At 36.2% G+C, this 144179-nt stretch overlaps 1 long non-coding RNA gene across 1 annotated transcript; it reads right to left on the bottom strand.

Moving 5' to 3' along the window:
• Positions 1 to 86466: 86466 nt before the first annotated feature.
• On the bottom strand, positions 86467 to 143587 carry LOC107971758 (uncharacterized). Its single transcript, XR_001714630.3, has 8 exons — positions 143544 to 143587; positions 142217 to 142374; positions 136204 to 136304; positions 132941 to 133077; positions 132555 to 132667; positions 99421 to 99509; positions 97582 to 97711; positions 86467 to 88543 (listed from the first exon to the last, which is right to left on the bottom strand). It is a non-coding gene; the product is annotated as an uncharacterized LOC107971758 (long non-coding RNA).
• Between the last annotated feature and the right edge of the window lie 592 nt (positions 143588 to 144179).

Genomic DNA, 144179 nt, shown 5'->3' with positions numbered 1-144179 from the left:
CTGACTACAAAAATGGATTCAGCCAAGCTAGAAGTAAACACGGACCAGAAAGCTGAGAAATACTCTTGATAAATTCTTCATCTTGAAACAGGAAAAGTGGATCCAATTACGTCTAACATACTCAAGTACAGTTATACTCTTACAATAAGTGATAAAGATTTGTGAGCTATCCTTTCTTTAAAAAATAACAAGAGATTCTAGTGGAGATGAAGATATTATGTATATAAGAAGGGAATTATTCCCAGAAGGACTATTGGAATACAAACACCAGGCATAATAGGCTTTTCTCAAAGTCCATAGATAAGAATTATGGCAAAGATAATAAGATAAGAAAATTCACTTTTGGGGAGCCACAAGCATTCTGAACTGAGATCGCTTAGCCTTCAGATACTGAACAGAGCCACCCACAACTGAAAAAATCTAAAACTTACTTGAGAAGCTATACAAAGGTGAATTACATAACTATGCAGTTTTCCAGTCCCTTTCTCTTATTTTTAGATTGTAACTTATGATTCCACTTTTCATGTGATTCAGGGTGTGATGATATTTACAACTGTCTGTTACGGAAGGAGCAGAAAGAAGTGCCAAATGATTATAGTTCTAAGTGCTCAAAGAAGCTTCACCCACCTCTGTCTTCACCTCATTTTGAGTCTCTGGTTTTGGCAGAAGAATAATGAAAAATCATTAAATTAGTATGGTGTTGTTAAAAAAAATTATTAAAAGATAAGGAATTTGGATTCTAATGTATGTAGAGGTCCTAAATACACCTATTCCCTGGTGCCCAATGGGTCTAAAACTTTAGAGAAGAGACATTGATGAAAGGGGAACTCAAGGACACCAGAAAATAGACCCACCTCCTTCTCAAGAATGTTAACATTACCTACATTCAGTGATAGTGTCCATGAGCTTCCCTAGGAGTAGCAGGGTTCAGTCTTTGGCATGGCTTCAAAGGTAAAGTTATCAAGCTTGCCTCCATGTTAAAGGAGGCCAGTGACACCAACAAAACAGAACTTTCCATGGCCCTGAATTTTTACAAAGTCTGTACATGTAGTATACCAGGGATGACTGGCAAACGAAAGGAATAGAATGTACAGAAGTTAACAAATATGACAAATTGTGATAATTTAGGTAGGAACATAATCAAAGAAAGTAGTAAAGATGGAATGGGGGATGTGGTAAAATAAATTCGTTTCATACCAGGAAAATATTTTTTTCCTGTAGACACGTATGGGTTAGTAATTTTTCTGAGGAGAATTACAATAGGATAAAAGTGGCATTTTTAAATGTTTAATTTATTGTTGATGATATATAGTACAAATTGATAATTATGTTTTAAATCACATAATTTATAAGAATATAACCTATTTTCAGTAGGACTTTTATACACATCAACTTTTGTCCCTTATGAGCCTGGAATTCATCTACAAATATTAAACTTCCAAAGGATTTGTTTTTGTGATATTCTTACCTGCGCAGTCTCAAATTACATATCACCAATGATACTTGTACTTAATAGTATTGAAATTATTCACTTTAGTTTTATGAGATTATTACAAAGTGTTTCAGAGTATATTGACCTGGCATAAAAATTAATGAGGATAAAGACAGATACATAAATAGACATAAATATGCAAATATATGGATATATCACTTATGTTCCTTATAAGTGAAATAATTAAATTATCTATGTATTTGTTTTATAGTGCTGCTTCTCAAAACTTGGATAAAAAGTCAAGAGACGTTTTGGCAAAGTTAAAAAATAGTGATCATGAATATCTCTTTTTCTGATCTAATGACAGTTTCTCCCTTAGCTTTGGAACATTTCATAACTGAGTCTTTGAGGGAAAACTCTTAATTTGAAGAAAATGTCCTTTTCTTATTTAAGATTGCTTAGTAACTCAACCAATCCAAACACTGTAAGGATGATGTGATGTCCTTTATTTGTTATATAATGGCATACATGTGTGGCAATGAATTCATCTTTTCTAAATTTCAAGTTTCGTTTCAGTAGATAAAAGTCTGATTTGGGCAATGTTCCCAGAAGCTCCTTTGGGGAAAGTGACACATTTCAAAACTGCAGAATTCCAGTTGTATTTGGTTAAAATAATTATTTTGAAATGGTGGTTTTCTGTGTCTGTGTTTAAAGAATTGTTCTGTGTACATGAGCTGGTATTTGAGAGATGACAAACATGTGGACCCCAGGATGTATAAAGCTGCAGCTAATAATTAGCATAGGTGTTGAGTCCTAACATCAGCCAAATGTATCACATGACCTTATTTGACGTTAGGACACTACTCTGCTTATCAAAGATAACGTAAACCAGATACCTAGGAAGCACAGCTGGATCTAGGACAAATATGGCACTGAAAAATATCTACTTCTATCCTGAAGTGGAAAGTAATCTCTTCTTAAAACTAAAAGCCTCTTAAAGCAGCAAGATGTATAATTACATTGTGGTCTTAGTGCTGTATCCACTTCCACAAATGAGTTAAGTGAAACAGGAATGACTCCAGACTGAATATGATAAGTGAGAAAGATATAATTGTCTTTTTAGATGACACCAGCATTTTTCACAGAAAAAATATTGAAATATTTGTCAAAGATAAACAATGTTAGTTTAAATTCAGTGTTTGGCCCAAAATTGTTTTCTTTAAAGTTCTGCGTAGAGTGTGACATTTCCCTGATAAAGTGGAATCATGATATTAGAAACGCCCTTAAAGGCTTTTACTACACATATATAAACATCACTTAGAATGTATTACTAAACTTTGAACTCTTAACAGGTTCCAAACAAAACAAAAATGGCAAAGCATTAGATTCATTTCTATATCTACTTAATCAAAATTCAGTTAAAATTATATTCTCTATTGCCAAGGGAAAAATGATGGTAAAGGAAAAAGTGAAAAGAATGGATGACTCATGATGTCTTAATGAACTGTTGGCTCCTTAGACATAGTTTTAAAAAATGCAGCTAAGAGGAGGTTGACACCAAACTTCGGAGTATTAACAGTGTTTAGTCTTCCCATTATGGATTCTGTTCCAACATTAGTGATGTTTTTCAACTACAAAATAAAGGCACTATTGACACTGAAAAAGCAAAAGAAAACTTTAAATAATTTTAACTTTTCTGTTTGAAATAATAAGCAAAATAATTATATTATATTATATATGTCCTTCTCTATTTCATACAATTAATACAATGAAAATCTTAACTTCACTCAAAAGATTTTTTTAACCAAGCTAAACCTCAGCATCAATTCTCACCAAAGTGTGGATTACACACGAAGATCAAGCTTTTTTTTTTTTTTTTTTTTTTTTGAGACAGGATCTCACTCTGTCCCCCAGGCTGGAGTGCAGTGGGGTGATTTCAGCTCACTACAACCTTCCTCTCCTGGGTTCAAGAGATTCTTCTGCCTCAGCCTCCCAAGTAGCTTGGATTACAGGCATACACCACCATGCCTGGCTAGTATTTTGTTTTTAGTAGAGATAGGGTTTCACCATGTTGGCCAGGCTGGTCTTGAACTCTTGGCTTCAAGCAATCCGCTCAACCTAGGCCTCCCAAAATGCTGGGATTACAGGTGTGAGCCACCACACCTGGCCAAAATCAAGCTTTTAAGTACATATCTATTCAACTTTATGAGTTTTATAATTTATTTTTAAAAAATACACCTTATTTCAAATCCAATAAATATGACCTTCATGATTTTATGGCTGTCAAAATTAATTTGGGTTGTATCTTTTCCATTCTGTACTATAGATTTTTAAAACACATTTCTCTTTCCAACCTTTCTGCTACTGGTGTCTCTGGAAAAGGTCAATAGATATCAGTATAAAACCTTGTCAGTACAGGCTAAAATTATTCTGTCTTTTATCCTCTCAATAAGCCCTAATAGTGACAGGGAAGTCTATTTATTAGTAAAATTCCAAATGGAGATATTTTGGTGAACTTTTTGCACATGAATCCAATTAGAACGCATTCTATTTAGAGTAAAATTTTGTATAAGTGAAAGGTGTCATGAACATTATGGTGATCAAGCAAGCATTTGTTGACTATCTTTTATGTGCCTTGCCTTGAAGGAATCACAAAATGAGTAAGATATAGTCACTGCTGTCTGGGGACCAAAATATTCTACAGACCTAAGAGAGGTAAAAATAGTTTTAAAATAACAATGTTAATTTTATTAAAGAGCGTTTTTACCTATAATTCCCAAACATTTTAGATATGGCAACAGCAAGAATTTTTTCTGTTTCTATTAATATTTAGATATATTTTAAACATCCCTAGCAGTGGAAAAAAATAGTGGTCATCATTTGTTCATTTTAACATATCTTTCAAATTATTGGAAAAGCCAAGGAGAGTTTTTATTTGACTTTATTTGTTTCTCTTTACCATTCATCTCCCAGAATTAAGACATTAATTTTAATGGGAATACCCCACTAAACACCAACTCACCTCACTAAACAGCATCTCAAAAGAGTATTAACAGCTTATCCTCTTTCATTAACATTTAAATTTAGAAATGTAAGCTTTGATTTTTAAACATTTCTTGAAATCACTTAAGTGAAAACATGCCAAGAGATTTTGGTCCTTAACACAAATTATAATGCCAATAAAAACTACCAATGTGTTAACTAGAAAACCCTGTTAGAAATGATTACCATATGAATCCCATGTTAGATATATATCCACGTTGTGGAACCTGGATCACTGAAACTTCTTGAACTGGATAAAGATTAGGATTATTTTTCCCCTCTTTTTTATCATGAGATGAACTTTTAATTGTAAACAGATTTGTTAGCTTTATTCAGAGCAAAATAAGCCCCTGTTTCCAACTGCATTTTTGATGTTAGCCAGTAAATTATTTTTCCTTAGGGAGGTCATGTGCAATATTCATTGCTAAATAATCAGTAGTTAAAACACCAAACAGTTACTATGTGTCACAGACTGTGCCAAGCATACTTTGTGGATTATTTCATTGAAATCTTACAACCAGCCTATTTTTAGGTAGCATTTCTCTTCCTATTCTAAAAGTGAAGAAACTAGGACTTAGCAAGTTTAGGTAACTTGTCTATGGTTCAAGCTAACTAACAGATAGCAGACCTAGGATTGGAACCCAGGCCACCTGAGAACTGAGCTAACACTCCTAACCACTATAATACAATACTTCCCCAATGAAATGAGCATCCCTTTAATTTAATAAGCATTGACTATTTGCCAATATATCATGCAGGAGTAGGTATTGTTCTTATTTCATTACAAAAGAGGTATTGCTTACTTTGTGTATACAATTGCTACAGACTCTAACCAATCCAGGTAAATTAGTGAAAGATTCCTTGGAATAATTTTTAAAAACAAAGATTTAGTTGAGAAAAAGAGATCCTACATTATATAAATCTATATTTTATAGTTTTATAATATATAATTGAAATACACATATACACACACAATAACATTTTTGAAAATAGGCTGTGATTCTGTTCTGAATCATAAGTTAATGGCTGGGAAGCTTGTAAAATGACTTTTCTGCACCCTAATGGAGACTCGTTAGTGATAGCTATTTCTACACTATGCCCAGACCCACTTCAGTACAACATACTACCCTATGGCTCATTGTAATCATTGCCAGTGCACACAGATCTAGTTATTCTGTTACATGAAACTTCATATACTAACTACAGTGAGGTATCATTCTACTGCTTTGTGATTGCTCTAACCGAAGTCGTTAAATACAGACTTCAGTGATTTCTGTTCCTGTTTGAAGAGCCGTAAAAGTGCAATAGCTTCCAGAGGTATTGCTCTTATCCACCTTAAGTCTTGAATAATACTTATTGCAAAAATACTTCTTTGTATAATTGCAGTGAAACAAGTTTTTTAATCTTCTTGGGTAAGAGATGTAAGAGAACAAATTCCACATTGAACACTACCTGCGAGTTCCTCAGCACTCACAGCTCAAGTACCATGACTGCCTGATTGTGATAATCAATTGTAAGGTTTGTCACAAGCAGTGTGTAATTTTTAACAGTGAAAGTTCTCAGAGAGTCCTTTCCTAATCATTCTAGCTGACACTCTTCCCTTCATTCAGTTTGCAAACTCTGGAGTATTTATTTCCTTAATTTCTGTGCATCTGTTCCATTAGACTACACTCTACTAGCTAGGAACCTGGTTAGCCTCTTAGTAGTATACTCCTAGTGCTCAACAGAGTGCCCTTTCTCTAACAGTGTTTGTGGAATACAGAAAGAAAGAATAAATCTTGTGCCTTCTAGTTCTACCTTTCACAGTGAAGTCACAGTTGCATTTTTGAAATGCAAATCTAATCCTTTGGATTTTTCTTTAAACTTTACAATGGTTTCCTACTTTCTAAGGTTGAAGCTTTAAACTTTTAGAAAAATATGTAAAATCTTTCATTACTGCCTATCTTTTTCTCCCATCTCTGCACTCAACTTCTGCTCCATGATTACAGAAACACTGGTGATTCCCGCCAGACTTTGAACATGCTATCCCATATATCTTGAAAGTTCTGCTTTCCACCCAACCCTTAGCTTCTGACATGTGACTAGCAGATATCTACTCCCTCTTTAATAGGTCATTTAATAGTTCTGTGCTAATCCTCAAGGACCTCTTCCGTAATACTTTGTCTTCCGGAATACTCCCAAATAGAATTACGTTATCCTTTGCCTATGTTCTCACTGCATTTTGTTCATACTCTTATTATAATGATTATTATATTACATTCATTGTTTATTTTGGCTTCTGGCTTCCTACTGGATTATAGTCACCTTAAGATCAGGAATGAATTTCATCTACGTATTTTCAGTTTTTAACAGAGAGCCTACATCAAAGAAGGCCCTCCATGAAAACGTAGTTAGTGAGTGAGTGAATGAATGAAGGAATAAATGAATGCCTCATTGTTACTTAGTGCCCATGCTTGGATAGATGAAAAAATCTTTCTTTACTAATTTTTCTCTGTAGGATGGAAATAAACTCAACCTAACTCAGAGTATTATTCTAAGAAATGAATTTAAATGCACCCTCTAAATTGAATGTACTACAAATGCTTGTTCAAGACATTTACATATTAAAGGCAATTTATAGACATGAATTCAGCTTAGAATTCTAAATCAGAGAGCTTGCAAACAGTATTATTTTTAATTGTTCATCACACTACACAATACAGAAATGATTCTATTTTTTCTTCCAGAAAACATGCTACAAAAGACAGTGAAGCTTTATCACATCTCACTATTCTTGGTTCCATGCTGGGGAACTGCCACATACTAATACTTCAGTTAGAAAATCTGGGATAGGATTTAAGATAAATTCCTCATCTACTAACTCCTTTAAGAAAACTGATACTAAAGAGTCATTGAATTTTACAGCTGGAGGGGTCTTTTAAGAGAAGGGCAAGCTTCCAGTATTCTTTCTTAAAGACATTCCAGAATTTGAAGGAAAAAACCCAAAGATTGTTTCTTTTATCTTAGGTAAGGAGTGGTGAATGTAAATACCCTGTGAGAATTAAACTGTGAGAGTTAATTATATCAAGTTCCTTATCACAACTATCAACTTATCTATACAAAAATGACTCTGTGGTACTGTAGCAACACATTTCTCCATTATTCCCATAATAAAATGGCCTCAAAAAAGGAAATTACACTCACTGTGTTTTTGAGCTGTGTAGCACAAACATGAAAGTGTAATAGATTTTCACAGCACTTAAAAGCAAAGATCAGAAAAGATATTCTTTTCCCCTGGGAAAAAAGTCCTAAAACATTCTTCCATTCAATAGAATAATTTGCCCTTAATGTTGGATTTTTTTTAACTAAATGCTCTTGAGGAGCTAGTGGTGAATGACAACACTAATAATGATTAGCCTAATCAAAATGCAAGTCCATTTCTCCAGTGTAGACATTAAGGGAAATGAAAAACTTCTTCACAGAAGAAAATCTTGTATTGTTCTCTAGAAAAATCTGAATTTAGAAAATAAATAAATAATGCAGAGTGTTTCTATTCAAGAGGGTTCTCTGAAATAGCACATGGATTTTTTTTTCATTTGATGAAAAGTAGTGTCATTGTGGACCTTGCCTTTAGTTAAATTAGTCCAATTCTGTGGGGTTGTTTTTCTCTAATGGTTTGGAAATTATACTATGTTATTTACAATGTTCTAGTGATTATCCTTAAATATATAACAATCATTTAAATATAGAGTTTTCCTACCAAAACCCCCTGAAGACCTTTCTATGAAAAACAACTAAAATTCTAGATTAAATAAATAGAAAATATGTTTAATTCTTCATTAAGATAGCACAGAAATAAGCATCTATCAAAATTGATATGATTTCACTTGGGATGAGGATGTAAAAAGCCACAAGAGAATGCTGCTTTCACACTAATAATGAGGGAAAGAGAGATCATCAACAAAATCATAATTTTTCTAGAGCCTTTCAGACAGCTGAGGTCTCCAGGCAACCAAGAAAACTGAATTCCATAGAATGACAAGCCTATAAAAGGAGAGACAGTGCACACAAGTCATTTCACTTATATCAGGGCACAGGAGAAACTGGTGGCCATCAAACACACAGACAAAAATAAATGAGCTAAAATGTTAACAAATTGTCAAAGCACTAGAATGTCAGCGGTAATACTCGATGTCCCCAGAAACAGGGGTTTCTGCACTGACTCATAAGTTCTTTTCCATGCCCTTCCCCCACCACCCAAGTGCTCATAAAAAAGACTGGTGCAAGAAAGGAAATGGAAGAGTACCCTCGCTGCTAAGCTTCTTTGCACTTTTTATTCTATAAATGAAAAGTTTTAAGTCATTTGAGGAAGAGCAGCAAACTCTCTCATTCCCCAGAACCTAGGTAAAAATCTATTGTTTAAGTACATGTGTAGAATGAAAACTCACTGCCACTAGCACTGGGGCAGAAATAGTCATCAGCTTCAGGACACAAGCTAAGGTCCTTTGCTGCTGGGAGATGTATATAAGCAAAAACTCTATGCCCATTGGGAAAGGACAGAAAACCTTCTTGACTCTGGGATCCAAAACCAATAGCAAGCATGATCAGCTAACACTATGTTCTGTCTCATAATCTCATGAGAACAGTCTGTTCTCATGCTGCTAATAAAGACATACTTAAGACTGCGTAATTTACAAAGAAAAAGAGGTTTAATAAACTCGCAGTTCCACATGGCTGAGAGGCCTCACAATCATGGCAGAAGGCGAATGAGAAACAAAGTCATGTCTTACATGGCAGCAGTAAATAGAGAGCGTGTGCAGGGAAACTCCCCCTTATAAAACCATCAGATCTCATAAGCCTTATTCACTATCACAAGAACAGTACAGGAAAGACCCATCCCCATGATTCAATTACCTCCCACCAGGTCATTCCATGACATGTGGGAATTGTGGGAGCTACAATTTAAGTGAGATTTGGGTTGGGAAACCACCAAACCATATCACACTAGATAAGGGGCAAAAAAATTATCCCTGCCCTAGATCAACCACAAACACAATACAGAGTTCAGCTACCATGAGAGGGAAGGGGAAGGAATGCAAGCAAAGCTCCACCTTTGAGGCCTAGGAGCACAGAGCTTTCCAAATATTGAAGATAGACAAGAAGAGAGAGGGGGCAGGGGAGGAGGAAACATGACCTAATTCTTAACATGAGACTAATACCAAGTAATAAGCAATAACAGTCTACTGCTAGAGAAAGAATAAGAGCATCAACCAAGTCTCTACTCCTTGGCTCAGATGTGAAGAAATTTCTAAAGCTGAGAGTTGAGTAAAAACACTGATCAAAACACAAGGTAACCCCTGCCAACCACGGGAGAAATGTGAAGCCTGTGATGCACTGAAGGTGAATTCCAATATTACAACACCAAAACCAAAACTCTGCTCAATTGATGATTTCTTTGATTCATACTAATGTTCTGACAGAAGAAGAGGCATTTCCACCATACATATTGTTACCCTAAGGTTCTACTATTCTACATATTATGTCAGCATTTAATAAAAAATTATAAGACAAACAAAACATGCAAGAACAATGACTCATTGGAAAGAGATAAAGCAGTCAATAGAACCAGACTTAGAATTGATCCATAAGTTGGCATTATCAGACAAGATTTAAAACTAAACTTAATATAATAGATATGTTAAAGGATCTAGAGGACATGATGGACCACATGCATGAACAGAGAGTGGATTTGGAATGGAAACTATAAGGAATGGAATGGAAACTATAAGAATTAATGATAGTGGATTTCATTAGAGGAATGGAAACTGTAAGAATTAGTCTAATGAAAATGCTAAAAAAAATTTAAATCCTATGGTAACAGAGACAAAAAAATCCTTTGATGTTCTCATTACAAGACTGGAAACAAGGATTGAGTAAATTTGAAGATAGAGCAAAATAAATTATTGAAACTGAAATAAGAAGAGGAAAACAAACAGACAAAACTGACAAAAAATACAGAATAGAGAAATTAAGAGCTGTGGGAAAATATCAGACTAACATACATTCCAAAAACAAAACAAAATAAAACTGGAAATACTACAGCCAAACTGCTGAAAATAAAAGATAATGAGGAAACCATGAAGTCAGGCAGAGACAAACAAAGGTAAGATTGACCACAGACTCCTTATCGGTAGCTAAGCAAGTCAGAATACAATGACATAACATCTTCAAAGTGCTGAAAGAGAAAAACCTCTTGAATCTGAATTCCATTCCCAGTAAAAGTGTTCTTCAAAAAGAATAGCAAAATAAAGTACTTTTTTAAGGTAAATTAAAGAAGAATATATTGTCAGCACGTATATACAATAAGAAATGTTAAAGGAAATTCTTCAAACAGAAGAAACATACCAAATGGAAATTTGGTTGCACAGAAAGAAATGAAGAGCACTGGAAACAGTAAAGTAAGGGCAAGCATAAAATATTTGTTTTCTTATTTTCAGTTGCTGTAAAGATAATTGGCTGTCTAAAGCAAAAAAATAGTAACATGATTGTGGGTTTATACAATGTGCAAAAGTAAGATGAATGACAATTGTGGCACAAAAATAAGAGGGAGCAATGTAACATGTTGTAATCTGCTTAAACTATACACTAATTGGTACAGTAATATTTGGAGATTATCTGTGATAAGTTACAGATATACATTGCAAATCCTAGGAAAGTCACTAGAAAATAAGGGTATTACTAATATGCTTCCAATAGTGGAAATAAAAATAAATAATAAAAATAATGAAAGAGAAAGAAAAAAGCAAAGGACAGATGGGATAAATAGACAATCACCACCAGCTTGGTATATTTAATTTAAAAAAAATATAAATAACAGCAATTACAGTAAATTCTAATGATCAAAAACCAATTAAAAGGCAGAAATTGTCAGATTGGATTATAGATAAGGATGGCAGGTAAGGTAAGAACCAACTATAGAAATTGGAAAACATTTCAAATATGAAGTCATAGAAAGGTTAAAAGTAAAAGGATGAAAACTATATGTCATGGAAGCAATATGCAAAAGAAAACTGAGTGGCTTTATGAATGTCAGATAAAAATAGACTTCAGAACTAGGAATATTGCCAGGACATATATGATTATAATTTATAAAGAGGACATAACATTCCTAAATGTTTATATGTACATAAAAATAAAACTTCATAATACAGGAAGGAATAAGTGATGGAACTGAAAGGAAAAAATGGACCAATCAACAGTTACAGTGGGAGATTCAATACTCTTCTTTAAGTAAGTGGCAGAAAAAGTAGATGAAAATGTATAAAAATATAGAAGACCTAAAGAACATTATCAACTAAGTCAACCTAGTTGATGTTTGTAGAGTACCCTTCTAGTGAGAGCAGAATGCACATTTTCAGATGCAATGGAATATTCACCAAGATAGACTATATTTTCGGCCATGAAACAAACTGCAATAAGTTGAAAAGAGTTAAAATAATACAAGACATATTTTCAGACAACATTATTTAGAAATTAAACAGCACACATGGGTCAAAGCACGCCATGGCTCAAAAATAAAATGTTTAGAATATAATGTAAGTAGAAACCCAATATATGAAACTTGTGGGCTGCAATAAAAGAATAGATTTATAGTATTAAATGCTTGTGTAAGAGAAGAAAAAAGGCTTAAATAATTAATCTAAGTTTTTATCTTGAGATAAAAGAGCAAAATAAATTCAAAACAAGTACAAGAGCAGAAATAAAAATAAAAGCAGAAAAACCAATGAAATACAAAAAAGAAAAACCATAGAAAATTCAGTGAATCATATTGTGGCAAAAAATAATTTGTTTTTAATATCATAGTGCTTAAATCAAACTTGCACTTTACTATTGGAAGCAAGACTATAAAATGACATAACATTAATGTATTATTTTAATTTTCACATATACTAGAATGTGCTATTTCTGCAAAACATAATTTGCAGCAATGTCTACTGACATTTTTCCAAACAATTATTTTAAATTGCCTCCAGATAACTTATCTTTTATCAGCTTCTTTCCACTGTTTTTATAATTACAATGTATAATACAAAAATAAATATGGCATACACCATGTTTTATTCATAGACAAATTGGAGTTTATCTATCATTTAGTCATCTCCTTTTGCCTTGATTCATTTAAGCTTTTTCCTTCACCCTCCTTTAGTCTTTTTACTTTCCTTTTTCTCTCTCTACTTTCAAGTACTTCCTCTCAAGTAGTTCTGAAGTTGACTGTTTCTTGGCTCTGAAATTATAATACAGCATCAAGAAAATAAAAGGGTGCTGGTGTCTAGGTTTCTCCTTTACTAGTTCAGAGAATTTCTCTGAGCAGTCAACTGTTAATACCTCTGATAATGATTTACATTTAGAATTCACTGTCAAGAAACAACTGTAACCATTGTCTACAAAGATTGATGCTGTGTGCCTGAGAAAGGCAAAGCAAGTGTGCATATTGGCTCTTTTTCCAAAGGCACTGGAATTTTCAAGATATTTTCCTTCTCAAAGGAAGACATACATATAATACATGTGGCCAAGAAACATATTTAAAAAGTTCAACATCACTAATCATTAGAGAAATGCAAATCAAAACCACAATGAGATACCATCTCACACCAGTCAAAATGGCTGTCATTAAAAAGTCAAAAAATAACATGCTGGGAAGGTTGTAGAGAAAAAGGAACACTTACATACTGTTGGTGGGAGTGTAAATTAGTTCAGTCATTGTGGAAGACAGTGTGGTGATTCCTCAAATACCTAAAAACAGAAATTCTATTTGACCCAGCAATCCCGTTACTGGGAATATACTGAATTCCAGAAATTCTGTTTCACCTAGCTATCCCATTGCTGAGAATATATCCAAAGGAATATAAATCATTCTATTATAAAGACACATGTATGCATATGTTCATAGCATCACTATTCACAATAGCAAAGACATGGAGTCAACCTAAATGCCCACCAATAATGATACACTGGATAAAGAGAATGTGGTACATATACACCCTGGAATACTATGCAGCCATAAAAAAGAATGAGATCATGTCTTTTGCAGGGACATAGATGGAGCTAGAGGCCATTATCCTTAGCAAATGAACACAAGAACAGAAAAACAAATACAACATCTTCTCACTTTTAAAGGGAACAACACACACTGGGGCCTATTGGAGGGTAAGGGGTGAGAGTAAGGAGAGGATCAGGAAAAATAACTAATGAGCACTAGGCTTAATACCTGGGTAATGAGATAATCTGCACAACAAATACCCAGGACACAGGCTTATCTATGTAACAAACCTGCACATGTACCCCTCAATCTAAAAGTATTTTTTTAAAAAGTAAATAAATGTAAAAATTTCAAAAAAAGAAAATGTAAATGATGGTTCACCTTGTATTTGATTTTCGTGAGTTTGACTATAACATGTCTAGATATGGCTCTTCTTGTCTTTACCCCACTGAGGATTATTTAGAGCCATTATATATGCAAATCTTTTTCTTCTCCTTTCTATTGTTTTCTTCTTGGAATCTCATTACATATATGTTGAATGTTGAATGTTTTCCTACATGTCTTTGTGTTTCTGCTTTATTTTCTTTAAACTTTTTGTCTCTGTTCTTCAAACTGAATAATTTCAATTGACTTATGATTGAAGTCACTGATTCTTTTGCCATCTTACATCTGTTTTTGAGTCTATCTATTGGGTTTTTCATGTCTAAGAATTCTTTTTTAACTTTGGAATCACCTCTGTCCTGGAGACTGCTGCTAACCCATGTCACAGCAGTCAGTCAGTTACTTTCCACCACCCTCTTGCACAAATAGTAACTTCTCCAAAGTAAGGTTATATGTCACTTTCTTTCATTAAAAAGAAAATTAGTAAATTTAGAATAAACCTAAATTCTTATGAAAGAAAATAATCTAATGTTTACTAATAACCTATTATGTGTCATACATTTAGCAAAGCCCATCCACAAGCTTCCTTTTAGAACATATCCTAAAAATAAAAGTCATCTACAACTGGCTACTGACTTGCCTTTCTTGCTTTGGCTTTAGCTACTTCCACTCTTGAAACATGACTTAAAACTAAACTGGAGTTTCTGCTCACCCAAGATTAAATGTTATATCTTTCTGACTCTGGTCAGGATTCAGTCTTTCATATTCTTACTCATATTTAAATGCTCATATTTGTGTGTCTATACTTTCCTACTTATTACCTTCAGAATTAACCTCTATTTTTTTGAATCCCCAAATCACAGTTTATATCAGCCTTACAAGGAGTAATGACTTTCTTCCTTGTATCATAGTCATTTTTCAATACAAGTTATATATCCCTTGTGGCAATATTCTCCCCATCTACCTTAAGTATTATAATATTTGAATGGATTATATTAATTCCAGCTAAATATTGCTTTCCCATCTTCCATTGACTATAGGTGTGGTCACGTGACAGCAACCTCACCAATAAGATGTAAACAGAGTTGGTGTGATCAATTTCCAAGTCATGACCTTAAAGAAAGTAATGTTCTCCTTCTGTCCCTCCTTTTAGCCTTCCATCACCCAGAGTGTGATGATATTTGAGGAAGACTTTGGTCCTAGGGTTGATAAAGCAATTAGATAGAAGAAAAATGGGTCTCTGACATTGTAAATTCACCATACCAACCCTGAATCACTTATATTATATTGTAACCTGAAAAAGAAATGCTGTTTTATCTTGCTTCAGCCACTGTATTTTGGTGTTTGTTATAATACCTAAATCTCCATTAAAATTAATATGACCTAGATTTATAAATTCTTTGGGAGCAGGAATCACAGCCTATCTTTGCATTTTTTATATTCATCGCATTGCTTAGCCAAATACCTTGTATATATATGAGAACTTAATAAATGTGGTTGCATTGAACAAATTTCCCAAAAAGTACATTGAGTAACATCTTATGTAAGGGAACTGGCCTACAAAAGGATAAAATGAGATCCTTTTTCTCCATGTAGTAGAGGAATGGAGATAATCCTTCTCTAAGCCTTGCCCAAATTGCAGATTTGACATGGGGAAGGGGGTAGAGAAAAAAAAAAGAAAAAGAAATGATTGCTGTTTAAGTTACTGAGTTTGGGGTGATATGTTAGGCAGCAATATATAACCAGAACAATCCTAATATTACCCCTTCTTTTTATCTTATTAAATAAGGTGACTTTTAAACATAAATACAAAGGACTAATATGATTATTTTAAAGGTTTGTAGTCTACAGTTCAAAATCATGAGTTTGTAACAAGTGGTTTCCAAGCATGCAGAGGGAGGGGCAGGGTTGAACAGATGAAGCACGGGGGAGCTTCAACTATTTTAGATGACGCTGTTGTGGTGGATATATGACAGTACACATTTGTCAAAACCCATAAAACTTTTTGGTACCTTAATGTATGCTACTTAAAAACAAAAACAGAAACATTTAAGAGGTTGGAGGATTCCAGGATAGAATGCAAAATGTGACAGAAGGATCCAGCTGTATTACGAATGTATGAAAGATGCATACTGAAAAAGGGGCAAAATGTCCTCACTTAAGTAACATTGGAAATGGGTGTAATTGGAAAAATTAAAGGCAAAAGGTATTATATACAAGAACAATACTTTGTCGATAAATTCATATTCCACAGTAATACAGGTTAACAATTCTGAAACTACAATACATGTATACCGGAAATGAATAAGTAAATGGATGGTGGATTGTGTGAGCCAGGTTTCTCCCTGTTGGAGTGGGAAATAGCAAAGGGAGACAGCTACAATGAGCTATGTGGTTGGTATGTGGTAATGAATTCAAGGTGGAGGCATTAGTGTGAACTCATGTATAACTTAATATATAGATAGTTGTTTGTACATAAATATACATAGATTTATATATATACATATGTTAGTACACACACATATATTTCCTTGCCCTATCAGCTGAGAGGGCCTAGAAGCATTGACACCCCAATAGCAATGAGTGCACCTGACACCTAGATCTTGGTTTCTAATACATTCTCCGGTAAGGGAATTAGAGCTTATTAGAGAAATGCCTGATTCTAGGACTAGGGCAAGAAATAAAAAATAAGCCTAAAGCATTTTGCAGTGCCAAAAAGTAACAAAGTGCTAAAAACAAAAATGATAAAAATATGTCAAAGACACACAGGACCCAGCTGAAGGAATTCTCAATGGCTAAATCCAGAACAATTTGAGCAACAAAAAAATATAAAGTAGTATTAGATTTTAACGCAAGGTATAAAATAAATGTTCATCAGTTCATACAAAATAAATAAATAAAGATAAGAGACAAATGTCTCATACAGAAGAATTCCAAATGATTTATGTAGATAGTCTGCCCTTAAGGATGTGAAGTATAACTCCTCATTCCTTAAGTGTGGGCAGCACATTGTGGTTTTCTTCCAAAAAGTACAATATGAAAAGGAAGAGAGAAGAGCAACTTGACAGTGGTACAACTTCATGAACACTTCCCTAGCCCGATAGTCAAGCCTAACATAAACTGTGGTAAGTCATGTTCATCATATGTATCCTTCATATGCTGTAAAGAGAATTGCACTGTTCCTCTGGCCTTCCTCCCAAAAGTCAATAACACAGTCTAATCAGAAAAAAAAAAAAACTATCAAATCCATCCCAATGAAAGGACAGTCTTTAAATGATAAGTACTCTTCAAAAATGCCAAGGTCATCAAAAACATAAAAAGTAAGAGAAATGGTCACATCCAAGAGAAGCCTAAGGAGATGAGACAATTAAATGTAATGGTATCCTGGGTGGGATCCTGGCACAAAAAAAAGGACACCAGGCAAGAATTTTAAAAAGCTAAATAAAATGTTGATTTTAGTTAATAATAATATGTAAATATTGGCTTGTTAATTTTAACAAATGTACCAAAATAATAGTAACATGTTAGTAATATGGGAAACTGGGTGTGAAGTACATGAAAACTGTATTATCTTTGCAATTTTTCTGTAATTATAAAATAATTTTTAAACAAAAAGTGTATTTAAACATATTATAATCATTATTGTCTCTTCTCTTATCCTCCCATCCCATATCCAATCCATCAGCAAAATCCTGTTCATTCTACTACCAAAATATAAGCAGAGCCCAGTCAATTTTCTTGGCTTCAATGCTTCTACTCTGACCAAATCCTCTTGCTCACAATAGCTTCCTACTGATCTCTCGAACCATGCTTTTTTGTTCCCATTTGGTCTATTCTAAACATAGCAATAATGAGGATTTTTCTAAAGCTAAAAAAGTAAAGTGAGACCATGTCACTGGACTACTCAAAATCCTTCAATGTTTCCCTATTTGCCAGGGCATAAGCCATGGTACTTATAAAGATGTACTAAATCCCATGTAATCTGATCTAGTTTCTTTTCAAATCTTATTTCTTTTTTTAATGCTTGAAAAGTGATTATATTTTTATTTTAAAAGGTTATATTACATGTCTTCTTTTTTTAATTTTTCTTTTTGTTATTATACTTTAAGTTTTAGGGTACATGTGCACAACGTGCAGGTTAGTTACATATGTATACATGTGCCATGTTCTTATTGCTCTTCCTCCCATTAGCCCTACTCCTGGTGAATGGCACTAAATTCCCAGTAAGCTGCTGTCTCAAGATCCTGACACTTTCTGTTTCTTCTACTAGAATGTCCTTCTCTAAGAATTAGCATATTTTATTCTCTTTCTGCCTTTAAATTTTTACTCAAATATTGCCCCATTGACAAGTCCTTTCCTAGTGACTCCTCTAAATTCCAACCCCCTAAAACACTTGCCATTGCCTTTTTGTACCTTGTCTCCTTAGCCCTTTTGATCATCTACCATACTATTTTTATTTATTTATCTTGCTTATTATCTATGTCTTTTCATTAGACTGTAAAGCCCATGAGAGTGGGAAGTTTGTCAGTTGTGTATACACATTTATCTTCCCACAAGAGTGCCTGACATCCAAAGGCAGTGTTAATATTTATTGAATGAATTAGTGAATGAATAATAAATATACAGTTGGAAGGAAAGGTATGCTTCTATACATGTGACTGGCATATCTAACTTTTGAGTCCATCCTAGTCAAAACAGCTGATAACAGTAACAAGTATTATGACAAAAACATGTTTTTCTAGAGATCTATGTTTCATTTATTTTTGTAGATGGAGATTATTTTTATTTTAAAAGAATCATTTTAAAATACAGTGAGACCTCATTCATTTGAACTACATGAATTTAAAATTTATATTTAAACCTGGGATATATACTAAGAAAAAGTGATTGTGAATCAAATTAATAATGTAGACAAAATCATTGAAGATACTGGATTTCTAAATAACCTAAGAATCATTTTTATCGATTTCTAACAAATGTTTATACAAATGCATGTTCTTAATTACAAGTCAGTTTCATTAATGATTTTAATGAAAGCCTAAGGAGCTCTTCTTGAAATAGTTCGAGAACAACTTGTTTAAATCACTGTGTGTACTTAAGAAAAACAAGACTGTATGTCTTCAAGATTAGCCTATTGTCCAGGCTTTTTATGAATACAGGGTAGCTGTTCTTTCAATTAGTCCAAAATGTTGAGCCTTAAAACATTTGTCTGACTTTAGTTTCTCTGTTATGTGTTTTTTTTCAATTTGCTTGTGTTGTAAAATAAACCTCCTTATGTTGTTTTCATGACTTAAGACATTAACAACTCTCAAGGTACTGAAAGAGTCTAGAATTGATAAAGAAAAATTGCATACAGCATAACAATACTTTTTTTCTTCTTGTTCTCTAATTGCTGTTTACTTCATATCTACATAGAACAAAGCTTTGAAAAAAACTATTATTGTCGAACTGTTTTTAAAGTTATTTTCTAATACTTTTTATTGATACACAATATTGTACATATTTGTGGAGTACACGTGATATTTTGTTACATATATAATATGTGCGATGATCAAGTCCGGGTATTTGGAGTATTCATCACCTTGAGTATCATTTCTATGTGTTGGGAACATTTTAAGTTCTTGCTTCAAGCTACTTTGAAATATACAATACATTGTTGCTAACTATAGTTATACTACTCTGCTACTGAAATTTAAAATTTATACCTTCTATCTAACTGTACCTGGGTACCCACTGATCACCCTCTCTTCATCTCTGCCTCCCACCAACACACCCTTTCCAGCCTCTATTATCTATTATATCACTCTCTGTCTCCATGAGGTCAACTTTTTTGTTCCCATATATGAGTCGGAACATACACAATTTGTCTTTCTGTGTTTGGTTTATTTCACTTAACATAATGACCTCCAATGCAATCTATATCACTGAAAATGACAAAATTTCATCCTTTTATGGCCAAACAGTATTCAATGTGTATATACGTCACACTTTCATTATTCATTAGTCCATTGTGGAACTCTTAGATTGATTCCGTGACTTTGCTATTGTGAATAATACTGTAATAAACATGTGAGTGCAGACGTCCCTTTGATCTTTCCTTTGGATAAATACCCAGTGCTGAGTTTGCTGGATCATATGGTAGTTCTATATTTCATCCTTTGAGAAAGCTCCAGACTGTTTTTCTTAGTGGCTATACTAATTTATGGTCCCACCAACAATGTATGAGTTGCATTTTCTCCACTTCCTCACCAGTATTTGTTACTTTTTTGTCTTTTTAGTAATAGCCATTCTAACTAGGGTAAGATGACGTCTTATTATGGTTTTGATTTACATTTCCCTGATGATTAGTGAGGTTGAGCATTTTTTTCATATACTTGCTAGCCATTTGTATGTCTTCTCTTGAGAAATGTCTATTTATGTCCGTTGCCCACTTTCTAATGGTACTATTTGATTTTTTTAACTGTTTAATTGTTTGAGTTGCTTTTATATTGGGATATTAGTCTCTTTTCAGATGAATAGTTGTAAATATTTTCTCTAATTCAAGAGACTGTCACTTTATTGATTGTTTCCTTTGCTGTACAGAAGCTTTTTAATTGAATATAGTCCCATTTGTCTATTTTGTTTTTGTTATCTGTGCTTTGAGATCTTAGCCATAAAATCTTTGCCTAGACTGATACACTAAAGGATTTTATGTTTTCTTTTAGTAGTTTTATAGTTTCAGGTTTTATGTTTAAGTCTTTCATACTCTAGATTAAAGTATTAATATATAAAAATTATACCATGAGAAGAGTCTAGTTTTATTCTTCTGCATGTGGATATCCAATTTTTCCACACCATTGATTGAAGAGGGTGTCCTTTTCTCAGTATATGTTTTTGGCATCTTATTGGAAATCAGCTGGCTAAAAATATATGGATTTACTTCTAGATTTTATATTCTGTTCCATTTATCTGTGTGTCTGGTTTTATACCAATAACATGCTGTTTTAGTTACTGGAGGCTTGTGATATATTATAAAGTCAAATAGTGTGATGTCTCCAGCTTTGTTCTTTTTGCTCAGGATCACTTTGGCCATTTGGTCTCCTTTTTGTTTCCATGCAAATTTTAGGATTGTTTTTCCTATTTATGTGAAAAATGATATTGATATTTTGATAAGGATTGCCCTGAATCTGTAGATTGCTTTGGCAGTATGGTCATCTTAATGATATTAGTTTTTCTGATCCATGAGCAGGGAGTGTCTTTTCAATTGTTTGTGTCTTCTTCAATATTTTTATCAGTGTTTTGTAGTTTCCTTTGTAGAGGTCTTTCACCTTCATGGTTAAATTTATCCCGAGGTAATTTTTATAGCTATTATAAATGGAAGTGCTTTCTTGATTTCTTTCTCAACTAGTTCATTATTGGTGTATAGAAATGCTACTAATTTTTGTATGTTTGTTTTGTATCCTGCAATTACTGAATTTATTTATCAGATCTCAAGAGTTTTTTGGTGGAATCTTTAGATTTATCTAGACATAAGACCATATAACCAGCAAAGAGGAAAAACTTAACTTCCTTTCCAATTTCGATGTCTTTTATTTCTTTCTCTTGACTGATTGCTTTGGCTAGGACTCCAGTACCATGTTGAATAGGAGTGAAGTATTTGATTCTGAGTACATGCAGTAGTGTAGTCTCTGTACTTGGCTATAAACAATGTTAGTGGTGTCTGTGATTTCCTTGGTGTGTTAGGGTTTGTTTATTAGTAGAGGTTATGATAAAGTTGTGCTGGAGACTGGGATGCCAGGTAGGCAAGTCTTTGGCCCAGTGGTGGCATCAGTGGCTGAGCATGCATATCTTTGTGCCCTAGAGCGATGTGCACTGGCACTGGTGTTATCAGGTCCATGCAAGTTGATTCTTGGGCCTCTGGGTGGCTTGTTCAGGTTCCAGGAATGGTGTGATTGGCCAGGCAGGTGGGTGGGTTTTGAAGTTCCTGGGCAGTGGGCATGGCATGAGCAATGGCAATCAGTGGTGGGACAACCCTCTGAGATCTAAGCTGTCCATGCTGGTTTTATTGATGGCTGCAACAGGCTGGGCAGGCCAGTCCCTACGGCTACTAGTGGCCCATGCCTGTGCGTGATAGCTGTGGAAGTAGCAGCAAGTTGAGTGGACCCAACCTCAGACCTCAGAAGGAGTGCTCAGGTGCCAACCATGGTGATCTGGGCTGGAAGATCACTAAGATCCTTGATGGAATGCTCAGGTGCGAGGTGGGGCTGGACCAGGCAGACCTGCCCTCAGGCCACCGTGTGGCACATGCAGCTGCTGTCTGTGGTAGCCAGGGGCAGGGTAATCCCCAGGCTTCTGGTGGAATTCTCAGGGGGAGCCAGTAGCACCTGCACTCTGGTCCTGCCACGGGGGAGGATAGGGTTGGTTTCAGTGGGAGCAAACTTAGGCAAGTAGCTGGGAGGCATGTACTTCTTTTCTGCCTTCGCTCAGCATCAGCCCACAGTGGTAGAGGTTGCAGGCAGTAGAATTTGTCCTCAGGGGTATGTGAAAATTAGTGGCCACCCTTCTGCTTGCGGGGAGGGGTTGCTGTCAGTGGCTCCCACCTCAGCCCCAAGTACAGCAGCTGTGAGCAAGAAATGTCAATGGGGCTCTATGGGTGGAGGCTTCGCTCTCAAAATGTCACTGCTTAGGACTGGAGGCCCGTGAGACCCAGTGTGAGCTCTGTCTCCAGAGCAATGTCTTTGCACAGTCTCCAGGAAGCTCCCTATGTTAGTCTCAGGGCCTGTGAGAGTCAAGAGGCTCCCCTTTAGCTAGGATTGCAGGAGTCTGTGGCAGGAATGTGGACTTCTGCGTGTATTTCACTTACACTTTGCCTGCATTAAGGAGCCTCCCCAGACTCCCAGACAATCCAAGCTGAACAGGCTGCCTTGCTTCCTTCTCCTTTCTTGCTTTTGGTGCTTTCCATCACCTGTCTGTTGAATCACAGTGTTTTCTTTTAGATGATCTATTTGAAATGTAATTATCTACTCAGTATTTTGGTTCCTCTCCTTGGAAGAGGCAACCACTATATGCATCTTACTCATATTAAAGCCCCTAACCCAAGTTTTTTTTTTTTTTTTTTTTTGAGATGGAGTCTCACTCTGTCATCCAGGCTGGAATGCAATGGCATGATCTTGGCTCACTGCAACCTCTGCCCCCTGGGTTCAAGCAATTCTCATGTCTCAGCCTTCCGAGTAGCTGGGATTACAGGCGCGCGCCACCACATCCACCTAATTTTTGTATTTTTAGTAGAGACAGGGTTTCACCATGTTGCCCAGGCTGGCCTCAAACTCCTGACCTCAGGTGATCTGCCCGCCTCAGCTTCCCAAAGTGCTGGGATTACAGGTGTGAGCCACTGCGCCTGGCCCCTCCCCCTATTTTCTAATATTTTAAAATTATTTTAGTTATTTTAGTGTTAGTCCAATCTCTGTTTTGCAGATGAATCATGGAATGTGAAGACCACCAACAGAGTCATACTTTTAAAGACCTAAATAAATTGAGGAATATGTCATATCCATTAATTTTAGAACTCAATATTGTAAAGATTTCAAGTATTCCCAAACTGATCTATAAATTTAGTGATATTCCAATCAAAATCCTAGCAAATTTTTTTAATTGGCAAGATAATTTAAAATGTTATTTGGAAATGTAAACGGGTAAGAATAACCAAGACAATCTTAAATAATAAATAGAACAAAACTGGAGGATAAACTAAATATCAAGACTTATTTTAAAACTATAGTAATTAAGGCACTGTGGTATTGGAGCAAGAATAGGCAAAACGATCAACAGCACAGAAGAGACAGTCCAGAAACAGACCTACACTTAAGAGTTAAAAGGTAAGCCACTAACTAAGAGAATATATTTGTAACATATTTATCTGATAAAGGACTTGTATCCAGAACATATATAGAACTTTGACAAACCAATAATTAAAAACAAATTAATCATTAGAAGAGACAAAATACTTGAAAAGGGACTTCTAAACAACAACAAATAGCCAATAAGCATTTGAAAAGGTATTCACTATTATTAGTTGTCAGGGACATGCAAATTAACAGCACAGTAAAATACAACCACACATCCACCTTAATGACTAAAATGAAAAAGGATAGCAATATCAAATATTGGCAAAGATATAGGGCAATTGATATTCTCAAACATTTTATGTAAGTGTAAATTGGAATAATCACTTTTGGAAACTTTTTGGCAACGTAAGGGAAGTTGAACATATGTTTCCCTATGTTCCAGCAATTCTTCTTCAACAGAAATGCACACACATATGCAAACAAAGACATATAACAAATTTCATGGCAGCATTATTAGTGTCAGCAAAAAACTAGAAGCAACCCTCAAAACACTCAATATTAAAATTGGTAAATAAATGTATATGTTCAGGCACTGGAATACTTTACAGCAAATGAAAATTTAAAATCCACTGCCACAAAAAAATACGGATAAACTTCATAATTATAGTAGTGAGTGAAAGATGCCAAACACAAAAGAGTATCCTATTTGATTCATTCTATTTATATAAAGTTCAAAATTAAAACTGTCAAATTAATCACCAAAATAATAGTTAACTTGAAGGAATGACTGAAAAAGTATACAAAGAACTTCTGGTGTTCTATAAATATTCTATTTCAGAAATACCACATGATCCTTGGGGTGTTACTTCACTAGCTAGAAAAATTTGTGACCAGTAGCACCTTTGCCCAAGTTTCCCTCAGGCCTGTTGGGCTCTGCCCACTCAATCTGGCCAGCTACACTCAGCTTGTGCTGTCAGCCTGGATCCCACACCTGCCAAGGATGAGCCAGGAATGGAGTGGCAAGGGGTGCATGAGCGAGCAAGCACAGGGTCTGGCTGCTGCCCACAGCCAGGCATGCCGGCTGTGGTGGGGTGGGCAGCTCCAGGATCTGGCACAGGTGCCAGCTCTGTGCAAGGCTGCAGCTGCACCATGTGTACCACAAGTGGCTTCCACTGTGGGCTCCAGGGAGCGCAGTGGCACCTGAATGCTTGGAGACACCAGGAACCACAGAGCCCCAAAGAGGGCGTCACAGCTCTGGCTCAGGAGGCCTAAGGTCTGGGCTCCTCTCTCCTTCTTGTTACTTGCAATGCAGTGAGCAGGGGGGATGTGTTTCAGGCCTGTTTGTGTTACAGTTCTTTCGGTCCTACCATTTGGTGGGTCCCATGTTCTTGTCCTGTGTCCAGGAAGAATGAGGTACATGAACAACTAGAGGGTGAGAAAGGCAAATAAGTGCTTTATTGAGTGACAGTACACCTCTTAGGAAACCCGTGCTCCTTTCTGCAGAAAGGTCGTTCCTATGTTTGTGCAGCCATCAGTGGAGGGGAGACCCAGAGTGGGTAGCTCCTATCCAGACTTAGGAAGGTCCTCCTAAAGTCTGCTCAACTCTGGCTGAATCCAGGATTTTTATGGGCTTCAGAGGAGAGGAAGTGCATGCTGATTGGTCTATGGGTGGTCATGGGTGGACCTAGGGAAAGGCATCATAAGTCCTCACTCTGGTCTGCGGAACTGGTGGCTAGGCCCCCAGGCCCCCAGGCCTCAGGCCATCCCTGGCTTGAAGGTGGGGCTTCACCCGGGACCCTTTCTGTCCAGGAGCCTGTCTGCCTCCTGCCATCATCAACCTAATGTTTATGGCACCCAGGCTGTGCATGTCAAGGGGCGCCTGCAGGTTTACACCAAGTCATTTTTAGCCCCCTCATCAGCCTCCCTCCAATGCTGATCAGCACCCAAAGTCGAGAGGATGCTGATGTGGCAAGGGGCTGGTATGTCAGCATCGCCCTGAGCACACACACACCCAGCTGGGATGTGACAGCGCCCAAGCTCGCCCACAGCTTTGCTCTGAAATAAGAGTGGACCCTGGGAGCAGGGAGAGGCCAGGCAGCGGGAACAGACACTTTCAAGCCTGCAGGGGCAAGGGACTTCCTGGGCCCCTGAGAGCACAGTGATGCCTGGTCCACAGCCGTGGCTGGGCAGCTGCAGTTTTGCCTGGAAGGGTGGAGCTTCTGCCCCTCCAAATTGGAAGGGGGCAGGTGGGGATCCCACCAGCTCTGTGGAGTGCAGCCCTGGCTGCACCTCCCCTACTGCAGCCGGTATCATGGTAGCAGTCACTTCAGACAGGGCGCCACTGCCATCAATATTATATTTTTGATCTGAGTAGTGATTACACACCTGTGTTCTCTTTGTTAAAATCTTTGTAAAATTTAAGTGCTCTGGAAACTGAAGATGTTTAATTTTTTCTATTATTTTTTTCAACAAAAATTTAATAAAAATGGTAGCAATTAAATGCTAAATAAGAATGCATGGAAGATAGAAGAATATTTAAAGTTACAATATTCTAATGTGTTTTTGTTATCCTAAATGAGAATAGATTGATCAGTTTTCAATATTGTTAAGTATGCATATTAAAATTTAAGGATAACAACACCACCAAAAGAATAAGAATGGAATGTAAAACTTCCAAGTCTGGACTATAAAATATGGATAAGAGGAAAGTCCCATATGTACAATAGAAGAAAGAGAGCAGATGATAGTACAATAGCCTGTAGGTGAACAGAGGCAATGATTTGAGCCAGGGTAAGGTGGAAACTCTCAAAGCTACAATCTCGAAATGATAAACTGGAAAAATATCTACCTACTGGCAAAAGTAAAGAGCAGGAAATCTATTCGGTCTCCTTGTGAATTTTGGGCCCAGGGTGGGTGTGGAAGAGGCCTCCCTTGAGTATTTTAGCAATAGGTATGTTAGTGGTAATTAATTTCTTTTCTTTTCTTTTCTTTTTTTTTTTTTTGAGATGGACTCTTGCTCTGTCACCCAGGCTGGAGTGCAATGGCATGATCTCGGCTCACTGAAACCTCAGTTTCCTGGGTTCAAGCAATTCTCCTGCCTCAGCCTCCCAAGAAGCTGGGATTACAGGCATGTGCCACCACACCTGGCTAATTTTTGTATTTTTAGTAGAGACAGGGTTTTGTCATGTTGGCCATTCTGGTCTCCAACTCCTGACCTCAGGTGATCTGCCCACCTCAGCCTCCCAAAGTGCTGGGATTGCAGGCGTGAGCCACTGCGCCAGACCGTGGTAATTAATTTCAAGGGTCACAGACTTTAGGTGCCCCAGGGAACCTTACTGAAGCAAATGTAAATACATTTTAGAGGAATTATCTCAAGCTAGATAATTGCATCAGACATACTTAAATAGGTACTTACATTCCAAAATTACAAGACACATGAGGAAATTTGGCACCATAAGGAAGTGGCAGCAGAGAAAACATACTATCAAATCTCAGAGAATTCAGATATTAAAATTTTTAGAGACAAAATGTTAAATATGTTTAAAAGTATTTTAAAATGTAATGGATGAAGTTCAAAACATAAAGAGCAGGAGGCTTTTTAAAAGATGTCTGGCAGATTTGAAAGAAGAATAAATGGAATTTCCAGAAAAATATAATTGTTGATGTTAAATATTTAACCAGTTCAAACAAACACAATAAAAACAGCTGAAAAGAAAATTAGTGAATGAAATAATGGGATACAGTGAACCAAAAAGATGGAAAAAAGTAAGTAAAAAGAACTAAATACAATGCGCTTCAAAGAAGAAATTACTGGAAATAAACTCTCTTTGGATTTTATGCTACTTAAGTAAGTTTGATGATGTTAAGGAGGGCTAGAACCAGGAGGACTCCCACCAAAATACTATACAAGCTAATAAGTTAGCCTTCCATAGTCCTATGGAAGGTAATAGAAGAATGCAAGACTCCTGGTCACAGAGAAGAAGTTTAAGGCAGCACAAACAATAGAAGTATTGTCATCATAGTTGTATTGGTTTCACTGAACCCAAAATTGCACAGAGCAACAAGGAGAGCTAGGTGGAGCTGCACACACAGGAGTGTGCTGCATAAGGGAAGCTTGAGCTTAGAGAATCCATTGATTTTAGAGCAAGCTTGCCCAACCTGCAGCCCGTGGGCCACATGCGGCCCAGGACAGCTTTGAATGTGGCCCAACACAATTTTGTAAACTTTCTTAAAACATTATAAGGTTTTTCTGCGATTTTTTTTTAGCTCATCAGCTATAGTTAGCATTAGTGCATTTTATGTGTGGTCCAAAACAGTTCTTCTTCCAATGGGGCCCAGGGAAGCCAAAAGATTTGACATCCCTGAGCAAAAAGCAAGACTGTTCTTTGTCCAAAGGGATACCTGGTGTATCTTTTACCTCACATTTCAAAATTGCCTTGAGCATTAACAATTCTAAGAAGTGGCTTAATGAAAGAACAGCCAAAGTATATTAGACCATTTTCACACTAGTATAAAGAATTTCCCAGAGACTGGGTGATTTATAAAGGAAAGAGGTTTAATTGACTCACAGTACCACACGGCTGGGGAAGCCTCAGGAAACTTACAATCATGACAGAAGGCAAAGCAGGTACATCTTACATGGTGGCAGGCAAGAGAAAGAGCATGTGTAAGCACAGGAAAAACTACCACTTATAAAACCATCAGGTCCAGTGAGAATTCACTCACTCTCATGAGAACAGCATGGGGGAAACTGCCTCCATATTGCAAACACTTACCTCCCTCAACATGTGGGGATTACAGGTCCCTCCCTCGACACATGGGGATTACAATTCAAGATGAGACTTGAGAGAAGAGAAAGAGCCAAACCGTATCAGAAGGTCTTACAGTTTTGGACCATTGAGCAAGATACACAAGAGGTCCAGAGAGGCAGATTCTCCATATGTCATTCTAACATGAAAAGAATTTGCCAGAAAATAAGGCACCATTCCTCTAATACAGCAATCATAATGAATCTTGGGAGTTCTGTTTCCATTTAGTCTTTTACCTACCTGTCAAATCTTAAGTTTCCTGTTAGATCAAGGTATTTTGTTTTGCATTGTTTAATCACTTTTTTTTGGCATTTTTTGTTTATAATATTGTTTAAATAAACTTTTCATTTAAGAACTGTTTTAGATTTTCAGAAAAATTGTTGAAATAATACAAGGAGTTGTATCATTTTTGTATCTTTGTATTTTTGTATTTTTTATTTGTATTATGGTTCCTATATCCAGTTTTCCCTATTATTAATATCCTACGTTAGTATGGCATACATTTTATAATTAATAAACCAATATTGACTTATTCCATACTTTATTCAGTGTTTTGGTTTTAACCCAATGTCCTTTTCCTTTCTAGGATCCTATCCAGTATACCACCTTACATTTACTCATTGTGTTCTCTTAGACTCCTCTTGGCTGTGACATATCTATTAGATTAGTTAAAATAAAGGAAAAGAAAATATTTAAATTTATTTTAACTTATTCCTTGTCCAGTGTTTTTCCTTTCTTTACATAGATTTGACTTTCTGACCTATATCATTTTATTTGTCCCTGAAAACGTTCTTTAAACATTATATGCAAGGCAGGACAGCTAGCAAAAAAATTCTCTCAATTTTGTTTGCCTGAGAAACTATTTCCTTCACTTTTGAAGGATAATTTCACTGCATATATAACTCAAGGTTGGTGGTATTTTTTCAACATTTCAAATATATTACTTCAGTTTCTTCTTGCTTACAAGGTGTTGTGAGTTGAAGGTGTCGTGAGTTGAATTATTTATACCTGCTAAAAAGATACATTGAACCTCCAGTACCTGAGAATGTGACCTTATTTGGAAATAATGTTTGTGGATATAATCAAGATTAAGATATGTCATAATGACATATGTCCTTATAAAGAGAGTGATATGAAGACACAACAAATACAGGGGAGAAGGCCATGCTATGGTGGGGGAAGATATTGGAGTGATGCAACTGCAAACCAAGAAACCCCAAGGATTGCCTTCACAGGAAACATAGTCCTGCTGACATCTTGATTTCAGACTTCTAGCCTCCAGAACTATGAAAGAATAAATGTCTGTGATTTGAAGCTACCCAGTTTGTGGTACTTTGTTACTGCAACTTTATGAAACAAATACACATGGGTTTCTTATGAGAAGTATGCTGTAATTCTTATGCTTGTTCCTCTATAGGTGAAATTCCCTACCCACATACCCACCCACCCCTCATGCCCTTGGCTTCTTTCGAGATTTCTCTTTGTCTTTAGCTCTACAGTGTGAATACAATATGCCTTGGTGTCAATTTTTTTGGTGTTTATTCTTCTTGGTACTCTGTGAGCTCTCTGGTCTGTTGGTTTGGTGTCTGTCATTAATCCTACAAAATTCTTGGCTATTATTTCATTAAATGTTTCTCCTGCTCTATTATGTCTTACTTCTCTTTCTGGTATTTTGTCTTGTCTTGCCTGTTGTTTTGGGGCTTCCCTAAGTACTCCACCACCCCATCTTAAAGAGAGTCTGCAACTCTCATCCTTTACAATTTAATCTACTGTTATTATACAAGATCCCTCTTAGTAAAGTAGTAAGGTGTAAGCAAAAGAAAGCATTCCATAATGTTATCATTAAATATCCATTTTTTAGTGGGCTGATGTATCAGAGCTGTGACTTTCATACATGCTTCTTAGCTTTTTTCACCCCTTGGGAGAGACAGGAAATCTAGAGTCTTTTCTGGCTTTCCAAGGAAAAGCCTAGAGTGAGATCCCTTCTGGGTTGGGATTTTTAAATATTGGCAACTCATTCAGGTTAGCTGTCTATTTCCAAACTGTTCAAATAATTCCAAATGCACTTTATTTTGGACCTATGTTATAATCTATCAGTTGATTATTTCCCCTCTAAATTTTTCTACAACCACTCAAGTTGTAGCAACTTGGGGCCATCTGAAAATGTCTATCATTTGAGTAATTAGATACATATACAATACCAGATATATGGTCAATATCAGTAAGACATTATTTAATATTACTTTCTATTAAAATCATAAAAGACTTAAGTCTAAAATAAGTTTCTCTTGCTAAAGTTGTTAAGGTTTACTAAACCTGTAGTCAGTCTTTTGGCAATAAAAAATAGTTCACTTTATTCGAGGAACTGTTTATATCCTTAAAATAATTTAGTAACTCCTCTCTAAACCGCAATCCCTTTAACTTTTGCGTTACCAATCTATTTCTTCTACTTTAACAATTTTGTACTTCTTAATAAGAATCCTTCTCAGTTCATCCACAACCCTTTCTAAATAGTGAGTTCAAGCCAGAGAAAATGGGGAATGACCTCAGGATTCACATTATGTGTCCCTATTTTCCAGCCTAATACTGATAGCAATAGGAGACAGAAAAATTCCTATGCAGACAGGGGCTGGTCACAAGTAAGGATCAACCTTCAACCTGAGGAACAAGCTGCTTGTTCCACATAGAGTCCACGACCAGAGTGAGAACGTCTATCCCCATCTTACTCACTCTCTCTGGACTGGTTCCTTCTGGATGATGCCTTTTAACCAATCAAATGCTGCTTTTTCCAAGACCACCCATGGACCAATCAGCATGCACTCCCCCATTCTAAGCCCATAAAAACCCCAGAGTCAGCCTCACAGAGGGCAACCCACTTTTGGGGTCCCTTTTCACAGCTGAGAGCTTTCCTTCTGTTGTTCAATAAAATTCTTCTCTACCTTACTCACTCTCCAGTGTCCACGTACCTTATTCCTGTTGGCCATGGAATAGGAATGCAGAACTTGCCAAGCTGAGGTCAGTGGGAGCAAAAAAGCTCTAACCCTCATGTTTGCTGAGCTGTGGGTGATGGAAATAAACCGGCTATAATCCTCCCATTCACTGAGCTGTGGGTGGTGGGAGTAAAAAGAGTTGCAACCCTCCCTCCTACTCGCTGAACTACAGGAGTTGCAACAATACCATAACTGGTTCTATATTGCAATGCTTTTAACTATACCATATGTATTTTAAATAAGCTGATACTGGACTTCAAGAGACAGTGAGAGAGCATCTTTATGAATAAATGAATCCCAGCAACCTTAGCAAGAGAGACTTATTTTTTATAAAGATGGGTTCCTACTATGTTGCCCACGCTGGTCTCAAACTCCTGTGCTCAAGTGATCCTCCCACCTTGACCTTCCAAAGTGCTGGGATTACAGGTGTAAGCCACCACACCGGGCCAAGGGTATAATCTTACCTAGCTCTTGACTCTTAAGTAAAAAAAGGCAGACTAGTATGGTGGTTATATGCAAGGGCTTTGGAGTCAAGCAGGCCTTTGTTAGAATCCTGGGTCTGAGCCTGGGCAACATAGTGAGACCCTGTCTTCACAAAAAAATAAAAATATAACAGAATTAACTGGGCATAATGGCAAATGCCTGTAGTCCCGCCTACTCAGGAGGCTGAAACAGAGCCTTGGGCTGAGGATTGCTTGAGCCCAGGAGTTTGAAAATGCAGTGAGCTGTGACCACACCGCCGCACTCCAGGCAGGGCAACAGAGTGAGACCTTATCTCAAAATACAGCAAAAAAACAAAAAACAAAAACCTGGTTCTGGAGAATACTAATAAATTACCTTCACAAATTAATTAACTATATTCTCTTCCCTATAAGATGAAAACATAGACTTGTAGAAAAGTATATAAATGAATTAGCAGAGACTCTGGCCCATAAATACATAATAAATGAATAGTAGTTATAATTAGTTACAAGAGTTTTCTTTTGTCCATAAATTTGTATTAAGATGCTATAGGGGACCTCCGTGAATTTTAATCTGACTAAAGAAAAAGAACTTGCTAATTACCTTCTGTTTTCCCCCAATGACATATATTCTATTTAATGAGTTTAGATTTTGAATCTTGGCTCTATGCTTAAAATTTTATTGCCTTAAGAAAGTACTTAACCTCACTGAGTCCAAGTTTTTTCATTAATAGTAAACATTACCAACTGATTTCCTATGTTTAGATTAGAGATAGTGTTAATTCATTTATTTAATATAAACTTTTTTTATTTTTCTACTATGTACCAGACCTTATTTTAGGAAATTTTGATACAAAGGAAATCAAAATAACCAAGGATTCTAATGTCAATGATTCTAAATCTCCTTTAGGATTTAGTAAATCCTAAAGGAGATTTACTAAAGGGTTAAAAAAGAATCAGCCACTATTAAAACAAGTACTTTTTTTTTTTTTAAAGATGAAGAGAGCTTTTTAGGCAGAGGCTACACCAAAAAAACCCAAATGCTGGAAATATCTTGCATGTTTAGGAACAGAAATGAGCAAGGGCTTTGGAATGTTTTCAATGTCAAAAGAAGACTAGTCAGCTGGGCTGAAGTAAAAGAAACTCAGAAGACGATGGGGAGAGGTAGACAGGGCCATATGGCATAGAGCCTTGGCAACAGTTATTACATTTGATTCTATTCTAAGTACAATGAAAAGAGTTTTGAGCAGGTGCCTTTAATGATGGACCTGTATTTCTAAATGTTCTCTGTATTGATAACAGACTAATGGCAAGAATAAAAGCAAGACCAGTTACAAGGCTGCTGAAGGAGTTCAGGCAAGAGGTGGTGGTGGCTTTTATGGGAGTGGTAGCTATGGAATGAAGAGAAGTGAAAATATTTAACATATTTTGAAGATAAGATTAATAGCATTTGCTGGATGGGAAACAGTTAAATCAAGGATGACACTTAGGCTTTTTGATAGATGGTGGTACCTTACATTGAACTGGGAAAACAATGAAAGGAGTAAGTTTGGGGTGAGGAGTAATGAGTAGTTCAGTTTTAGGCATGTTGAGTTTAGATGCTTAAGACAAACCCAGATGGAAATATAAAGCAGATCCTGTATTTCTAAAGAAAGACCTGTACTGGAAAGACACTTAGGAAGACTTTGGCACATAGATATCTAAATGGTGATAAATGTGATCAATCACCTAGGAAATGCATGTTGCTCAATAAAGAACCAGTATGACTTCCATCCAGGACTTTCATCCGGCATTTGGAGCTCTCGTAAGGAGAAGGTGCAGCAAAGAACTTGGTGAAAGCGCCACAACAAAGTGCAGAAGGAAAATCTAAGTGGCTGATGTCCTGACAAATGAGAAAAAGGTGAAGAGAGGTCTCCTGTATGGAATGCCACTGAGTGGATTCCATTGAATTAAACAACTAGGAGTCACCGGGACATGGAAAAAAACAGTTTCAATGGAGTGATGGGGCCAGAAGATGCAGTGCAATGAGTTGAGGAGCAGTCATAGACAGAGAGTAAAAATACCTCTCATCTCTATTGCCAGTAAACTTTCATGTCTGGAGAACACTTTGTACTTAGTTTCCAAATTACTAACCTGGTACCAATTCCACTACAGTAGATATTAAAACTGAAAATATATGATCAATTTGTAAACTCAAGATGACTCTCCTTATAAGAATTCTAATTCTTCTTGTGTAAAGCTTATTCATTACAAATAAAAAAGAGATTTTTATGGAGTCCACAATCCTATTATTCTGTTTTTATGAGGTACTATATTCTAAATCAGAAGCATTGCTTCTTCCTGCAGGGGGTATAGGGTGGGGTGAGAGGAGATGTAAGTTATTCTTGAAATCTTGTCATCTCTGAAATTCCTTATCACTTCATTTGTGTGAGATTAAAGCAAATATTGTAGTAGGTTTAAAAAGTCATTATTGCTTTTAGTAAAGAAAGCAATAAATGAATGCTGAGATTAATTAAGAGCAGAAGAGAAACTGAATCATTTAATCAAGATCTAGGGTTATTTGATGTGAATATATTCCAAAATGATCAAAATCATGCAAACCAAATGCTAGAAAAATCATTCTTGGTCTAGCAAAATCAGAATATTGTACACTGTTTTACCAGGATTTACCCAGGATTTAGAAGTTTGATGGTGTTTCTTTGTTTTGCTGATGGGCCAGCAATGGGGTAACTAGAGGCAATGACTCTCCTCTCTGAGTCTTCTCCAGAAGGTGGAGTCCTCACTGCCACTTAATCTTCTATAAACTTAAGCTCCTTATGTAATCTTTTTGAGCCTCAGTCTCCTCAGTTACAATGTATATTTATGCAACAGACATTGGTTGAGCCTCTACAATGGATCAAAAGTTGGTATCTACATCATGATACTTATATCATGGGGTCATTTTGAGGGTAAAAGCTCATGACTTAGTACTCAGGCATCATTATCACCTCTTATTTCGTCCCTTTTCAAGGTCTTTGCTCATGTTTCCTCTGCCTGATGTACTCCTCCTGTCCTTACCATTCAATTTTGCTGGGCTAACTCCTAGGTATCCTCCTGATCCCAGCTTTCCCTGACCCTCTCACACTCTATGAGGCCCCTCAGTTTTACAGTCTTCTAGCATCCTGTTTTTCCTTCATAACATTTACCACAATTAAAATTATTGGGGTGAATGTTTGCTTATTGTCTGCCTCCTCACTATTTTGTTGACATTGCTGAGGACATTATCTGATACCTAGAAGATGTTTAATAAATATTGTTGAGTGATTAAGTGTGTGAATTGGAATTTCGTCAGAAAAAAAAGGAAAAATTGGGAGAATTTAAAGATGACTCCAAGATTTTTAGATTGAATAATGGTGCCATTAATAAAAGAAAGAAGTAGATAAGGGTGAAAAGATAATGAGTTTTTGTTTTAAGCATGTTGGAACTACAGGTATTGCAAGAGATGAGAACTGAAGATATACATTTAAAAGTATTTATTCATTATGTGGTAGATCAGCCTTGGCGATAGCTGAGGGGAGCTAAGAAGAGTATCATAAAGAAAACAACAAAGTATAGGGGAAGAGCTATGTGATAGTTAATTTTATGTGTCAGCTTAGCTAGGCCACTCTAAACAGATATTTGGTCAAACATTATTCTAGCTGTTTCTGGATGGGTATTTTGTTTTATTAAATTAACCTTTATATCAGTGGATTTTGAGTAAATCAGATTGCCCTCTGTAACGTGAGTGGGCCTCATGCAATCAGTTGAACCTCTTAACAGGAACAAACTGACCTCCCCAGAGGATGTGAAAATTCTACCAGTGGACTGCTTCGAAACTGAACTACAATTTCTTCTCTGCATCTGCAGTCTCCAGCCTCCAGCCTGCTGGTCTATCCCATTGTGTGTGTGTGTTCATATCTATACACACACACACACACACACAACCGAAGATTAAAAATAAAATAATTAAAGGGATAGTTGATTTAACATAATTCCAAATCACTAAAGAGGCAGAAAATAAAATTCAAAACATTGACAATTAACCCTCTGTGGCCTTGCTGAAATAAATCATGATTTTGTATGCATGTTTTCTATACCTAAATGCTTTTAGTTTTACTGCTTTTGTGTAATTTAACATGAATTCGCTTAATCTGTCAAAATGGTAAGACATTACGGAAAGCATGAACAATAGGCATAACAGGAAATAGGATTGTGATAGTTTAGGAGTCATGGTTCTTTCAAACACAGAATGACTGTTTCTTAGAATCTTTCTAGTTTTACCCTCAGAAAGATATCTGCGGTTCTGAATTTTGATTTGCTGATGGTCTGTATCTGTGATAACATTAGTATGTAGGTGCTTCTTCGACAGGTCTTTCATGAAAACAGAAAAAAAGAAAAAGAAAGGGTTAGTTTAAGTGTTAGTTCGAATAATGAAATATTTACACATATCTCTGCAAGCCTCAGGCAAAAGCAAGCAAGAATCCTGATGACCATGATATAGAGTACTTTGTACCAAAATCTGTAATGTGAAGAGAAACTGGACAGGAAAGCCAATAATGGAAAAACCTCAATTCCATTCAGCCACATTCCAACAGGAAATGCTGAGTCTGAAGGTCCTTTCTGTGCTGACCTTACCAGATTTCAACACAAAGAAGGAGATAGGTGAATGTGGTAGGCCATTTTAAGACTAGAATGGAAGTTAATAATCATCTAATCTAATTCATTTACATTCCTATAAACTAGTGTCCCAGAGAAGTTAAGTGACTAACCCAAGGTCTGACAGGTAGAACTTTTAGAAATAAAATATAGGATACTAGCCAGATCTTCAAAATAGCCATCTTATATTACCAATAACGTCAGGTCAATCCCATATTAGCCACCACAGCATACAACTAGAAGAATTTATTTAACATGTTGTTAAGCCTAGAACCCCAATGTCCTAATTCCATTCCAGTACTTTTCATTGGAAATATTTTGTTGCTTTAATAATATATACCTATTCTCTACTATTGAACAAATATATAAATGTATAATCTTCTACTTTACGAAAGACTTTATTTTACTTGATCTCATAGCAACATCCTGAGGTAACATATAATGATTCTCTTTCTAAGGTCACACAGTTCCTAAGAGCTGAACTGGAACCCAGGTTTTCTGACCTTTTCCAGCACCTTTGAACACATTCTTATTTAGTCCTGAAGTTATACAATCAATTGGTATGTCAGGATAAGAACTCAGGCTTGAGCAGCGTCGGCAAGTGGTTTACTTTACTGACTGATTTGATAAGAAAACACAGATAAAAAACTACAACCACCAGTGAGTTTCATCATTTGGGTTTTGAGGTCTTCAACATCATCAAACAATTAAATACAAGACCAAAGGCTCTGTGTTTCTGATTATAAGAAGCCAAGGAGTAACTTAAAAATAAAAAAGGTAATGAATACAGGCAAAAGCAAATTTGTGTCATGGAAGCATGCATTTATTATAGCATTCAAAATCTCATTTCAGGTTACTAGGAAATGTGAATTCATTTTTAAAAATTTTATTTATGTTCTTCCTTTGTTTCCTAATGAAGCCATAAATCCTTTGGGACCAGGCATCCCCACAGATTATGACACATTGCCTTCAGACTCCCTGGCATTCTGATAAAATTGTCAGCAGGTACAGTGATGACAGATGTGATACAGAGATCATCATGGCTCTCACTGCCTATATTTTATTGTTTGTTACAGCCATCTTCTATTTCTGGAAAACACTCCCAGCTGCCTGCAGCAGAGCTAGGAGCCAGAGATGGAAAATATGTTGTTTTTCTCACAGTTTACAACCTAACTTGCCTACCACTAATTATGCAGTACAGGTAGGTAGAAATACTAGTAGAAAACATGTCTTGAACACTGGTTCCATTAACTGGTTTCATTACAGTAACCTTATTTCTGATCTTTTCTATTTCAGGATTCTGGAAGACTCATTAAAAACGTTTTCTCTGCAGTGTTTTATAACCTTTTGACATTTTCTTCTTATACAAGTCATGCCAAATTTTTTTCTTAAAGTCTATAAATAGGAAGAGTGAGTGGGAAGAAATGGATACATTAACCCTTTATACATTTATAGCCTGACAGATCTTAAGTGGATAAGTTATACCAATACCTTTGTTATTATTTTATTTTGATGATATGTTGTACAATAACTAAAACATTCTACATGAATTTTGTTATCTACTTTAATTACCGGTGAAGTAGCAAGCATTTAATATTTAATGTGTCTACAACTGATATGAAAATAATAGGGAATTGTGTTCTTTTGCATGACTTTCTGAGGACAATTTGGGCTGCTTTAAAAGAAGGGAGGAAGCCGGGTGTGGTGACTCACACATGTAATCCTAGCACTTTGGGAGGCCGAGGGGGGAGGATTGCCTGAGCTCAGGAGTTCGAGACCAGCCAGGGCACACGATGAAACCCCGTCTCTACTAAAATACAAAAAATTAGCCCGGTGTGGCAGCATGCACCTGTAGTCCCCGCTACTTGGAACGCTGAGGCAGGAGAATTGCTTGAACCTGGGAGGCAGAGGTTCCAGTGAGCCAAGACTGAGCTACTGCACTCCAGCCTGGCAACAGAGCAAGACTCCTTCTAAAAAAACAAACAAAAAAAAACACATGTCTCCCATTATTCTATACTTTTCCAGGGTTCCAGGGCGAGGGAATATGGAGCTATGTATGACTCACAACCCTGGACCTTTTGATAACCTCTATATAAGTCTAGTGTACTCCTGTTAATTACTTATAATTGTTATTTTATACTTCTATATGTTTCAGGGTTTATTTTTCCCTTTCATCAAATGATGACAGCACTATAATAATTTTATTTAGAAATTATATGAATTTATTTGTAGTGTTTATAAAGTCTCTGTTATGGTATAATAGAAATTATTTATTTCATAAATAATCTATAAATTTAATGATAATCAATAGAATCAATAGTTAAAACCTCCAACCATTCATCCTTTACCATAACTACTCTCAAGTTTTAAAATATGCTGATTAAAATTTACTTCCTTTTATATCCATTGGCCACCATTTCTTAGGGGTTATATCTGATCAGACAGATGAATGAAAGAAAAATAATAAAGCAAAATACTCACACACTATTTAATAATCCCTGATAAAAAATTGACTCGCATATAGAAATATATTAATTAAAAATTTATATTTATTATTAGGGTAACTTCGTTCTGAATATCACATTCTTTTCAAAGATTATCATATTTATTATAAGAACAGCACATTTTGTATCTTACAAGTCATCCTTCTTGAGAAATATAATGTGATAAAAGGTATCCATAATCTTGTTTTATAAATAGAGGCACTTTGACATATAAGATTAAGTGGTGGTCACACATCAAAAAATGTGTGAAGTACCTGGGATCAGAAAGTTTACTGAGTCTAGTATTTAAGTAATATGAACTGCTGCCTCAAATGATGAACCAGCCATAACTTCAGTTAACAAATCTACACCAAATGTCATGCATATGGTGGAAAATAAAAGATATTGCCATTAAGGTGGTGGTCTGTGATCATTTAAAGGTCTCTAGTATCTAAAATAACTGCCAAATTAATTGTAGGGAAGACCTCTCTCTAACAGATAACAAAGAATGAAGCTTCTTGTGCATTTAAAATAAATGAGGTCAGTAAAGGGATCAATTACCAATTTTTACTCTAAAAGAAAGCATCATTTAATATTCTATAATAGGTTATGGAACAATTTCTGAGCCCACCCCAAAATATGTTCGAATTCTTTCCAGTGTGACAAATTTGACAAACTTCCTTGTCAAATAAACTTGTTACTTCTATCCTTAGACTGAAGAAACAATGGTGGTTAACACCAGTTCATATTTCAACCCAAGAATATCTCTATTTTAAAATTTAATTTAAAAAAATTATTTTAGATTCAAGGGGTACATGTGCTTGTTTTTCACATAGGTATATTGCATACCGATGGGGATTTAGTTTCTAGTGTACCACTACACAAATAGTGAACACTGTACATGACAGGTATTTTTCAGCCCTTGTCCCCTCCCATCTTTCCCCCTTTTGGAGTCTCCAATGTCTATTATTTTCATCTTTATTCCCATGTGTACCCATTGTTTACCTCACACAAGTGTGAAAATGTGATATTTGGTTTTCTGTTTCTGAGTTAGTTCATTTAGGATAATGGCTTCCAGCTCCATCCATGTTGCTGGAAAGGACATGATTCTATGCTTTTTTATAACTGTGTAGTATTCCATGATCTATATATACCATATTTTATTTATCCAGTCAACCATTGATGGACACTTAGGTTGGTTCCGTGACTTTGCAATTATGAATAGTGCTACAATGAACATATAGGTGCAGATGTCTTTTTTTATATAATTTCTTTTCCTTTGGGTAGATACACCGTAGTGGGATTGCTGGGTCTAATGGTAGTTCTATTTTTAGTTCTTTGAGAAATCTCCACAGTGTTTTCCATAGAGATTGAACTAATTTACATTCCCACCAACAGTGTATCAGTGTTCCCTTTTCTCCGCATCCATGACAACATCTGTTGGTTTTTGACTTTTTAATAATAGACATTCTCACAGGCGTAAGACGATAACTCATTGTGGTTTTGATTTGCGTTTCTCTGATGATCAGTGATGTTGAGCATTTTTTTCATGTGTTGGTTGGGCACTTGTATTTCTTCTTTTGAGAAATGTCTGTTAGGTCATTTGCCCCGTTTTTAATGGGGCTGGGTTTTGTTTTCGTTTTTTTTTTTTTTTTTTTTTTTTTCTCTTTTTGAGTTTATTTGAGTTCTTCGTAGATTCTGGATATTCGTCCTTTGTCAGATGCACAATTTGAAAATATTTTCTCCTATTCTGTAGGTTTTTTATTCTGTTGAATATTAGTTTTGCTGTGCAGAAGCTTTTTAGTTTAATTATGTCCCATTTGTCTATGTTTATTTTTGTTGCATTTGCTTTTAGGGTGTTCTTCATAAATTCATGCCTAGGCCAATCTCGAGAAGAGTTTTTCCTAGGTTTTCTTCCAGGAGTTTTATAGTTTCAGGTATAACATTTAATTCTTTAATCCATCTTGAGTTAATTTTTATATATGGTCAGAGATAGGGATCCAGTTTCATTCTTTTGCATATGGCTAGCCAATTTTCCCAATACCATTTATTGAATAGCATGTCCTTTCCCTATTGTTTGTTTTTAACAACTTTATCAAAGATTAGTTGGCTGTAGCCATGTGACTTTATATGTAGGTTCTCTATTCTGGTCCATTGATCTATATGTCTATTTTTGTACAAGTGCCATGCTGTTTTAATTATGATAGCCTTATCATATAATTTGAAGTCAGGCAATGTGATGCCTCTAAATTTATTCTATTTTCTTAGGATTACTTTGGCTAGTCAGAGTATTGTTGGTACCATATGAACTTTAGGATTGTTTTTTCAAATTTTGGGAAAAAATGATGTTGGTAATATGATAGAAATTGCATTGAATCTGTAGATTGTTTTAGGCATACGGTCATTTTAATGACATTGATTCTTCAAATCCACAACCATGGGATGTTTTTCCATTTGTGTGTGTCATCTACAATTGCTTTTATCACTGTTTTGTAGTTATCCTTATAGAGATCCTTAACCTCCTTGGTTAAATGTATTCGTTGGTATTTTATATTTTGCAGCTATTATAAATGGGATTGAGTTCTTGATTTTGTTGTCATCTTGAAAATTATTGGTGTATAGAAATGCTACTGATTTTTTTACATTGATTTTGTACCATAGAACTTTATTTAATTTATTTATCAAGTCTATGAGTCTTTTGGAGGAGACTTAGGTGGTTCTAGGTATAAAATCATGTCATCAGTGAGCAGAGATCATTTAAACTCCTCTTTTCCAATTTGGATGCGTTTTCTTTCTTTCTTTTGTCTGATTGCTCTGGGTAGTGCCTCCAGTATGTTGAATAGGAGTTGTGAGAATGAATAACCTTGTCTAGTTCCAGTTCTCAGGGGATATGCTTTCAGCTTTTTCCTATTCAGTGTAATGAGGATGTGGGTTTGTCGTTTGTCATATATGGCTCTTATTATTTCAAGGTATGTTCCACTGATGCCTAGTTCGTTGAAGGTTTTTATCAGGAAAGGATATTGGATTTTATGGAAAGCCTTTTCTGCATCTATTGAGATGATCATACAGTTTTTGCTTTCAGTTGTTTCTGTGATTAATCATATTTATTGATTTGCAGATGTTGAAACATCTTTGCACCCCCTCTAAAATAAAACCCACATTATCATGATGAATTATCTTTTTGATGTACTTTTCCCCCCAGTCTTTTCTGGCTTGTAAGGTATCTGCTGAGAAGTCCACTGTTACTCTGATGGGATTGCCTTTATAGGTGATTAAATGCTTCTATCTTGCTGCCTTTAAAATTTTTTCCTCTACTTTGACTGTGGACTATCTGATTTGGTTTGCTAGTATCTTATTAAGGATTTTTGTATCTAAGTTCATCAGAAATATTCACCTGTAGTTTTCCTTTTTGTTGTGTTCTTTCCTGATTTAGGTATCAGAGTGATACTAGTTTCATAAAATGAGTTAAGAAGGAACCCCACCTCCTTAATTTTGGGGGATAGTTTCAATAAGAGTGGTACCAGCTCTTCTTTCTATGTCTGGTAAAATTTGGCTGTGAATCCATCTGGTCATGAACTTTTTTGTTGTCGTTAGAAGATTTTTTCTTACTGATATGGTTTGGCTCTGTGTCCCCACCCAAATCTCATCTCAAATTGTAATCCCCAGATATCAAAGGTGGGACTTGGTGGGAGGTGATTGGATCATGGGGATAGTCTCCCCCATCCTGTTCTCATGATAATAAGGAACATCTCATGAAATCTGGTTGTTTGATAAGTGTCTGACACTTCCTTGCTCATTCTCTCTTTCCTGCCATCATGTCAGACATGCCTTGCTTCCCCTTCACCTTCCAATATGATTGTAAGTTTCCTGAGGCCTCCCCAGCCATGTGGAACTGCGAGTGAATTAAACCTCTTTTCTTCATAAATTACCAAGTCTCAGGTAGTATCTTTGTAGCAGTGTGAAAAGGAACTAATAAAGAGAATTTGTACCAAGGTAGTGGGGCAGTGCTATAAAGATAAGCTGAAAATGTGGAAGTGAATTTGGAACTGGGTAAGAGGCAGAGGTTGGAACAGTTCGGAGGACTCAGGAGAAGACAGGAAAATGTGGGACAGTTTGAAACTTCCTAGAGACTTGTTGAATGGCTTTGACCAAAGTGCTGATAATGATATGGACAATGAAGTCCAGGCTGAGTTTGTCTCAGATGGAGATGAGAAACTTATTGGGAACTGGAGCTATGGTCACTCTTGCTATGCTTTAGCAAAGAGACTGGTGGCATTTTGCATCTGCCCTAGAGATCTGCAGAACTTTGAACGTGAGAGAGATGATTTAGGGTATCTGGCAGAAGAAATTTCTAAGCAGAAAAGCATTCAAGATGTGACCCGGATTTTCCCGAAAGCATACATTTATACGCATTCACAAAAAGATTATTTGAAATCGGAACTTATATTTAAAAGGGAAGCAGAGTATAAAGGTTTGGAAAATTTGCAGCCTGACAATGTGATAGGGAAAAAAAATTTCTAGGGAGGAAATCAAGCCAGCTGCAGAAATTGGCCTAAGTAATGAGGAGCTGAATGTTAATATCCAAGAAAATGGGGAAAATGTCTTCAGGGTATGTCAGAGACATTCACAGCAACCCTTGCTATCACAAGCCCAGAGGCCTAGGAAGGGAAAAATGGTTTCCTGGGCAAGGCCCAGGGGCTCGCTGCTTGTGCAGCCTCAGGACACGGTACCTGGCATCACGGCCTCTGTGGCTCCAGCCGGGGCTAAAAGGGGCCAAGATACAGCTCAGACCATTGCTTCAGAAGGTATAAGCCCCAAACCTTGGAAGCTTCCATGCGGCATTGGGCCTGTGGGTGTGCAGAAGACAAGAGTGAGCTTTAGGAACCTCCTCCTAGATTTCAGAGGATGTATATGGAAACACCTGGATGTCCAGGCAGTGTCTGGAGGAAATGTGGGGTTGGAGTCCCCACACAGAGTCCCCACTGGGGCACTGCCTAGGAGAACTGTGAGAGGAGGCCACCATTCATCATACTCCAGAATGGTTGTTCCATCAGCAGCTTGCACCATGCACCTGGAAAAGATGCAGGCACTCAACGCCAGCTGGTAAAAGTAGCCAAAGGGCTGTATTCTGTCGAAACTGCAGGAGTGGAGCTACCCAAAGCCTTGGCAGCCCACCCCTTGCATCAGTGTGCCCTGAATGTGAGAAATGGAGTCAAAGGAGATCATTTTGTGCTTTAAAATTTAATAGCTGCCCTGTTGGATTTCAGACTTGTGTGGGGCCTATGGCCCCTTTGTTATTGGCCAACTTCCTCCTTTTGGAATGAGAACATTTACCAAATGCCTGTACCTCCATTACATCTTGGAAGTAACTACTTTGCTTTTGCTTTTACAGGCTCATAGGCAAAAGGGATTTGAACCTGAACTTTGGACTTGAACCTTTGAGTTAATGCTAGAATGAGTTAAGAATTTGGGGAACCACTGGGAAGGCATGATTGGTTTTGAAATGTGAAAAGGACATAAGATTTGGGAGGAGCCAGGAGTGGAATGATGTGATTTGGCTGTGTCCCAACCCAAATCTCATCTTGACTTGTAATCCCCAGGTGTCAAGGGTGGGATTTGGTGGAAGATAATTGGATTATGAGGGTGGTTTCCCCCATTCTTTTCTCATGATAGCAAGAGAGTTCTCATGAGATCTGGTTGTTTGATAAATGTCTGGAATTTCCCCTGATCTCTCTCTCTCTCTCCTGCTGCCATGTAAGGTGTACCTTGCTTTCCTTTCATCTCCCGCCATACTTGTATGTTTCCTGAGGCTGCCCTAGCCATGTGGAACTGTGAGTCAATTAAACCTCTTTTCTCAATAAATGATCCAGTCTCAGGTAGTATCTTTATAATAAATTATCCAGTCTCAGGTAGTATCTTTATAGCAGTGTAAGACTAATATAATTACTGATTCTTTCTTATTGTCATCATTATCTAATGTTCTTCTTTGTCTTTTACTATTTTTTGGTTCAAAGTCATTGTATCTCATATGAGAATGGCTATTCCTGCTCAATTTTGTTTTCCATTTGTGTGATATATCTTTTTCCACCCATTTACTTTGAGTCTGTACCTATATTAAAGCTAGATGTGTGTCTTGTAGGCAGCAGGTGGATGGTTTTATTATCCAATTCACCACTCTTTTTTGTGGGGCACTTAGGTCATTTATATTCAAGATTAATATTGATATTTGAGGTATTGTTTCTGTGATAGTGTTGTTAGATAATTACCTAGGGGTTTCAACTGTGTAATTGATTTCTAGGTGTAATTGATTCCAATTGTGTAATTGATTTATGTGACTGTTTATGATGGCAAGTGTCATCCTTTAGTTTCCATGTTTAGAATGCCTTTGAATATTCCTTGGTGGGCCAGTCTAGTGGTGATGAATTTCATTAGCATTTGTTTTTCTGGGAAAGCCTTTATCTCTCCTTAATTTGTGAAGCTTAGTTTGGCAGGATATGAAATTATTGGCTGGCATTGTTTTTTCTTTAATAAAACTAAAAATAGTCCCCCAGTCTTTTCTGGTTTCTGCTGCAAAGTCTACTGTTAGTCTGATGGGATTTCCTTTATCAGTGATTAGATGCTTCTCTCTTGCGGCTCTTAGTTTTTTCCTCTATGTGGACTCTGAACAGTCTAATGACTATATGCCTTGGTGAAGTTCTCGCAATTTATCTTCCAGGAGTTCTATGAGCTTCTTGCATCTGAATGTCTAAATCTCTCTAAGGCTATTGAAGTTTTCTTTAATTATTTCCTCAGATAGGTTTTACATACTTTTTATTTTTTCTTCATCTTTCTCTAAAATACTTATAACTCACAGCTTTGGACATTTTACATAACCCTGTATTTCTCAAAGGCTTTGTTCGTGTTTTCAATTCTTTATTTTTTACTTTTGTCTGACTGGGTTAATTTAAAAGACCTATATTCGAGTTCTAAAATTATTTCTTCCACTTGGTCTAGCCTGTTGTTAAAGCTTTCAACTGTATTTTGTAACTTCAATAAATTTTTCATTTTCAGAAGTTTTTTGTTTAAATTGTGTCTATTTCTTCTTTTGTGTCCTGAATTGTTTTTATGATTTCTTTCTATTGGTATTGTTTTTTCTTGGATCTCATTGAGCTTCTTTAAAATCAATATTTTGAATTATTTATCTGGTATTTCAATGATTTCATTTTGGCTAGGATCTGTTGCTGTAGAGTTAGTGTTCCCCTTGGGTGGTGTTGTAATACTCCGGTTTTTAATACTTTGGGAGTTGTTTATCTGGTTCTTTTATCTGGATATGTTATCTTTCCTTACTTTTTCAATTTTGTCATAATTTGGATGGGATTTTTCTCCCTTTGAGGAGGTGTCTATAATATATAATGTTTTGTAGTCCTTTTGGCTTTGGTTCTGGGTGTTTTCAGTGGCAAGAAATCTTTTTTTAAATTTTATTATACTTTAAGTTCTAGGGTACATGTGCACAACATGCAGGTTTGTTACATATGTATACATGTGCCATGTTGGTGTGCTGCATCCATTAACTCGTCATTTACATTAAGTATATCCCCTAATGCTATCCCTCCCCACTCCCCCCACCCCACAACAGGCCCTGGTGTGTGATGTTCCCCTTCCTGTGTCCAAGTGTTCTCATTGTTCAATTCCCACCTATAAGTGAGAATATTCGGTGTTTGGTTTTTCGTCCTTGCGATAGTTTGCTGAGAACGATGGTTTCCAGCTTCATCCATGTCCCTACAAAGGACATGAACTCATCCTTTTTTATGGCTGCATAGTATTCCATGGTGTATATGTGCCACATTTTCTTAATCCAGTCTATCATTGTTGGACATTTGGGTTGGTTCCAAGTCTTTGCTATTGTGAATAGTGCCATAATAAACATGTGTGCTTGTGTCTTTATATCAGCATGATTTATAATCCTTTGGGTATATACCCAGTAATGGGATGGCTGGGTCAAATGGTATTTCTAGTTCTAGATCCTTGAGGAATTGTCACACTGTCTTCCACAATGGTTGAACAAGTTTACAGTCCCACCAACAGTGTAAAAGTGTTCCTATTTCTCCACATCCTCTGCAGCACCTGTTGTTTCCTGACTTTTTAATGATCGCCATTCAAACTGGTGTGAGATGGTAACTCATTGTGGTTTTGATTTGCATTTCTTTGATGGCCAGTGATGATGAGCATTTTTTCATGTGTCTGTTGGCTGTATAAATGTCTTCTTTTGAGAAGTGTCTGTTCATATCCTTCACCCACTTGTTGATGGGATTGTTTTTTTTTCCATGTAGTTGAACGGTTTTGAGTGAATTTAGGCAAGAAATCTTTTTACGTTCCATGGTTATATTTAGCCTTTGTATGGTGGCTTTCTCAACAGCTGGTTGTAGTATTGATGTGCTGGGCTTGTGAGCATACTCACTGCCTCCTGTGGGGTTGGGATGGTGGAGATCTCAGGAGGCTGATCTCATTCCCCAGTGTTTGGCACTTGTATCAGATTTCCTCTTGTGTTGCACTATTCAACCTGTAGGTCAGAAGGTAGCACTCATGGGTAAGACCTGGCTATAGGTAATCTGGATGGGTATACACTTGATCTTTGTTTTTAGGGGAAGTTCTTTGTTGCCTCAGGTATTGCACTGATCTGTCGAATGCATCATTGTCTGAGCTCTCTGCTCAGTCCCAGAGGGAGGACCAAGATGGGTGAAGGTGAACAGGGCAGGCCTGCCTACAGTTTCCCTAATGGCAGACACAAGCACCAGCACCAAGTGGATGTGGTAAAATAGCCCCCAAGCACACAGAGTTGTGCCTAGGCATGGAGTTGGGAAACCTCTGCTGCCCTAAGTTCTCTGCATGGGGAGAGGGGGCAGCCTAAATTCCTAATCTAGAAGTGTTGATGCTCCAAATGCCTGGAGATATGTGTGGGCGTGGTTTAGAGAGCGTGCTGCCTGCCAAGATCTCTGCACAGGAAGCAAGAGGAGACTCAGGCACTTATCTAAGTGAACAACTAGTCCCTGGCAAGGAATGGAATAACCTCTAATGCAGCAATGTCTTTACAGGAGAAGGAGAGACAGCTACTAATCCAGGCCAGCAGGTATTTTGATTGCCTGGAAATTGTTCCCTAGCAAGGAGTGGACCAGCTGGTGGTGAAACAAAAGCTTTGCAGGAACGTGAGGGCAGCTCAGGCAGCTAATCCCTACAAGGGACTACACCAAATGCCTATGAATATGCACAGGTGTGAAGTGGAGAGATCACCACTGCACCAAGATCTCTGCACAGGAAGGGTGGGATGACTCAAGCTACTAATCCAGGCAAGCAGGTACTCCAAATGCCTGGAGATGTCCCTGGGAATGAGTGGAGAGGGCTCCTCTGCCTCACAGTCTCTGCACAGGAAGGGTGGCAGCAGCTCAGGCTGCTAATCCAGGTGAGTGTATTCTCTGAATGCCCAGAGATATGCCTGGGCATGGAGCACAGTTAGCCCTGTTATACCACAGTCTCTGCACAGGAAGGATGGGGCTGCTCAGACTGCTAATCTAAGCAAGTGGGTGCTCTGAATGCCTGGAGAAATGCCTGGGTGTGGAGCAGAGAGGACTTCACTGCACCACAATCTCGGGGGCAGGCTGGGGCAACCAGCAGTGACAAACACAGACCAGTTCCAGGTTGCAAAACTTTCCTTGGCTGAATGTTTTGCCACCCAGGATAAACTGTGGTTTCAGCAACTCCCTACCACTTCAGTCTTGCATTGGGAGGCAACCCAATTCAAGTGCTTACTACTGGGGCACTTAACACATTCATCACTCAATTCTGCCTGTGGGAGTACTCCTCCTGCTCTAGAGCAAGTGCTTCCTCCAATCTCTGGCCTAACAGTAAAATGTCTGTGTGGCCATTCTACTGAGTCACCAAACAAAGACTGACTCTGTATATATTAGTCCATTCTGATGCCGCTATGAAGAAATACCGGAGACTGGGTAAATTAATAAAGGAAACACGTTTAACTGACTCACAGGTCCACATTGGGTGGGGAGGCCTCAGGAAACTTACAATCATGGCAGAAGTTATCTTTTTATGGGACAGCAGGAGAGAGAATGAAAGTAAGCAGGGGAAATGCCAGACATATATAAATGCATCAGATCTCATGAAACTCATTCATTATCATGAAAACAGCATGGGGGAACCTCCCCAATGACCCAATTACCCCTACCTGTCCATTCCTTGATATGTGGGGACTACAATTCAAGAGGAGATTTGGGGTGGGGACACAGCCAAACCATATCACTGTATGAGCCAGAATTAAAAATGGTGTTCTGCTCTCAGTCCCAAATCTAGGAAAATTCCCACACTTCTGGATGTCTTTCCCTTTCAGCATCTCCTAGCCTCTCCTCAAGTTTCAAGAAATAAAGGGCTTTCAAGAAATAAAGGGCTTTCCCTTGGCCTGGGTTACATGTGTCCCTAGTGAGAAGATGAGTCATAAAGAAAGACTCTCTGCCTCTCTCATGTACAGTGGCTTTACTCACTTTTATCAGCCAAATGCCATCCCAGAGGCTGCTTGCCCACCTTCTCTCTGGGATCTGAAGTGTCTTTCACTATTCCAGTGAATTCACATTTTCATTCTTGAAATAAAGTTCATAGAAATGAAATAAAGTTCATACAGTTTCACTATTTCCAAGTGGCTGAGGGATGCTAAAAGCCTCTAATCCACCATCTTGGGGAAAAAAAAGAAAAACTGAATCTCTCATAAAGAGATAAAAGCTTTTATTTAAATGATGGCTGAGATATCAAAATTTATTTTATTTTTTTCTTAGACTACTTAAATGTCTTTAAATTCCTCTTATAATTCTGTGATGATTCAAGTAACTTACTGACATAGTTGAACATATTTACGATAGTCATTTTAGAACCAGCTACTTTCACTGTCTTACGTAGAGTGTATTAATTTGCTAGAGCTGCCATAACAAAATGCCAGACTGGGCAGCTTAAATAATAAATTTATTTCTCACATTTGTGGAAGGTGGAAGTTCAAGATCAAGGTGCCAGCAAGTTTGCTTTCCTCCAAGGGCCTTCCTTGGCTTGCAGGTGGCCATTTCTGTGACGTGTCCTCAGATGATCTTTTCTATGTGTTCATGCATTTCTGATATCTCTTTGTGTGTCCTTATCTCCTTCCTTTTCTTATAAGGACACCAGTTATATTAGATTAGGGCCCACCCTAATGACCTCATTTTAACTTAATTTTCTCTCTCTCTTTTTTTATTTTTATTTTTATTATTAATTTTTTAAGACAGAGTCTTGCTCTGTCGCCCAGGCTAGAGTGCACTGGCATGATCTCAGCAACCTCCACCTTTTGGGTTCAAGTGATTCTTGGTCCTTAGCCTCCCAATTAGCTGGGATTACAGGTATGTACCATCACCTCCAGAAAATTTTTTGTATTTTTATTAGAGACAGGGTTTCACCATGTTGCCCAGGCTGGTCTCAAATTTCTGGCCTCAAGTGATCCACCCGCCTTGGCCTCTCAAAATGCTGGGATTACAGGCATGAACCACTGCGCCCGGACATTAATTTTTTTCTTTAAAAGTGCTATCTCCAAATAGAGTGACATTCTGAGGAAATGGGTGTTAGGGCTTCAACATATAAATTTTGGGGAGACACGATTCACCTAATAAATAGAGCCATATATTTTTAATATCTAGTAATAAAAATTGTATTGTTTTTCAAAATATTTCTTGAACTACTTTTTCAAATAATAAAATACCGGGTATGTAAAGGCATTCTGCAATTTTATTTTTATTTATTTTTCTTTTTGAGACAGAGTCTAATTCTGTCACCCAGTTCAGAGAGCAGTGGTGTGATCCAAGCTCACTGCAGCCTCAAATTCATGGGCTGAAAGAATCCTCCCATGTTAGCCTCCCAAGTAGCTAGGACTACAGGCATGCACCACCATGCCCAGCTAATATTTTAATTTTTCTCTTTTGTAGAGATGGGGTCTTTCTAGGTTGCCCAGTCTGCATTCCACAATTTTAAAGGGAAATGACTGCATATAGCAATAGGGTCAAACTGCAACACCATTACACAAGCACAATTTTCATCAAATTTTTAATTACAGCAAAAGCTGGGAGTTTTTTTGCAGGTTTTTATCTTTATTGACTAATCATGTTTATTTTCTCTGAAATGTCTGTTCACACACTTTGTGGTTTTTTCTTTATTTTTTTTTACTACATTGATTTTATTCACACTGAGTTTTATGTATCTTTATACTAATTTTGTCATTTCCCCACTGTATGTCAAAATTAGTTCACTGTAGGTTTGTGGATATAATTCTGGGTTCTCTAGTCTGTTCCACTGGTCTATGTGTCTGCTTTTATGCCAGTATCATGATGTTTTTGTTACCATAGCTCTGTAGTATAATTTGAAGTCAGGGAATGTGATTCCTCCCGTTTCATTTATTTATTTATTTTGCTTAAGATAGCTTTGGTTATTTTGGGTTTCTTGTAGTTCATATATACTTTAGGATTTTCTTTTCTATTTATGTGAAGATTTTTAATGGTATTTTGATGGGGACTGCATTGAATCTGTGGATTGCTTTGGGTAGTATGGACATTTTAACAATATTTATTCTCCCAATTCTTAAACATGGAATGTCTTTCCATTTTTTGATGTCCTCTTCAATTTTTTTATCAGTGTTTTATAGTTTTTATTATAGAGATTTTTCACTTATTTTGTTAATTCCTAGATATTTAATTTTATGTGTGGCCATTATAAATGTTATTACTTTTTAATTTCTTTTTCATATTGTTCGCTGTTAGCATACAGAAATTCTACTTGTATTTCAATGTTGATTTTGTATCCTGTGACTTTACTGAATTTATTTATCAGTTCTAATAGCTTTCTTGGGGAGTCTTTAGCTTTTTCCAAACAAAACATTATATCATTTGCAAACAAGGATATTTGACTTCCTCATTTCCAGTTTGTATGTCCTTTATATCTTTCTCTTTTCTGATTGCTCTAGCTAGTACTTCCAGTACTATGTTGAATTAAGAGCAATGAAATAAAATGGCAAAACATTCGCACAGTAGTGGACTCTTACTATGGTACTTTTAATGAACAGAATTTCTTAATTTTTTCCAGCTTTTTTGAGGTATAATTGAAAACTAAAATTATATGTATTTAGAGTGTACAATGTGATGTTTTAATATATGTATACATTGTGAAACGATTATCAGAATCAAGTTAATTAACACATGCATCACCTCACATTGTTATCAGTTTTGTGTATGTGAAGTGAGAACATTTAAGTTTTACTCTCTTAGCAAATTTCAAGTATACAATACAGTACTATTAACTATAGTCACTATGTTGTACATTAGATTTCTAGCAAAACTTCTTAATTTAATATAATCAAATTTAACAATATTTTATGTTAAGATTTACTTCATGTGTTTTAAGAAAGCTTTATCTTTTAAACATTTTTTTAAATTTGCCTTTCATCTTTAAATCTTTTTTCCACCTGAATTAGATTTTTATATCACATGAAGTACTGAACAATATCATTTTTATATATAACCCATAACTATTTCTTGAATAGCTCCTTATTTTCTCATTCATCTGCAGACCCACTTTCCTTATATGCTTCCTCATATAGAAATACATACCTGTCTTTTTGTCTTTTCTAACTATTACATTACATTCCTTTTATTGTGTTGATCCCTGAAAAGAACACCACATTGCATCAATTATTCCAGCTAGTTGTTGAAGCAAATCCTTCAAACTTATTCTTATTTTCTAAAGTCTTATTAAGTCTTGAGCTTCTCTTTTTTATTTTAAGTTTAGAATTAAGTTGTAATATCATGTCTTTTGCAGGGACATAAATGGAGCTGTAGGTTATTATCCTTAGTAAACTAACACAAAAACAGAAAACCAAATGCTGCATGTTCTCACTTACAAGTAGGAGCTAAGTGATGAGAACACATAAACACTTAGAGGGGAGCAAAACACACTGGGGCCTTTTGGAGGGTGGAGGATAGAGGGTACGAGGAGAGAGAAGATATGGAAAAATAACGAATGGGTACTAGGCTTAATACACCACTGATGAAACAATCTGTAAAACAAATCCCCATGGCACAGGTTTACCTAAGTAATAAACCTGCATTTATAGCCCAAACTTAAATAAAAATTAAAATAAATTAAATACATAAATAAATTTACTCTCAAGTTTCACAAAGTGAAAAAAAACAACATTAAAAACACTGGGGAGGAGCCAAGATGGCCGAATAGGAACAGCTCCAGTCTACAGCTCCCAGCGTGAGCGACGCAGAAGACGGGTGATTTCTGCATTTCCATCTGAGGTACCGGGTTCATCTCACTAGGGAGTGCCAGACAGTGGGCACAGGTCAGTGGATGCGCACACCGTGTGTGAGCCGAAGCAGGGTGAGGCATTGCCTCACTCGGGAAGCGCAAGGGGTCAGGGAGTTCCCTTTCTGAGTCAAAGAAAGGGGTGACAGACGGCACCTGGAAAATCGGGTCACTCCCACCCGAATACTGCGCTTTTCCGACGGGCTTAAAAAACGACGCACCACGAGATTATATCCCGCACCTGGCTAGGAGGGTCCTACGCCCACGGAGTCTGGCTGATTGCTAGCACAGCAGTCTGAGATCAAACTGCAAGGCGGCAGCGAGGCTGGGGGAGGGGCGCCCGCCATTGCCCAGGCTTGCTTAGGTAAACAAAGCAGCCAGGAAGCTCCAACTGGGTGGAGCCCACCACAGCTCAAGGAGGCCTGCCTGCCTCTGTAGGCTCCACCTATGGGGGCAGGGCACAGACAAACAAAAAGACAGCAGTAACCTCTACAGTCTTAAATGTCCCTGTCTGATGGCTTTGAAGAGAGCAGTGGTTCTCCCAGTACGCAACTGGAGATCTGAGAACGGGCAGACTGCCTCCTCAAGTGGGTCCCTGACTCCTGACCCCCGAGCAGCCTAACTGAGAGGCACCCCCCAGCAGGGCACACTGACACCTCACATGGCAGGGTACTCCAACAGACCTGCAGCTGAGGGTCCTGTCTGTTAGAAGGAAAACTAACAAACAGGACATCCACACCAAAAACCCATCTGTACATCACCATCATCGAAGACCAAAAGTAGATAAAACCACAAAGATGGGGAAAAAACAGAACAGAAAAACTGGAAACTAAAAAGCAGAGCACCTCTCCTCCTCCAAAGGAATGCAGTTCCTCACCAGCAATGGAACAAAGCTGGACGGAGAACGACTTTGAGGAGCTGAGAGCAGAAGGCTTCAGACGATCAAATTACTCTGAGCTATGGGAGGACATTCAAACCAAAGGCAAAGAAGTTGAAAACTTTGAAAAAAATTTAGAAGAATGTATAACTAGAATAACCAATACAGAGAAGTGCTGAAAGGAGCTGATGGAGCTGAAAACCAAGGCTCGAGAACTACGTGAAGAATGCAGAAGCCTCAGGAGCCGATGTGATCAACTGGAAGAAAGGGAATCAGCGATGGAAGATGAAATGAATGAAATGAAGCGAGAAGGGAAGTTTAGAGAAAAAAGAATGAAAAGAAATGAGCAAAGCCTCCAAGAAATATGGGACTATGTGAAAAGACCAAATCTACATCTGATTGGTGTACCTGAAAGTGACGGGGAGAATGGAACCAAGTTGGAAAACACTCTGCAGGGTATTATCCAGGAGAACTTCCCCAATCTAGCAAGGCAGGCCAACGTTCAGATTCAGGAAATACAGAGAACACCACAAAGATACTCCTCAAGAAGAGCAACTCCAAGACACATAATTGTCAGATTCACCAAAGTTGAAATGAAGGAAAAAATGTTAAGGGCAGCCAGAGAGAAAGGTCAGGTTACCCTCAAAGGGAAGCCCGTCAGACTAACAGCGGATCTCTCGGCAGAAACCCTACAAGCCAGAAGAGAGTGGGGGCCAATATTCAACATTCTTAAAGAAAAGAATTTTCAACCCAGAATTTCATATGCAGCCAAACTAAGCTTCATAAGTGAAGGAGAAATAAAATACTTTACAGACAAGCAAATGCTGAGAGATTTTGTCACCACCAGGCCTGCCCTAAAAGAGCTCCTGAAGGAAGTGCTAAACATGGAAAGGAACAACCGGTACCAGCCGCTGCAAAATCATGCCAAAATGTAAAGACCATTGAGACTAGGAAGAAACTGCATCAACTAACGAGCAAAATAACCAGCTAACATCATAATGACAGGATCAAATTCACACATAACAATATTAACTTTAAATGTAAATGGACTAAATGCTCCAATGAAAACACACAGACTGGCAAATTGGATAAAGGGTAAAGACCCATCAGTGTGCTGTATTCAGGAAACCCATCTCGCGTGCAGAGACACACATAGGCTCAAAATAAAAGGATGGGGGAAGATCTACCAAGCAAATGGAAAACAAAAAAAGGCAGGGGTTGCAATCCTAGTCTCTGATAAAACAGACTTTAAACCAACAAAGATCAAAAGAGACAAAGAAGGCCATTACATAATGGTAAAGGGATCAATTCAACAAGAAGAGCTAACTATCCTAAATATATACACACCCAATACAGGAGCACCCAGATTCATAAAGCAAGTCCTGAGTGACCTACAAAGAGACTTAGACTCCCACACATTAATAATGGGAGACTTTAACACCCCACTGTCAACATTAGACAGATCAACAAGACAGAAAGTCAACAGGGATACCCAGGAATTGAACTCAGCTCTGCACCAAGCGGACCTAATAGACATCTACAGAACTCTCCACCCCAAATCAACAGAATATACATTTTTTTCAGCATCACACCACACCTATTGCAAAATTGACCACATACTTGGAAGTAAAGCTCTCCTCAGCAAATGTAAAAGAACAGAAATTATAACAAACTGTCTCTCAGACCACAGTGCAATCAAACTAGAACTCAGGATTAAGAATCTCACTCAAAACCACTCAACTACATGGAAACTGAACAACCTGCTCCTGAATGACTACTGGGTACATAACGAAATGAAGGCAGAAATAAAGATGTTCTTTGAAACCAATGGGAACAAAGACACAACATACCAGAATCTCTGGGAGGCATTCAAAGCAGTGTGTAGAGGGAAATTTGTAGCAGTAAATGCCCACAAGAGAAAGCAGGAAAGATCCAAAATTGACACCCTAACATCACAATTAAAAGAACTAGAAAAGCAAAAGCAAACACATTCAAAAGCTAGCAGAAGGCAAGAAATAACTAAAATTGAGCAGAACTGAAGGAAATAGAGACACAAAAAACCCTTCAAAAAATTAATGAATCCAAGAGCTGGTTTTTTGAAAGGATCAACAAAATAGACCACTAGCAAGACTAATAAAGAAAAAAAGAGAGAAGAATCAAATAGACACAAAAAAAAATGATAAAGGGGATATCACCACTGATCCCACAGAAATACAAACTACCATCAGAGAATACTACAAACACCTCTACGCAAATAAACTAGAAAATCTAGAAGAAATGGATAAATTCCTCGACACATACACTCTCCCAAGACTAAACCAGGAAGAAGTTGAATCTCTGAATAGACCAATAACAGGATCTGAAATTGTGGCAATAATCAATAGCTTACCAACCAAAAAGAGTCCAGGACCAGATGGATTCACAGCCGAATTCTACCAGAGGTACAAGGAGGAACTGGTACCATTCCTTCTGAAACTATTCCAATCAATAGAAAAAGAGGGAATCCTCCCTAACTCATTTTATGAGGCCAGCATCATTCTGATACCAAAGCCGGGCAGAGACACAACCAAAAAAGAGAATTTTAGACCAATATCCTTGATGAACATTGATGCAAAAATCCTCAATACAATACTGGCAAAACGAATCCAGCAGCACATCAAAAAGCTTGTCCGCCATGATCAAGTGGGCTTCATCCCTGGGATGCAAGGCTGGTTCAATATACACAAATCAATAAATGTAATCCAGCATATAAACAGAGCCAAAGACAAAAACCTGCACATGATTATCTCAATAGATGCAGAAAAGGCCTTTGACAAAATTCAACAACGCTTCATGCTAAAAACTCTCAATAAATTAGGTATTGATGGGACGTATTTCAAAATAATAATAGCAATCTATGACAAACCCACAGCCAATATCATACTGAATGGGCAAAAACTGGAAGCATTCCCTTTGAAAACTGGCACAAGACAGGGATGCCCTCTCTCACCACTCCTATTCAACATAGTGTTGGAAGTTCTGGCCAGGGCAATTAGGCAGGAGAAGGAAATAAAGGGTATTCAATTAGGAAAAGAGGAAGTCAAATTGTCCCTGTTTGCAGACGACATGATTGTATATCTAGAAAACCCCATTGTCTCAGCCCAAAATCTCCTTAAGCTGATAAGCAACTTCAGCAAAGTCTCAGGATACAAAATCAATGTACCAAAATCACAAGCATTCTTATACACCAACGACAGACAAACTGAGAGCCAAGTCATGAGTGAACTCCCATTCACAATTGCTTCAAAGAGAATAAAATACCTAGGAATCCAACTTACAAGGGATGTGAAGGACCTCTTCAAGGAGAACTACAAACCACTGCTCAATGAAATAAAAGAGGATACGAACAAATGGAAGAACATTCCATGCTCATGGGTAGGAAGAATCAATATCGTGAAAATGGCCATACTGCCCAAGGTAATTTACAGATTCAATGCCATCCCCATCAAGCTACCAATGGCTTTCTTCACAGAATTGGAAAAAAACTACTTTAAAGTTCATATGGAACCAAAAAAGAGCCCGCATTGCCAAGTCAATCCTAAGCCAAAAGAACAAAGCTGGAGGCATTACACTACCTGACTTTAAACTATACTACAAGGCTACAGTAAACAAAACAGCATGATACTGGTACCAAAACAGAGATATAGATCAATGGAACAGAACAGAGCCCTCAGAAATAATGCCGCATATCTACAACTATTTGATCTTTGACAAACCTGAGAAAAACAAGCAATGGGGAAAGGATTCCCTATTTAATAAATGGTGCTGGGAAAACTGGCTAGCCATATGTAGAAAGCTGAAACTGGATCCCTTCCTTACACCTTATACAAAAATCAATTCAAGATGGATTAAAGACTTAAACGTTAGACCTAAAACCATAAAAACCCTAGAAGAAAACCTAGGCAATAACATTCAGGACATAGGGATGGGCAAGGACTTCATGTCTAAAACACCAAAAGCAATGGCAACAAAAGACAAAATTGACAAATGGGATCTAATTAAACTAAAGAGCTTCTGTACAGCAAAAGAAACTACCATCAGAGTGAACAGGCAACCTACAAAATGGGAGAAAATTTTTGCAACCTACTCATCTGACAAAGGGCTAATATCCAGAATCTACAATGAACTCAAACAAATTTACAAGAAAGAAACAAACAACCCCATCAAAAAGAGGGCAAAGGACATGAACAGACACTTCTCAAAAGAAGACATTTATGCAGCCAAAAAACACATGAAAAAATGCTCACCATCACTGGCCATCAGAAAAATGCAAATCAAAACCACAATGAGATACCATCTCACACCAGTTAGAATGGCAATCATTAAAAAGTCAGGAAACAACAGGTGCTGGAGAGGATGTGGAGAAATAGGAGCACTTTTACACTGTTGGTGGGACTGTAAACTAGTTCAACCATTGTGGAAGTCAGTGTGGCGATTCCTCAAGGATCTAGAACTAGAAATACCATTTGACCCAGCCATCCCATTACTGGGTATCTATCCAAAGGACTATAAATCATGCTGCTATAAAGACACATGCACACATATGTTTATTCCGGCACTATTCACAATAGCAAAGACTTGGAACCAACCCAAATGTCCAACAATGATAGGCTGGATTAAGAAAATGTGGCACATATACACCATGGAATACTATGCAGCCATAAAAAATGATGAGTTCATGTCCTTTGTAGGGACATGGATGAAATTGGAAATCATCATTCTCAGTAAACTATCGCAAGAACAAAAAACCAAACACCGCATATTCTCACTCATAGGTGGGAATTGAACAATGAGATCACATGGACATAGGAAGGGGAACATCACACTCTGGGGACTGTTGTGGGGTGGGGGGAGGGGGGAGGGATAGCATTGGGAGATATACCTAATGCTAGATGACGAGTTAGTGGGTGCAGCACACCAGCGTGGCACATGTATACGTATGTAACTAACTTGCACAATGTGCACATGTACCCTAAAACTTAAAGTATAATAATAAAAGAAAAAAAACACTCTTGTTATTTTGATTGCACTCTTCTAACTTTTTAAAACAATTTTGGAAAATTTACCAACTTGATAGAATCAAATCTTCTATCCACAAACATGGTATATGTCTCTAGTTGGACAGTTTCAATGTCCAATCTTGCAATGATACATTGTTACTCTTTTACTTTATAGTAAAAAGTTATTAAAATAAGAAAATGTTTTTATATTAACCCTTTTTGCCATTTCCAGTGCTCTTCATTTTTTTGTGTAGATTCTGCCTAAACAGGTTATTTAATACTTCATATAGTTCAGTTCTACTGGCAATGAATTTTCTCAGAGTTTGTAGGAGTATTTATCTTACTTTCACTTTTGAAAGGTATTTCCTCTGAGTATAGAATTCTAAGTTGAGAGTACTTTATAGATAACACTCTGGGCTTGCAAAATTTCTAAGACGTTGGCTGTGTATAATATATGCTTTTTACCTCGGTCTGCCTTCAAGATATTGTCTTTAACTTTTCAGCATTCTATAATATTTCTAAAAATCTTCCTTTCTCTCTCTTTCTTTCTTCTTTCTCTCTCTCTCTCTCTCTCTTTCCTTTCTTTTTCTTTCCTTTTTTTCTTTCTTTTGCCTAGGGTTCTCTAGACTTCTTTGGTCTTGGTTTTCTTTTCTTCAATTTGTTTTAAAAATCATCAGCTCTTATCTTTTCACATATTATTTGGCCCACTTCCAAAGTGTCATCGCTTCTCTTTTTGAAACTGCACTTCCATTTTTGTTAGACTTGTTGACATTTCTTAGAGTTCTTGGATGTTCTGCTATGTTTTTATTTTTAAACTATTTATTATTTTTGTTTCTGTTTACATCAATTCTATTAGCCTATCTACAAGTTTATTATTTCCTCAGCTGTATAAGCAGTACGTATAAAAATTTGTGGTACTCATTTAAAGCATTTCTTAAACAGAGTTTGTCACCTATTTACATAATATTAAGATCTAAATATGTTCTCATTTTTACTAGAATTTATTGTTTTGATCTATGAATTACTAGCAGGACATTTCTAAAGTATCAAATATGGAGATAATTTTAGCTATCTTCTTATTGTTGGCTTCTAACAATTGTGCTGGAATCACAGATTGTAATCTGAAAGGCCAATCCTTTGAAACATGTTGAGACTTACTATATGGCCTACTTTACCGTCAATTTTCCTTGAAGTTTCATGTGGGTATAAAAATAACATATATTTGCTAACTTTCATCTGTAGGGTTTTATACAAACCTAATTTGGTAAAACTTGTTCATTTCGTGCTCAAGTTTATATCCTTATTGATTTTCAAAATTTTATTTGTTGGTGCATGTTCAGTCTCCCAAATACTAGAAGTAGAAACTCAAGCTTCTCACTCTGATGGCAAATTTATAAATTTCTCTTTTTAGTTCTATGAATTTCTGTTTTATGTATTTTGAAGTTATTTTTGACATATATGTTCATAATTTTTACATATTTTTTAAAAACTGAAAACTTAACTATTAAGTACTATTCCTTTTGTCACTATCAGTGTTTTTTGTTTTAAAGTCTATTTTGTCTAATACTGATAGAATTATACTAGCTTACTTTTGGTTAGCATTAGACTGGTACTTCCTTTTCCATCCTTTGCCCAACAGTGCCTTTAAGTTTAGAGCATATATCTTGTAAAAAGCTATATAGTTTAAAGTCCAGTTACTTAATCTCTATGTTTTAACTTATATTTTATGTAACTTTTATCTAGAGCGTGATTAGTGATATTTGGAATAGATTTCTGTTACCTTATTTTGTGCTTTCTGTTCATCCCACTTGTTCTATTCTTTCTCTCCTTTCTTACTTTTGAATTGATTTTTATTATTATTCGTTTATTTTCTTTTTATTGATTTAAAAGTCATATGTCATAGCTTTATTCTAATGTTTACTCTTAAAATATTAATATGTAATGTGTGATTCTGGAATATATTTTTAATTTTGCTAAGAGGACATTTTTGGGACAATTACTAAAACATAAATAAGATCAATATGTTAGATAATGATGTTGTATCAATGTTCTGATTATGATACATTTTTGGAAATTATGTAAAAAAGTATCCCTAATCTTAAAAGTATATAAATATTTAGGGGTAATGGAACATTACAATACAGCTTCCTCTCAAATTATTCAGAAAAAAAATAATAATATGTATTGGGGTGTGTGTTTGTGTGTGTGTGTGTGTGTGTGCATGTGTGTGTTTTATGTTAACCAAGATCAGAATGTGGCCAACTTGTTTTTTCCTGTTTGTCAAATGACATCTGATAACACAGGCCCTGAAGTTTCCTGAGCTGAAAAATTTTAAAAGGTTTAAAGGATTTGGAAGAAAGGAAGAAAAACAGAGAGATGAGAGAACAATTTTAGCATGTCATATATCTTGCCAATTTTACTTCTAAAATTTTGGCATTTTATATCAAATTCTAAAATTTATATATTAGCAATATAACCCCTTTTTCTTTAATCTACATTGCAAATATTTTCTCCTAATTTTTCAATTGTCTTTTAACTTTACTTAACCAACACAAACATAAGTCAAGCCAGATTCACTATTTTTTCTTTATCACATCTGAATTTTGGGTCATAGTTAGAAAATGTTTCTCTATTATCAGTTTATACTGGAATTTATTCTTATAGTACTTATATGATTTTATTTTTTATATTTAGATTTCCAATGCATTTTAATAATTACATATATGTGTGGTATGAGGTATTAACCTAGTGTTATCTTTTCAGTAGTTTTTTTTAAAATAAAAGATTCATTTATTGACCAAAAACTCAAATCTAACCAGTGTTTTTTATATTTTTTTAATTTTTAAAGTATTTTTTAAAATTCTTGTGGGTATATAGTAGGTGTATATATTTATTGGGTACATGAGATGTTTTGATATATGCACACAATGTGAAATAAGCACATCATGGAGAATGGGGTATCCATCTCCTCAAGCATTATTTTTTTGAGTTACAAATAATCTGATTACATTCTTTAAGTTATTTTCAAATATACAATTATTATTGACTGTAGTCATCCTGTTATGCTATCAAATAATAGATTTTATTCATTCTTTCTATTTCTTATACCTATTAACTATCTCCACCTCCACCCAAACCTCCCACTATCTTTCCCAGCCTCTGGTAATCATCCTCCTATTCTCTATGTTTATGAGTCCAATTGATTTGACTTTTACATCCCACAAATAAGTGAAAACATGTGATGTTTGTTTTATGTGCCTGGCTTATTTCATTTACCATTGTGATCTCCAATTTCATTCATGTGGCTGCAAGTAACTGGATCTCATTCTTTTTTATGGCTGAATAGTACTCCATTGTGTATATGTACCAAATTTTCTTTATCCATTCATCTGCTGATGGACACTTAGGTTGCTTCCAAATCTTGTCTATTGTGAATAGTGTTGCAATAAACATGGAAGTGCAAATATCTTTTCAATATACCAATTTTCTTTCTTATGGATATATACCTAGGAGTGGAACTGCAGGATCATATGGTAGCTCTATTTTTAGTTTTTTTGAGGAACTACTAAACTGTTCTCTATAGTGATTGTAATAATTTACATCCTTGGCAACAGAGTACAATGGCTCCCTTTTCTGAAAATTCTCAGCCGCATTTGTTATTGTCTGCATTTTAGATAAAAGCCATTTAAACTGAGGTGAGAGGTTTCATAATAGTTTTGATTTGAATTTCTCTGATTATTAATGATGTTGGGCACCTTTTCATATACCTGTTTGTCATTGGATGTCTTCTTTTGAGAAATGTCAATTCATATTTTTGTCTATTTTTAAATTGAATTATTAGATTTTTTTCCTATAGAGTTGTTTGAGCTGCTTATATAGTCTAGCTATTAATCACGTGTCAGAGGGGTAGATTGCAAATATTTTCTCCTGTTCTGTTATTGGCTCTTCACGTTATTGCTTGCTTCCTTTACTTTTACTTCCTTTACTTTACTTTTACTACGTTAAAGTGCAGAAACTTTAACTTGATGTGATCCCATTTGCTTATTTTTGCTTTGGTTGCCTGTGCTTGTTGCATATTACTCATGAAGTCTTTACCCAGACCCATGTCCTGGAGATTTTCTGCAACGTTTTCTTATAGTAGTTTCATAGTTTGAGGACTTAGATTTAAGACTTTAATTCATTTTGATTGTATTTTTGTATATGGTGAGAAATAGGGGTCTAGTTGCATTCTTCTGCAAATGGATATCCAGTTTTCCCAGCACCATTTGTGGAAAAGACTGTCATTTCCCCACTGTATGTCAAAATTAGTTCACTGTAGGTTTGTGGATATAATTCTAGGTTCTCTAGTCTGTTCCACTGGTCTATGTGTCTGCTTTTATGCCAGTATCATGATGTTTTTGTTACCATAGCTCTGTAGTACAATTTGAAGTCAGGGAATGTGATTCCTCCCATTTCATTTATTTATTTATTTTGCTTAAGATGGCTTTGGTTATTTTGGGTCTCTTGTAGTTCATACATACTTTAGGATTTTTTTTTCTATTTATGTGAAGAACATTAATGGTACTTTGATGGGGACTGCATTGAATCTGTGGATTGCTTTGGGTAGTATGGACATTTTAACAATATTTATTCTCCCAATTCTTAAACATGGAATGTCTTTCCATTTTTTGATGTCCTCTTCAATTTTTTATCAGTGTTTTATAGTTTTTATTATAGAGATTTTTCACTTATTTTGTTAATTCCTAGATATTTAATTTTATGTGTGGCCATTATAAATGTTATTACTTTTTAATCTTTTTCACATTGTTCGCTGTTAGCATACAGAAATTCTACTTGTTTTTGAATGTTGATTTTGTATCCTGTGACTTTACTGAATTTATTTATCAGTTCTAATAGCTTTCTTGTGGAGTCTTCAGCTTTTTCCAAACAAAACATTATATCATTTGCAAACAAGGATATTTGACTTCCTCATTTCCAGTTTGTATGTCCTTTATATCTTTCTCTTTTCTGATTGCTCTAGCTAGGACTTCCAGTACTATGTTGAATTAAGAGCAACGACGCGACATCCTTGTCATGTTCCAGATCTTACAGGAAAGGCTTTCAGTTTTTTCTCATTAAGTATGATACTAGCTATGTGTCTGTAGTATATGGCTTTCATTACATTGAGGTATGTTCCTTCTATCCCATTTTTTTAGGGTTTTTATCATGAAGAGATGTTAAATTTTATCAAACGCTTTTTCAGTATCAATTGCAATGATCATTGCAATTGTCCTTCATTTTGTTAATTTGATGTACCACACTGATCGATTTCTTTATGTTGAATTACTTTTGCATCCCAAGGATAAATTCTACTTGGTCTTAATGAGTGATCCTTCAAATATATTGCTGAATTTAGTTTTCTAGTATTTTGTTGAGGATTTTTGCATGAATATTCATCAGAGATACTGGCTTGTAGTTTTCTTTCTTTGATGTGTCTTTGTCTGGTTTTGATATCAGTGTAATACTGGCTTCATAGAGTGAGTTTGGGAGTATTTCCTCCTCCTCTATTTTTTGGAATAGTTAGAGTAGAATTGCTATTAGTTCTTCTTTAAATGTTTGGTAGAATTCAGCAGTGAAGCTCTCAGGTCCCATGTTTTTCTTAATTGGGAGACTTTATTATGGCTTCAATTTCATTATTTGTTATTGGCCTGTTCACGTTTTGGATTTCTTCCTGGTTCAATCTTGGTAGGTTGTGTATATCTAAGAGTTTGCCCATTTCTTCTAGATTTTCCAATTTACTGGCATATGGTTGCTCACAGTAGCCACTAATAATCCTTTGAATTTCTTCTATATTAATTCTAATGTCTCCATTTTTATTTCTGATTTTATTTATTTGGATCATCTCTCTGTTATTTTTACTTAATCTTGCTAAAGGTTTGTCAATTTTGTTTAACTTTTCACAAAACCAACTTTTTGTTTCGTTGATCTTTTGTATTGTTTTTTCATTTCAATTTTATTGATTTCTGCTCTGATTTTATAATCTCTTCTCTTGTACTAATTTTGGGTTTGGTGTGCTCTTGCTTTTCCAGTTCTTTAAGATGTATCATTAGATTGTTTATTTGAAGTCTTTTTTTTCTTATTTGATGTAGGCACTTATAGCTCTTAACTTCCCTCCTGAGTACTACTTTTGCTGTATCCCATAGGTTTTTATATGTTGTTTTTCCATTATTATTCATTCGAAAATAAGTTTCAATTTACTTCTTAATGTTTTTATTGACCCACTGGTCACTCAGGAGCAAATTGTTTAGTTTCCATTTATTTGTATAGTTCACAAATTTTCTCTTGTTATTATTTTCTAGTTTTATTCCATTGTGTTCAGAGAAGATGCTTGATATTATTTCAATTTTTTGAGTTTTTTAAGACTTATTTTGTAACCTAACACATGGTCCATCCTGAGAATGATCCATGTGCAAGGAAAAGAATGTGTGTTTTGCAGGTCTTGGATGAAGTATTCTGTAAGTATCTGTTAGATGCATTTAGTGTATGGAGCATATTAAGTCTGATGTGTCTTTGTTGATTTTCTGTCTGGAAGATCTGCCCAATGCTGAAAGTGGGGTGTTGGGACCTATCTCTCTCTTTAGCTCCAATAATATTTTTTAGAAATCTGGGTGCTTCAGGTTTAGATACATATATATTTAAAACTGTTACATCCTCTTGCAGAATTGACCCCTTTATCATTACATAATGACCTTCTTTGTCTCTTCTTACTATTTTTGTCTTGAAACCTGTTTTGTCTGATATAAGTACAGTGAATTCTGCTCTGTTTTGGTTTCCATGGTCATGAAATATCTTTTTCCATCCCTTTGTTTTCGGTCTCTCTGTGTCTTTATGGGTGAAGTGTGTTTCTTGTAGGCAAGAGATCAGTGAGTCTTTTTTCATCCATTCAGCCAGTCTGTGTCTTCTGATTGGAGAGTTTAATCCACTTATGTACAATGTTATTATATTATTGATAAGGAAGGACTTACTCCTGCCATTTTGTTAATTGTTTTCTGGTTGTTTTGTGGTTTTCTCTTTCTTCTTTCTTTTCTGTCTTCCTCTAGTGAAGGTGGTTGTCTCTGATAACATGAGCTAGTGTTTTTATTTTTATTTTTTTCTGTATCCATTGTATGTTTTCTTGTTTGAGGTTCCCATGAGGCTTGCAAGTACCATCTTATAACCCATTATTTTAATCTAATAATAATTTAACACTATTTGCATAAACAAACACACACACAAAATAAAAACTAATAAAAACTCTATGCCTCAAATTTATCTGCCTGGTTTTAAACTTTTTATTGATTTTATTTATATCTTGTTGTATTTACATGTCTAGAAAAGTTGTAGTTATTATTTTTGATTGGTTTATTGTTTAGTCTTTCTACTTAGGTTAAGGGTAGTATACAACCACAGTTATGGTGCTATATTATTCTGTGTTTTTCTGTGTACTTACTATTACCCATGAGTTTTGGACCTCCAGGTGATTTCTTATTGTTCATTAATGCCCTTTTATTAATATTTCTTATTGAAGTACTCTCTTTAGCTTTTCTCATAAGATAGATCAGGTATTGATAAAAATCTCTCAGCTTTTGTTTGTCTGGGAAAGATTTTTTGGTTCTGATTGAAGTACTCCCTTTAGCATTTCTTGTAGGACAGGGCTGGCATTGATGAATTTCCTCAGCTTTTATTTATCTGGGAAAAGTTTTTATTTCCCTTTCATGTCTGAAGGATATTTTCACTGCCAATACTGTTCTACAGTAAAAGCTTTTTCCTTCAGCATTTTAGATATGTCACTCTCTTGGCCTGTAAGGTTTCCATTGAAAGGCGTGCTGCCAGATGTATTTGAGCTCCATTGTATGTTATTTGTTTCTTTTCTCTTGCTGCTTTTCAGATCCTTTCTTTATCCTTGACCTTGGGGAGTGTGATTATTGAATATTTTGAGGTAGTCTTCTTTGGGTTAAATCTTCTTGGTGTTCTATAACTGTCTTGTACTTGGATTTTGATATCTTTCTCTAGGTTTTGGAAGTTATCTGTTGTTATCCCTTTGAATAAACTTTCTACCACTATTTCTTTGTCTACCTCCTCTTTATGGCCAATAACTCTTAGATTTGCCCTTTCCAGGCAATTATCTGGATCCAGTAGGCATGCTTCATTGTTTTTTACTTTTTTTTCTTTTGCCTCCTCTGACAGTTTATTTTCAAATTGTCTGCCTTCGAGCTCTCTAATTCTTTCTTCTGCTTGATTCATTCTGCTATTATAGAACTCTGATGCATTCTTTAGTATGCAAATTGCATTTTTCAACTCCAGAATTTCTGCTTGATTCTTTTTAAGTATTTCAGTCTCTTTGTGAAGTTTATCAGTGAGACTTCTGAATTCATTCTCTGTTTTATCTTGAATTTCTCTGCATTTTCTAAACATGGCCATTTTGAATTCTCTGTGAGAAAGGTCGCACATCTCTGCTTCTCTAGAATGGTCCTTAGTGGCTTATTTAGTACATTTGGTGAGGTTATGTTTTCTTGGATGGTGTTGATGCTAATAGATGTTCTTTGGTATCTGGGCATTGAAAGGTTAGATATTTCTTGTGGTCTTCACTGGCTGGGCTTATTTGTAGATGTCCTTCTTCAGAAGGATTTTCAGATATTTCAGAGGACATGGGTGTTGTGACCTAAGCTGTATCTGCTTTATGGAGCATCTCAAGTGCAGTAATTCAGATAATTCTACCAGATCTTAAATAAATAGGGTAAAATTTGAAGGACAAAATTTGTAATGTTAATATGCTTCTACCACATCTCGTCCAAGATCATCAAGGTGGTACCTCTGCAAGTCTGCAAGAATCACAGCATTACTGGATGGATCTTTTTGTTCTACCATCTTGCTCCACCCTCTGTCTCCCCAGTTATGTTTTATAATTGTTAGAAAAAATATACCTCTTGGATTTCTCTCTCCCTCATGTATAAAAATGACCCCACATAATTAGATTCTGAAGTGAGATTATGAGGCTTGAATCCATGGATTGAAATGTTAGGGAGATTCAGGATTTCTCTATGCTTTTTTTCTAATAACTGATTAAAAGAAAAATTAGGTGAAATTATAAATTCTTTCTCAGAATGAGGTTTTTTAATGTATAAAATAAAACACATAATATTAAAAAAAACCAGATAGATTGAAACATAATTATGAAATATTTTCAAAGTCATTTGTGACAAAGTATATATCCATCTTTTTATAAAGGCATTAAGTAACCAGACCCAGTGGTAGGCCTAATAAGCACCACATTTTAAAGTAGTGAATGTAAACAATATTTTGTGATATTTGTATCAACTATAATTAGATACGAAAACATCTCTGATTTGCAATGGTGAGAAAAATCATAATTACTGCTAATACTATTGTGGTTGATTACCCTCATTCACAATTTAATACTACATTATTTAAAAAAAAGATTTTTTCCCCAAATAAAGATGAATTCTATCTCTGGACCCCAGGTTAATAATCTGTGCTCTAGATAAAGCACAACTAGCAAAATGTCAGCTGATAAAACAATTTAACCCAGAGATTATCTTCTTTAGACATCAGAATGTTGAAAAGTAAATACATTTTTAATGACTCTAGGTGAGTCCTTCACACTTCAGTATCACAACCATTCCTCCCTATGTAGTAGAATGCCTTATTTGCATAGCCTCTTACACTTTATATTTGAGTATAATATTCTTACTCCAGAAGAATATGGCACCATAGAAGCAGTGGTGTCCAGTAATAAAAGGAGAGACAGCCTGACAAAAGTGAGTAAATATACACAGAATAATGCTAAGAACAGAAGACTAAGCAGTGGTTAAAGAATTTATTGATTAAAGAGACAACTAATCTTTTCTGTTTTAATTTTTTCTTAGAAGTAAATTATAAACAAAAAATAAAGTGTTTTAACTTAAAATAGCATTGCAATATTTAAGAAAATATTGAAAAATTTTAAAGTGAATTAACCTTACAAATTTTGTCCTTCAAATTTTAGTCTATTTAAGTCACATAAGCCTTATATATAACTTCTACACTTTTATTACTCATATTTTTTCTTTTTCACTTATATTTTTTACAAATAGCAATAAATGGAAAATCAAAAAAGGAACTAAAGCTTCTATAAAGTTAGAAAAATAAAAGCATTGCCTCAACTCAGTTACGTTTCCTGAAAGAAACTATGCAAAGAATTATAACCTAGTTTTCCTTTATGCCCAAGGCTGAGTCATCAACTATTAAAAATACTTCTCTGCTATCTAGCCCATCAGTTGTCCTGAACAAAGACATCTCTTACAAATTAAGGCTTGATTCTAACAATGATAACAGAAGCAATTTGTTTAATAATAGAAGTAAAAACAATGCTTGAAGTGATATTGAAAAAAGTCCACAACCTTAACTAAGTTAGAGAAAGCCAAATATTTATTTAGTATTCACTTTAGGTCAAATCTTCTAAACAGATAATCTCATTTCTACGAATTAGGAAATGTAAATTTTCTACTGTCATATTGATAGTAAGTAGCATAGTTGGGATTAGATTTATATATTATTTTGGAGTCCACTCATCTGACTCTAAAATCATTTAAAATCAGAATGGTTCACTTTAAAAACTGTGTAGGAAATGAGAATAGAAAAACAAGATACAGCCCCTGTACTAAGTCCATTACACTATACAGGAGAATAGTCAGGGAAACAGATCCTTTCAATATATGCTCAAGTTGCTATGGGAACACAGAGCTTCCATATGGTTCTCCAGAGTCCTGTTTCTCTACATTATGCTGCCATTCACCAGAGAATATGCCTGCTAATGTATGCACTACAGTACACAGAGAATAAAAATAATGATGCCTCAGTCATAAGGTTCCTCCATAAGGTGCTATTCTTCTTAAGAATATACCACTAGTGATGCAAAATAGAAGATATGTACATTTTCATTTATCTCATGGCCATGAACAAATTTCATCAAATTTCTGATAATGCTTGAGAATAACAGCAAAATTAGAACTGTAGCTTACACATTTGCTAAAAGCTTTTTGTATAGGAGGAATTACCTAATAGTCTTTAATCATGGCAGATGTAATTTCTAAAACTGCAAATGATTCCATAGAAACATAATCTTTTTTGACATATCTTCAAGTATAGATTATCTCCAAGACAGATGTCATACATGGAATCTCAAGTAATTTATATTCTAAGTAGTTGTGCCCAGTATTGTTATAAATGTGTTTCCCTCTTTAATTTATAAATGATTATACTTTGATTTTCTTCCATTAAGAAAGTCTTGAGATAGTTGGTCCCTTTCTTACTCCAGTATACTAAACGGCATTTTGATTGATTTTGTTTGACATGTGAAATTAAGAAAAAGAAAAATGTACTGGTATTTGTTACAGATTGTCTTTTATCTGAGCATAGTGTCAGTTTCTTTGTTTTGGCACAATGTTGAATTAAATGGAATATCTGAAAAAGCATTATCAAGTCTAGGAATTAATTTTAATATACCAATAGAAGAGATTTCCTAGCAAATACATTTCTTCAATTAACTGAAAACCATACTTTATTCAAATTTTCTTAGATTTTACCTAATGTTCTTTTGCTGTTCTAGGAATCTATCCAAGATATCACATGACATCAACTTGTCATTTCTTCTTAGGCTTCTCTTGGCTGTGACAGTTTCTCAGTATTTCCTTGTTTTTGATGACCTTGATAGTTTGAAGGAGTATTGGCCAGGCATTTTGCAGAATTTTTCTCAGTTGGACTTTTTCTGATGTTTTTCTCATGATTAGACTTAGGTCATGGGTTTTAGGGAGAAAGAATAGAGGTAAAGTGCCATTCTTTCCATGTCATATCAAGAGTACATACTATCAACATGTCTTATCTCTGCTGACTTTAATCTCGATCACCTGATATAATGCTTCTCAGGTTCTCCTTTGTGAATTTACTACTTTCTTCCCTTTATTCTGGAAGAAAGCCATTATCTGCGGCCCATGCTTAAGGAGTAGAAAGTCATGCTCCACCTTTTTGAAGGTGGAGTATCTACATACTCATTTGGAATTCTTTTACAGAGATTTGTTTATTCTCTCCTTTTTATTTATTTATCAATTATTTATATCGGTATAGACTTATGAATGTAAATTCAATTTTTATATTATGATTTTCATAGAAAAGAGTTATTCAAGATTTTAAAAGTAAAAGTTATCTCTGAGAAAAACAAAGTAATCATATTGAAAAATTTAATTTAGGAATCAAAATAATATTTTAAGAACTGTAAGGCAAAACTAATTTCAATTAACTACTAATATTTCCTACTATCCAGTATTTATAAGATATAATAAGAAAGCTAAAAGACCTGAACTACATAGCCTCAAGTGGTGATATAGAAATCATCTAGCAAATCCAACTGGTGTGTAAGAAAAACACATGATTCAAAGGTCAGAACAGAGGTTTGAGTGTGCTTTGCAAGTTTTGCCTATTTACAAATCAAGTTAACTTAGTAATTATCAATTATAACATTTATTTGGACAGCATACAACAGCATATAACATTCAAATGTCACAAAATTTTACTGATTCAGGAAGGAAAAAGCATATCAAACATAATACGAAAGGAGCAGATCACAAGGTCAGGAGATCGAGACCATCTTGGCTAACATGGTGAAATCCCACCTCTACTAAAAATACAAAAAATTAGCTGGGCGTGGTGGCGGGTGCCTGTAGTCCCAGCTACTCGGGAGGCTGAGGCAGGAGAATGGCGTGAACCCAGGAGGCGGAGCTTGCAGTGAGCCGAGATCGCGCCACTGCACTCCAGCCTGGATGACAGAGCGAGACTCCATATCAAAAAAAAAAAAAAAAAAAAAAAAGAGAGAAAAGAAAAAAAAAAAGAAACTCATAGAAAACTTCAAAGTGTTATGTTGCTATTTATTTCAAAGACAGCTTGTATATTAAGTGCAAATGCCCATTTTGGTGTAAAACTACAAATTTCACTTGTTTCAAAGTATATATCTGTATATCCTAAAGAGAAATGTCTTAAAAAATAAAAAATGAGTTGCTTGACTCAGAATTTGAAATGTTGTTGAAGGAATAATATTACACTTTTGACCTTGTTGTTTTTTGAACTACTAATATTAGCCTGCCTCTCCTTTATGATTAAAATGCCAAAAACTCTGAAAAGAAAGACATAATATATAATGTCCTACTAAATAAATTGCACGTTAAATTCAAGTCTGAAATGGGATATCTTTTATAAAGAAGGAACATGTGAATGACTAAAATTTGCCTAAAACATACATGCATACCTCACTGTATTGTACATGAGTGCTATGTTGCTTACTTCTTATTTTAACTAATTTAAAACAAGTATTAATAGAGCACTGTCTACTATCACAATCACTTGAAGTAAAATATGGAGTAATGCTGAAAAGCATTTCTGAGGTTGTGTGAACACTAGATGCTATATACATTTCTGCAACACTCTCTTTTTGGCCTTAAAGCATTTGTGCATCAAGGCCACAGCGTAAAATAAACAGCATCACCAGGTCCTCAAATCCTCTATCAGCCGCAACGCATGAAAATGTTAACTAGGATTTTAAACTCAATTGCTTACAAGATGACTTAGCTGAAAAGCTGAGTTTTTTCTCATTCAAGACCTTGAAGACACCACCCCTTAGCTCTTTTGTCACAAGGCCTAGGCAAAAAACTGGTTTGAACAACCTTTTCAGTCCTGTTTCTGTTGGACACCAACTTAGCTTTGACTCTCCAAAACATATCACTCAAATGATAAGGGGAAAAAAAGGAAATGTGGAAGATAATTTCTTACCTAAATATCCTGAGTCTCACACTATTTCCTTCACACTATTTCCTCACTGTTATCTCACTTCGACTTTAAGATGAAGAGAATTTTCTGAAATTAGAGGAACCTCTAGGTCATTTAACCATGCTAACATAATTAATATTTGAAAAAGGAGAAGAAAAAAATGCTAACTCTGTTGTCACCATTTATTATTCAATTAATTATGTTTTTATTCTTTCTAATAAAAGCTCAAGTTCTTAGTAAAATTACTTATGTCTGAGTTATGAAAAATTAATTTTGTCTTTGAATAATATCAGAGCAATATCATAGAAAGAGGTTTGGAAATGTTGATTTTTTTGTATACAACCAAGAATATCAGCAACATTCCTGATTCCTGTATCTATTGCTTATATACACTGTATGGAGTAAAACACTTAGTTAAAGAAGAACAACTCATGGTAGTTTCTTCAAGAAAACCCACGGTTATTTAATACTATTGTTGCTGTTGTGGTGGTGATGATGGTAACAATCTGTTTAAACAGGTATATCCTACATTCACCTTATCCACGAAAATATATCTTAATAAAAGATCCACAAAATATCCAGTCTTCATCAGTGTAACTCTCCAGTATGTCCTCCAGGATAAAATGATTACAACTAAATAAGATACTTGGCAGAACATAATTGTTAGTGTTGTGTGACATCTACTATAAATGATTGTTTAGTTCAAAGTATATCTGAGATGCTTCTAGTTCTAGCTAGTATTAAACTAGTTTTTACTTTGTGAAGATAAAATGAAATGATTTGTACATAAAAAGATGTTGAATCTTCTCTTCCTTAAATCAAGGTGATTTATATTTCACACAGAAAAACAATAATTTAAAAATAAATATTATTTCACGGTAGCTTCAAATTCTAAATAATTTTTGAATAAGACAGTTTTAATAGGTATGTGCATGCAATATAGATGTATTAGTTCATTTTCACACTGCTGTAAGGAAATACCTGAGACCAGGTAATTTATAAATAAAAGAGGTTTAATTTTCTCACAGGTCTGCAAGCTGTACAGGCTTCTGCTTCTGGTTAGGCCTAATGAAACTTAAAATCATTGGAGAAGGTGAAGGGGAAGCAAGCATATCTTCAAATGCTGGCAGGAGAGACAGAGCATAAAGAGGGAGGTGCTACACACTTTCAAACAACCAGATCTTCTGAAAATTCTATTAAGAGACTGTATTAGGGGGATGGTGCAAAACCATTAGAAATCACCTCCATGATCCAATCACTTCCCACCAGGCCCCACCTCCAATTCAACATGAGATTTCAGTGGAGACCCTTGCCCCATCAAAATCTCATGTCCTTCTCACATTTCAAAGCACAATCATACCTTTCCAACAGTTCTCCAAAGTCTTAACTCATTTCCACCTTACCTCAAAAGTCCAAGCCCAAAATTTCCACATTACCTCAAAAGTCCAAGCCCAAAGTGTCATCTATGACAAGGTAAGTCCCTTTAGTCTATAAGCAAGTAAAATAAAAAACAATTACTGACTTCCAAGATACAATAGAGGTACAGGTATTGGGTAAATGCTCCTATCCAAAAGGGAAAAGTTGGCCAAAACAAAGGAGCTACAGGTCCCATGCAAGTCTGAAATCTAGCAGGGAAGTCATTAAATCTTAAAGCTCCAAAATAATCTCCTTTGACTCCATGTCTTACATCCAGACTGCACTGACACAAGAGGTGGCCTCCCAAGGGCTTGGAGAGCTCTGCCCCTGTGGCTCTGCAAGGTACAGGCCCTGCGGCTGCTTTCATGAGCTGGTGTTGAGTGCCTGCAGCTTTTCCAGTTACAGGGCACAAGCTGCTGGTGGATCTACCATTTTGGGGTCTGCAGGACAATAGTCCACTTCTCACAATTCCATTAGGCAGTGCCCCAATGAGGATTCTGTGTGGGGCCCAGACTCCACATTTCCCCCTTGTACTGCCCTAGTAGAGGTTTTCCATAATGGTTCTGTCCCTACAGCAGACTTCTGCCTGGACATCCAGGCATTTCCATACATCCTCTGAAATCTAAGTGGAGGCTCCCAAGCCTCAAATCTTGCCTTCTGTGCACCCACAGGTTTAACACCACACAGAAGCCACCAAGGCTTGCAGCTTGTACCCACTGAAGCAGCAGCCTCAGCTGTACCTTGGCCCTTTTTAGCCATGGCTGGAGCAGCTGCAATGCAAGGCACCATGTCCCAAGGCTACACAGATCACTGGGGTCCCAGGCCTGGCCCATGAAACCATTTTTCCCTCCTAAGCTTCCAGACCTGTGATGGGAGGGGCTGCTGCAAAGGTGTCTGAAATGCCTATATTAGTTTTTTCTCACACTGCTATGAAGAAATACCTGAGACTGAGTAATTTATAAAGAAAAGAGTTCAATTGACTCACAATTCCACATTGCTGGGGACCCTCAGGACACTTACAACCATGGTGAAAGGCAAAGGAGAAGCAGGCACCTTCTTCACAGGGCAGCAGGATGAAGTGAGTGCAAGCAGAGGAAATGCCCAATGCTTATAAAAATACTGGTAGAACTCACTATCAGGAGAACAGCATAGGGGAAACTGCCCCTGTGATCCAATTATCTCCACCTGGTCCTACCCTTGAGACGTGGTGATTATGGGGATTACAATTCGAGGTGAGATTTGGGTGGAGACACAAGGCCAAACTATACCAATGCCTTTAAGGCATTTTCCCCATTGTCTTGGCTGCTAACATTCAGCTCCTCATTATTTATGTAAATTTCTGCTGCCAGCTTGAATTTCTCCACAGAAAATGGGTTTTTCTTTTCTACCATGTTGTCAAGCAGCAAGTTTCTCAAACTTTTACACTCTGCTTCCTTTTTAAATATAAGTTCCAGTTTCAGCTAATCTCTTTTCACACACATATGAGCAAATGCTTTTAGAAGCAGCCAGGTCAGAACTTGAATGCTTTGCTGCTTAGAAATTTCTTCCACCAGATACCCTAAATAATCTCTCTCAAGTTCAAAGTTCAACAGATCCCTAGAGCAGGGGCACAATGCTGCCAGTCTCTTTGCTAAAGCATAGCAAGAGTGACCTTTGCTCCAATTCCCAATAAGTTCCTCATCTCCCTCTGAGACTGCCTCAGCCTGGACTTCACTCTCCATATCATTATCAGCATTTTGGTCACAATAATATAACAAGTCTCTAGAGTTCCAAACTTTCCCTCATCTTTCTGTGTTTTTCTGAGCCTTCCAAACTGTTTCTACCTCTGCCCATTACCCAGTTCCAAAGTCACTTCCACATTTTTGGGCATCTTTATAGAAATGCCCCACTCATCTGGTACCAATTTTCTGTATTATTCCATTTTCGCCTTGCTCTAAAATATTTGAGACTGGATAATTTATAAATAAATGAGGTTTAATTGGCTCATGGTTCTGCAGGCTATACAGGCTTCTGCTTCTAGGGAGGCATAAGGAAACTTACAAGCATGGCAGAAGGTGAATGGGAAGCAAGCACATATTCACATGGCCAGCAGCAGGGGGGTTGGGGGGGTGGGGAGAGAGAGAGAGAGAGAGAGAGAGAGAGAGAGAGAGAGAGAGAGAGAGGGAGAGAGGGAGGGAGAGAGGGAGGGAGGGAGGGAGGGAGAGAGAGAGAGAGAGAGAGAGAGGGAGAGAGGGAGAGGGAGAGAGGGAGAGAGGGAGGGAGGGAGGGAGAGAGAGAGAGAGAGAGGGAGAGAGGGAGAGGGAGAGAGGGAGAGAGGGAGAGAGGGAGAGAGGGAGAGAGGGAGAGAGGGAGAGAGGGAGAGAGAGAGAGAGAGAGAGAGAGAGAGAGAGAGAGAGAACGAACAGCAAAGGGCAAGATGCTACACACTTTCAAACAACCAGATCTCATGAGAACTCTATCACAAGACTGCACTAGGAGAATGGTGCTAAACCATTAGAAACCACCTCCATGATCCAATAACCTCCCAACAGGCCCCAAGTATAACATGAGGGATCCAAATTCAATATGAGATTTGGGTGGAGACACACAGCCCAATCATATCAATAGATGTACTGAGAATTAAACATTGACAGTAATTTATGCAATTATGGAGAATATGTAATATATTCTATACTTTGAAGAAATAATATAGAATTCTATGATGGAGTGGCAAGGATGAAGGGAGGAATTATATTTATAACTCATCCAAAAATGGCATCATGACAATTTATAAGCAAAAAAGTCTAGATGATATATCTATTTTAACCCATCAAAAACTAATAGCTGCTTTGCCAAATACTGTTTTTACTGACGTTCACTCTGGCATTAAAGAAAATGCAGGTTCATCTAAACATTTTTAATCCTTAATAAAGAGGAGGCCTGAACCATGTTTACTACTGTGTCCTATAAACTGTGTTTCTACTATAAATAAAGTCAAAGAAAAGATAGTAAACCATTATTTTGCTATTAATGGTGACATATTATTCTTTTTTTATAATCCTGTCTCTTTTTGTTTTGTAAATCAGATTTTTAAATATTTAGGCATATTTAATATAAAATATTTAAATATTTAGGCATATTTAATATAAAAATTATTTCGATCATGTCAGGCCTCTGAGCCCAGGCCAGGCCATCGCATCTCCTGTGACTTGCACGTATACATCCAGATGGCCTGAAGTAACTGAAGATCCACAAAAGAAGTAAAAACAGCCTTAACTGATGACATTCCACCATTGTGATCTGTTCCTACCCCACCCTAACTGATCAATGTACTTCGTAATCTCCCCCACCCTTCAGAAGGTACTTTGTAGTCTCCCCCACCCTTAAGAAGGTTCTTTGTAATTCTCCCCACCCTTGAGAATGTACTTTGTGAGATCCACCCCTGCCCACCAGAGAACAACCCCCTTTGACTGTAATTTTCCATTACCTTCCCAAATCCTATAAAATGGCCCCACCCCATCTCCCTTCGCTGACTCTCTTTTTGGACTCAGCCTGCCTGCACCCAGGTGAAATAAACAGCCATGTTGCTCACACAAAGCCTGTTTGGTGGTCTCTTCACATGTACACGCATGAAATTTGGTGCCAAAACCCAGGATCGGGGGACCTCCCTTGGGAGATCAATCCCCCGTCCTCCTGCTCTTTGCTCCATGAGAAAGATCCACCTACAACCTCAGGTCCTCAGACCAACCAGCCCAAGAAACATCTCACCAATTTCAAATCCGGTAAGCGGCCTCTTTTTACTCTCTTCTCCAACTTCCCTCACTATCCCTCAACCTCTTTCTCCTTTCAATCTTGGTGCTACACTTCAATCTCTCCCTTCTCTTAATTTCAATTCCTTTCATTTTCTGGTAGAGACAAAAGAGACACGTTTTATCCGTGGACCCAAAACTCCGGCGCCGGTCACGGACTGGGAAGGCAGCCTTCCCTTGGTGTTTAATCATTGCAGGGACACCTCTCTGATTATACACCCACGTTTCAAGGGTGTCAGACCACGCAGGGACGCCTGCCTTGGTCCTTCACCCTTAGGGCAAGTCCTGCTTTTCTGGGGAAGGGGCAAGTACCCCAACCCCTTCTCTCCTTGTCTCTACCCCTTCTCTGCTTTCCTGGGGCAGGGGCAAGTACCCCTCAACCCCTTCTCCTTCACCCTTAGCGGCAAGTCCCACTTTCCTGGGGCAGGGGCAAGTACCCCTCAACCCCTTCTCCTTCACCCTTAGCGGCAAGTCCCGCTTTCCTGGGGCAGGGGCAAGTACCCCTCAACCCCTTCTCATTCACCCTTAGTGGCAAGTCCCGCTTTCCTGGGGCAGGGGCAAGTACCCCTCAACCCCTTCTCCTTCACCCTTAGCGGCAAGTCCCGCTTTCCTGGGGCAGGGGCAAGTACCCCTCAACCCCTTCTCCTTCACCCTTAGTGGCAAGTCCCGCTTTCCTGGGGCAGGGGCAAGTACCCCTCAACCCCTTCTCCTTCACCCTTAGCGGCAAGTCCCGCTTTCCTGGGGCAGGGGCAAGTACCCCTCAACCCCTTCTCCTTCACCCTTAGCGGCAAGTCCCGCTTTCCTGGGGCAGGGGCAAGTACCCCTCAACCCCTTCTCCTTCACCCTTAGCGGCAAGTCCCGCTTTCCTGGGGCAGGGGCAAGTACCTCTCAACCCCTTCTCCTTCACCCTTAGCGGCAAGTCCCGCTTTCCTGGGGCAGGGGCAAGTACCCCTCAACCCCTTCTCCTTCACCCTTAGTGGCAAGTCCCGCTTTCCTGGGGCAGGGGCAAGTACCCCTCAACCCCTTCTCCTTCACCCTTAGTGGCAAGTCCCGCTTTTCTAGGGGGCAAGAATCCCCAAACCCCTTCCCTCCGTGTCTCTACGCTCTCTTTTCTCTGGGTTTGCTTCCTTCACTATGGGCAACCTTCCAACCTCCATTCCTCCTTCTTCTCCCTTAGCCTGTGTGCTCAAGAACTTAAAACCTCTTCAACTCACAACTGACCTAAAACCTAAATGCCTTATTTTCTTCTGCAATGCCACTTGACCCCAATACAAACTCAACAGTAGTTCCAAATAGCCAGAAAATGGCACTTTGAATTTTTCCATCCTGCAAGATCTAAATAATTCTTGTCGTAAAATAGGCAAACGGTCTGAGGTGCCTGACATCCAGGCATTCTTTTACACATCAGTCCCTTCCTAGTCTCTGTGCCCAGTGCAACTCCTCCCAAATCTTCCTTCTTTCCCTCCTGCCTGTCCCCTCAGTCCCAACCCCAAGCGTCGCTGAGTCTTTCTAATCTTCCTTTTCTACAGACCCATCTGACCTCTCCCCTCCTTGCCAGGCCGAGCTAGGTCCCAATTCTTCCTCAGCCTCCGCTCCTCCACCCTATAATCTTTTTATCGCCTCCCCTCCTCACACCTGGTCAGGCTTACAGTTTCGTTCCGTGACTAGCCCTCCCCCACCTGCCCAGCAATTTACTCTTAAAAAGGTGGCTGGAGCCAAAGGCATAGTCAAGGTTAATGCTCCTTTTTCTTTATCCCAAATCAGATAGCGTTTAGGCTCTTTTTCATCAAATATAAAAACCCAGCCCAGTTCATGACTTATTTGGCAGCAACCCTGAGATGCTTTACAGCCCTAGACCCTAAAAGGTCAAAAGGCCGTCTTATTCTCAATATACATTTTATTACCCAATCTGCTCCTGACATTAAATAAAACTCCAAAAATTAAACTCCGGCCCTCAAACCCCACAACAGGATTTAATTAACGTCTCCTTCAAGATGTACAATAATAGAAAAAAGTTGCAATTCCTTGCCTCCACTGTGAGACAAACCCCAGCCACATCTCCAGCACACAAGAACTTCCAAACGCCTGAACCGCAGCGGCCAGGCGTTCCTCCAGAACCTCCTCCCCCAGGAGCTTGCTACAAGTGCCAGAAATCTGACCACCAGGCCAAGGAATGCCCGCAGCCCGGGATTCCTCCTAAGCCGTGTCCCATCTGTGCGGGACCCCACTGGAAATTGGACTGTTCAACTCACCTGGCAGCCACTCCCAGAGCCCCTGGAACTCTGGCCCAAGGTTCTCTGACTGACTCCTTCTCGGCTTAGCGGCTGAAGACTGATGCTGCCCGATCGCCTCGGAAGCGCCGTAGACCATCACGGACGCCGAGCTTCCGGTAACTCTCACAGTGGAAGGTAAGCCCGTCCCCTTCTTAATCAATACGGAGGCTACCCTCTCCACATTACCTTCTTTTCAAGGGCCTGTTTCCCTTGCCTCCATAACTGTTGTGGGTATTGACAGCCAGGCTTCTAAACCTCTTAAAACTCCCCAACTCTGGTGCCAACTTAGACAATACTCTTTTATGCACTCTTTTTTAGTTATCCCCACCTGCCCAGTTCCCTTATTAGGCCGAGATATTTTAACCAAATTATCTGCTTCCCTGACTATTCCTGGACTACAGCCGCATCTCATTGCTGCCCTTCTTCCCAATCCAAAGCCTCCTTTGCGTCCTCCTCTTGTATCCCCCCACCTTAACACACAAGTATAAGATACCTCTACTCCCTCCTTGGCGACTGATCATGCACCCCTTACCATCTCATTAAAACCTAATCACCCTTACCCCGCTCAACGCCAACATCCTATCCCACAGCACGCTTTAAAAGGATTAAAGCCTGTGATCACTCGCCTGCTACAGCACCGGCTTCTAAAACCTATAAACTCTCCTTACCATTCCCCCATTTTACCTGTCCTAAAACCAGGCAAGGCTTACAAGTTAGTTCAGAATCTGCGCCTTATCAACCAAATTGTTTTGCCTATCCACCCCGTGGTGCCAAACCCATGTACTCTCCCATCCTCAATACCTCCCTCTACTACCCATTATTCTGTTCTGGATCTCAAACATGCTTTCTTTACTATTCCTTTGCACCCTTCATCCCAGCCTCTCTTTGCCTTCACTTAGACTGACCCTGACACCCATTAGGCTCAGCAAATTACCTGGGCTGTACTGCCGCAAGTCTTCACAGACAGCTCCCATTACTTCAGTCAAGCCCAAATTTCATCCTCATCTGTTACCTATCTCGGCAAAATTCGCATAAAAACACACATGCTCTCCCTGCTGATCATGTCGGATTAATCTCCCAAACCTCAATCCCTTACAAAAGAACAACTCCTTTCCTTCCTAGGCATGGTTAGTGTGGTCAGAATTCTTACACAAGAGCCAGGACCACACCGTGTAGCCTTTCTGTCCAAACAACTTGACCTTACTGTTTTAGCCTAGCCCTCATGTCTGTGTGCAGCAGCTGCCGCTGCTTTAATACTGTTAGAGGCCCTAAAAATCACAAACTATGCTCAACTCACTCTCTACATTTCTCATAACTTCCAAAATCTATTTTCTTCCTCATACCTGACGCATATACTTTCTGCTCCCCAGCTCCTTCAGCTGTACTCACTCTTTAAGTCCCACAATTACCATTGTTCCTGGCCCGGACTTCAATCTGGCCTCCCACATTATTCCTGATACCACACCTGACCCCCATGACTGTATCTCTCTGATCCACCTGATATTCACCCCATTTCCCCATATTTCCTTCTTTCCTATTCCTCACTCTGATCACGCTTGCCTCGTGCTATCCCCAAACTGCCATTCTTAACTCTTGAAGTAAATAAATAATCATTGCTGGCAGGGCTATGCTGAATCTCCTTAGGCACTCTCTAATCAGATGTCCTGAGTTGTCCCAATTCTTAGACCTTTTATACCTGTTTTTCTCCTTCTCTTATTCCATTTAGTTTTTCAATTCATACAAAACCGTATCCAGGCCATCACCAATAATTCTACACAACAAATGTTTCTTCTAACAACCCCACAATATCACCCCTTACCACAAAATCTTCCTTCAGCTTAATCTCTCCCACTTTAGGTTCCCACGCCGCCCCAATCCCACTTGAAGCAGCCCTGAGAAACATCGCCCATTCTCTCTCCATACCACCCCCCAAAAATTTTCACCGCTCCAACATTTCAACACTGTTTTGTTTTATTTGTCTTATTAATATAAGAAGGCAGGAATGTCAGGCCTCTGAGCCCAGGCCAGGCCATTGCATCCCCTGTGACTTGCACATATACATCCAGATGGCCTGAAGTAACTGAAGATCCACAAAAGAAGTAAAAACAGCCTTAACTGATGACATTCTACCATTGTGATTTGTTCCTACCCCACCCTAACTGATCAATGTACTTTGTAATCTCCCCCACCCTTAAGAAGTTACTCTGTAGTCTCCCCCACCCTCAAGAAGGTTCTTTATAATTCTCCCCACCCTTGAGAATGTACTTTGTGAGCTCCACCCCTGCCCACCAGAGAACAAGCCCCTTTGACTGTAATTTTCCATTACCTTCCGAAATCCTATAAAATGGCCCCACCCCTATCTCCCTTCGCTGACTCTCTTTTTGGACTCAGCCCGCCTGCACCCAGGTGAAATAAACAGCCATGTTGCTCACACAAAGCCTGTTTGGTGGTCTCTTCACACGGACGCGCATGAAAGATCACTTTTAGGTTCCTTTGTTTAAATTCTGCCATGTTCTTTGAAGAACACACAAGTCCTTCATAGTATTAATCTGGTTGAAGGATTGTCCTCCCATATATTTACCAATAAAGACCACTGTAAGCTTCTCCCAGCTTCTCTATTAACTCAGGCTGCATATATACTAACATCTATACTAACAAAATGGCTTAACTGAGTTGGTCCACTGGACTGAAAACTTTATATGTAATTTTTTGTAACTCAACCAGTTTACAATGAATAGGTCAGTGCCTAAGTAGCAATATGAAGTTTATGCCTACATATACAAAAAGAAAGAAAGAGAACAGAGGCAACCCACTTATTACCCAAATAATCCAGGTAAAGTTTTGAGGGAAGTCCTGACTTATTCAAGTGGAAATATTTTTTTTCTCTTTATAAGAGATACCCAAAACTAAGTTGGTATAGCTTTAAGAAAGTTTCAAAAACACGGAAGACATGGAAGTTACAATTCCTGTAGGGAGCAGTTTTTATTGACTATGCTTTTAAATCTAATGTTTGTAATAAGTCAAGAGATGTTAAGACTATATAACCACTAAAGAAACAATATAACATGATGTTTTTCTAATATCTGCAGTTTGAAATCCTGCATTTTTATAGCACATCTTATTGAAAATAACAAATCAATTTTCTCCAATTCAAACCTTGAGTTTAAGATGAAACTAAATAGTTTGAGAAGTAAAATATGCTTTAATGTTTTATTATATTTAAATGGAAGCAAACGTATACATCAGGAAGAGGAAAGAAAAATAAATCTCTGTACAGTTAGGAATTAAATGAAATTATCAAATTTTACATTGAATGAAAGTTTAGATATAATATATGCAAAGGCCATTAAATTTTTCATTTAAATTCATCATATCAGTTTTAGTTTACCCTATTTCTCTGCATATCTTTTCTTTTTTCCCTGTCAATGAGTTGGTAAGAATACTGCATCCATTCTGATTAGCCAGCAGATAAGCAATGTGGAAACTGATTTAAAGTCTCTACCACTGGAGATGTCAAAACAGATGTTACTTTTCTTCAGGATGACAGCGCTGGGCCTGAAATGTCCAACATAATTAAAAATTTTATTTTCAAATGTACTCCACAGTTTATACATATTGCAAGTATGTTTTACCTTTTGAACTTGTAGAGTGCTGTGCTCTGCAAAATGCGAGAGGATTTATTTTACTTTAGATGCCATTTGGGAATGAAATCATTTCATCAATTGGTACCCAGAGATTTCCTTCAGAATTTGGCATGAAAAGACTGGCACTTCATTAAAATGTGCTGACAACCGAAAGAGCAGTTCTAGCAGGACTGGTTTCTCTCACCCTTCTATCTATGAATTTCAAGGTTTTTCCCAGTGGGTTATCCAAGTTAGAGAATAAATTAAGGTCTTTATCTTTAGGATGATATTACTTATTTCATTCCCTAAGAGGGAAAAGTTTGGAAGTCCTATGTTACTTAGTCATATTTCTTTATTGTTTATTTTCTGTAATGTTTTTGAAACTTGAGTAATAAAATACCTGGGAAAAAAATCTTTGTCTTTTCATGACATATGTTCAAAACAAAAGTACAGAACTCACCATACACATCAGAGAAAATAAGCATAGATTTGTGCTCTAATAGGTAAAATGAGGAATCCCAAAAGCATGGGTTCTCCAAAGAAGATTCTCTGCCACAAAATGTAAGCTGAAGAGCCCTGACCCACCCACAACCACAACCAAGTACCCTATATCCAGCCTTGAAGGGTCATTTGTTATTCCCATATTCATCTCCTTTAATGGAGAATAAGTTTCCCAAGGTCAAGAAAAGTGTCATGTTTATGTGTTTATCAACTACAGAGGCTTCATGGTGCTTTGCACGCAGGTAGCTCTCGGTAAATGTTTTTTGAATAAATGTAGTTGGAATGTTGGAAAGCCCCCTACACAGGACTTCTGCACTCTGAGAACAGGATAATGTGGCATAGTAGTCCAGAGCAGCAGCTCTTGCACTTAGCTGCTGGATTTTAATCTCAGCTCTACCACTTACTAGCTTGTGATGTTGGGTAAGTTATGTCACACTGCTATACCTGTTTCCACATATGTAATATGGTTATTGTGAGGATTAAATGGGATCATACATATGAGATATTAGAACAGTGCCTGGCACATAGTTAAGCACTCAGTAAACACTAGCTACTATTGTCCCCCCTTAATGTGTCAGTGATATGATAATCTAGTAAAAGAGTCACCTTGCACCACCAAGGTATATGCATAAATGCTTAACTTCAAAAGATCTCTAGGTAGTGGAGTTTCAGGCTGTGATTATTGTGAGCTAAGGAATTTAGAGAGTTACCTGTTGGAAATCAAAGAGATGCAGCACCTTTAATCATTCTGGATTACAAGGGATTGCTGAGTTTGAAAGGGTCCTGGGCAAATTTTTGCCTAGTCACTTTTCAAAAACTGTTCCTAAATGCTCATCTGGCCCCAAATAGCTCCCAAGGTCTGTCTTTCCCTTCTCTAAATATGGATATTGTGCTCCTTCTAGATCTTTATGCCCTGAGGATTTAGGCTGTTTATTATTAGTACACTGAATTCCTTCTTGTCTTTTCCCTGATTTTAAAGAAAATACCACTAGGGGTCTATTGTTAATACTAATATAAAATATTTATATTAGAATATATACTAGTGTATATTCTAATATGCATTTTGTTTGATAATATCCTAAAATTTTTTATAACAAATTTTTTTACAACAATATTGCCATGTGAGATTGAAATTGGGCAGTAGCTTTCTTTTTTGCATGATCACATTCAAGCATAAGTAGCAATATTAAGATGGTTTTTCAAAACAGGTCAGAAGGTTTTCTTATTCTTCGATGCTTTCAAAACGTTTAAATAATATCTGAGTTATTTCTTATTAAAAATTTAAAATGGATCATTCATAAAATTATCTCAGTCCAGAGTTTCTAAGGTACAGTTTTGAACAATTTTCCAAATTGTTTATATTTATTAATATATTTGTCATTTCTATCTTTTCTTGAACCAATCTTATTTTTATTTTTTCATTTCTTTGTATATTTCACTAATATATTCAAAGTTATACTATTGAAAAATTAATCTTATATACCTAATTTCCTCATTATCTATGGTTACTTTGTTTTTACTTATTGCTACATTTGTCTAATTATGGGACTTTTTTTCTTCTACTGTTGTTTAATCTAGCTAATTGCTTATTTATAATTTTAAGTTTTTTAGACCAAATCTGTTTTTATCAATCTACCTTTTTTGTTTAACAACCCTCCTTCATAAATTTCTTTTTAAACATTTTATTTTAAATTGACAAATACAATTTTGCACATTTATCATGTACAACATAATGTTTTGAAATATATAAACATTATGAAGTAGCTTAATTGAGCTATTCTTCATCTAACATCTGCATTACCTCACATAGTTATTTTTGTGGCAAGAACATTTAAAATCTACTTGTAACAATTTTCAAGAATATATTGTTATAGTCACCATGTTGTGCAATAGATCTTTTGAACTTTTTCCTCTTCTCTAACTAAAATTTTGTATCTTTTGACCAACATTTCCCCCATTCCTCCTCGTTCTATCAGCCAACCGCTGGCAACCACCATTCTATTTTCTACTTCTATGAGATCAACTTTATTAGATTCCACATATAAGTAAGATCATGCAGAATCTGTCTTTCTCTGTGTGACTTATTTCACTTAACATAGTGTCCTCCAGGTTCATTTATGTTGTCGTCAATGACAGGATTTCTTTCTTTGTAAGCAGTATAGTATTTCAATGTGTATCTATACATGTTCTTTATCTAGTCATTCGCTGATGGATGCTTAGGTCGATTCTATGTCTTGGCTCTTGTGAATAATGCTGCAATGAATATGAGATTATGGATAATTTTCAACACACTTATTTCATTTCCTTTGGATATATACCCAAAAGTGGGGTTGCTGGATCATATGGTAGCCCTATTATTACTTTTTTGAGGAAACTCTATATTCTTTTCCATGCTGGCTGTACCAATTTATATCCCCTTAAACGGTGTGCAAGAGTTCTGTTTTCTCCACATCTTGGGAAACACTTATTATCTTGTGTCTTTTTGATAATAGTCATTCTAACAGGCATGAGATGGTACCTCATTGTTTTAATCTGGATTTCCCTGAAAAGTCAATTCTCTTTTAACTTAATACTTTCTCCTACTTTCCTTAGTTTAATTCATTGACTTCTGCATTTATCTTTGACTGTTTACTTCTGCTTTCTTAGATTTATTTTGTTCTTTTTATAACCTCTCAAAGGAGTGCTTCATTTATTGTTTTTATTTCTTTTTTATATATTGAAAGTACCTAAAGTTATAAATATGTCCTCTGAGTATATCTTTCCTAAAATCCCATAAGTTTTGATAAATAATGCTCTCATATTCATATACTGCATACGAGATGACATCTAAAACAATGTAATTCATAGGTTGAAAATAAAAGGGTAGACAAAGGACAACCAGAAATATACAAATAAAAAGAGAATAGAGAAATATCAATATTGAGCAAAAGTGAATACAATGTGTGGATCATTAAACAAAACAGAATATTGCTTTGTATGTGTGCATGTGTGTTTGTATGTGTCTGCACACATGCATGAATGATTCCTTCTTCAGGTAAGCTTCTTAGAGAAAACACATGGGTGAAGTATTTTGGGATCTCTGCATATTTACGTTCATTTTTAAGGTACCTTTACACAAAAATGAAAATATGGTAAGTCAAATCTACACTGAGATAATAGTACCGACATGCCAGAATGATTCAAATGAAAATAACAGACATTACCAAGGATTAGGGAGGGCGTGGAGCAACTAGTCTCTATTATATTACCTATGGAAATATAACCCTTTACCAATATTTATTAATACTGACCTTGCAATTCCTCTTCTAGATATATATCTAACAGAAATGCACACATATGTGTCCTAAAGATGATAGTAGAACTATTTGTAATAGCCCAGAACTGGAAACAACCCAAATGTAGTAAATGGATAAATAAATTATATTTGCATGTATATTTTCAGTTATCTATGGTCGCATAACAACTACTGTAAAACTTGATGGCTTAAAATGCCAATCTATTTTCTAAAATTCTGTGAGTTGGTTAGAACTTTCTTCTCCTGTTCTTGTCTGAACTCACTCATGTGGCTACCATCATCTGATGTCTTCCCTGAATCTGCAGGCTGAAGATGGCCTTTGGAACATGGTACTAGCTGTCACCAGAGTACCTCCATTCTTCTTTCTGCAGAGACTTTCATATTGAGTAGATTAGGTTGGGCTTTTTCACAGCATTATGGTCAAATGGTCTAAGAGAACAAGAGACAAAATTGCAAGGGATTTTAGTGCTGAGCTGTAGAACTTGCATAGTATGATTTCTTTTCTTTTTTTTTTTTTTGCATAGTATCATTTCTATCACAATCAATGTTAAAGAAATCATAAGGCCAGCTTAGATTCAAGATGATGAAGAAATAGACTCCATATTTTGATAGCAAGAGAAGCAACATCACATTGCAAAGGGGTGTGTACACAAAAGGGCATGATATATTGGGAGGCGTTATTATAGCAATCTACCAAAACCAATATATAGCAATGACAATGAATGAATTAGTGCTACATGCAACAACAGGGATGAACCTCACAATGTTGAGTGGAAGAAGCAAGTCACAAAAGAATAAACACTCCATGTCCCATTTATATAAAATCCCAAAATGGGCCAAACTAATACATGGTGTTAGAAGTCAAGAGAGAGTATAAGAAGCACTTCTGTGGTACCATTAATGTTTTATTTCTAGACACATGCAATGGTTACATGGGAATTTTCACTGTGTGGTAGTTTGTTGATCTTTTTGTTCTTTCAATTTATGCAATTTTCTATATGTATATTTCAGAAGAATTTTTAAAAGAAAACAAAATAAAAACAAAAACAAAATAATTTAGAAATCATGCCAGTAAATTCTCATTAATTTAATATTTACCTGGGTACTATTCAATGCCTTTCCTAGAAAATGCGCTAATGGTTACTGTATTAGACCACTTTTTGCATTGCTATAAAGAAATGCCTGAGACTGGGTAAAATTTAAGAAGAGAAAAAGGTTTAGTTGGCTCATGGTTTTGCAGGCTGTGCATGAGGCATAGTGCTGACATCTGACTCTGGTTAGGCCTCAGTAAGTTTACAATCATGACAGAAGGTAAAGGGGGAGTAGTAAGTATATCACATGGCAAGAGAGGAAGAAAGATAAAGTGAAAGAGTTGGTCCCAGACTCTCTTAAACAACCAGATTTCCCGTGAACTACCAGAGTGAGAACTCATCTATCACTAAGGGGATGGTGCCAAGCTATGCATGAGGAATCTGCCCCCATGAGCTAATCACCTCCCACCAGGCCCCATCTTCAACATTGGGAATCACATTTCAACATGAGATTTAAAGGGGACAAACATTGCAACCATAAAATTCTGCCCCTGGCCCCCCAATTCTCATGTCCTTCTCACATTTCAAAATACAATCGTGCCTTCATAATAGTCTTAACTCATTCCAGCCTTAACTCAAAGATCCTAAAGTCCAAAGTATCATCTGGAGATGAGTTCCTTCCACCTATGAGCCTGTGAGATACAAATCAAGTTACTTATTTTCATGATACAATGGTGCTACAGGCATTGGGTAAACATTACCATTCCAAAACATCAGCCAAAAGAAGGGGGCAATAAGCCCCAGGCAAGTCTGAAACCCAACAGGGAAGTCACTAAATATTAAAGCTCCAAAATAATCTCTTTTGACTCCATGTCCTGCATCCAGGACACATTGGTGCAAGGGGTGGTCTCCCAAGGCTTTGAGCAGCTCCACCCCTGTGGCTTTGCAGAGTGCAGGCCCCATGGCTACTCTGATGGGTTGGAGTCAAGTGCCTACATCTCTCCCAGATTCAAGATGCAAGCTGCCTGTGGGTCTATCATTATGAGGTCTGGAGGACAGCAGCCTCCTTCCCACAGCTCCACCAGGCAGTGCCCTGATAGAAACTCTGTGTAGGAGCTCCAACACCATGTTTTCCTTTGGCATTGGCCTAGTAAAGTTTCTTTGTGGGGACTCTGCCCCTGTGGCAGGCTTCTGCCTGGGCACCCAGGCTTTCCACTACATACTCTGATACCTAGGTGGAAGCTGCACAACCTCCTTCACTCTTGCATTCTGGGTGCCTGCAGGCTTAACAAAATGTGGCAGCTGCCAAGGCTTAAGGCTTGTGTCCTGCAGAGCAGCGACCTAAGCTGTATCTAGGCCCCTTTGAGCCGAGGCTGGAAACAGAGTGGCCAGAATGTGGAGAGCTGTTTTCTGAAGCTGAGCAAGGGAGTAGTGCCCCAGGCCTGGCCCAAAAAACTATTCTTTCCTTCTAGGCCTCTGGGCCTGTTAGAGGAGGGGTTGTCTCCAAAATCTCTGAAATACATTTGGGGCTTTTTCCCCATTCTCTTGGATATTAACACTTGGCTCCCTTTTAATCATGATAATATCTCTAGCAAGTGGTTTCTCCAAAGCCTACTTGGATTACTCTCCTGCCACACGGCTAGGCTGCCACATGGCTACGCTGCAAATTTTTCAAACTTGTATGCTCTGTTTTCCTTCTAAATATAAGTTCCAATTTTTAAGTCATTTCTTTGCTACAGCATCTGATGTAGACTGATAGAAGCAGCCACACCACATCTTGAACACTTTGCAGCTTAAAACTTTCCTCCACAATATGCCCTAAGTCATCAGTCTTAAGTTCAAATTTCCACAGATTCCTAGAGCATGGATGTAATGCAGCGAAGCTTTTTTGCTAGAGCATAACATAGGTGACTTTTACTCCAGTTTCCAATAAAGTCCTCATTTCCATCTGAGACCTCATCAGCCTGTCGTTTACTCTCCATATTTCTTGAGACAGCCTCCTGTGTCCTGTCCCCACCCCAGTATCACCCCTGACCCCATTACTGTCCATATTTCTATCAGTATTTTGGTCACAACCATTTAACTAGTCTCTAAAAAGTTCCACATTTTCCCTCATCTTCCTTTCTTCTTCTGAGCCCTCCAAACACTTCCAACTTTTGCCCATTATCCAGTTCCAAAGCTGTTTTCACATATTCAGGTATCTTTATAGCAACATCCCACTCCAATTTTCTTTGTTAGGTTATTTTTGCATTACTATAAAGTAATACCTGAGACTGGGTAACTTTTTAAGAAAAGAGGTTTAATTAGCTGATGGTTCTTCAGGCTATACAAACATGGCTCCAGCATTAGCTTCTGGTGAGGACATCAGGAAGCTTACAATCATGGCAGAAGATGAAGGGAGAGAAGGCAATGTCACATGATGAGAGAGGGAGCAAGAGAGAATGGGGGAGGTGCCATGCTTTTTAAACTACCAGATCTTGCATGAACTGCCAGAGTGAGAACTCACTCATCACCAAGGGGATAGTGCTGCTGCCATTCATGAGTGATCTATCCCATAACCTAAATATTATACCTCCCACCAGGCCCCACCTGAAACATTGGGGATTACATTTCAACATGAGATTTGGGGGAGACAAACTTCCAAACTATATCAGTTATTCATTCCCCTGCTGAGGGAATGAGAAAGATCCAAAAGCTCTGGAAGCCAGTACTGGGGAACTTTGTCTCTATTCTTTTTCTCGTTTTGTTTAAACTCTTACATCAGGATCAGTTTACAGGTCACCACTGTCTTCTGATGAGGTGATTATTTTCTTCTATTCAGATCTCCTTGTTTACCACTGCTAGTGCTGACCAAAGTAGTCATTCCTAGATTATTTCCTGTGTTTTCCTATTTTATCTATTGCAAAGTTGGAGCTTTCCAACCTCAGCCTTCAGTCCTGCTTATCTCAGGAATTGGGAAACTTTTTTTTACATTTTCCCTGGCAAGTCCAGTTTTTTACATACTTCTAATCGGGGAATATTAATGGAATTTTCCAGAGATTCCTCCACCTAACTGCCTGCAATACTTGGTAACTCTTCCCAGAAATGCAAGTTCCTACTTCCTCTCCCTTCCGCCAATTGGATTAAATTGTTTTTATGCATAGGTGATATTGTGATTAATAATATGGACTATAGAAATTAAATGTCTGAGAATGTAACCCGAACTCAACCTTGTATGGGTTTACTTCCCTCTTTGGGCTTCAATTTCCACATATGTAAACTCGAGATAACAATAGGTCCTACCTCTTGAGTTGTAGTGAAATTTATATAAATTAATTCATGTAAATTAAAAGTATGCCTAGTACATCAAGTACTTGATAGGTGTTTGCTCTTATTATTAAGACATAGCTATTAATGTTTAGGGTAGAACATTGACACATTTTCATAATTTTCACACTGAAGACTTTAGTCTTTGATATTTTACTTCTCTTTTAATCATTTCTGTTAGTTTTATAAATCCAGATCCTAGATTTTCGGGGGGGGGGAGGATATCTGTTGCCATTTATTCTTAAAATAAAACAACCAATTTTAGGAAAAAGGTTTTATTGTTAAACTAACATTATGAAGATAGGGATGAGAGGAAAAAAGAATGAGAGGATATGATACACGTCAAGATGTATTTGTGTTTTTTCCCATTCACTGTGCCTCAGATCTGATCTACATTTCAAAGCCAAAGCTTCTCCCTAGGTAACTCTTTGCTCCCAGTCCTTCCAGGTGCCATTCTGCTAGTCCTTTGTGTAGACTAAGGGCAGGAGTGGAGAAAGTACACACAAGGTCATCCATTAGGAGTCAGCCCTAAATTTGTCCTTCTCTTCTTCATCCTCTCTACTCTTCTCCATCCTCAGGTACTATATGTATCTCCAATTGCTTATTTCTCCATTTTCTGAAATAGGGGTATGGGAGGAATACTTTTCAAGGAAAGACATCATTAAATATGAGTTTTTAAAAAATAAGCTGACCCCATATTCCTCAGGTTCCTCTAGACTTTTGATTGTTTTCTTCTCTTCCTCTCCACCACTATTCTAACTCCTTAAACCACTCTAGATATGGTGCAAATAATTGAAACTCTCTAATGACAAGAATTCAGCCTTAAGGGTTTGGTTGTTTGATGTTTTTTAAAAGCACTGGATGGGGTTCATTAAACTGTGATTCAAAAATTTATTCTGTTATATGAGACATTTTGTGACGTGCTCAGAATAAGGAGCTGCATCATACAGCTCTGATGAGTCTTACGGTTACATGTTCCATGATTCTGATTAAATACAATCATGGATTATAATTCATCAGGCATGATGGAAAGGTTAATTACATAGACTATGTAATCACTATATAGCTGCATGTTTGTCAATTCAGATGTTATCTGTTGTGTGTGATAAGAAAGAAAAAAAAAAGATTCGTTGATGGAAGGATGGGCTAAATTTATTACTTTGGCCAGCTATCATCTTGTTAAATCCTGCTTCTCTCCTAAGAAAATAATCTAAACTTACCCCAGCTTCATACACTATACAGGAATACCCTCTGTTGTGCTTTTTGAGAATTGTCCCATTTGGGGGAAAACAATAAAACAATAGAACAGTGCAATAGAACAGTGGTTATTAAACTTAGATGCAAATTAGAATCACTTGAGAAGCTTTTTTAAAAATCCTATTACTCATGCCACACTCCACACCAGTTAAATCAAAATTCCTGGAACTGGGGCCAAAGCATAAAGAATCCCAGGTGATTCAGAAGTGCAGCCATGGTTGAGAACCACTGAGTCTGAGCCTGTTACTCCACTACTGTCCTTCGCAATTTTCAGACATATTATTGATATTGATCAGACACTAGTCAATTAACCACTCAACTGACCAAAAGGATAAGTTACTTCGTGTTACATAGACATATTTTTAAGTTATTAAAAAGACTTCATGAAGTATTTGTTCAAGAAGTGTTTACTCAAGTTGGCTCTGAGTAGTTTAAAGTAATTAAATAAATATGTTTATATGTACACACACAAAATTAAGTCAAATACCTAGGTATTTTTTGGTAGTCCAATTCGTTACTGTAAACATGATAAGAAACCATAACTTGTTAAGATGGCTTCTAGGAAAATAGAATTCTTGAGTGTTTCAGTCAAACTTTACCACATAGACCCAATTACTTTTATGCATTTTTAATAAATCTTTTAAAAGGAAATATGCCTTGAGTAAAAGATTTTGAAATCAGAAGAACATACAGCATTAGCACAAAAATACACATAATAAAACCTCTTTTATAAAACTGGCCTTAAAGGACAGAATCAGCATCTACAAGACAGTTGTCCATTCGAATAGGGACTTTAAGGTTCGGGATATTTTAAAAACCCTTGTAACAACTTGCAAAAGTATGTAAACCGTGTGCATGCATGGGGCTGCCCACTGATGTGCATTTTTCTGGAGAGAGGAATCATGGCTTTGATGAGATGCTTACATGCAGTGAGGGGAATCCGATCTCATTAAGGGTGGGATGTTGTTCTATAATTGATCACAGTTATCAAGCAATAGAGGTGGCAGTTGATATGCACCACATCTCCATCTTTACGGAGACAGCTGAGCATAATGCACTGATTCTAGGCTCAGACAACTTGGACTTAAGTGCTTGCTCTGTAACTTACTTGCTGAGTAAATGCAGCTTTTCAAGTTTCAGGTTTCTGGTCTATAAAATGGTGGTAATATCCATCCTACTTACCTCATAGGATTGTTATAGAGTTTAAAATTAAACAACTGTTTGTGAATGCTAAGCTTCAATTCAAAGACAAGAAAAAGATTAGCAAAAAGTCCAAGTCCTGTGTTAAGTAGACTGAGATCTTCCCGGCCAGCACCCATGAAATCTTATTTAAGCCCAAATAAGAGAGATAGATGTTCAAACAGTTGCTGAAAAAGTGGTTTGCACATGATGTAAGCAAATCTTTGAGAATACTATTCGCATATATTTGGGACCTTCTTGACAAGGTGTGGCATATAGATGCGTGTGCATTTCAGAGTATCCTCCTCTCTTGAATAGAATAACTTTAGTCCAGAGAAATCTTGCACAGTGGTGATTAGCAGAAGCAATAGGAGACAACTCAAGAACCAGAGAGAGGGCAACACACCATTGTAAATCATCTTGGTGACATCTCCAAAAGAAACATGGGCCAAAAGAAGAAGAAATATAGTGACTTTATGCAGTGACTGAGAGGATCGATTCAGGAAAACTCATGAGATTATCTCTGGGGATTTGCAGAAATAGTTGAGGGCATTTTAAGTGTGTCTATGGAGTGGTGATGGTTTGTACTCTTTTACCAGGAAATAAGAGGGAGCGAGAAACTCTTGTTATATCTGGTATTATCACTGAAGAAACAACAATTAGAGTGTACTTAGTTCTATTTGTCTTTGACTTCATATCATTGGTGCAAATATGTATTTTTTTCTAAATAAATTTGGTTGTTTATATACTTACGCTATTTATAGCCTAACCAAATAATTATGCATTTTTATACACAATGAAGTTTATAACCTTGTGCAGATTATGCATGTTATATCTGCCTATCTCCTTCTTAAAAGAATATTTCTAAAATATATCTCTTTCATTTCTCTCTCTCATGCACATACACACACACGCACATACAATTGAGTAAAGCACTAAGAGGTTTGGTGGTTGATTTTCTATTCCCTAGATTAGAGCAGGATTTGTTAATAGCCATATTTTTAAACAGTATCTCTTTCTAACGTTGCAAAAATGTCAAAGTTAAATGAGGTAATCTTTTTTTTAATTGATTTTTTGTTTTTCTCTCAGGAAGAGATTTTTTACATAATTATTTTCATTCTTATAAATACTCTTGTTTTTTCTCCTTAATGTTTGGTAACAGATTTCCTGTTTGTAGGTGCTTTTTACAAGATTATTATTGAAAATGTTGTAGTACCCATGTACATAGCAATCAAAAATGGTTCAAGAGCAAATGAATATGACTTGAAAATCTTAGTATTATTTTTGATCCCATTTTCTCCTTCCACCTCTGATTCATCAAGCATTGAGGATCTTCTGTCTTGACCTCTAATCTGCCTCATCTTTATGTTCACACTGACACACTGTCAGTTTCCCAAACAAACCGCACTGCTGTGCCTTGGACTAACATTGCATCCTCTATGATAGACTTCCTCCCTTTGCCTGGTGAACACCATACCATGATTCAAAACTAAGTTTAACCATATGTCTTCTGTTGAGGTTTCCTGAATTACCAATTTTACTCCCAGGTCAGATTAATCTCTCCTTCATCTGTACTTCTTTGTGACTGCCTAATCAGCAGGTGTCTCAGGTACAGGCAAAGCTATAGGAATTCCATAAGATGTCCTTGTAATCAGACTGAAATATATTAACCTTCAGAGCCAACCAATAATTTGGCACTCCTTCAAACTGATATTATTTAAATATTTACTTTAAAAGAACAAAAGTAAACTAATTTTCTATTAATAAAAATCGAATATACCTTTCTTTAAGTTCAAAATAAGAATATATATGCACATCAAAATTTTACTCTATTTCAATTGTTTTTAGTTAACCTTCTCATCATTTATAATATTAGGCACTATACTAAGAATAGCGATTACATCTAGATAAAATAAAATGCCTTGTCCAAAATATCTCTTAAAGTTTTTTGTTGTAGCTTCTGTTCTGTTTTGTCAGCATACTTTCTGACTAGCCCATTTTTTTCAAAGTTGCATATTCAATTAATAACACCAAATAATATAAATAACTAATTTTTTATCAATAGAATAAATAAATAAATAGTTTTGATTTTACATATATAAAGAAGTTATATATGCCATTATGTGCAGGATTCTTGCTGAAAATACATTTAGATATTCACAATAAGACATAACTCATACTTCACATACTGTTAAGTGCTTAGATTTTTATTTAAAAGCTTTCAGTACTGTTAAATCGAAGTACTATAAATATGTAAATAAACAAGTTATTCTGAGATAGTTACATCTTAAACATTGCCTTAGAGAAATTCAACTTTTTCTAATTGAGCTTAACCTGAAATGTTGAAAGTCAATCTAAAAAAATTCTAATAGTAATCAGAAAGTTCATTCTATTCTGCCAAGTTTTCCATTTCACATTCCCTTGATAACCTTCACCCACTACATCTCCAATACAAGTCTGGACTTAGACAACCTTGTGACAAGGTGATTAAGCCCTAGTGGCTTTCTGGGTTGGGGAGGAAGAGGATTCAGCAAACTTCTGTATCTCTGTTCCTTGCCTCCCATGGCTCAATCATTCAATAATCAGGTGCTTAACCAATCAGTATAATTCTTAGACTGTCACTTTCAAAGTTGCTACCATTGCTTTATTTTTCCCAGTTTAAACAAAAATAAGTATAAGATTTATCAGTATTACCTATTTATTATCCAGAGTCCTTCAAAATACAGCAGTCTCTCTCCATCTGTTGATGAGTTCATCATCATCTTGATAGTTGCAATGTTAGAAGTCCTTAGTGGCAAGGGCAGCCTCGCATTTGGCACAGATCCTGAAAACACCAGAAGAACCGATGCAATGGAAAATTACCTAAAAATTCAAAAGTTCAAATCATAGAATTTTCAAATGGGCCTTAGTGCTTATCCAGTGCAATTCTGTGGGATATTTTGAGGGTATGAGATAGGCAGCATCTGTGTCATCATTAGACTTTGACAGAGAGGAGGGAGTGGTTGGAATATAGTTTTGAAAAAGCAGGTTCTAAAATTATACAGCATTTTGGTTTTAGACACATAGTATTTTTTAAATATCAAAATAATGTTGAAGAGGATGTACAATGTATATGTTTATCACTAGAGGTTTTTTTAAATTGGTGGTTTTAAAGTTCAGTAATTTGGGGGAGCTTGTTTAGCTTCAATCAATATTATAGATTAGGAGACCAAGGCTCTGTAAGATTACAGCTTTCTCTCCTGAGTGATCTCAGAGATGATAAGGACTGAGCACCTGGGCTCCAGGAATAACTGAGGAATAAATTACTCTGAGGAATGAATCTGCATTATTCATCTTTCCGCAGTCCTCTTCAGTAGTTAAGACAATATGATTTTACAGATAGTACATTGTGGCCCCAGAGCAAGTAGACTGTTGGTATATAGTCAGAATATGAATAGCAGAGCCAAGGATAGAACTCAGATTTAATGAATCATTGGTCAATACATCTAAAGCATAACTTTCCAATATAATAGTGACAAACGTAGTTTACACTAGATGTTAACAACGATTCTTTGAGGTAAAAATGATTTATTAGTTTTCATTTTGAAGATAATAAAATGTAATCTCAATAGATGAATAAACAAAATGTAGCATATATATGTGTGTGTGTGTATATATATACAGTGAAATATTATTCAGCCTTAAAAAAGAAAGTAAATCTTGTCACATGCTACAACATGGATGAAACTTCAGGACATTATGCTGAGTGAAACAAGCAAGTCACAAAAAGATAAATGCTGTATGATTATTTTTATATAGGGTACCTAGAGTGGTCAAACTCATAAAAACAGAAAGTAGAATGGTGGTTACCAGAAGGTGGGGGAAGGAGGAAAGAGGAGTTATTTAATGAATATAGAGTTTCAGTTTTGCAAGATGAAAGAGTTCTGGAGATCCATTGCAAAAAATGTAAAAAATAGTAAAAAATATATGTATAATATAATATATATAATATATTATATTTATACATCATATATTACATATATTATATAATATATATATATAGAGAGAGAGAGAGAGTGTCTCTCTCTGTCACCCAGGCTAGAGTGCAATGGTGTGATCTCGGCTCATTGCAGCCTCTGCCTGCCGGGTTCAAGCAATTCTCCTGCCTCAGCCTCCTGAGTAGCTGGGACTACAGGCAAGCGCCGCCACGCCCGGCTAATTTTTTGTATTTTTAGTAGAGACAGGGTTTCACCATGTTGGCCAGGATAGGACAGTCTTGATCTCCTGACCTCGTGACCCGCCCGCCTCGGCCTCCCAAACTCCTGGGATTACAGGCCTGAGCCACAGCACCCTGCCAAAAATGTGAATATATTTAATAATACTGAACAGTACAGTGAGAAAATGGTTAAGAGGGTAAATTTTATGTTATGGGTTTTTTACTGCAATAAAAAAAAAAAAGAAGTACTCTCAATGATATATAAAACTGGTTAGTAACCGGCAGAGTCATGACTCCATTTCTGATTCAAACTTCCGTGTTCTTTACCTGGGACTCACCTGCGCCAGCCATTTTTCCGGTCATCTCTGTGCGGCTGAATGGATCTCCTGCACAACTGCAAGTCTGTTGCAGTCATGCTTCAGCACTCCTGTGGGGACAACCAGGAGTGAGTACAGGGTCCTTGAAAGACAGAGATTGAGGAAGAAGATCCCCCATCTTGTCATACTTGGAATCCAACATCCCAAGGGAAAACATTAAAACTACCAGTCTTCAACACTGAAAACAAGTAATCACTTGTTTTCATCAATCACTTTCAACACTGAAAACAAGTAAGTAAAATTTGTGGTGTGATCAACTTGATCGTTTTATTTTAAAATGGTAAATTCTTGTCATGGAGACGTAAACATGGGAAGATAACACTTGCTAGGTACACAGCCGTCACTGGGAAATAAAGCCTAAGAACAGGATTGACTCATGTGGTGAGAAAAAAAAAAAAAAATTCTAACAGCCCTGAACTCACACCAACACTTTATCTGTTGGCACATTTACAAGGGAAGTTGGAAACCAAATAAAGGATAATTGCCTCTTCTCCACAGGATGTGGCAACTTTCATCTGTACTCCTTTATTTTCAGGCAGTGACAAGGCTTCCCAAATGAGCTAAATGAGTGATTTTGAGTGAGGGATGATATTAAGGTACGAGTTTGTGTTCCTCTCAGATTCTGGATTAATTGCTGTAATACAAACCCACAGCACGATGTGTTTTACACTATCACCCACTTATCTGCAGGCCTGTCTGTGTTAACTTCCACTAATAGCCAAACTGTGCCCTGAATAAGTCACTGATTTGTACAAGATTAGTGCAGATTTGAAGAAAGCTTGTATCTGGTAAAGTTAAAGCTGAAACTATTGAGATTATTCCAATAAATGCTAAACGGATGCTGATGGTTTTCTCCATTCAATAGTGGGAGAAACTTGTTGTTTAATCTGTCTAGAGTGCTTAGGTAACCTCACTTTTGTTACCAAGATTTGTCTTTGAGATCCACAGATTTTCTAAATAAGAGAGTAGGTCATGGTATACCTTTTGTGAGGACACAAAGTACTGTTGCATGTTTTTTTCATTTTTCCTTTAAGAATCTCTACTTAGGACAATTTTCCCAAAAAACATTGCTTTAGTTCACGAAGCTGGGCTAAAAAGAAACCCAAGTAGCATGTATACGTTATATTCAAAATCAGCCTTCATCTCCAGCATTCACCACATATTTTTGGACCAAGCTAGTGGGATGAAATTATTTTTTATTTTATTTTTAATTTCAATAGACTTAGGGGTACAAGTGACTTGGTTACATGGATGAATTTTATACTAATCACATCTGGGTTTTTGGTGCACCCATCACCCAAATAGTGTACACTGTACCCAATAAACAACTTACAGAATGGGAGAAAATATTCACAAACTATACATTTGACAGAGGACTGACAGCAAGAATCTAGAAGGAATTCAAACAAATCATCAAGAAATTATCTTTTTAAAAGTGAATCTCTTTCTTTGGGAAACTCAGTTCCTCAAATAAATCTAACAACACTAAGCCCACCTTGCCAGACCTCTAGATAAGTGAAGTACAAATACAGGACTTCTTTCTGGAAACCTTCTACATAGGGATACTTCAGCTAATTTTTAAGCATTAGGAGGTTGATGAGTTTTTAAGTCAGGAGAATCTGCTAGGAGAAATCAGAACTGATCAGAAAACCAAAAGACTGGAGGTAAGGAGGCAAGTTAGTACTTTATAGTAGTAGCTCAAGAAAATAAAAATAGAAGCCTGAATTTAAATAGTGACATTGGGAATGGAGAGGAGTAGATGCATAAAAGGGGTTATGGTAGAGAAAAAATTGATGGTCCTGGGCAAGCTAGTGAATGAGAAGGGCAACAAGTAAAAGAAATCTTGTCAGCATCATCTTCCTAAAGTGAAATTAAGATCTATTATTCACCTGCTTGAATATCTCTGATAGCTTCCCAATATACTTACAGCCTCAACTCCATACAGTGATTTACATGGCCTCATATAACCTGTCTCTGCTTTCTTCTTCAACTTCATTGCTATCCAAATTTTCAGTATAAAGCTCCAGAATTAATGGATTTCCTTTTCCATCTCAGAGTCTATGCAGTTGCTAGTCCTGCATGGAACTCCATTACCCAGACATTTGTGTGACTATCATTTTTTTTTTCCTCCACTGAGAAGAACACAGCTGGGTTCTTCTTCCACCTCCTTGATGAAATGTTTCCTGGCCCATACCAGCAGTCATCCCCCAACCCCCAATAGTCACGCTTTAAATCACCGTATTTGTCGTCTTAGAAAGCACCTATCATTACCTGAAATTATTGTTTGTTTTTTTACATGACTTTTCCTTCTCTCTGCTGGAAGCTCAGGTCCCTCAGGGTAAGAATCCTCTTTATTACTAGTGCCTACCATGTAATAGGCTCTCAGATAATTACTTATTAATAAACTGATATCACTGTGTGTGATATTAATAGATTTTTTTAGTTGTTGCAGGGAAAATATACTCTATGCTAAAAAGTTGTGGTTTGAAATTAAAACTATTAGACTCAGATATCTTGCTACATCCAAGTGTGATTCATGTATTGAGGTAAGAAGTATGAATTTGTAAGTCTAATGGTGGAATCATTACATACTGAACCCTACAAGAGCTATAAATACTTTTGATAAGGGTGTATTTGATTGAGATAAGTATTCATTAGAAACAAATTTCAAATTTTCAGCACCTAAAGAGAAACAGGCTGTGTCTCAATTTTATCCCAAGACTTTGGAAATTAAAAATCATATTTTAGAGTCATCTTATGGGAAGAAGGGAGCTGGCATGCTCATTCCATTGATGCTGCAAGCTCTTACAGTATTTGGTTGTATTGTTAGGAAATTAGATTTTTTTTCTAATGGAAATGGTAAGTATGTTTCAGATGAGACTAGAAAAATAGAAATGGCAATTACTAATAAAATGTGAAATTATGAAAATTTATGCAAGGAGCTTTAATAAATGTAACACAAAATGCAAGAGTCTTTATGAAATGTATCCTTCAAAAGACTGTATATATGTGTGAATGTTTTCTCAAGAAAGCCAGCTGTAGTGCATTTTTTCTGTCTTAATAGGAAGTATATTAATTGTATGCTGTATACTATTCAAAAGACTGGTGAATGTATACCCCCCAACGAAGTTAAATATAGCAAAGAGGAAAAAATAAGCTGTCAAAGTGCAAATATAGATAATAATGAAATTATTTAATAACAAAAGAAAGAAAAACCTTGAATCATATTTAAAGAAGGTAAAATGTCCCCACTTATAAAAACAGCATTTTTATGTTTCCTGTGTCATTATCTAGTACATTTCATCTTTTTGTCATAAAAGATTTTAGCTAATGGTTTTAATCATCTGCTCAATATTATGGTTCTGTGTTTGAGGCTTATTCTGCCTTGGAAGTGGAATAAAAGCATTTGCTACTCTATAATATAAATGCAAGATAAAACAGACTAAATCTGTTGGGTCAAGCAGCAATATTCATTAATAACTACATTATGTTCCCAACACAGGGACCTGTGCAACATGTTTACTTAACCTTTTGCCCCTTCCTGACTATTTTTATTTTTACTACTCAGACTGTGAAGTATTAATTGGCCTCATAAAATAAGACATTCACATTTTTGAAAGCAAAAGAATCTCAAAACTGTATATATATATATGTTCTCAAAATTATATATATATGGATTATATATATATATATGTTGCTAATGCAACAGCCATATACATAATATATTTCCCATCAATATTATATGCGATTTTGGGCCAATGGTTGCACAAAATCTAGCTCTATTCAACTCCTAATGTTTCTCATTATAGGAAGACTTGCATGGCAATAGAAAAGTTATTTTTTTCCTATTGAATGCATACACACAGTTAGGCTAGTGATAAACTATTTAAGTTAAAATATTTGTCTTCTCTGGGTATATTGATCAGTTGAAAGAAAACAGTGCACAGTTATCATAACTTTCAGACTTTATCAGCATAAACTTAATTACATAAAATAATTCTAAATTTGGGTTGGCACTATCAAATCATATTTTATCCAATCTGGATGATCATATTTACGGAAAGGGTAAAATTTGTATTTATTTTGATAAAAGTGTGGTGGTTTTAGATGTTAGTTGTGATATTTAGAAATCATGATAGATGTTGCCAAGGCTTATAGGTTACAGGTTTATCACAGAGGAAGAGAAAATTCACCATTATTTAGATCAATCTATGCCTCCAAGCAACAAAGAGTAAGTTATTATTACCTTGCTTTAAGTTGGCCCTTTTCTTTATACATCAAAGGACACCATGTCTACTTTCTCTAGACTAGAGCCTCCAAGGACTCATCTCAAAGGCTTCTGTCTACCTTTTCCTGGAGCTCTTATATGGTGCATTAGTTTCCTACTGCTGCTGCAACAAATTATTACAAATTTAATGGCTAAAACAAGACAAATTTATTCTCTCATTCTGAAAGTCTGACTTCTGAAAGTCAAAGTTCCAAATAAAATTTATAGAGCTTAAGTCAAGGTGTCTACAGGGCTGGCTGGTTCATTCTGGAGGCTCTACGAAATAATCCATTTCTTACCTCTTCCAACCTCTAGAAGCCACATTCCTTAGCTGCGTTCTTTAGCTCATGGCCACATTATTCTAACCTCTTGCTTCTGTTATCACATCTACTACTCACTCTGATCTGCTGCTTCCCTGTTGTAAGGACCATTGTAATTAGAGTGAGTCCACCTGGATAATCCAGGCTACCCTCCCCATCTCAAGATCCTTAACATAATCACACCTGCAAAGTCCCTTTTAAAAAATTATTGTGGCAAAAAAAAATAGCATTAAATTTATCACCTGAACCAATTTAAATGTACAATTCAGTGGTGTTGATTATATTCACATTGTTGTTAAACAGATCTCCAGGACTTTTCCATCTTGCAAATCTGAAACACTATACCCATTAAACTCCCTTTTCCCACCTCTTCCTTGCCTGTTCTGCTTCTGTTTCTATGACTTTGACTACTTTAGATACCCCATATAAGTGGAATCACACAGTATATGTCTTGATTGGCTTATTCACTTAGCACAATCCCCTCAAGTTTCATCCATGTTGTAATTTGTGACAGGATTTCCTTTCTTTTTAAGATTGAATAATACCCTATTTTATGTATGTATCACATTTATCTACCCATTCATTGATGGATATTTGGGTTGGCTATTGTGAATAGCACTGCTATAACCATGGGTATGCAAATATCTCTTTGGGGTCCTACTTTCAATTCTTTTGGGTCTATATCCAGAAGTGGAATTACTGAATCATATGGTAGTTCTACTTTTAATTTTTTTGAGGCACCTCCATACTGCTTTCCACAGCATTTGCATCATTTTACAATACCACCAACAATGCATAAGAGTTCCAATTTCTCCACATTTTTGCCAATACTTATTTTCCATTTTTTTATAGTAGCTGTCCTAATGGGTATGAAGTGGTATCTCATTGTTTTTGTTTGTATTTCTCTGATGATTAGTGGGATGTTGAGCATCTTTTCATATGATTGCTGACCATTTGTGTATCATTTTTGGAGAAGTGTCTATTCAAATCTTTTGCCCATTTTTAAAATAAGTTATATGATATTTTGTTGAGTTGCATTAATTTTTTCTATATTCTGGATATTAACCCTTCAGCGTCTCTTTTGCCATCTAACACGGCATTCACAGGTTGTAGGGATTGAAATTTAGATATCTTTAGGAGACCACTATTCAGCCTACCACATGTGGACTGTCAAGGCCTTCATTCCTCATTATAACACTGGCTCTTATCATGGAAGAACTTGAGAAATCATTAGTCCAGCTTCTACCTATTTTGTCTAGTAATGCACTTTTATTTTAAATTTAATTAAACAATTGACCTGGTTTTTCTACTTTGTTCAGTTTGCCTGAGTATCAAACCTGTGTCATTCATAGTATTTATTTTTTATATTTTAAAACTGATATTTGCTCAACAGATCTAATTATTTTCCATTTTTATAGCTCAATGTAGATGCTCCTGATTTTTGCAAGAGACCTTACTAGCTCAGCCAGTCCTGATAGAGCCTATTTTAGCAGGGAGAAGAAAGAATATTCAGGTTCTACAAAATTGTATGTATTTATGGTATGCAACATGATGTTTTTGTACATGTATACATTAAGAAATTATTAAATCATGCTAATTAATATATCCATCACCTCACATACTAATTTTTTTGTGGTGAGAATATTTAAGATCTGTTCTCAGCATTTTTCAAGTATACAATACATGATTACTAACTGTAGCCACTATGCTGTCAAATAGATCTCCAGAATGTGCATTTTTGTTACATATTCATCCACTTGGAGCCTTATGGGCCTAACCTCCACCCTCAAGTGTAAGATAGGCAGGGCACAGAATCAAAAAAGAAGATGATTCTCAAGCCTCAAGACTTACTATGATTTGCCTTACTGGGTTTTGAACTTACTTGGTATCTGCTACCCCTTTCTTCTTTCCTGTTCCTTCCTTTTAAAATGGAAATGTCTATCATGTGCCTGTCCCATCATTGTGTTTTAAAGTACATAACCTGTTTGGCTTCACAGGTTCACAACTTGAAAGCAATTTACCTCCGCATGAATTGTGCCTAGAGTCTCACCCATATCTGATTTAGATGATATTTAGATGAGACTCTGGACTTTAGATTTTTCAGCTGATACTGGAACAACTTAAGACTTCTAAGGCTATCGGAATGGAATGAATGTATTTTCTTTGTGAGAAGGACATGAATTTGGGGGGACCAGCAGTGGAAGGCTATGGTTTGAATGTTTGTGTCATCTCCAAAGTTTCATATTGAAATTTAATCCCCAACACAGTAGTAATAAGAGGTGGGCCTTTAGGTGGTTATTAGAGAATGACAGCTCTGGCTTCATGAATGGAATTAGCGCCTTATAAAAGGGCTGGAGGAAATGAGCTACACCCTTTCACCTATTGCCATGCGGAAGACACAGCTAGAAGGCCCTCCCCAGACTCTGAATGCCAGCTCCTTGATCTTGGAATTCCCAGCCTCTAGAACTGTGAGAAATAAATTTACATCATTTATAAATTACTCAGCTATGGCATTTTGTTGTAACAGCACAAATGTACTGAGACAAGGTGCTTCGCCTATTTCAAAATTAGGTTATTTGTGTCCTTGTTATTGAATCGTTTGAGTTCCTTATGTACTTTATATGTTAGCCCCTTATTAGATGTATGGCTTGCAAATATTTTCTCACATTCTGTAGGTTGTCTCTTCACTCTGTTTATTGTTTTCTTTGCTGTACAGAAGCTTATTAGTTTGATATAATCACATTTGTCCATTTTTGTTTTTGTTATCTGTGCTTTTGGGGTCATATCCAAAACATTATTGCCCAATTATTGTCAAAAAGCTTTTCCCTGTGTTTTTTCTAGCAGTCTTACATTTAAGTCTTTAACTTATTTTGAGTTGATTTTTGTGTATGGTATCAGAGAGGGGTCTAATTTTATTCTTCTGCTTATGGATATCCAGTTTTCCTGACACCATTTATTGAAGACACTATCCTTTCACCATTGTGTGTTCTTGGCACCTTCAATTGACTGTAAATCCACAGACTCATATCTTGGCTGTCTATTCTGTTCCATTGGTTTATATGTCTGTTTTTATGTCAGGACTGTGCTGTTTTGTTATAGCTTTGTAGTATATTTTGAGATCAGATAGTGTAATGCCTCCAGCTTAGTTCCACCCACAGGATTATAAAAAGGGTTAAAAGAGCTAATGTTATTTTTATCTATTTTAACTACATTCCATTTTCATATCATTTTTGGATTTGAAATTTCACTGAGAGTCCAACATGGATTACTTAAAATTCTGCATATCATCAGCACAGTCCCAGTTATTTCAATGATTACTGTGTGCTAAATGCAGCATTGGAAATACTGGGATTATGAGGTAATTAATCATGACTCAGCAACATGAATGTTACTCACTACCTACATTTCTTCCTCATTTACAAATTGATCATTTCAAAACCATTACAGAACTGGAAAAATGGTTCCTCTACAAGGAAAATATATTCCACCAAGAACTACGTCTAGACAGAGACAATTTCTAATCAATCAGATCTATGGATCTCACCAGGGGCACAACATTCCCTAAGGCTGCTGAAATGGGATGGGCTCATCACATGACTGAGCAATCCTGCTGCCTCTTCTTATTACAATGCATCCTGTGGCTGGAGGGAACCCTTAATGCTTCGGTTTACCAGGGCTGTGGCATTAATAGCATGAACAACATTAAATAATACGAGTCATCCTTGTCCTCAGGAGAAATTCAAGGAAAATAAGCCTTTTCAGCTATCTTTGATGGCATTTTCCATTTCTGCTCCAGTAACTAGATGTTGAGTACTAAGTCACGGGAAATACAACATATGTTGAAACAACTCCAAGAGGAGGCACATCATTCTAGTGATGTTGCAATGATGCCAAATGAAAAAAATATACAAGATTATTAAAGATTTTTTTAAGTCATGAAATGTAATCACTTTGATAATTATCTGAACGATAATTCAATTCTATCATAGATCAGTACACATCATCATTAAACTAATTTTATAGGTGATGCTTTTATGGAAATGGTTAGTTATTAGATATCAAAAATAAAGCAAGGTTGTTAAAGTTGTTTACAAACAAAAATAAAACGTTTTCTTTGCAAAATTTTCCTGGCATTTTATTCAAAGACATATTAGTTCAAAAAAATTATAAAAGTATTTGACTCTTCAGGATAAAGCATTGGAGGGATAGTTTTAAAATAAGATAATATTTAAAATAATTTAATAATAATAGCAATAGTATTAATGCCACTGTCCTAACATGTTCACATATCGTCTGCCACATGAATTTATATTTACATCAATTATATAATCCATACATTCAATTTCTTATGTTTGACTCAGCATTACTCAAACATTTTCAGTATTTCTACATAGTCTTCATAATGTTCTGTTATTTTCCTTCAAGTTTTTCTTTTCACATATGTCACCCCCTTTTAATATGGTTTTAAAATATAGATCATGCTCTCTTTTTAATGTTTTACAAGGAATTGAATTATTTTAATATAATTTAAATTAACATAACAATTCTAGCACATATTACTTACTTGCTAATTATTAATGCATAACAAATCAAGCACAAATTTATTTTTATTCCTTTTATTTAAATAAAACAATTTCAATTAGGGTCTTTTTCTCTTTCTGAATCTCATTCTCCCAATGCAAATTTACTAGTTTGTACTGAGATTTAATATTTCCATATTAAGGTTTTTACCTGTTATGCTCTGCTTTTGTTTTAACAGATAAATGAATTTCAAATAATCCACTTTATTATGGTCATAACAACAAACACTAACTCATCACACACACACACCCCTTTTATTGTGTTATCTCTAGAATGTATGGTTCTTTTCTTCTGTAATTATAAGACCAATTTTCAGTAGCCTCCCTGATATAAACTTCTCTTTCTTCTTATCCACATTTCCAACTACCCCAGCTAGGGTGTCATTTTTCTTCTGGATTTCTAAATAAGTGTTGTTTAATAATATTTACATAACAGATATGTAGAAAATATTTTGAGTTTAATAATTAGAGAATATTTTTCAGTAGACTTCACCTATGAATAATGGTTTGATAATTTCTTTAGTTCCCAATTTTCCCCCCACTACTTCCCTATGTAAGATTGAGCCAATACTCATAGAAGTGGAGATCTCGAGTTTCCTTTTGATGAGTAATAAAGATAGATGTGAGAAAACAGGAGCAAGGGAGATCCATGGGATCACATGCCATGGAGCAATGACCCAGATGTTAAAAGGTCCTAGTGATTAAATCATCCACAAATGAATGGACCAGTGCTTCAAGGTCAATGCTTTGTGTCCCAGACACATTGTCACAGGCAGTGTGACTTTTTTTTTTTTTTTTTTTTTTTGCTGTCAACTTTGCTTCTGTTGATTTTCTCCTTTATTGGAAGAGAATCAAGTGCAGGGAGGTGCTTTAGAGGATGGTGCAGTCATTGAATGTACCTAAAATACCCTTGAGAAATCCATAGATACATTATCTCTTTTTCTCTCAAAAAAAGTCTTTGTCAAACGGAGAATTTTCTGAGTAAGGATAAACTACTTTTAGCATTACTTTTTAACACTAGTTTTTAGTAGTGTAAGAGACCATGGCACTGCCCACTTCTTCTGCCATTAAACAGATTAGGAAAAATAAAAACTGAACACACAGATCTCATGAGGCGATTGAGTCATTTCTCTACACCTCTGATGACAAATCTTCAGTGTAACTTCATACTTTTCTAGAACTTTGTGGATTCCATGAATACAAACTGTCTTACAAGTTAAATATAATGTACTTTCCTTCCCAAAAGTTCTCAGAACTACAGGATGTCAAGTAGAAGGGATTTTTAATTCATCTAGTCTCCTCTAGCCAGCATAAGTCTTCCTACAATAATGTGGATAAGTCAAGCCAAAGAATTATTAGCCCAAATCACTTTATGTATATTTCCTATATCATCTACTTTGTCACACTCAATAAAAACTGAAGATCACACTAGAGCAGAAACAAAGATTTAAAGATAATTCTAACCTTGTCTGGACACAGTTCAGGGCAGAAAACTATGATTGAAAGAGAGGAATAAGAGAAAGCAGAGGAGTAGCTGTCCCAGAGAGGAAGTTATGGAAAGAAGGGAGACTCAGCAGAAGAAAGGGATGTTTGGCCACAACAACCAAAGGTGAGTGAAAGAAGCTCAGCACTTAAAAGTGCTTGAGAGTGAATTCCTTGAAAATTATTGCGTGGGAACCACTCTATCCAATAGTCTGGGACACTTGTACATTCCCTGAACCGAGAGTAAAGACATTAATGCCTTGTATTAAGGTGGTAATTTAAAGAGAAATGACTCTGTCCAAAGTGGGTAGAAATTAATAATACTATTTGAACAACTTCCTAGGAGAAGCAACTGTGGACACGTCGCCACATTTTCAAACACATATATATTTTTTCATAGTTGGATTTGTATTGTATATAGATTCTATGTACATTTTTGAACATAATAAACACTTTTTCACCATTAAAATTTCTTAGAAAACAGTATGCTTAGTGGCCATATAACGTTCTATCTCATCAGTTACTACAACTATCCCCTTATTTGGCTATTAACAAAAATAAAAGAATAAACATTTTAATACAAAAATACTGGTCATATTTTCAGAATATTTACGCAAGGTAGAGTTTGGGAAACTTAATTACTGGATGGGAGAGAACATAGAATTTTTTAACTTTTCCTTTTGCATTTATATTTTATGACTTGTTTTTGATCATTTTCTTTTTTTCTCTCTATATATTTTTTATTATACTTTAAGTTCTACGATACATGTGCACAATGTGCAGGTTTGTTACATATGTATACATGTGCCATGGTGGTGTGTTGCACCCATTAACTTGTCATTTACATTAGGTACATCTCCTAATGCTATCCCTCCCCCCTCCCCTCACCCCACAACAGGCCTCACAATGCCTATTGCCAAGATGCTTTCTAAAAGGGTCTGATGAAATTCTCCTTCCTCCACTGTTAATGTGAATGACCTTATTGCACATCATATGACCTTATGTTTATGACCTTAACATAAACATTAACACTTTCTTTTAATATTGTTTATTTGTAAATCAAACTGGTGATTATTTTAGTTTTAACTTGTATTCCTTTATGTATTCACAAGATTGAGCAGTTTTTATATGTATATTATATATCTATATAGAGAGATAGATATCTCTTTTCTGACATGCCTATTTCTGTACTAAAACTTATTGATTTGTCTGAGTATATCATAGATGATAAAAATTCTTTGCCTATTTTTTGTTATAAATATTGTCTCATTTGTTGTTCAAACTTTATGACACTTTTACACTAAAGAGTTGTCTATTCCTTGATATTTTTTCTTTTTGATTCTTTCTATTATTTATGGAGACCAAACGAATAAATTCCTAAATAATCCTTACTCATACAGAGATCAAATAAATAAATACCTAAATTAAATTAGAGTTTTCACTTTTTTGTCATTTTATAGCTTGGAAAAGTTTTGGTGTATCACAGTTACTATTGCTGTATAACAAAACCTCCCCAGGGAAACTCATCTCTGCTCTACATAGCATCAGCTGGGGCAGTGGGGTAGATAAGGAGATGCACCACAAAGATCCTCCCCTTTCAAGGAAAAACTTGCTGTCCAGCTGTGGGGTGTGTGGGGTGTGTTCTTAGCAGACACTTCTAGCTGTCAGCCCTTTCGGGATCTGTCTTAGATGCAGAGAGCTGCTTCATCCGGAGGTCACATCCTTTCCAGGGCAGCTCTCATCTGATGACTGAGCAAGGCAGGAATACAAAGGTCTGCTCATTCTAACCTGACACTGAACAAATTCGATGGGCAAAATCCACTGTAGAGCTTCATAGCTGGTTGGCAAGGGCTTTGTCAGACCTTCATTACGATTTAGATTTTTCCTCTGCTCGGTCCTGCGTTTCCTCTTTCTTTCACAGATGTTGATTTCTCCTACCCACTTGTATTACCCACTCCATCTCAGTGTGTGCTTCTGGAGAGCCTAACCTGAAGTAGGCAGCTTGACTGGGTGCTGGAAAGTCCTCTTTCAAGATGGCTTACTCCTATGACTGACAAATGGGGGCAGCTGGCCTCTGAGAGCTCAGATGGAGCTATGGACTGAGAGTTCCCATTTTTCTTGATGTGGGTCTTTTTACAAGATGTTTGGGCTTCCTCATGGCAGGGTAATTGGTTTTTATAATGGTCAATTTGAAAATGTATATGTTTTATGAAGTACAAGGTTGAAATATTTCTCATCTACATATCAGTTATATTGCTCAAAATCTCTATTTCCTTACATTTTTAGATTGCCTTGTATAAAATGGGGAATTTCCACTTCTCAGTTTTAGAATATATTTGATGTGCACATTCTCCTCTAATGAAATGCCTTTTGTGACAAACTGAGTTTACACACCATTATAAAGCTATGGCAAAACTCTGTTTGCTTTAGTTTTCCCCAGTTGCATATTTTATTTAAAATTCTGTACTGTATTAGACAATAGTCTTAATGAGTTAATAAAAGAGAAATAATCTTTTTATTTCATTTCCTATTTAATACTCAACATGAATTATCCAAAATAGGTGTATGAATTTTTTCAAACATTACAGATCTTTGAAATCCCATAGCATGTGTAACTGAAATCTAATGAATATTCAGCAAAAGAGGTGCACACAGTTTGACAGGATGGGAATACCACTCCTAATGCTACCAGAGTATTACAAGGACAGGAATTCAGTCACTCTTCTTCACATGGGAATAGTTCCCCAGGATGGTGGTTGTCATTTCATCATGGTTAGAACACAAAGGATACTTCATCTGCATTGTAACCAATATTATACTTGGGAATTTGAGATCTGAGCTTGTGAATGCTGCCATTATTTAGAAAGAGACTTAATTGGCACAATATTTTCAGGAATCTTGCAGGAAAAATTCACAAAATTGAAATATCAGTTGAGTTTTATTTCTTTAGCTCACAATATATTCAGGTTATCTCATTTAGGTATGTCATTTAACATGAGATGTACTCCAAGCATAAACCTTGCCTACTATTCTCCTTTTTAACATATCCTTGGGAAAATGCTCAGTTTTTAAAAGCACCATATTACTGACTCATTGGAGCTCTTATAATTCATGATGACTTTTCCATGTTTCCCTGAGGTTCTTGGATCTAGCTCCTTATTACTCATTTTACATTTATACAATGTGATTTTTGTTCTTTGAGTGTACCAGAGAATGTCTTTATATTCATTTCTTGCTTATCAAGGTCTTTTGAATTTTGTTTTCCGTCTCCAGGGGGCTGGTGCTTCTGCCCACCACCACCCCTACACTGCATCATACCTTATCATCAAGATGTTCTTGCATTTAAAACTTAATGAAGGTACTTACTTACTTGGGCATCAGCCTAATAATGTCTTTAGAGTACCTGCTGAGTACACAGAACAGCACTCAAGTTGGAGGAGCATACAAAGGAAACAAAGGATATAGCTCTGCTCTTCAGAAGACCATACTTGAGATGAAGCGAATGATAGACAGAAACTGAAGTATATTTTCCCAAGGCAACGTCTTCCATTATTTCCTAGTGCAGATTCCAAGTGAAAACTGAGTATACATTATATTCTAAGACATTATTGATATCGTGTGATTTGTCAGAGCAGGTTATAATGCATGTTACTGATGTGGGTGATGTGGGTGTTGAAATTGGAGCAGGATGATTTCCTTTTTGAAAAACTACTTATCAAGCCCTGTTTCATTTTGACTTTGAACAATGAGTTGCAATTCTTCTTGTATAAAGCCCACACAATTGCACATCTATAAAATTGTTCTTCAAGATTCTCTTATGCTATGGTAAATATGCAAAATGTATGTCTTCAAAGTGGGTAAGTTAAGAGGAATCAAGTAACAAAAATTAATTGTGAAAATTTCCTTATAATAGCCTGTATACTAGGATAAATTACATAATATTGAGACATTCTGCTTAACTGTAATTTAGACATCCTAAATGGTTAAAAAAAATCCTCTAACAGTGCTTGCCCTGCTGAGTCTCACTGATATTGCCTCCTGCAGCTCAAAAGTCAAAGGCTATAGCTGCATGAAGATCAGAGCATCTTCATATGTCAACTCAGTTAAAGATTTAGTCTCTAACTTAGTTAACTCCAAGGCTATTTAGTTTGGAGTTTGGAACTGTTTGCAACTGTAAAACAGGGGCCAGCCAGATCTTCTCACTGGATTATATGTAACATGGCAGTTTGTCAATAAAGAGTTCTGTAGCCCATGTAAGTTTGGAAATGCTGGATAAAATATTTTACCATTAGAGAATGACAAACTTCAGCATTTAAGCCTCTAATAAGTATCTCAGTTAAAACTAAAACAGTTTGACTCTGTTAGACACAGAATTTCCCAAACCTCCTTGATCATAAAACTCCATTTCATATAAAACCTACTGAAATGCTGCAGAAATAGAGTTCTGCAGAACACACATGAGGAAATACTGATCCACCAAACACCCCCTTGACCACTTAAAAAATACTTAGTAAGCATCTTCTTTATAAAGTTAGCACTTTTCATCTATGCCATGAAGGCAGTAAAGATGAGCTAGGCATCACATCTATCTTCAAGAAACTTTCAAAGAAGTAGAGAAAATGTGAGATTAAAAGCTAACTGCATTTCCAAGCAGAAAGAGTTCAGTGCTATGGTAGAGTCCAAAAGAACATGCAATTGGATTCCAAAGAAGTAAAGAAGACAAATGAGATCAGAGAAAGCTTGAAAGAGAGTGTACAGTTAGAGGTCTGGCTTCAATGACAGGTGAAGTGTTGCTATATAGGGTCAGGAAGGTTACATTACATGGAGAGTGTGCCAAGGGAGAAGAGCCCAGAAGTGCTGGGAAGTGTTGAGGAACAGGTGCACTGCACTGTGCACAGAAAGACATAGAGTGGAAAACTAAGCCAAGTTAAAGCCAAATTTGTTCCAGCCCTTAACTTTCATATACTATATAGTAGTGACTACTGGGAATAGCAATACAACTTAAAACAAGACCAACAGTATAATCATAGTAGGTCAATAAGTAAATCAGGATTTCCAATACATTTTGGCAAGGTTTTATAACAGGAAAAAGACAAAAATCTTTAAGAGCACAGAACATTAGTACCAAACATAGTCAAGTAATGCATCCTAGAGAATTCATAGTTGAAATAGGGAATGCAGAACTTTATTCTCTTCACCATGGGGAGCCATATAAGTTGTTTTTGTTTTTAACAGGGGCCATTGGATCAGATCTCTCTTTTCAGGAGATAACTCAGTGGCAATATGAAAGACAGATTGAAAGAACAAACAGGAGGCAAGAGAACAAGTTAGAAGGCAATGGTAAAGGTTATTAAGCACCAAACTTTAAGAACAGTCAGCAATGGAGGAGAGGAAATGGATATTTAAAAAAACTCAACGTGTCCTAATGACCAGTTAGAGGCAGAATTACAGAAGAGGGAAGAGGAAAGACATTTTCCTAATTTCCCATGATGATATAATCCATTAAAGAGCTAATTTTATTTCTACAGCTACTTTGAAACAAGATATCAGTAGACATAGAATATAAATGTACAAAAGATGCAGAAATCATCTTCATTAAGAGACACATTGTCTCTACACACACATGTGTGCACAAACAGGCATACACACTCTTCTTTATAAACAGTACCCTAATCAGAGTAGCCAGTGTGATTATGTTGAAGCAGAAGTCAACAGTATGGTGATTTCAGTGAAATTTTCTAAGAAGTTTTATTATCCATAACCTTTCACAGAAAACCCATGAAGCTCACTAGACATCATTACTTAAGAATCCTTTCCTTGCAAATACCATCAATTGATCACTGTCCAGTCATTGCTGCTCTGTTTGATTTTGTGAGCATCCTAGCTTTGTAGAATCTATTGTCATGTTCTCATTTTTGCCCCTTCTTTCTTCACTCATTTTTTTCTCTTAAATATATTCGAATTTAGATTTTTGTAATCTTTTGGATACAAATCATTTTTTCATTCTACTCTAATAATCATGACTATTAATTCGTTCAGTGAATATTTGTTATTATGATTCACTAGAAATATAAATTTTGTCTATTTTACAATTTTCTTTTGGAACCACACTTACTTGCTTAATTATATATAAATTGTTCTTTTAGGATATTGTGGGTCAGAAATCTGTCAAAATAAGAATTACATGAGTTAATTATTGTAAGGCAGTCTCTGGCTAATAATAAAAAGTCCTTACATCTTAGACACCTCCTGTTCAAGAATGTACTAAGCAACTAAGCAACGCTTCAGCCCTCTGCAAAAAATGGGGTTTCCTTCTCTACCCATATATCTAGGACACCAATGACTGGAAATACCAGCTGGTAAATATCCAGATAAAAGCAGACTACTGAATAATAATAACTATTAGCAATACTGTAACAATATGGAAATATGAATTTGTATTTTATGATGAAAGAAATATGGGTTCCAGTCTGACCTTTTCACATCTTAGGCATTGGCCATTAGTCAGTCTCAAAAAAACGGATAATAGTGTCCTTGGAATGGAGGTAGGTAGCTGAGCTGATTAGAAAATATGTATTAGTTCTTCCCTTTTGTAGTATGTTTGCCCTGAGTCCCAGAGCCATGTTCAGTTCAGTTCAGACTGTAGATTAGGCTCTCCCTGCTAAAAATATTAAAGTCTTTTTAAGCATTAAAAATCTTTAGTGCCATGTTATTGGCCTGTTTCCACTTACTAATAAGAATATATATTCCTTTATTATTTTCCTCTATAAAGTGGCCTACTTACCAGTAATAAGTTCCCCAGAGCTGCAAAATTTCCAGTTGTGGGCGGATGATCAGTATCAGCAGTGTTACAAAAGGAATTCCTGTATTATGCAATGAATTTTATTTAACAACTGCTAAGATCCCATTTGTTGTATGATTCTATCATCTATATTGTTTCTGGAAATTCAGAAACTTCTATTTTTCTCTCCCTAGGTTGCAACTCTTTTCTCACTCAGAAGTTTAGACCCCACAACTTTTCACCCTACATTCTTCACTAGACACAGATCCTCACTCCCATTACATATACTTTTAATAAGTACACATTTGTCCTTTACTGAATTATTTCCTTAAATCAACCTTTCTAGATCATGAGCTATAATGTTAAATTTTTAATGTTCTTAATATTTTTCTATTGCCTTGGAATTTTTCACTCTAATATAATTGCATCTCATGAGAACCATGGGATAATGTGAGCAACATGGTGAGACATACTGGGAACTCTGCCAGGCAGACTGAAGGGACTAACTGGTTTTGCGAATAACTAACTAGCATGAAGGAAAAAGTCACGACAAAATTTAGCTTACTTCTAACAGCATCATAGGATATTATCTGAGTGTAAGTCTGGAGATACAAAGCAATAAACAATATTCAAAAGTGGGTAAATATTATTACCTCAATTATGAAAAATATGTTTTCTCTGAACAAGACCTCAGCTAGCAGCACAAAGTAAAATAAATGAGATTCATTTCAATGGCAAGCATCAAGAAATGTGTTGAGACCATAGCCAAAAGGGAATGGCTCTCACCTTAGCTGGAAACCAAAGCAGGTGTCCCAGTGCAGGTATGGCAATCCAGGGAGACACTGAGATCTCCTGGGCATAGGGCTATACCAGAGTCACCCTAGATGCCACAAATATTGTCTATCATAATTCCAATCAAGCAGCTCAAGCTTATCATGCACTTCCTGCCCTAGTAGAATTGACATGGGGCATTGCTCATGCCTGGGCCTGAGATGAAGAACATGTGACTACAGCTTTGCAGGAATGTTTAAAAAAAATGGATTGAAAGTCTGTCCTATAATTCCACATGTTTGCCAAAATCAGGTTTTTAAGCCTTTTTTTATTCATTTTTCAGCATTTTTCCAGGCCTTCTCTTAGAATCCCTTATTCTGCCAATTCATGATTGCTTATGTGAAGATTTTGTTCCAATTTTAAATCCGCAAGCATTTCTCTGTTTGAGAAAATGAAGTTAAGAATGACATCTGTTCTGGTTGGCACTTCTACATGGTCTTTGCTCCACTACAGGAATTTACTGACAGGGTTTGTGACCTGCAGTATTGATTTTCCACATATGTTCCTACGGTAAAAAGGCTCTCATCAGCACCAAGTCCTATGCCTAGGAAGTTTCCACAATCTTCTCTGAAAAGGCTGGCTCATTTTTCTCCCTTTTTCATTTCAGACTGAAACTCCAACTATGAAGTTTCTTTTTCTTTCTTCTCTTTCCTACAAAAAGTGGGATTCTCTAAACATATTTCTCTAGCCTTGATAGAAAATATCATATTAGTAAAGATTTATATTCTTTTTTAAATGAGACATTTCAGTAAACCTTCCATTTTTGGACACTGATGAAACTTTATATTGCACATTGCTTATTAAATACTTTTTACATAAAAATGTATTATTATTCTCCTAAAATTACTGGTGGTGCGTTTAACCTCTTAACCTCTGTTTTGTTATCTGTAAAATGGGAATTTTGTAGTAGTGTGGCATTTGTGTAGCACCTATCTCAGAGTTGGTGTGAGCATTAAATGAAATAATGTAGGTAAAAGGGCTTAGCTGTCTATAATCTATGCTATTACCATTAGATTGATTAGGTGTGTTTTTCTAATGGATAAACTAATTGGTTTTTCTCACCCTGGTTCCCTTTTCCAGGTGGAGCATGAGGATAGGTTTACCAACCCAGTGTGACTCTGAGATACTGAATGAGCATGAGAAAGTGACACTTCATGACTGAAATTTGGAAGCCTCTCGTGTGGAGCTAAAAACCCAAGCCACCTTTTACAGTGTTGCAACCTCAGTCCCAAGCAGCCTAAACTAAGAAGAGCAAGCCAAAATGAGAAGCCAAGAAAAGGATAGAAAAACAGGATGCTGATGGGTCTGCACTTTAGAGAGAACGGTGTGTGCTAAGCCCAGGAGGAAATAGATGATCTTCTGATGTAATTCCTGCTCAGAAGTGAACATTTGCTCCATGCCATTTCTGCCACCAACACTGAAAAATTAGAAAAATACCTTGGATCTCTTCATTATACAGAAACAATAGTGCAAATTTGTGTGACCTAGACTGGAATAGACCAAGGTTACATTCTGAGCTAAGCCCAATTCTTAGAAATATAATTCTTTCATCTTTAATTTTCTATTTCATTTGAGCAAAACGGTTGGAGATTTCAGAAGCACTCAGCAGGACTGAGGATTGTTGATGAATTTCAAGGTTTTGTTGAATACTTTAAATTGCAACTAATTATAAGTCGTTCTTTAGAAATTGTTATACAACACCATTTTTGTAATTGATTTGTATAAACAGATATCGCATTGCATTATGTTTGGTTTTTGTGGTCTGTAAATTCTTTAAATGCCACTACATTTTTCAAAGATTTCACCTATGACATTAACATCAACTTACCCATACTATGGTTTATAGTCTAAAATCTGCTCTATATATTTATATATAATACCATCTAATTTGACTGTTTTTATTCCCCACATCACCCATGCATGAACATAAATACAGCAAGATTATTTTACTAATTGGCTGGAAAATCAAGATCAGAACCAGACAAACATATCCAATCTTTTTCCTAAAACACAGTTATTTTCTTACATTTTATATCACCCATAATATGGGAAAAATGGAATATAAATCCACTCAAATACTTATCCCATTATATTACAAATGCCTCTCTTTTGTGCACAGTCTCTACTACCCTTTGAGATCTTTGAAAATAAAAAGTCTTGGTCCCCAGGCGTAGCATCATGCCTGGCACTTAGTCATTACTCAACAAACGACTCAGTAAATTGAGAATGCAGTAGGGTCAAAATTGCTTCCAAACCATGAAACATCATTTAAGTATTTTAAATTTGAAACTATAATATAAACTCTAGAATTGGCATAAAATCGTGTTATTTATCTTATATTTGTATTCTTACATTATATATACCTAAACAGAAAAAAGAATTTACTAGTGAATATAGTTAAAAAGAAGAGACCTATCAATCTTTAAAGTATCTAAAGAAATTTACATTTTTCATACTTTCATCTTTTTTCATAAAAAGTATCTCAAACAAGATTAGATATAAAGCACAGATAATCCAAAGATAGCCTTGCTATTCTCTTGCTGGGCACAGACAATGATGCCAAGAAATATAGAAGAAATAGAATCTTCCTGTTGATATATCAACCCAGTTTCAAGTGCATTTTTAAAAAGGAATCACTGCAGAGAGAAATAAATCAATGCTTTTCAGGTGAAAATTTGTTTCACCAGAATTGAATTAGATTAGAATGGAACTCAAAATGCCGTAATATAGATTTCCGGCACTTAGCACTAGGTTGGCCAGAAAATTTGTTTCTTCATGGAGGAAGAAAAATGGGCCTTTAAAAATGTGTTTAAACAATTATTGAGACTACTGTCCCTTTGTGTATCTTCTGTGACTGAAAGTGGTAAAGCTGACAGCAATGTTTCCACACGCCAGTCACGGCTGCCTGTTTGGCTAGACAGAAACTTTTCCCCCATGAGGAGCTCCAAAGAGCCTCCCAGATTATGTCTGCACTGTAAACCAAATAGATCTAATCGATATTTACAGAACAGTTCATCCAAGAGTTACAGAATACACATTCTTTTCCTTGCACATGGATCATTGTCAAAGATAGACCATATTTTACTCAAAAAATAAAATAATATCAAGCATATTCTCTGACCACAGTGGAATAAAATTAGAAATTAATAACGATAAATTTTGGCAACTATACAAATACATGGAATCTAAACAATGTGCTCCTGAATGACCAGTGGCTGAGCAAAAAAAAAAAAAAGAAATAAATTGAAAATTTTATTGAAATAGGTGATAACAGAAACACAACATACCAAAACCTAGGGGACACAGCAAAAGCAGTACTACAGGGAAGTTAATATCTATAAGTGCCTACATCAGAAAAGAAAAAAAGCTTCAAATGAACAATCTAATGATGCATCTTAAAGAACTGGAAAAGCAAGAGCAAACCAAACCCCAAATTAGTACAAGAAAATAAATAATAAAAATCAGAGCAGAAATCAATGAAATTGAAATGAAAAAAATAATACAAAAGATCAACAAAACAAGCTGGTTTTTTGAAAAGTTTAACAAAATTGACAAACCTTTAGTCAGACTAAGAAAAAAAGAGAAGATCCAAGTAAATAAAATCAGAAATGAAAAAGATGACATTACAACTGATACTGCAGAAATTCAAAGGCTCATAGTGGCTACTATGGGCAACTATATGCCAATAAAGTGTAAAATCTATAAGAAATGGACAAATTCCTAGGTGCATACAACTTACCAAAAGAACCAGGAATAAAATATAAACCCTAAAAAAAACAGTAACAAGAAATGAGATCAAAGCCATGATAAAGTCTCCCAGTAAAGAAAAGCTTGAGACCTGATGGTTTCACTGCTAAATTCTACCAAACATTTGAAGAAGAAGTAATAGCAATCCTACTCAAAGTAGTCTAAAAAATAAAGGAGGAGTACTAATTCTATGAGGCCAGTATTACCCTGATACTAAAACCAGATAAAGACACATCAAAGAAAAAAACTACAGGCCAATATTGCTAATGAATATTGATGCAAAAATTCTCAACAAAATACTAGCAAACCTAATTCAGCAATACATTATAAAGATCATTCATCATGACAAAGTGGGATTTATCCTTGGGATTCAAGGATAGTTCAACATATGCAAATCAATCGATGTGTTACAATACATCATATCAGAATGAATCAACATACAATTATTTCAATTGACGCTGGAAAAGCATTTGATAAAATTCAGCAATTCTTCATAAAGCAAAAACTCTCAAAAACCTGGGGATAGAAGGAACATACTTCAACATATTAAAAGCCATACATGACAGACCCACAGCTAGTATCATACTGAATGGGGAAAAACTAAAAGACTTTCCTTTAAGATCTGGACCATGACAAGGATGCCCACTGTCACCATTGTTATACAACAAACTACTGGAAGTCCTAGCTAGAGCAATCAGAGAAGAGAAAAATATAACAGGCATTCAAATTGAAAAGGAAGAACTCAAATAATCCTTGTTTGCAGATGATATGATCTTACATTTGGGAAAACCTAAAGACTCCACAAGAAAACTATTAGTACTGATAAGTAAATTCAGTAAAGTTTCAGAATACAAAATCAATATACAAAAATCAGCAGCAATCAGATCAATGTGAAATCAGAACAATGTGAAAAAGAAATTTGAAAGTAATAACATTTATAATAGCCACACATAAAATTAAATACCTAGGACTTAATCAAATAAGTGAAAGATCTATATAATGAAATCTATAAAATACTGATGAAAGAAATTGAAGAGGACACCAAAAATGGAAAGACAGTCCATGTTCATGGTTTGGAAGAAAAAATATCATTGAGATGTCCATACTACCCAAAGCAATCTACAAATCAATTCAATCCCTATCAAAATACCAATGACATTCTTCACAGAAAAAAAAACAGTCCTAAAATTTACATGGAACCATAAAGACACAGAATAGCCAAGGCTATCCTAAGCCAAAAGGCCAAAAGAACAAAACTGGAGGAATTATGTTACCTGACTTTGAAATATACTACAGAGCTTTAGTAAACAAAACAGCATGATACTGGCATAAGAACAGATGCATAGACCAATGGAACAGAATAGAGAACCCAGAAACAAATCCATACCCCTACAGTTAACTTATTTTTTATAAAGGTGCCAATAACATACACTGGGGAAAAGACAGTCTCTTCAATAAATGCTGCGGGGAAAACTGGATATCCATATGCAGAAGAATAAAACTAGGCCCTTATCACTTGCCATATACAAAAAACAAATCAAAATGGATTAATGACTTAACTCTAAGACCTCAAGCCATGAAACTACTACAAGAACACATTGGGAAAAATCTCCAGGACATTGGCCTGGGTAAAGATGTCTTGAGCAATACCCCACAAGCACCGTCAACCAAAGCAAAAAAATGGACAAATGGAAAGACATCAAGTTAAAAAGCTTCTGCACAGCAAAGCATACAATCAAAAAAGTGAAGAGCCAACCACAGAATGGAAGAAAATATTTGCAAACTACACCTCTAACAAGAGATTATTAACCAAAATATATAAGGAGCTCGAACAATTCTAGGAAAAAAAATCTAATACTCCAGTCAAAATAGTGACAAAAGATTTGAATAGGCATTTCTCAAAAGAAGACATATAAATGGCAAACTGGCATATGAAAAGGTGCTCAACATCTTTGATCATCAGAGAAATGCAAATCAAAAGTACAATGAGATATCATCTCACCTTAGTTAAAATGCCTTATATCCAAAAGGCAGACAATAACAAATGCTGTCGAGGATGTGGAGAAAAGGGGACTTTTGTACACTGTTGATGGGACTGTACAACCACTATGGAGAACAGTTTGGAGGTTCCTCAAAAAACTACAAATTAAGCTGCCATATGATCCAGCAATCTCATTTCTGGGTATGTACCAAAAAGAAAGGAAATCAGTATATTGATGAGATGTTGGCACTCCTGTGTTTGTTGCAGCATTGTTTACAATAGCTAAGATTTGGAAGCAACCAAGTGTCCATAAACAAATGGATAAAGAAAATGTGATACATGTATACAATTGAGTACGAATTCAGTCATAAAAAAGAATGAGATCCAGTTATTTGCAACAAAATGGATAGAACTGGAAATCATTATGTTAAGTGAAATAAGCCAGGCACAGAAAGGCAAACTGCGTATTCTCACTTATTTGAGGGATCTAAAAATCAAAACAATTGAATTCATGGACATAGTAAGTAGAAGAATGGTTACCCGAGGCTGGGAAAAGTAGTGAGGGGCTGAGGGTATGTGGGGATGGTTAGTGGGTTCAAAAAAATAGAAAGAATAAGACCTACCATTTGATAGCACAAGAAGATGCCTACAGTCAATAATAACTTAATTGTACATTTTAAAATAACTTAAATAGTGTAATTGAATTGTTTGTAACTCTGAAGGATAAATGCTTGAGGGGATGGATATTCCATTTTTCATAATGTGCTCATTTCACATTGCATGCCTGTATCAGACCATCTCATACACCACATAAATATATACAGCTACTATGTACCCACAAAGTTTTTTAACAAAGTAAAATAAATAAAGAAATTATTCACATTTTAAATTAGCTTAAATAAATAAATTTTAGAATGTTTTTCTTTTTTTGTAAAGAATATCATTGATATTTTGATATGGATTGCATTGAATATGTAAATTGATTTGGATAGTATTGTCATTTTAGCAATATTAATTATTTTAATACATGATTATGGAATATCTTTTTATTTTTTGTGTGCCTTCTTCTATTTCATCAGAGTTTTATAGTTTTTATTGTGTAGATCTTTTACTTTTGCAGTTAGATTGATTCCTGGGTATTTTATATTTTTGTAGCTATTGTAAATGGGATTGTTTTCCTCATTTCTTTTTCAGATTATTTGATGTTGACATATATAAATGCTACTTTTTTTATATGTTAATTTTGTATCCTGCAACTTTATTGAATTCCTTTATCAGTTCTAATAGCTGTTTGGTGGAGTCTTAAGGTTTTTCTAAGTATAATATGATCATGCTGTCTGTGAACAAGGCTAATTTGACTTTTTTTCCAGTTTGGATGTCCTTTATTTCTTTCTCTTACCTAATTACTCTGGCTAGGACTTTTCAGTATTGTATTGAATAATAGTGGTAAAAGTGGGCATCGTTGTCTTGTTCTAGTCTTTAGAGAAAAGGCCTTCAATTTTTCCCTGTTTAGTACAATGGTAGACACGGGTTTGTCATATATGGCCCTTATTATTTTGGGGCATGTTCCTCCTATACCTGTTTGATGAGAGATTTCACCATAAAGGGATGCTGAATTTCATCATATGCTCTTTTCACATCTACTGAAATAATCATATGTTTTTTTTCTTGATTCTGGTAATGTGATATATCACACTTATTGATTTGCTTGTGTTAAACCGTCCTTGCATCTCTGGGATGAATCCCACTTGACCATGGTTGTTGAATTCAGTTTGTTAGTATTTTGTTGAGGATTTTTAACATTTCATATATTTATATTTGTATATATTTCTATTTTTTATATATTTATACATTTTATATATTTTTATATTTGTCAGTAATATTGGCCTGTAGCTTTCTCTGTTCTGTTGTGTCCTTGCCTGATTTTGGTATGAGGGTAATACTGGCCTTGCAGAATGAGTTTGGAAGTATTCCCTTTTCTAATTTTTTTGAAGAGTTTGAGTAGGATTGGTAATAACTCTTTAAATGTTTGGTAGGATTCAGAAGTGAATCCACGATGTCCTGGGCTTTTCCTTGATGGGAGGCTTTTTATTAATGCTTCAGTCTCATTACTTGTTGTTGGTTTGTTGGGGCTATTTCTTCATAGTTTAATCTTGGTAGACTGTATGTGTCCAGGAATTTACCCATTTATTCTGTTTTCCAATGTGTTGTCATATAGTTGTTCATAATAGTCTCTAATGATTCAGTGTTTTTTTTGAGATTTCAGTTGTTATGTTTTCTTTCTTATTTCTAATTGTATTTATTTGAGTTCTTTCTCTTTTTTCTTAAGTAATCTAGCGGAAGGTTTGTCCATTTTATCTTCAAAAAAACAACTTTTTGATGATCTTCTGTATTTTTTAGTCTCAATTTCATTTATTTCTGCTCTGATCTTTATTATTTCTTTCTTTCCACTAATTTGGGGTTTGGTTTGTTCTTGCTCTTCTGGATCTTTGAGGTGCATCATTAGGTTGTTTACTTGAAGTCTTTCTACTTTTCTTACATGAGACTTTATTGCTATAAGCTTCCCTCTTAGTACTGCTTTTGCTGTATCCCATAGATTTTGGTATGTTGTATTTCCATTTTTATTTGTTTCAAAAATTTGTTAAATTTACTTCTTAATTTCCTTATTGACCCATTGGTCATTCAGGAGCATGTTGTTTAATTTCCATGTGTTTGTGTATTTTCTGAGGCTCCTCTTGTTATTGATTTCTAGTTTTACTCCTTTGTGGTCAGAAAAGATACTTGAAGCTGGGCACAGTGGCTCACACCTGTAATTCCAGCATTTTGGTGGCCAAGGTGGGCGGATCACCTGAGGTCAGGAGTTCAAGACCAGTCTGATCAACATGGGAAACCTCGTCTCTACTAAAAACCCAAAAATTAGCTGGGTATTGTGGCCCATGCCTGAAATCCCAGCCACTCGGGAGACTGAGGCAGGAGAATCGCTGGAACCCTGGAGGCGGAGGTTGCAGTGAGCCAAGACTGCGCCACTGCACGCCAGCCTGGGTGCAGAGAAAGACTCCATCTCAAAAAAGAAAATAAAAAATTTAAAAAAAGAAAAGATACTTGATATAATTTCTGTTGTGGTGAAATTTGTGCAGACTTGTTTTGTGGATTAAGACATGGTTTATTCTGGAGAATGTCTCATGTGCTGATGAAAAGAACATGTACGCTGCAGCACTGGGTGAAATGTTCTATAAATGTCAATTAGGCCTATTAGATCTAGTGTGTAGTTTAACTCCACTATTCCTTGGTTGATTTGCTGTCTAGATTGAGAGTTGGGTATTAAAGTTCCCTACTATTATTCTATTGCAGTCTATCTCTCCGTTTAGATCTACTAATGTTTGCATTACATACTTGGGAGCTCTGCTGTTGGGTGCATAAAATATTTATAATTGTTATATCCTCCTGCTGAATTGATTCCTTAATTATTATATGGAAACCTCCCTTGTCTTTTTTTTTTTTTTTACAGTCTTTGGTTTGTAGTCTATTTTATCTGATATATCTTCTGCTCTTTTTTGCTTTCCAATTGCATGCAATATATTTTTCTACCCCTTTCAGTCTATTGAGTCTTTATAGGTTAAGTAGGTTTCTTGGATCTTGTTTCCTTACACATTCAGCTACTGCACAACTTTTACTTGGAGAATTGAGACCATTTACATTTAGTGTTATTATTGATGAGTAAAGACTTGGTACTGCCATTATGCTGCTATTTTTCTGGTTGTTTTGAGACTCTTGTCTTCCTTTCTTAGTGTCTTCCTTTGTGGTTAAGTGATTATATATAGTAGTATGTTCTAATGTGTTGCTTTTTATTTTTACACTTTTTAACTTTAATCCTTTATTGTTAAATATGGGAGAATATGTATGATTTTATAATAACTCTTGTTTGGCTAATGTAAACAGAGTACTCTCTCTGTATTTACTTTCTTGGAATAATAGATGAATAAGATTACAATACTTCATGCAAAAAAATGTTTAAAAGATATATGCTCTAGAAAGAAATTGGTGAGAAAATTTTTATATGAAGTAATCAATATAGCAATCTATGTATACAGAATCTTAAACATAGGTCATTATCCATACTAATTATTTGTTAAGTTCCAGCATATATAATGTTCATAATATAATAACTGGCATGTGGTCCCTTTCGTCAAGAAGGCTATACTCTTAATATTTAAGATACATAGAGCGTTAAAAAAAAAAAAAAAGCAGCTGTATTTTTATGATTGGCATGCTTTGCCTCCAAAGCACAGGTTTGGGCCTGGAGTCCTCTACACATTTCCTTCTTCTATGCTTAGTCACAGGGTCCAAGCTTCCTCAGCAATACATTCCTCTTTGTTACATGTGCTAGAACTCTGGTTATATTGACCAGTAGCCACCCTGGTTTGTTTAGCTCAATAATCAATAATGGCCACAAAATAGAAGACCTTGTAATTTCAGGGAAATGATTATATGCAGAAGCTGGAAGAACATGTGGGATTATTAAGAGTCTCTCAGACATAGGAAATCTAAACAGAACTTCTCTATGGCTTTTCACAGTTTCTAGCTTTTCTGTTTTCAATAGCAGAAGCAACTGGACTCACATTAAATTTTTGCAAACAAACTTTTTCTGTTTGAGGTAGCAACAAAAACTCTGTCTAGGCACAAAATTACTAATGGCCACTATTTTCCTGTGTTCTTAGTCTTTAGGCTAGGGTTTCCTTTAGGCTAGAGGAAAAAAAGAGGAGTGGGCTAAAAAGCTGGGAAATGATGGTAACAATTAGCTGGCCAATATTAACGTAAATCATTATAGTAGTGGCATTATTACATAAACAACTGCTGGTCCTTATTAATTCAGAATAAGTACCTTGTAATAATTTTGTCATTTTTATATATGCAAAAATTTGCATATGATTGTTAAAAATATATTTTTATAAATAGAATATACTGTCAAAACCCCAATCATTATGCCAAAGTCAACATGCTCGTGATACAAAGTCTTATTTAAATGAATTTGTATTTATCAAATTATGAATAACTGAAGAATGCACACTCTAATCTTATGACCCATTGTATTGCAAGGAAAAATGCATTGGACAGTTAAACAGGCAAGGAAGACTTTACTCATGACTATTGCAATAGGGGAGAAAGATTGAGCTCAACTCCACTGAAACAAAAACGAGAGTGTTTAAGCACTGGGGTGAGTTAGTGGAAAAGTACTGGAAGACATTGAAGAGGAGAGGTTGTCAATGTGATTAGACCATCTTTGCTAATTGGTGATTATGGAAATTAGCCTCCTTTCCCCACACAGAGTAGGAGACAGGGGCTCTATCTTCCTTGATGATTGCATTTCAAAGAGATGGCTCCTTGAGAAACATTTCTCGGTTCTAAAACTGGCAAGAGACTGGGGGAAGATTACATCTCAAAGGAACTGAGAAGGTATTTACAAATGCAAGTTTTCTAAAGTAAATGCTCCAAGAAAAGGGAGGTCAGGGGCCTATAGTCAGGAAGAAACATGTCTAAAGTTTAGTCAAGTGAGGGGAATGTTAAAGCCTTCTTGGTCAGTAGACAGAAATAGGAATCTGGAAAAATAAGCTGCAAATTGGGATGCCACATGAAGTAAATATTTGTGTAAAGCAAGGGCAACTTATAGATACTGTACATTAAAGTAATGGGTTGCTGTTGCAATTCTTTTATCAACAGCTCAGAAATTCTTTACAGCAATTTCTAAAAGATAGTTCAGGTGAAACTGTTGAAAGGGCAGTTGGAGGTCAAATTTGGTTCAACCAGAGACATAGAACAAGTAGGAGGTATGTATTAAAGGAATTTTTGCAGGGGATTGGCTTATAGAAATGTAAGGGCCAACCAGGCAAGTCTGAAATCTATAGGGTAGGGTATCAGAAAAAGCAGGCTGAAAACTCTATGGCATGACCTGAAGCTGCAATACATAGGTAGAATTTCATCTTTTTTTAAATGTCTTAGTTCTATCTTAAGACCTTTCACTGACTGAGTCAGCCTACCCAGGTATCTAGGATAATTTCCCTTATGTAAAGTCAAATGATAGGCCAGATGTGGTGGTTCATGCCTGTAATCCTAGCACTTTCAGAGGCCAAGGCAGGCAGATTGCCTGAGCTCAGGAGCTCGAGACCACCCTGGGCAACATAGTGAAACCCTGTCTCTACTAAAATCCAAAAAAAAAAAATAGCCAGGAGTGGTGGCATGCACCTGTAGTCCCAGCTACTGGGGAGACTGAGGCACGAGAACTGCTTGAACCTGGAAGGCAGAGGTTGCAGTGAGTCGAGATGGCACCACCACACTCCAGCCTGGGTGACAGAGTGAGACACTGTCTCAAAAAAAAAAAAAAAAAAAAGGTCAAATGATTATGAGAGTTAATCACAACTACAAAATACTTTCACAGCAACACCTAAACTAGTATTTGATTGCACAACTAGGGACCATAGCCTAGCCAAGTTAAGACAATATACTGATCATCACATAGGCTGAATTTAAGCACTATCATGCAGATGGAACAAAGGAATTAACAACACCAGTCAAAACAAAGCGGTTCATCATAAGAGTTCAATTAGTTTACATAGGTAGGAAAGTTTGAATATTTTAATCAATTAATTTTAGAATTTAAGGGCATATATGCCAAATGGTTTTTATTGATTCTAGGGATTTATTTCCCAGAAAAAAACTCATATATACACATATAAAAATATTGTAATATATAATATCTCTAATATATTCTTAATTATATTATATAATTATGATTTTTAAAAATATTTTTATTTGTGCAAATCTACAGGATAACCTAAATGTTCAGCACTTCACAATATTTTCATCTCTACTTTAACAACAAAAATATGTAGTATGATATTTTAAACAAAATCTTATTGTGAAAATGAAGAATGAGTAGCTGCTAAAACATCATGGGAAAAATGTTATCCACTTTTACTTTAGAACAGCATTCAAAACTACTGAACATTTTATAAGTGAATCAAATATAGATGTTTATATAGTCTTCAATAATCACACATTTCTTTAGTGCCAGCTCTTAATCATATTACAAGTTTTTCATGAGTTCAACTAAAATGTGACCATTTTTAAAATTTCATATTTTGCTTTGACAGTATAACTTCTAAGATTTCTGAGATGTAGAAATGTAGTTGACTTGATATTTTCTTTCACTTGTGCATGTCTTTAAATGTTAAAAACTAAAAACTATTGTTAGAGTAAGGAGGGCGGATCACGAGGTCAGGAGATCAAGACCATCCTGGCTAACACGGTGAAACTCAGTCTCTACTAAAAATACAAAAAAAATTAGCCAGGCGTGGCGGCAGGCGCCTGTAGTCCCGAAAAAAAAAAGAAAGAAAGAAAGAATAAGGATCCCAAGAAAGAAAAAAAAAATGTCTGTGTCCAAGACATTCTCTTCTCTTTCTCGTAGGCTGTATTATGCCAATATAATCAATCCCAAAATTCATAATCACATAGGCAACACTGACATCAGTGACTAGCCATTAACAAGAAAATCATTAAAAGATGTTATTTAATCAAATGCACTTAGCATGCAAAAAGTGTTATTCTGCATCTCCCAGTCTTTACTGCCTGTATCAGAATTCCTATCCAACTCATCCAAAATTGAATATTTTCTAAGTTGAATTTTCATGAATCCTATTCTTTCCTCTTCTTGTCTAGATGTGAAAATTACCATTTGTCATGAGCTAAGGTTAGTCACATTTCTGATAAACAGAATTGGCACTTCGGTTAAGTGTTACTTCTGGCAAGCTCTTGCATTTTCATTTATATTATTTAGTCTAAAGCATTGCTAAACCCCTAGGTGTGCCCAGAGTAGGAGGAGAGGGGAGTTGAAAGCAATAGACACACACACACACACACACACATACATTTATGGGGATAGTAAACTCCTGTGACTCTGGGAATGGAGTGAGAAAGAGATCAGGTTCATGTTAGATAGAGGCAAATAATCAGTCGTATGAAGGGGATGACAAAGACAGTCGTGAAGCTGAGGTAGCATTTATTCCAACACTCTAACTCATTGGAAAGTTGCCAGTGAAAACAAGGAAATTCATCTGAATCACTTTAAACCTCTTAGTGGAAAAGTGCTATAAAAATTCAAGACAGTGTTCCCATTATTAAAGCTATTATTGCTAACATTTCTCATTATGAATACAAAGTCAAGAAGAGGAAAAAAGGCTGGTAAAGAAATCGGATGGATAATGGGGAGGAAGGCTGACAATTATGATTCCGATAGGTAATGAATTTGGTAATGTCTAACCCATATAGTACAACAGAACTGTTATATTCTTTCTTAGATTGAGGGTAGTAACCATTTTTCATATAAATATAGGTGTATTTAAAATAAATTACTATCTCCAAGACTTGGATATTAAGTTTACCTTTCATAAAATATGTGCTACACTATTATATGTACAATTTCTATTTAAAGAGATATTACGAAGCATGCTTTACTCTGATATCTAAGCAAGTACAGCAAAAAAAGAAAAGACAACCTCATGTATCTGTCCATTGTACCCCACTGGAATTACAGTGTTTAGCAGATACTCTTCTTGCTATTAAACAAAACCTGTACAAATATTAAAGTCAATAACTCAAATGTTTTGTTAGCAGATTTCATTTTGAACATATGAAGGCAATTTAAAAACCAAATAAAATAAAGAGAAATAAAATATCTTACAAGTACAAACCCATGCATGGCAACAATATGAAGACAGGAAAGTCTAAGGAAGAAAAACAGCCACAGTGGAGGAATTAAGACACTTGGGCTTCCCCGAGTGAAAATCTCCACTCAATCTCTATCCAAGCAGAATTTGCTCATCTGTCATGCAGGCCCTGCCTCTTCCAAACAATCAGATGTTTTTGTTTTTGCTTTTTTTTTTTTTTAAGTAGGTCTAAAGGGGAGAGAAAAATATCACTGGTAGCTAAGGACTCTGTAGCTAGCAAGATAACAATTTTGTGAATTTAAATTACCAACTTCCCAATTCATGCTTTTTCCTCTAGCAAAATATTTTCTGGTTACAAAATGAATAAAAGCTACATTATCACTCACCTACAGTAAATTTCCATTTCCAGGTCATTTTATGTCTAAGCAGGATATACTTGCTCATCAACACACACTTTTTAAGAACTTTGTTGTAAATAGTAGGAGAGGCAGTGAATCAACTGAAAAGAGAAAAGGCATTGGAATCAAATTCTAGCTCAGCCACTTACAGTGGAGACATTGTACAAATATGTGGCCTCTCTTCTTACGGTAGAATTGATTATTATTTCATTTTCCTATCTTAGTTTTTTCAATATGTTCTTCAAAACACCCTGACCCCAGTTAGTGACCTCTCTGTCTCCCCACATCCTTTCCAACAGGACTTACAGCTCCTCCTCTCAAAAGGTGGAGTCTGTTCCCCCACCCTTTGAATCGGAACTGCCCTAGTGACTTACTGCGGTCCGTAGAAGATGGTAGAACTGACAGCATTCTACTTCTAAACACAGGCCTTAAAAGGTCCTTGCACTTATGCAATCTCTCTCTCTTACTCTCTTTTTCTCTGTGATTCTCTCTCTCTCTCCTCTCAGCTCCTCTGTAAGCACAAAGCCAGGCTAGCTTGAAGGAAGATGAGAAACCGTGTGGAAAAGAGCTAGGTAACCCAGCCAATAACTAACCAAACAACCTTCAGCTGACACAGATGCATAAGGGAGCCCAGCCAATATCAGAACACCTCGTGAGCACAGGCTACACTGTCAATGGGCAGAGTGAGTGGATAATTTGTTACATAGCAAGAACCAGCTGATACAGTTAGCCTCAGTCTCTTCAACTATGCTATGAAGACATTATTAGGTCCCTGTTAGAATCACATGAGAAAAATATATGTGAAGAACCTAAGCACTATACTTGGCCTATTAAAGGAATTCAGTAAATAGTAGCTTTTTATCATTTTTAAAACTAAGCCACTTACACTGTCTTCTGAGTAATCCTTTGCACCTCACTGCTGGGTGGTTGTTTGCAATTGACACAATTCAGACCACCTCAAGTTATAAAGGAAAACAAAATAGCCCAGATAGATAACACCATGGCCTCTGGAGCATTGTGTTTAATTGGGCTAAGCTAACAGGTTCCAGATGGCTTTATGATTTAATACACAAACTATCAATTTTACATACCTAAGTTCTAAACACTGAATGTCTCAAATTGGGAATTCCTTCACCTCTGAGCCTTTGCACATGCTGTACCCTCTCTTGATAGCATTCTTTTTTCCCATCTCTCCCACAGCCTTCTGTAGTTAGTACCTTCTCATTTTAAACACTGTGTCCTCTAGGACACCTGTCCTTGTCCCCATGTCTGAATTAGGTCACTATTCTCTGTGCTTAGACTTCTACTTGTCAACCAATTGCAATTGCTTAGTGATCTTTGCACATTTCCACTAGATTATAAATTCTTTCTTGGTCACCATACCAGGTACTTAATAAATATTTGTTGAATAACAAAACAAGATTTTTTCATATTTCATACTCTCCTCAAAATACCGATATTCTACCTGCACATTTAATTTGTAACCTCTTCTTTATTCTGTTGTATAAATAGACTATCATACTTCTTACCTATTACTTCATTGTATTATCTTAGTTTTTCAATATGTTCTTTCAAAACACCCTGTTCTTCTTAAGTTTTGACATTGAATATTAGGGAGGCCACGTAAAATTATGATAATATATAATGATGATTTTCACGTGAATGTAACAGTTATCTGGATTGTGAGTGGTTGTAAAATTCGTACTGTTCATGCCTAAAATAGCTTAACTGACCCAGGCTTAATAACACAGATCAAATCAATCCTATGGAGTCATTTGGGTGGTCAGTTCTAAATTAAATCAGCTATTTGGGCAAAGAACTCATTGGCAATCAACGGTCTGACAGACTTAAATTTTTAATAAAGTAACTGAATGTTCTAGAAATAGGGTATAAAAATTAATCCTCATCTACGAGACCCAGAAGACTAAGTCACATAGTAAACTGATAGCAAAATTATATTTCAGGGCTTAAAAGTTTTGATTCGTTTTTTTGCATGAATATCAAATCATTAGTTACATTAGTAGTTATGTTGATTCAGTTATTCCTATCAAATGCATGGTCCAACTGCTTCTTTCATGTTTCCATCTGTTGTAATGGGTTTATATCACCACAAAGCCCTCTATGGCAGCAAACATGTTCTGCTATGTGTTCTAGTCTCTAGCCATATGGGCAAATAATAAACTCTTAGATGATGAGAGAATGCATGACTACCAATCTATCTCCCATTTAGCTACCCATTCTCTTACCCAACGCTGGCACAGACAAGCCTTCTTATCACAGGTAGGATGTAAAAGCAACTTATTCAAAAATCTGTTATTTTTCTTCATTCCCCAGATCATCCAGCTTTGCTCTGCCACACCCATCCCTCATGACCCTAGTGTGAACTGCTACACACACCACCACTTGCCAAAACAGAGAAACATTTTCATTTTCATCCAGATCATTTAAAAATATATGAAATTAACAAATAATTGTATATATTTGATATGGTTTGGCTCTGTGTCCCAAATCTCATCTCAAATTGTAATCCCCCTGTGTTGAGGAAGGAGAGTAATCGGATTATGAGGGCGGTTCCCCCATGCTGTTCTCATGACAGTGAGTGAGTTCTCATGAGAACTGATGGTTTTATAAGTGTTTGGATGGTTGTAAGTTTCCTGAGGCCTCCCTAGCCACGGGAAAATGTGAGTCAATTAAACCTCTTTTGTTTACGAATTACCCAGTCTCAGGTATTTCTTTATAGCAGTGTAAAAACGAACTAATATGATGTTCAAGATGTACAGTGGGATTATTTGATATATGTATACATTGTGTACTGATTACCACAGTCAAATTTATTAACATATCTATCACTACCCACAGTTAGCAATTGTGTGTGTGTGTGTGCATGCATGTATGCAGTAAAAACACTTAACATATGCTTTCTTATGAAATTTCAAGGGAATGATACATTAGTATTATCTATAGTTACCATGCTGTACATTAGATCCTCAAAACAACCTTGGTCATTTTCAAGGTCATTATTCCCTCAATAAATATTTAGTTTCCAATGAACCAAGGTTCATAGATAAATAGAAAAATGTTAAGTAGATGATTGATACATTGACAGGTAGATAAATACTGCATTTAAGGTTTAAGTTAGGGCTCTATGCATATTTCTATAATTTGTTTTGTGTACCTAGTTAAAATTTCATGTTATTCTAGTAAATATTAAAATGTTACATTTGATCCTGTCAAGCTCATGTTCTTTTTCGATTTTGACATATCATCTATTCTCAGTTTTATATCATATCCAAGTTTGATGGGTAGTCAAAAATCACTACATCAAATTGATGATCATGTTGAACACACACCAAAAAAGAAACTTTAATTTATGTTCCATAAGCTTCCAAGGATAAGTGCTAATCACCAAAGACAGAATTCACCTGTCATTGATTATCAGAGAAGATAGTGACGTAAAAAAAATATATATATACCTTGTCATTTCTATAAAGAATATATTTATTTATTTCAGGTAGATTAAAACTATATTATCAGTTCTATGTAGCAATATAACTCTACATTATTCAAAGCAATCAATGTTATTTTTAATGACACCTTCAATAAACAACACACCCCACACATCCTTCAAGGACAGTACCTGGAAATTCTGGAGAACTGCCTGCAAACCTGGAGTAGAGGATTTTTGGACTTCCTGAGTCTGAATGCTCAAAATATCAAATTCCTCAGGCCATTTTCCTGCTAAATCAGAGATTGCCACGAAACAGGACCAAATATGTACTCATTTCAGAATATTCATAGTGTTTTTAGTGCTGTTTTTTTTCCAACAAATATTTATTAAATTCTAACTGGGTTCTAAGCACAATATGTAGCGTGTTCGTCACTTAGAATATACACAAGTTTAAAAAACATATCCCCTGTCTTCAAGGTGATCTCAGGATAGTTAAAAAGATAGAATGGTATGTAAGCAAACAAATGCAATAGAGTATTGTGCAGATAAATACCCCCATAGCATAGGGAATGTACAAGGTTAAACTTATCAATTCCCCCAGAAAATACCAGAAAAGAATTTATAGAGACAGAAACACTTTAATCAAGTTCTAAATAATAGTAGCAATAACAGCACCAGCAACGGTTGTTGAAAAGTATTGTATCCTTTTGCTTATCTCATTTAATCCTCTAAAACTTTACATAGTAGGCATTTTTACCATCCCAACCTTAAAAATTCAAAATTGAGGAGCAGCATGATTAATTAACAGGTCTAGGGGCCTGTTGCTAGTAAATCAGGGAGCCGAGACTTGAAGTCAGAGTTTTCTAGCTCCAGAGTTGGCATTCCTTTTCTTAATTAAAGTTTTAATTGACAAGTAATAACTATATATATTTATGGGATACAATGAGATGTTTTGATATAAGTTTACCTTGTAGAATGATTAAATCAGGAAAATTAACAAATCTACCACCTCATATATTTATTATGTTTGTGGTGAAAACATTTAAAATCTTCTTTTAGCAATTTTGAAATATACAATGCATTATTATATTTGCTAGAGTCACCATTCTGTGGATAGATCACTAAAACTTATTCCCCCTAACTGAAACTTTCTATTCTTTGATCATCTCACTTTTACCTATCTCTCCCCTCCCCCAGCCTCTGGTAACCACCATTCTACACTCTACTTCTATGAGTTCAACTTTTAGACTCCACTTATATAAATTAGATCATATGGCATTCTTCAGCATCCACCTATCAATGATATTTCAGATAACACATACGCTATAGGAGAAGAAAACTTAGGGAAAGATATTTGGGAAAAAAAAAAAATCGGGGGAACTGAAACAGGTCAGAATGGCTACGATAATTTCTAGAGCAAAAGTAGAGAAATAATGAAAGAAGAGGCTACATAAGTGGGCAGAAACTAGATCATGATTGGCTTTTATTGCATGCAATATGACTAAATAATAAATAAAGAGGCCAATGGGTTAGAGGGGGTGAGAAAGACCCAAGAATTAAAGATAGTGCCAGATTTATGGTTTGGACACTGGGTGGGTGATAGTAATCCTAACAGAACATGGACTTTAACAAGGGAAACTGTTTTGTAGAATAAAGAACAAACAAGACCATATTGAATTTTGTGTCTCTGAGACATACAGAGTCAGTGCCTATAAAGCAGAAAGTATATGCGTTCGAGTTCAGGAAACACACTGAGCTCAGGGATGGACTTTACCCTCTGGGCCCTAAATGTGACTCACCCACATGCAGATTGGAAATATGAAAGTTATGAAAAACATGCTTCAAGAAGAATGTACAATATGACAAGTGGGGCAAGAATAAGGGTCCCAGAAACATCATTATTTAGAATCAAGTAGAGTAGCAAGTCAACTCCTCTTATAAGCTCTTACAGACCCTGCATACTTTTCCTTTAAAACATTATTATTGATGCAAATTTACACTTGTTGAGATTTTCTTTGAATAATGTCCTGTCCTCAGTAGGCTAAAAGTCCCATAAGAGCAGAGTTTTTGTTAACCATTTTATTTCAAGCACCTGTCATAATGTCAGCACATGGTAGGTGCTCACCACTGGATGAATAAGCCAGAAAGGGAAAGAGATGAACTTCTTAGAAATTTGGAAAGAGAAGCAGGAGAGAGTGCTATCAAGGGACTCCAAGGTTTCAAGAATAAAGCAACAATAAGAACAGAAATGAATCTTCAAAAACAGTTTGACATCCCCACTATAACACAAGAAGAAACACTATAACAAGGAAGCAGAAAGCCGTAAAAAGCCATAAGAGGGTAGTACCCTAGAAGAAATTGAAAGAGAGCTGAGTAAAATAAGAAAGAATTAAAAGAAAACTAAAAATACAACACAGGATCAATATCTCCACTGGGAGCAATAAATGGAATTAGACACTGCAAAAACCTGGAGCTGTAATGTACGGGGCAATCTCAAGAAACTTCACCAAAAATATAGAAGAAAGGAAACATTAAGGTTATGCAAATACTGAGAATAAAAAATAAAACTCAACATAATAATTATAGGAAATTATATGATTCACTATTTCTAAAATAAGCAAAACAAATAGAAGCAATATTAAAAATATAATGGAAAACTTTCTTGATTTGAAAAAAAATGAACATGCAAATAAATGTGTGAACCAAATCTAAACAAAATGAAAGAAAGGTACTCTATACCCAAATATTCCTGGAAGTTCTTGAATTAAAATATGAATTAAAATCTTCTGATAATCCAGGAATTTTCATTACATGGAAATTTAAAACTTCTTAAAATAAGCATAATGAAAAAATAATAATTATGTTATATTTAAACCTTTAGATTTTTATCAGCTAGAAATGGTAGGGAAAGAGAGGGGAGAGAGTTTCAGATGAGGTTTCTGAAGTTTTGTAAAATTCTTCATCTTACTTTCAGAGGACTTCAAAGATTCCATTTTGTTCTTGACTTTGATGACTAGACACATATAGCTTCAAAGAAAGCCCCCAATCAATTCCAAAAAGCAGAAACTGCACAGTTCACATTTTCTGACCATAATCCACTAAAACTTGAAGAAATTTTTAATATTTAATGGAGAAAATAATATCTTGATAAGTGAAAACACTCAAGTACACTCCTACATAACTATTTGTTGACAGCAAAACTATAATGAGAGACTATTTGAAAAATGATAATAATAGAGCTATTGTATCAAAATTTATGATAAATTTTCAGGTCTGACTTCAGGTGTAAATTCAAAGTTTTAAATGTCTTTTCAGCATTATTTATAATAGTAAAAATTGAAAACAACATAACAACAACAATAAGGCAATGGTTGATATTCAAACATTAGAAGTTATATTTTTAATCTTTTTCTAGTGGCATAGAAAAAAGTTCACAACATAACATTATGTGAAAAATGATCCAAAACTAGATATGGTTAAATGAGAGAGTATGTACAATAATAACCTCTCTGAAAATTTAGACAGAAGTAGAAATAAGGATTAGAGAAATAATGACATAAGTATATGTGAGAAAGGTAAAGTTTGAGGGCCAAGTATACTTTCCATAAGCCAAATCATTTTTAACTAAACAGTTCAGATCTGACTCATATTTTTAAAATATGTCTTATTCTCATCAATACAATTTTATAAATAAGTATATCAAATTTGTGGTACTTACATGTTGAATTTTTTCCAATATGCTAAAATTACTCTGCTATGCTTGAGATCAAGCTTAGAAAGAACTACACACAGTCAATACAGAGCCATAATATGCACAAATATTAATAATTCAATCTCTATAACAGATGTCATTGTTTATTCTAAACGTAAATTTTAAGAATAAGAACTGAAAATAGATAGGCTATATAAGGTAAACCTCATTCTATCTCTGAAAAACCTGAGGCAAAAGTAAAGTTAATAGTATAAATGAGTACAGAGAGAAATTGGATTTTCTAATTAAACAGAATTCTACAGTTTATATCAAACATGGTACTAATTTCACTTTGATTTGGTAGAAAGTCTTTGGCTGCTAAGAAATTAAATATGAAAATTACCACTACTTAACAAAGAATTCAGAATTCACAATAAACCTTGCTTTCAAAGTATTTACCAAGCATTGAATATTAAGGTCAATGTCGGCATACATCCCATTTCAAGCTGAAAGCTAAGCCAGGTTTATTAGAGATCTGTGCGAATAGCATGCTTCGTGCTTTCCCAGGATTTTCAATGTTTATTTTTCCCTTTAATAGGTAGCAGCATAATTATCTATGAGTAAACTAAGGAATGGTAAGGGATACAGAAAGCAGAAGGTAATTACAAAGTATTGTGAAAATCCATAGTTTGAAACCTTTCTCAGGAGTATATGTAGATTTTAGTGACTACAGCAGATAAATGTTACTTTTGTGGCTATTTGTATGGAACTTCACACACACACACACACACAAATTGGCCTGTGGGGAAAAAAAGCTTCAAAAACATGAATGTATCATTTGCTGGCATTATCCCTTCTTTTGCAGTTATTTAAGGGAATGCCCTTAAGAAAACTGACACAGAAAGGGCCACTATAGAAAAAGGAACACTTATACACTGTTAATAGGAGTGTAATGTAGTTCAACCATTGTAGAAGACTGTATAGCAATTCCTCAAAGACCTAAAGACAGAAATACCATTCAACCCAGCCATTTCATTACTGGGTATATACCCAAAGAAATATAAACCATTGTGTTATAAAGGCACATGCACACGTATGTTCATTGCAGCACTATTCACAATAGCAAACACATGGAATCAACCTAACTGTCCATCAATGATAGACTGGATAAAGAAAATGTGGTACAGATACACCATGGAATACTATGCAGCCATAAAAAATGAGCTAGATTATGTCCTTTGCAGGAACATAGTTGGATCTGGAAGCCATTATCCTTAGCAAACTACCACAGGAACAGAAAACCAAATACCACATATTCTCACTTATAAGTGGGAGCTAAATGATGAGAACACATGGACACAAAGAGAGAAACAATATACACTGGGGCCTATCAGAGGGCAGAGGATGGGAACAGGGAGAGGATTAGAAAAAATTAACTAATGGGTACTAGGCTTAATGCCTGGATGACTACATAATCTGTACAACAACCCCCCATGACACAAGTTTACCTACGTAACAAACCTGCACATGTACCCCTGAACTTAAAAGTTAAAAAAAGAAAGGCCACCATATTTTTATGGAAGGCAGATAAAATTCACTCCTGACACTGGTTTCCTCTCCCTTCTGGGTGTGGTAGACAGAATAATAAACACCCAAAGAATGCATGTCTAACTCTGAGTATATTAGGTTACATAGCAAAATGGAATTAAGGTTGCAAATGAAATTAAGGTTGCTAATCAGCTGACCTCAACATGGGAAGATTATCCTGGATTTTCCTGGGGGTGGGGGACAAATATAGTTACAAGGTTCTTTCTAAGTGGAAGAGAGGGACAGGGAAGTCAGAGTTAGACATTTAAAGATGCTACACTGCTGGCTTTGAAGTTGGATGGGAGCCATGAGCCAAGGAATGCAGGTAGTTGCTAGAAGCTGGAAAAGGCAAGGAAACAGATTATCTCCCAGAACATACAGAAGGAACTCAACCCAGCTGACACCTTGATTTTAGCCCACTGAAACCTGTGTCATATTTCTGACCTCCAGAACTTGAGATAATAAATGTATGTTGTCTAAGTCACTAAATGTGTGGTAATTTGCTATAGCAGCAATGAGAAGCAAAGTGCTGATGACGTTGAAGAAGGCATACTAATAAAAATCCTAAAGAAAATAACTCCAGCAGGAGAAGTTTGCCTTCTCCTCAAATACAAAGCATGAGAAAAAGAAATGAGTTTGTGGAGTTATGGCTATTTGGGAAAACTAAACAAGTTTTTAATATTACCTGAGATATTAAAGTACTGAAAAAAAACATGTTTGAAAAGAAAAGTACACTTTAATTATCAATCTGTGTATTGTCAATGTAAGGGCTTAGCTAAGGTTAAACTTCACACTCAGGGTCCCACCTCTAGGCAACAAATGGATTTCAAAGAAAATTGTAAAGTGTTACTCCAAAAGCTTTTACATTTTACAATTTTGTACATTTCTATCACGTTTCCCTGATCCTGTACATTTATGTCTTACCTTTAGCATTGTGATGGCTAATTTTATGGATCAACTTGACTGGGAAGTTAAGCATTATTTTGCATGTTTCTGGATGAGATTAACATTTGAATTTGCAGACTGAGTAAAGCAGATTGCCTTCCCCAATATAGGTGGGCCTCATACAATCCTTCGAAGGCCTGAATGGAATGAAAAAACTGAGTAAGGGAGGATTTGTTCTCTCTGCCTGACAGGCCTCTAGCTGGGACAGAGTTCTACTTCTTCAAGATTAAACTCAAAATGGAACTTACCCCATCGACTCTCCTGGCTATCCATCTGGCTGAATACAGATGTTGGAATTTTGCCTCCATAATGCATGCTTCAACTCCTTATCATAAATGTCTTTATAAATATTTGTATATTTACATTTATACAAAGAAATTATATATAAAATATTAATTTACATAAATATATATAAATTACATATAATTATCTGTAATATTAATTATATATACATAAGGCATATTGTATATGTGTGTTGGTTCTGTTTTCCTGGAGAACCAGACTAATACAAGTATAAAACATGGTTCTTAGTTGCCACCAACCAACCAACCAACACATAAAGAAATTTTGGCAGATTTAAAGAGAAACAATTTATTAAAAAATTATTATTGGAGATAATTCCATTCGTTGGTGCAGATACAGAACAAGGGCAACTCCCCTGCAGTGCTGGTGGAAGTATTAACTGATAAAATCCCATTAGAAAAATGTTCTAAAACAGAAAAATTCAACTCCTAGATATATATACCCAAAAAGAACACAAAAAATTGTACATCAAAAGATACATAAATGACTCTATAAACAATATTCATTACCTGAAATGGCCCCAACCCAAATGTCTATCAACAATAGACTAGATAAGCAAATTTCAGTATCTTGATATGGTAGAATACTATACAGTTATAAAAATAAAACTTGTTTCACATGATAACCTAGATGAATCTTACAATCATAATGTTGAGCAAAAGAAGCTAAACACACACACAAATGCATACTGAATGATTCTACTTATGTAGAGTTCAAAACACATTTATGGAACTAGAATAATGGTTCCCTTTGTAATGACTGGGAAGAGTATGAAGGAGGCCTCTGGAGTGCTAGTAAAGGTATATCTTGATCTGGTGGTGGTTACATGGCTAATTCACTTCACGAAAAATAATCAAGTTGTATACTTGGGATTTGGCATGCTCTCTGTATCAGTCCGTTTTCTCACTGCTATAAAGAAATACCCGAGAGTGGGTAATATATAAAGGAAGGAGGTTTAATTGACTCACAGTTCCACATGGCTGGGGACACCTCAGAAACTTACAATCATGGCGGAAGGGGAAGCAGGCAACTTCTTCACAAGGTGGCAGGAGGGAGTGAGTGTGAACCACTTATAAAACCATCGGATCTCGTGAGAACTCACTCACTATCACGAGAACAACATTGGGGAAACCGCGCCTATGATCCAAACACCTCCCACTAGGTTCTTTACTTGACACGTGGGGATTATGGAGATTACAATTCGAGATGAAATTTGGGTGGGGACACAGAGCCAAACCATATCACCCTCTCTCTCTCTTCATCTCTGTATCTACACACACACATAAAACCTCAATATATAGTTAGAAAAAAGGAATATTGACAACTCAGAAAATTTGTGAGAGGGACCCAAACACCATTTGGATGCTATGAAGCAGAAACAACACCTAAAATCAAACTGAAAAGCTACCTCTATTGAAATGGGAAAAGTTCCCTTATCCCCCCTCACAGGTCGTGCGATGGGGGTGTGACTTGCTTCTGCAGTGCCCCTCAGCTCAGAGCCCCAGTGGGCGTGTGTTGGAGTGCGCTCTTTCAGTTTTGCCATCCGCAGGCGGCTTGTGTTAATCAGCTCAATTAGACCCTCTGCCTTATCACCAGGACAAAGAGCTTTCTGTATTCCAGGTTCTTCCCTTAGTGTACC

Source organism: Pan troglodytes, chromosome 6 (genome assembly GCF_028858775.2).
Source record: "Pan troglodytes isolate AG18354 chromosome 6, NHGRI_mPanTro3-v2.0_pri, whole genome shotgun sequence".
Classification (NCBI taxonomy): Eukaryota; Metazoa; Chordata; class Mammalia; order Primates; family Hominidae; genus Pan; species Pan troglodytes.
Note: the sequence above shows the minus strand (reverse complement) of the source record. Positions and strands in the feature narration are given on the sequence as shown.